The sequence below is a fragment of the Nerophis lumbriciformis genome, linkage group LG38 (assembly GCF_033978685.3).
Source record: "Nerophis lumbriciformis linkage group LG38, RoL_Nlum_v2.1, whole genome shotgun sequence".
In the NCBI taxonomy this organism is placed as follows: Eukaryota; Metazoa; Chordata; class Actinopteri; order Syngnathiformes; family Syngnathidae; genus Nerophis; species Nerophis lumbriciformis.
In genome coordinates, this window is record NC_084585.2 from 12610602 (window position 1) to 12754780 (window position 144179).

Sequence of the window (144179 nt, forward strand, 5' to 3'; positions counted from 1 at the left end):
AAAGTAGGCATGTTTGTGGAGTCGTACATATGTGTTGCGTTATACGTGCGTGTCTTCTGTGTTTCATATTCAGATATCTTTCTCCCCAAAGACTCATAATTGGCCATTAATATTTGGTACTCGAGTGCTTGTGAATCAGCGGAAACATGTGGCAATGTGTCATCACTGTTGTCCCTCTGTCCCTGTTGCATAGTTGTCAGTTGTAAGGGTGGTGGGTTAATGATAACACTTTCTGTTTGCTTAGCGTGACGGACTTCGGCGAAACGACTGGCTCTGATGTCATTAATCGTATCTCTTAGAGATAGCAAGCATGAAATACCTTGGTCTTCTGACTCTAGTAGTGTCCTACAATTTAAGTAAGTACATATATAGTCAAAACAACTCTCTTCATCACCCTTAATTACCCCAGAAGAATCAACATCTGATACCGGTGTGATGTCCTCAATAATTTCAAAAAGTTCTTGTGCTGTCAACTCGTGGAGTATTTTCTTTACCTCCCACGTCAGCTCTTTACGTACACGTTCTCCCATGTTGATTGTGTTACTCAACGACAGACTGTAGCTTTGTTGTCTCGGGCAAGCGGTGCTGCACTCCTCCAGCGAAGGTCCCTCTCACACGCGTTGGTCCTGTTGCTGCCTCAGTCGCACACTGCTTCAACTTGCTTCTGCCGTCACGTCTGCCTTGGATTCGTAGATTAGGAGATCAGCATCTTCTTTTGTCGGATGCCGATCCCAGCGGTGCCTCCAGAATTCTGTTACAGGCCTCGCACTGAGTAGCCTGGTCCCAGTGTTCGATGTGGTGTGTCCTGTTTTATAGGAATAAAAACGAGACACAAAGTGCTTGATTGCGTTGTCATCTCAGGGTGTGACCTGACTTTTTTTTATTAAACATTTCTTGACTTCTTTACTCTCATTTGCATTTCTATTGTGCTTTTAATCACTTTCAAATAGTTTCGATAATGTTATTTCAATTCCCCATTTTTCATTCACATTGTTAAACAATGACATCCTTACTTTTGAAATTATAAAACAAATCCACAAAACATGGAGGATTGATCGTTACATACCCCAACACTATATTTCTTGTGTAAAAACATCACGTAACGGTACTGTTACTTTAATGAACATCTTCATTTTACATGTTTGTACTGTATCCTGACATTGCTTCTTTTTAATATTGCTGCTTTCTTGAACGCTTTTTTGTCATTATAAATCAATTACAATTACACACATTGTTACCTGACTATACCTATAATACTTCTTAACAATCACAGTTTATCTTTAACAAGTCTCCACTGCCGCCGCCATTCCCGCCCAACCACGCGCTCGCACACAAAGGGAGACATCGCTTATTGAACATAACAAATTTCATCACAAATACACACTTTTAACAACATACTTCGATATTTCTATTTTCAGAAACGCTTATAATTGCTTGGAGACAAATGTGTTAATATTATCACACTTTACCGACCTGTTTTATAGGAATAAAAACGAGACACAAAGTGCTTGATTGCGTTGTCATCTCAGGGTGTGACCTGACTGAGACACGGAAGTACTAACAAGCACCTCCCATTTTCCTCCTTTCCTATAGGAGTGCTCCCTCTGCTGGCGTGGCGGAATAACATGTCTTGTGGCATTCAGCTTGGAAACATACACTTAAACTGTGACTTTAGATATGAAAATACCTCGAACTAAATTAGGATACTCTATTTACACATTCATTTTACAAAACAATTGTGACTACTAATTGTAAGTGTCACACTACCTTAGTAGAAGCATTCAATTCCCGCCTTAAAACTTACTCTAGCCATTAAATAGACTCCTTTTTAGACCAGTGTCTGCCACTTTTCTTCTCTATCCCCCCTCTCCTGGAAGGAGAGGATAGTAGGTGGTCAAGGTTAATTTCTGGAGAGGTACTTGTCTGGAGGATGTGTTAGCTGACCCAAATTAACCCCACTCAATAGACCACTCTTCCATCATAGACATCTCTGCATAACGGACTGGATGAGCCTGGAAGGAGATACAATCTTCATAACTGATTCCCCAATGACCTGAACTGCCACTTTATCCATTGATTTAAAATTATATAACATTAATAATTTAACAAATCGACAACTGTACCTACTTGACATCTATTGCAGTCGGTCACCTTGGAAGGGGGGTTTGTACATCTGTGATCCTTCCTTTTTTTACCCCCAACATCAGGGGATGTTGTTGTGAGTGTGTGAAGCCCTTTGAGACACTTTTGATTAAAGGCAATATAAATGCAATTTGATTGATTGATTGATAGATAAATAGCACCAAGTAACAATAAGATCTTTAGGTTTATGACTTCATCTTCAGAATTGGGTAAATGCCACTATACTAAAGAGCCATTTTGGGCACCTAATGATTCCATTGGATTACAATTCGATGATTACACGATAATGATGATCAAAATTATCGATGCATCTTTTATATTAGTTTTGAATTAGGTATATTTAAATAATAATAGATTAGATTTATATAACGCTTTTTTCTAGTGACTCAAAGCAGGTGACATTGAAAACCCATAATTCATTCACTCCACATTCACACATTGATGGTGGTAAGCTACATTTGTAGCAACAGCTGCCATGGGGTAGACTGACAGCAACGTGGCTGCTAATTTGGGCTCACGGACTCTCCAGCCAACACCAAACAATCATTCACAATCATACCAGGAGCCCCTTCAAGGGTAACTGCACTTTTATTTGGAATTTTGCCTATCATTCACAATCCTTATGTAAAACAAGAACACATATGTTTTCCTTTTTTATGCATTCTAAATACTAATTAAACTCGACCAAAAGTCCCCTTACAATGGAGCCTATTGGAGCCGCTCCATTCTGCTCATACGAGCCCTTAAAAAACTTCCAAACACCTCCATTAAGGTTTTATATACACGATGTAAGTATATATGTAAGGTAGTAACGGGCACATTCATAATAACATGTAATATTTACGTATTTTGATAATTTTAGGAATACGTGGCAAATGAATTAAAAAAATGCATCACAACGTTAGCTTTTTTTTTTCTTCATCACTGATTACTACTCACTGCAGACTTCATGAGAGCCAACAAACATAATAAAACATCACTTACTGTACAATATATGCTGTCATTAGGATGCCGACTCACAGAATCCTGTTATATTCCCGTGCAGATGAAGAATGACTCATAATCCTCGCAAAGAAAAGGGGGGTGGAACCGAGCGTCTTTTTTGTGTCGTTTTTGCCACATAAATTGGCTGTCAAAGTGTCGGATTACATTCTCACCCTTCGACTATCAAGGTGAGAGGCATAATTTATGATCTACTTCCCCTAGCAGGGATGCCAGAAAGCAGCTGACCATTCAATATTATTAATATAGGCACACAAGCTTGTGATCACAGCCCTGCTATAAATAGTTTGTGTGCCTTACTGCTTATAATAACAATATCACTAATACTTGGTTAATGTTCAAGTCGCAAAATGTAAAATTAGTTTTGTTGGCGATTTTTGAATGGTTATTTATTGGGTTTTATGGGCGGAACAGAGGACCTCCCATTGGCTCCATTGTAAGTGGACATTTATTTACGAGTTAGAATGCATGAAAAAAAAAACGTCCGTCATCATGTCTTTCATAATGATTGTGAACCATAGGCAACATTCCCAAAGAAGTGCAAATTCACTCTACCATCTGAGCCACGATGCCCTTAAATAAATGAATAAAGTAAACAAATATCAGCCAGATTGAGCTAACGCATTTCCCACAACACAAAGCTGATCTTGTTACTTAAAGTGTAATATACCAAAGTGCTTCCTGTGAAGTGTTGAACACAACTTCCTGGCAGACATTCAGCGGGAGTGTTGACCTTATCTTGAGTGACACACAACCTTATGTGCGCGAGATGTATATTCTGTTCTGTGTGTGCTGTCCGGTGGGTGCACGTACACACCCGCTTTTACCTACACTTCGGCAGATAAAGAAATGTGCGTACATCAACGTCACCTGGCAACCCGGAGGTATTCCGTTTGAAGCCTCGGGTCGTGTGTCTTACTGGGAACACAATTCCAAATCCCGACACACACTGTGGACTCGGTAAATGTTGTCACACAAAAGTGTCTGCCGGAGCAAAGGTTACACGACTACTCCATGTGGAGCCCAGCACTAAGAAGAAGTGGCTGCTCCTCACATGGAGCATCAATCTCAGTAAAACATTAGGAGCGACAAAACTCTTCTGTTCACTGCGTACAAGTTCACACGCCTCTAACATTTACTACTTTTGAATATTACAACACTGCAAATCCTTTAGGTAGTACTTTTCTAATTGCACAAAACATGAAATATTTAAAGGCCTACTGAAACCCACTACTACCGACCACGCAGTCTGATAGTTTATATATCAATGATGAAATCTTAACATTGCAACACATGCCAAAGAGCAATTTTAAATTTCGCGCAAAATATCCTGCTGAAAACGTCTCGGTATGATGACGTCAGCGCGTGACGTCACGGATTGTAGCGGGCATTTTGGGACAGCATGGTGGCCAGCTATTAAGTCGTCTGTTTTCATCACAAAATTCCACAGTATTCTGGACATCTGTGTTGGTGAATCTTTTGCAATTTGTTCAATGAACAATGGAGACAGCAAAGAAGAAAGCTGTAGGTGGGAAGCGGTGTATTGCGGCAGGTGTTGTGCCGGATAACGCACCCCCGCCGTTGAATGCACCCCCTGACTGTTTTGCCGGATAACACAGCCGGTGTTTCATTGTTTACATTCCCGAAAGATGACAGTCAAGCTTTACCATTGGCCTGTGGAGAACTGGGACAACAGAGACTCTTACCAGGAGGACTTTGAGTTGGATACGCAGACATGGTACCGTGAGTACGCATGCAGCTGCGGCTTCCAAACATTTGATCGCTTGCCCGTACGTGCGTGCCGCTATGTGCATGTCACGTACGTAACTTTGGGGACTTTGGGGAAATATATGTGCTGTATGAACTTTGGGGAGGTGAACGGTACTTTGGGCTGTGGGATTGAGTGTGTTGTGCAGGTGTTTGAGTTGTATTGGCGGGTTATATGGACGGGAGGGGGGAGGTGTTTGTTATGCGGGATTAATTTGTGGCATATTAAATATAAGCCTGGTTGTGTTGTGGCTAATAGAGTATATATATGTCTTGTGTTTATTTACTATTTTAGTCATTCCCAGCTGAATATCAGGTCCCACCCGCCTCTCACAGCATCTTCCCTATCTGAATCCTTCCCACTGCCCTCTAGTCCTTCACTCTCACTATCCTCATCCACGAATCTTTCATCCTCGCTCAAATTAATGGGGAAATCGTCGCTTTCTTGGTCCGAATCGCTCTCGCTGCTGGTGGCCATGATTGTAAACAATGCGCAGATGTGAGGAGCTCCACAACCTGTGACGTCACGCTACTCGTCTGCTACTTCCGGTACAGGCAAGGCTTTTTTATCAGCGACCAAAAGTTGTGAACTTTATCGTCGATGTTCTCTACTAAATCCTTTCAGCAAAAAAATGGCAAAATCTCAAAATGATCAAGTATGACACATAGAATGGACCTGCTATCCCCATCTAAATAAGAAAATCGCATTTCAGTAGGCCTTTAAATTGGGTAATCTTACAACGCTATAATGTGCTTCTCTTCCAGCCATATAATGAAAGTATAACACACTGCTGTATCATAACCATACATTTAATGAGAGGTCATTGAATGAAATGTGTGATGCAGTACAATCGTTTTGTAGGGTGCAGCCTGCTCCTTTCATTTGAAGCACACAATTAGTTTAATGCATCGATCTCATGACATCACAGCTTCTCACTACAAAGTTTGCAGTCCTTCAGAGCTTCGCCACACAAGATGTCGTTTGCGGTCCAGCAGTCTAAAGTGCGGCGGCTTCGTCAGCGTTGGTTGTGGCAACCGTTGCCGCCGGTGTCCTGTTCACTGGTGACTGAGGGGTGACTTTTGCCAAGCGGAGCTCCTTACCGTGGGCGCAGCTGCCAGTGCAGAGTTGGCAGGAGGTGCAGAATGTGTTGCAGCAGGGCAGAAAGCGTAAAATACTCATACGCCACAGAAACCACCCGGGGGACCAGCAGCACCAGCAGGACATGGCACACCCTGCCAACACACCCAGGATGATGAAGACAACCAACAAGGAAACAGACACGCCAGAGTCTGCAAAGAACACAGTGAAATTATGTCATTTTTACAGCAACCACAATTCACTTCAAATTCCAAAAATATGATTACTTGTAAACAACACTCCAAAAGAATCATACAAAAGGAAGTGAAAAAGCAGTAAATACATTTAACTCTTAAAACTCGGGTCGAGTATTCTACCAGTCGTATTATAAATAGCAGAGAAGTGAGTTACCACTCCTAAACAGTGGACATAACCCTATCCATTTAATGCAATTTGGTTTCCATAAATCAGGGCTACTCAACTGGCAGTGGAATGACACCATTCCGGCCCCCGAGTTCAGTTCAAAACTTGCAAGGCAAACATTTTTGCAGCAATTTGCTATAAACACAAAAGGGTTCCTGTTGTAGAGTGAAACTTGGACCGGTGTAAACACATTGAAATCTACAGTCATCCCTCGCCACGTTCTTTTTTTATTTTCAAAAAATATTTTTAATATTCAAACATTCACACACTAGCGCCGATGAGGTGGCGACTTGTCCAGGGTGTACCCCGCCTTCCGCCCGAAAGCAGCTGATATAGGCTCCAGCGCCCCCCGCCACCCCGTAAGGGACAAGCGGTAGAAAATGGCTTGATTTTCAATATTTTTTTAAAGCACATTCTACAGATGTTTGGTCCTACATAAAGCATTTTCAAGCATGAAAATGGTTCAACAAACTAAAAATATAAATACTGCAGTAGTGTTGGCCATAAGAGGGGACCAAACCAATCAGAGCGTGCTGTTCAGTATCGTGGCAAACAATATGCTCAGCCTCAGGCAGCATTACTATATTGAATTAAAAGAGTGTAAAAGTGAAAAAATAGTGTTATTTCATGTTTAGAAGACTCTAATAATGTTACAAAAATATTTAGAATATCATAAAACAGTTTTTAGACTTAGACTTCCTTTATTGTCTTTCAAATTTGAACTTTACAGTACAGATAAGAACAACATTTCGTTGCATTACCTTGTTGTAGTGCAGGATAAAAGAGTAATAAGGTGCAGATATAAATAAATAGATTACTGTACAGAAAAATATATTGCACTTTTGCATATGCATCCACATTTACAGATGTTATATTGTCTTTATAGTCCAGCGAGTTAATCCGTTTTTTGGGGAAATTGAGGGGATTATTTTGATGCGTTCAAGAGTCTTATGGCCTGAGGGAAGAAGCCGTTACAGAACCTGGAGGTTCTGCTACGGAGGCTGCGGAACCTCTTTCTAGAGTCCAGCAGCGAAAACAGTCCTTGGTGGGGGTGGGAGGAGTCTCTACAGATTTTCTGAGCCCTGGTCAGGCAGCGGCTTTTTATGCTCTAGCTATGAAAATATTTAATTCATATTTAATGATTCCGATTCGCGGTCATGTTTAGAACTGATTAACAGCTATAAACGGGGGACTATAAATAAGGCCAGCATCCACTACAACAGACACATGTAGTTTGCTTTAAATGGCTATTTTCCACAGAAATCTGTAACACCATAAAACAAATTGACCAAAAACAAATGTACACTGCAAATGACGCTGGTCTTAAGCTTTCTGGAAATGTGGCCCCTAAAACAATTTTGTTGAATAGTACTGCCATAAATACAGAGGCGGGTAGTAACACGTTACATTTACTTAAAGCTGGAGTATCTAAGTTATATTCTGTAACTAAAAAAAAAAAATCATATTAGCATCATACAATATATTATAACAGTAATCATTTCTGAAAAAAATCGGACGTCTGCGCGCTGTCTGTGACTTATAAAATAGGTATCTTAGTGAATAAAACCCCTGGGGACATAATCATAGTTAGTTTCCTTTAATGCCAAACAAACACATACCAATTGTTGGTTAGAAGGCGATCGCCGAATTCGTCCTCGCTTTCTCCCGTGTTGCTGGCTGTCGTGTCGTTTTCGTCGGTTTCGCTTGCATACGGTTCAAACCGATATGGCTCAATAGCTTCAGTTTCTTCTTCAATTTCGTTTTCGCTACCTGCCTCCACACTACAACCATCCGTTTCAATACATGCGTAATCTGTTGAATCGCTTAAGCCGCTGAAATCCGAGTCTGAATCCGAGCTAATGTCGCTATACCTTGCTGTTCTTTCCGCCATGTTTGTTTGTATTGGCCATGTTTGTTTGTATTGGCCTTCCCGGTAAGGTCTATTCAGGTGTACTGGAGAGGAGGCTACGCCGGATAGTCGAACCTCGGATTCAGGAGGAACAGTGTGGTTTTCGTCCTGGTCGTGGAACTGTGGACCAGCTCTATACTCTCGGCAGGGTCCTTGAGGGTGCATGGGAGTTTGCCCAACCAGTCTACATGTGCTTTGTGGACTTGGAGAAGGCATTCGACGGTGTACCCCGGGAAGTCCTGTGGGGAGTGCTCAGAGAGTATGGGGTAACGGACTGTCTTATTGTGGCAGTTCGCTCCCTGTATAATCAGTGTCAGAGCTTGGTCCGCATTGCCGGCAGTAAGTCGGACACGTTTCCAGTGAGGGTTGGACTCCGCCAAGGCTGCCCTTTGTCACCGATTCTGTTCATAACCTTTATGGACAGAATTTCTAGGCGCAGTCAGGGCGTTGAGGGGATCTGGTTTGGTGGCTGCAGGATTAGGTCTCTGCTATTTGCAGATGATGTGGTCCTGATGGCTTCCTCCGGCCAAGATCTTCAGCTCTCACTGGATCGGTTCGCAGCCGAGTGTGAAGCGACTGGGATGGGAATCAGCACCTCCAAGTCCGAGTCCATGGTTCTCTCCCGGAAAAGGGTGGAGTGCCACCTCCGGGTTGGGGAGGAGATCTTGCCCCAAGTGGAGGAGTTCAAGTACCTCGGAGTCTTGTTCACGAGTGGGGGAAGAGTGGATCGTGAGATCGACAGGCGGATCGGTGCGGCGTCTTCAGTAATGCGGACGCTGTATCGATCCGTTGTGGTGAAGAAGGAGCTGAGCCGGAAGGCAAAGCTCTTGATTTACCGGTCGATCTACGTTCCCATCCTCACCTATGGTCATGAGCTTTGGGTCATGACTGAAAGGACAAGATCACGGGTACAAGCGGCCGAAATGAGTTTCCTCCGCCGAGTGGCGGGGCTCTCCCTTAGAGATAGGGTGAGAAGCTCTGTCATTCGGGGGGAGCTCAAAGTAAAGCCGCCGCTCCTCCACATGGAGAGGAGCCAGATGAGGTGGTTCGGGCATCTGGTCAGGATGCCACCCGAACGCCTCCCTAGGAAGGTGTTTTGGGCACGTCCGACCGGTAGGAGGCCACGGGGAAGACCCAGGACACGCTGGGAAGACTATCTCTCCCGGCTGGCCTGGGAACGCCTCGGGATCCCCCGGGAGGAGCTGGACGAAGTGGCTGGGGAGAGGGAAGTCTGGGCTTCCCAGCTTAAGCTGCTGCCCCCGCGACCCGACCTCGGATAAGCGGAAGAAGATGGATGGATGGATGGATGGATGGATCACTGTGTGACGTTACAGGAAAATGGACGGGTGTATATAACGATGGTTAAAATCAGGCACTTTGAAGCTTTTTTTAGGGATATTGCGTGATGGGTAAAATTTTGAAAAAAACTTCGAAAAATAAAATAAGCCACTGGGAACTGATTTTTAATGGTTCTAACCCTTCTGAAATTGTGATAATGTTCCCCTTTAAGGATTGATATTCCTTCTTTTGCATTCTTTTCCTACCTCAGTTTTATTTCTTTACACTTTTTCCTTCATTTAGATTTGTAAGACTGAAAATATAAACATAAAATAAACATAACAAAAGTATAACGTCCATTGTGTATTTTACATAAAAAATGTCCATTGTGTGTTCTACATAAATAAAATAGAAGGTTTAGTGTTAATATATTCACACAATAATCTACAAATGTTTACACATATAGAAATTACACAACATTGCACACACCAAACATTGTACACACTGTATGTGATTTATCACAGTTAAACCTAAAGTATAATGTGTTCACCCTCTACTGGTCAAATTTAACGCTACATTTATTAAATGAGTTTGATCGGCAGAGTTACACTCAGACAAATACCAACTTGACCACAAATACAATTTAAATACAAAACGTACAAAATATCTTTATGCACAATATCGACTTACAAAGATTTGACCAAGTTACATGATGAAGTTTACGCGCTACCATTGCTGCTTGTCTGGATCAATGTGTCCGTCGCTTAAAAGGTCCGACAGGAAACAATGACTCGAGCACTTGCTTGGGGCAGAACATTCATACTTTGCTGTCGAGTCGTTGTTGAAAGTCTGATCTTTGCTATTTATTTTGATTTTTTTTCCGGGTTGAATGTGTAGTCTTCTTCTACTCACCCCACTGCTGCTTTATTATGACACATAAGCCTCGCTGTTGCCCCCAGCGGGATGGCGGGAGTACTGCCTTCCAATCACTACATTACTTATATCATCTAATCCAGTGTTTTTCAACCTTTTTTGAGCCAAGGCACATATTTTGCGTTGAAAAAATCCAGAGGCACACCACCAGCAGAAATCATTAAAAAACGAAACTCAGTTGACGGTAAAAAGTCGTTGTCGCAATTGTTGGATATGACTTTAAACAATACCGCCCGAAGGCAGCTGAGATAGGCTACAGCGACCCCCCGCGACCCCGAAAGGGACAAGCGGAAAAAAATGGAAGGATGGATGGATGGGCTTTAAACCATAACCAACCATGCATCACTATAGCTCTTGTCTCAAAGTAGGTGTACTGTCACGACCTGTCACATCACGCCGTGACTTATTTTAAGGTTTTTGCTGTTTTCCTGTTCTTGTCTTGCGCTCCTATTTTGGTGGCTTTTTCTCTTTTTTCTGGTATTTTCCTGTAGCAGTTTTATGTCTTCCTTTGAGCGATATTTCCCGCATCTACTTTGTTTAAGCAATCAACAATATGTCAGTTGTTTTTATCTTTCTTTGTGGGGACATTGTTGATTTTTATGTCACGTTCGGATGTACACTGTGGACGCCGTCTTTGCTCCACAGTAAGTCTTTGCTGTCGTCCAGTATTCTGTTTTTGTTTACTTTGTAGCCAGTTCAGTTTTAGTTTCGTTCTGCATAGCCTTCCTTAAGCTTCAATGCCTTTTCTTTGGGGCACTCACCTTTTTTAATTTTTGGTTTAAGCATTAGACACCTTTTTACCTGCACGCTGCCTCCCGCTGTTTCCGTCATCGACAAAGCAATTAGCTACCTGCTGCCACCTACTCATATGGAAGAGTATTACACGGTTACTCTGCCGAGCTCTAGACAGCACCGACACTCAACAACAACACACCATTTGCAGACTATAATTACTGGTTTGCAAAAAATATTTTTAACCCAAATAGGTGAAATTAGATAATCTCCCACGGCACACCAGACTGTATCTCACGGCACACTAGTGTGCCATGGCACAGTGGTTGAAAAACACTGATCTAATCTATCTATCATATCATATCAGACGTATTCATTTGGATCGTTACAGACTTCTAGTGACGTTTGACTCCATTTCACCAACATGCTACTGATTAGCATTATAATTTTTTCATTATCTGTGTTGGCCCTGCGATGAGGTGGCGACTTGTCCAGGGTGTACCCTGCCTTCCGCCCGAGTGCAGTTGGGATAGGCTAAGCCCTGCCCCCAACTCCTGCCGCAGCCCCAGCAGTAGAAAATGGATGCATAGATTTCAACACCTGAAAATGTATTTAAATTAAAATACAACTAAAATACCTACAACAAAGATGCACGTTACAATCAAACAGCCGGTGTGTAAAAAGTACAATACCTACAGTATAAACACTTTGTAGGGCTCAACAAAAAATAAGACCTTGACATTTAACTTAATGGCAAAGACTACTTCCTGACTATGGCAACACATTGTAGTCTATACACAACTGCCAGCAAATGTCTTGGAATTGCAACTGAAATATACGTGCAAAATGACACAGTTATGCACATGGCTGTAAGAAAGAAAGGGATTGCGTAGCAAAAAACAGCTAGCCAGAGAATCCTTTGTCCTACGTGTGTGTGTGTGTCAACATTTACGGACAGTCAGAAATGCAAAGTATTAAACATATCGTCTGTTTAGCACTATCATTTTGTGAATTTATAGCTGCTGGATGATTTAAAAGGGCTGATTAAAACAAATTTAATTGATAGATAGATAGATAGATAGATAGATAGATAGATAGATAGATAGATAGATAGATAGATACTTTTTTGGTTTTGTTGTCTGCTGACCTTTTTTTAAGGCCTTGTTTTTTTTCATTTAAATAATAATATATTATTATAATATTTCTCCTATATAAAAAAAAGTATTGCTATATGCATTTTCTTGCATTTGGCTCTTTCGAGATGCATGAATGCACTGCAGTGTTTTGACGGTCCACTGCCTCCCTGCAGAGCACACCGCCAGTGTGCTTAAAATAGTCGAGATTGCAAATCGAAATTATAAAAAAGGTGTTACAGATTATACATAGATTTGTGCTGCTTGTTCAACATTGCAAAACCCACAGGCTGGCAAAGTGCAGCAAATGAGTGTTTCCATGAGCACATAATGCCAGTAGTACACACAAAAAAACCTCATTTAAGTAGGGCGGTTTGCACCACTTTTGCACTTGCTATTAATTGTACACGCAGTCTTAGTAAATCACACAATACACTCCCACTAATAGTACACACAATTTTATAGTTTGTACATGCTTTTTAGCACTTGGTATTTGGATTTTAGTAGATCAGGTTCATAATGTTTAATGTAACTTCTTATCTCATCAAATAAACAATGTTCTGTACTTTAAACACTGAAATGCCTAAAGATTCAGGATTAAAGCACGAGAGTATAACAATAATTAACATATTAAACTTATACACATACAGCAGATAATTGTGACAGTGATTCATGCAAAAAGACATATACTCAACACACAAGTTATCTTTTTCTATACAACATAAAACATGGTGACAGGAAGTCTACAAAAAGTGATTAATGACTTTGGACTGACATCTTTTTTCTGGACTCAGTGCTTTGTCTTAAAACGAGAAACACACTCATCCTGGAAGATTACCAGTAGAACATGGTAAATATCTAATTTCGATTTTTGTCTGTATGCTGTTTTAGACCAGCTCAGCTTTGTAGTACTGGTGTTTGTGGTGATGTAGTAGTAGTCCAAACTATGTTTACTAGGATGAGCAAGTCAATAGAATTAAACAAGGTTTATTTTACTAACCACCACTAACGCTAAGCAGCCATAAATGAATGGTGTAAACACAAACACAACCAGCTCGACTCGAGCAAATAGGCAGTAAGAGTGTCTATAGACACAATTGTGCTGCATTGTGGTTGCAAAGAATGGAGGTGAGGGAATCACTGTGAGGTGTTCTTAAAGGCCGACTGAAACCCACTACTACCGACCACGCAGTCTGATAGTTTATATATCAATGATGAAATCTTAACATTGCAACACATGCCAATACGGCCGGGTTAGCTTACTAAAGTGCAATTTTAAATTTTGCGCAAAATATCCTGCTGAAAACGTCTCGGTATGATGACGTCAGCGCGTGACGTCACGGATTGTGGAGGACATTTTGGGACAGTATGGTGGCCAGCTATTAAGTCGTCTGTTTTCATCGCAAAATTCCACAGTATTCTGGACATCTGTGTTGGTGAATCTTTTGCAATTTGTTCAATGAACAATGGAGACAGCAAAGAAGAAAGCTGTAGGTGGGAAGCGGTGTATTGAGGCCGACTGCAGCAACACAAACACAGCCGGTGTTTCATTGTTTACATTCCCGGAAGATGACAGTCAAGCTTTACCATTGGCCTGTGGAGAACTGGGACAACAGAGACTCTTACCAGGAGGACTTTGAGTTGGATACGCAGACACGGTACCATGAGTATGCATGCAGCTGGGGCTTCCAAACATTTGATCGGGTCCCTGTACGTGCATGCCGCTATGTGCATGTCACGTACGTAACTTTGGGGACTTTGGGGAAATATATGTGCTGTATGAACTTTGGGGAGGTGAACGGTACTTTGGGGTGTGGGATTGAGTGTGTTGTGCAGGTGTTTGAGTTGTATTGGCCGGTTATATGGACGGAAGGGGGGAGGTGTTTGTTATGCGGGATTAATTTGTGGCAAATTAAATATAAGCCTGGTTGTGTTGTGGCTAAAAGAGTATATATATGTCTTGTGTTTATTTACTGTTTTAGGCATTCCCAGCTGAATATCAGGTCCCACCCGCCTCTCACAGCACCTTCCCTATCTGAATCGCTCCCAATGCCCTCTAGTCCTTCACTCTCACTTTCCTCATCCACGAATCTTTCATCCTCGCTCAAATTAATGGGGAAATCGTCGCTTTCTTGGTCCGAATCGCTCTCGCTTCTGGTGGCCATGATTATAAACAATGTGCAGATGTGAGGAGCTCCACAACCTGTGACGTCACGCTACTCGTCTGCTACTTCCGGTACAGGCAAGGCTTTTTTATCAGCGACCAAAAGTTGCGAACTTTATCGTCGATGTTCTCTACTAAATCCTTTCAGCAAAAATATGGCAATATCGCAAAATGATCAAGTATGACACATAGAATGGACCTGCTATCCCCGTTTAAATAAGAAAATTGCATTTCAGTAGGCCTTTAAGGAGTCATATAACATATTGTGACAAATATGTATGGATGTGTGGAATTTAAATAAATAATAACCAAAGCATAATTGTCCAGGACATATATATCCTTAAAAATGTTGAATTAACAAGCTCAAGATGACACATTTTTTTCCACCAAAAACTATAAGAACACCAAATGGGGCCCGAAGCAGAGTGAACACTCTTGTCTGTCGCAGCAAAATGATGAAATATAATATAATAATAGAATAGAAATAGGTGTATTCCAATAGACTGCAGGTCTCAGTGCAATTTAGAAGAAATCCCATTTATTGTTAAACGCGGAATTGCAGCGTAGTACTGTTTGAGTGTCTAATTGTCTCAACACACCATGCACACTAACACAATTGGAGCTCCATCCATCCATTTTCTACCGCTTGTCCCTTTTGGGCTGGCGGGGGGTGCTGGAGCCTATCTCAGCTGCATTCGGGCGTATGGCGGGACACGTCGCCACCTCATCGCAGGGCCAACACAGATAGACAGACAACATTCACACTCACATTCACACACGAGGGTCAATTTAGTGTTGCCAATCAACCTATCCCCAGGTGCATGTCTTTGGAGGTGGGAGGAAGCCGGAACACCCGGAGGGAACCCACGCAGTCACGGGGAGAACATGCAAACTCCACACAGACAGGGCCCGAGCCCAGGATCGAACCCAGTACTTTCGTATTGTGAGGCACATGCAGTAACCCCTTCCCTACCGTGCTGCCCAATTGGAGCTAACATGTTTTAAAAAGTAAGCAACTTTATTGGCATCAAGCATCGGTCGTGTTTCCTTCTTGCGCAGTAAGAAAGGTGTAGAAGTGGGGACGGCGTGGCGTAGTTGAGAGAGTGGCCGTGCCAGCCACCTGAGGGTTTCTGGTTCGATCCCCACCTTCTACCAACCTCGTCACATCCGTTGTGTTCTTGAGCAAGACACTTTACCCTTGCTCCTGATGGGTTGTGGTTAGGGCCTTGCATGGCAGCTCCCGCCATCCATGTATGAATGTGTGTGTGAATGAGTGAATGTGGAAATAGTGTCAAAGCGCTTTGAGTACCTTGAAGGTAGAAAAGTGCTATACAAGTATAACCCATTTACCATTTAAGTGTCTGCATTGAGAGGCAGAGATGCGAGCGCGGCTTTGCGGCTGAGAGGCGTCGGACTAGTGGAATATTGACATCCTATAAATATTTATCTTTACACTTGGCAAGAGTTTTAGTGCTCACCTTTAGATTTAAGATTTAGGTATTAGATTCAACATTTAGGTTTAGATTTAACATTTAGGTTTAGATTTAACATTTAGCACTCACATTTAGATTTAGATTTAACATTTTGCGCTCACATTTAGATTTAAGATTTTTATTTAACATTTATGTTACGGCGTGCGCATGCCGCCGTTCATTCCTCAGCATGCGCCGCTGAGCGCACCGCTGGGCACGCCCCTGCACGGCTGTGTGCAATCAGTGATCAACACACCTGCCTTTGATGAGACTCCACGCCATAATAGCCAGCGTGTCCTGAGATCCAGTGCTAGAACGTAGTTCTCTGTTTACAGTAAGCTATCACGTCTCTGGCTCCTCTCCTTGTGTACTCGCTCTCAGTGTCCTTTCGCCCTTGTGCTCGTTTGTCTCTTGTCGTCTTCCTTGTCCCTGGATTCGAGATGTGCGCCTCGCTTCCCTGGACTCCCCCCTGGATCTTGACTGCCTTCCAGGATCTCGACCCCTCGCTTGGACACGGACTCTGACGCCTCTCTCCTGCCCCCGGACCTTTCGCCTGTCTCACGGATTTCCCAACCAGCCTCGCCCTATTGGACTTCCTGATTCTGATCAACACGCACCTACAACACTTGCTGGTAACATTTCCTAGTAAAACGCTTCACATAGTCCTGCACCACACACATAATAGCATACACACTCCACCGCATCATCAAGGTTAGTAAATATGCCTTGTGCTATACCTACTTTCTGCCTCTGTGCCGTCTCCTTCCCCCGTCGAACGTAACGATTTAGGTTTAAATTTAACAATAAGGTTTAGATTTAAGCTTTAGGTTTAGGTTTAGATTTAACATTTAGGTTTAGATTTAACATTTAGCGTTCACATTTAGATTTACATTTAAGAGTTAGGTTTAGATTTAACATATAGCACTTACATTTAACATTTAGAGCTCACATTTGGATTTACATTTAACAATTAGGTTTAGATTTAACATATAGATTTATGTTTAAGATTTAGGTTTAGACTTAACATTTTGAATATAACATTTAGAGTCAACATTTAATTTGAAATTAAATGTGATGAAAATTATCTAAATCTGAGGAAAATTTGTTGAATCTGTAAAGTGAGTTAAATCAGAGAAAAAAAATTGTAATCTAAGAAAAGTGAGTTAAATCTGATAAATACATCTGCTAGAAAAGTGTGACTGAACTAAGCTGAATTGTATTTTGAACCCCCCCAACACTACAAAATATTTGATGCTTTTGTTTTAAATTGAACAAATTCATGAGTGTGGAGGGGGGCGTGGTCAGCGCGCCTCCTGGGGGAATGGAGTGTGTATGGCCCGGCTTCGAAGCCCAGCTGACAGGTGAGTAGATTGCCCAGCTGGGGCTAATTATCTTATCACCTGTCGCCTTTATCAGCAGGGGCCGCGGCCATGAGCGAGAAGGGCGGACGAGAGAAAGAACAACCGACCAGGAGCACACGAGACTGAAAAGTCCTGCACACGAATATATATGAAAAGACTTGTTCAAACCTGCTACCCGGGCTCGAGAAGATCTATTGGCCTCAGGAGATGCCTACCCGCATAGAGAGACTTTCACAATGAGATATACATTTTTCAATATTTTATTCTACTACAAAATAACGGTTTGAACATAATTTCAAAGATACATTTGCAAATCTTCCTGACACGTCTCCAACTAAGGAACACAGGGCGATTGCTTGCAAGACCAGCACTAATGCTGCGTGCCACGGGTGACAGAGAAAATTTCAAGGGTATTTTGCCATTATATTCTTATCAGTCACAGAAAAGGAAGGGGCTATTTGCGGTGATATTTCATATCAAGCACCATGTCATTCATTAAAAATAATTTTACATGTGCTTGTCTTTATAGTGAGCATTGTAACAATACTGCTGATATTTCCTCTCTTGGTTTAGTCGCCAGGCAGGAGGAATAGATTGTTTTCTCACTCGCAACCTGGCCGTGACTCTTCTAGTGGGCTGAAAGGACGACTCAGACTGTTTCTATTTGCTCTCTCATTTTGGAATACAGACAGAGCACTGAAAGGCTACTCTTTGTTGCTGGAAGCCTTTTTATTGCTTTACGAGTCTTTACAGATAAATTAACAGCTCAATGGCCACCTCCATTGCTTTTATGTCCCGTCATCAAACAACTTTTCAGCACAATGAGAACTTTTGTTCATTTGTCCACAAAGCCGACAGCTGCTAGGCAAACATGTAACCATTCACAGGTGCTCATTTGTTTTATTAAGAGGAAACAATAAGTCAAAAATACACAGTTGTACATGACCATACTGTTCTGTATCCCATCGTGCATTTTATGTACCGTATTTTTTGGACTATAAGTCGCAGTTTTTTTCATAGTTTGGCGGGGTGCGACTTATACTCAGGAGCGACTTATGTGTGAAATTATTAACACATTACCGTAAAATATCAAATAACATTATTTAGCTCATTCACGTAAGAGACTAGACGTATAAGATTTCATGGGATTTAGCGATTAAGAGTGACAGATTGTTTGGTAAAAGTATAGCATGTTCTATATGTTATAGTTATTTGAATGACTCTTACCATAATATGTTACATTAACATACCAGGCACGTTCTCAGTTGGTTATTTATGCGTCATATAACATACACTTATTCAGCCTGTTGTTCACTATTCTTTATTTATTTTAAATTGCCTTTCAAATGTCTATTCTTGCTGTCGGGTTTTATCAAATAAATTTCCCCCAAAAATGCGACTTATACTCCAGTGCGACTTATATATGTTTTTTCCTTTTTTATTATGCATTTTCGGTCGGCGCAACTTATACTCCGGAGCGACTTATAGTCCGACTATACTGTACACCGGGCATTAGTAATCTTTTTTTTAACTGATATTTAAGAATACCCCAAGTTAACAATACCCACAAATTTACTAGAGATTGGTAATGTTTTGGTACTGAATCAGCACTTTTGAAACATTACTTAATAAATAGAAAACATAATAATTTGTGTTAAAAACGAACCAATGCCCATTTATTTTTACAGAATTGTGTGACATTCAAGTTTAACAGACCAGTAATTTAAATAGTTATAAATACTGATATTAATAGTTGTAAAATATTATAAATCAAACAATAACAAAGTAATCAATTCAAAAATAAAAAATAAAATCCACAACTGATAGTCCTAATTATTGCAGTAAAACCAAAAACAATAGAAAACAATGTACAGTATAACTGCTGTAGTACTACTTGATGACAAAACTACTTGAACAATATTACCACTACTACAACTATTTGTTATGAGACGTTACTTGTACAATATCACTACTACCACTTAGAAGACTTGTACAATATAATTCACTACTACTACATTACTTACAACTAAGGTTGTACGGTATACCGGTATTAGTATAGTACCACGATACTAATGATTCATATTCGGTACTATACCGCCTCTGAAAAGTACCGGTCCGCCACTCCCCACTCCGTCGTCGTCACGTCGTGTCATTGCTGGTTTACGAGCAGACGAGCGTGTTCGGTAGTGCACAACCACGGAGTACTTACAAGCAGACACAGTGTATAGACAGAAAATGGAGAACGGACGCATTTTGGCTTAAAAATTAAAGATAAAGGTGAAGTTATAACACTGAAATGCCCTCAGGAAGAGGTGCTTTGAGACATGACTAGCTAGCTAGCGGCTAAAGTCCAGCCGCGGTCTGCAGTGTTTTAGCTACTTCAAAATCACTAATCCTCACCTCCATGGCAACAAATAATGACGTTTCTTACAAGTATCATCCCTGCAGGACCTGACATCCACTGTAATGATACCAAGTACAGTAGCGTATCTAGTCGATACTACTATGATTGCGTCTATTTTTTGGCATCACATCTTCTTTCGTTTTTTAAAATGTATATTATGTTTATAAACTCAGGAAATATGTCCCTGGACACATGAGCACTTTGAATATGACCAATGTATGATCCTGTAACGACTTGGTATCGGATTGATACCCAAATTTGTGGTATCATCCAAAACGAATGTAAAGTATCCAAACAACAGAAGAACAAGTGATTATTACATTTTAACAGAAGTGTGGATCGAACATGTTAAAAGAGAAAGTAAGCAGATATTAACAGTAAATGAACAAGTAGATTAATAATTAATTTTATACCGCTTGTCTTTAATAATTTTGACCAAATAATAGAATATAAAATGACACAATATGTTACTGCATATGTCAGCAGCTAAATTAGGAGCGTTTGTTTGCTTACGTACTAATAAAAGACAAGTTGTCTTGTATGTTCACTATTTTATTTAAGGATACACTTGCAATAAGAAACATGTTTAATGTACCGTAAGATTTTTTGTTAAAATAAAGCCAATAATGCAATTTTTCGTGGTCCCCTTTATTTAGAAAAGTACCGAAAAGTATTGAAATAATTTGGTACCAGTACCAAAATATTGGTATTGATACAACACTACTTACAACACTTTATAATATCGCTAACATTACTATTACTTGCAAGACCTGTACAATATCACCACTATATACTTCAAATACTGTACAATATCACTACTATTATCATTACTTACAATACAATACAAAATCTATACAACTATTACTTAGTAGACTTGCACAATATCACTACTACATACTGACAATACTGTACAATATGACTACTATTACATTACTTAAAATATATTGCCACTATTACTACTATTACTTACAATATATGTGAATATGATTGCATCACACAGAAGGATAAAATAAATGATGAAAAAAAAAAGACCTACCTGGCACTGACGCAGAACTCGGAGGGCTGTCTGCCATGCCACAGTTCAGCTGTGTGGGCGATGGCGCTGTGGGGGGATTTACCAAAGATGGCGGTGGGGTTGCTATTGGCGTTGCTGGCTCTGGAGGTAGAAGCTGACCTGCTGATGAAGGGCATATATTGTCAAGCACATAATCCGAAATGTTGTTCTTGCAGGATAAATAAGATAAAAAGGTGCCTCACTGACCTTTGCACCTTGTCGTCAGATTTTGTTCCAGATCACTTCCATCCCCGCAGTTGTCAATGTCCTTGTCGTCACACACCAGGCTCAGTGGAATGCACTTCCCATTCCTGCAAGTGAAGTACGGCTCACTGCTGCACAACGATTGGTTGAATCCTAAGCAGAAAGAGTGACGTCAAGGGTGATGTCTGAATCAAACGCAACAAACTTGAGCTTTTACTGGAGGTTACAGTGGACCCTGAGTTTACGAACCCCTCATTGAACGATTTACAAACCACAGACCTCCTATTCATCTCCAACATCATCAGCTCCACATTGTCATGTCTGTGATCATGTTATGTTTAGTTATGTTTTGCTTGGTTTTTGGACCCTTTTTAGTTCTTGTCTTCACTCCCTTGCTTTGTCACCATAGTAACCATTAGTTTCACCTGGTTCACATCCTCATGTCACGCACCTGTCTCACGTTTTCACATTTTGAGTCACGCACCTGTTTTCACTAATCATGTCACCAGTATTTAAGCTTGTTGTTGCCAGGCAGTCGGCCTGGTGACATTATCCTATCTTACCCCTGACATTCTGGATTTGCTCTGTGCTGACTTATTTCATGCTTGTATTCCATGCCATAGTCTTCATGCTTTTCACGTCACAGTAAGTGTAGTTTTTCTTGTCCATAGTTTCTGTCTAAGTGTTTTTTGTGTCTTAGCCAAAAAAAACGGTGCAACCTTATTTTTATGGTAAAATTCTGGCAACTGAGCTGCCAGTATTTTACCATAAAATCTATTAACTTTTTTACAGTGAGGACTAAATCTATCACACATATAAATGACTAAAATAAATAAATGATAAATGGGTTATACTTGTATAGCGCTTTTCTACCTTCAAGGTACTCAAAGCGCTTTGACAGTATTTCCACATTCACCCAAATGTAACTAAAACTATAATAGGTAGGTCTGTGGAACTTTGGGGATCACACGATTCGATTCACTTCGATTCTTGGGGGTAACGATTCGATTCAGAATCAATGCTCGATTCAAAACAATTCTCGATTCAAAATCAATATTGATTAATAACATTGGGTGTCAGTTCTAAGATTAACTACATTCCTCCATAAAAAAATATAGACAGCTGTGAAAAAATGCTGTATTAAATAAAATAAAACTGGTTTTGTTTAATAAAATTCTACCCTCACATTTAATAAAGTCAAATACAATCAAGGCAACAAGAGTATCACACACTTCTCTTTTCAATATGATTTGCCCGAGTGGCTAGACAGGATAGATAAAAAAATAATAATAATTAAAAAAAGTATATATACATACATACATATATATGTGTATATATGTGTGTGTATATGCAGTATATATATATATATATATATATATATATATATATATATATATATATATATATATATATATATATATATATATATATATATATATATATATATATAAATCAATAAAAAAAAATAAAAAAATTCAATTAGCAATTGTTGCAAATAATAATCGCAATTCATTCGAAAATCACTTTTTTTTTTGTTACGTCCCGTCCTAATTATTGTAACATAATATTTTTGGGTTTCCCCATTATGTATACATTTTGATTGTTTTCATTTGATTTGACCGATTGCTTTTCATCCAAAAGATTAAGACTAGAATCAAGAGGACTGTGAACAACAACACTGCTCTGAAGTGTCTTATATTAAGTGTGAGCAAATATGTAAGTGTGTGTGTGTGTGTGTGTGTGTGTGTGTGTGTGTGTGTGTGTGTGTGTGTGTGTGTGTGTGTGTGTGTGTGTGTGTGTGTGTGTTCACCAAGTCTGAAAGATGTGAAGTCTCCCACGAAGTCCACCCTAGGCTGTGTACCCCGGGTGACGAGCCGAAGGGTCAGGTAATTTCCTGTAGACAGCACTGGCCGAGGAGGGCTCTTTCCACAAAGAGGATGCCCGAGGGGAGGAGAAGTTCTGTCCAATCCATCATAAAACTGAACATATGACCCAGCGTGACAGGGGTCGTCCCCTGAGCTTTTTTCAGAGGTGGGTTCCAGTTTGGGGTTGAGGGAAGCAGATCCTCGTGGGGACTCTGGCAGCAGAGGGGCCGGGCTTAAAGGGGCCACTCGCAGCAAACTGTAGACAAGGAAGAAGCGAAAGTGGAACTGGACCTTGTCCTTTGGGGAGCTGGCCTGCATTGTGAGGTGGCAGTCGGTCCCCATGGTTACAAAGTAGTACTTTTTAGATTCCTGGTGAGAGTTGATGATCATGCCGTCACCCCGGATGGTCTGGCCACAGAAGTCCACCACGTTTACTGAAAAGACAAAAGAAAAGAAATGATATCCTTTCCGCCCAAATGCAGCTGAGGTAGGCTCCAGCATTCCCTGCGCGCCCAAAACGGACAAGCGGTAGAAAATGGATGGATGGAATTTATTATAATTGATAAATCGAAAAATATTGATCAGGAACATTACATCTGCTGTCTGAACACTTTCCAAACATACTGTGGTATTCAGTATTCCTTAACAAAACCCTAGGAGCTGCAGCATTTTCATTTTGTTTTAGGTGGCACACTTTGTGTAACTTAGACTATCTTTTCTTTGCTGTAGGTCTGCTTTCAAAATCAAAGTGTGTTGAGAGTGAGTGTGCAAAGAAAATATAAGAACAGATTATTCTTCAAATGAAGACACCTCCTCAGCTCAGAGCCAAAAGTGGATGGAGGAACGGTTGTAGTATGCAATACTCTGTTATTATCAGCAGGGTGGACCGTTTCTCTAAGACGGCTCATTTTGTCCCCTTTGCTAAGCTCTCATCTTCATTGGCGATTTCTGTACTTTTTTGCCTTATTCTTTATTTTGTGTATTGTTCTTAAAACATCCAGCTCTGTGCTGTTTAGCCATATCAATGAGCCAAGTCCCACTCTGAAGAGGCCCTCCTCAGAAGGTGGTTTGTGTGAGTGGGCAGGTGCTGATGATGTGGTTGGCGGTCTGCACTGTCAGTCAGACCCGACTTATTCCTGTAAGACCCGAAGCACCCAACCCCAGTGTGGAGGTGGTAAGGAGGGTCTATTGTTGTCGAGGTAGCTGTACGCTCTCAACATCCTGGATGTACTGATGTGATCGTATCCATCCTGCCGACTCCCACGCCCGCTTCAATGCTGCCACCAGCCATGCCTTCACTGATGGGTCCTTTGGAATGGAAATAAGCAGCTATTTGGCTGCCATCTTGAAAGAATGGCAGGACTTAAACCTGCTCGGGGGGAAGGAAGGGGTCTGTTGTCGTGGCATGCAGGATGTGCCAGTGATGTTGTTTGGCTTTCTTTGCCATGGTCAGAGTATCTGCCTTCTGCCGTAAACAATTCCTGCAAGAGTTGGTAGGTAGAACATGTGGGTTGCCCACAGACAGCCAGTCACAATCCTGTGGGCTTCTGCCCCTAACTGGGGCACAGTATTCAGCCACAAAAAGAACAAGGCCCTTCGTGGAGAAACTGAGTACATTGGTGGAGGCACCCCAGGTCATACCAGCGACACGGCACATGAGTGAGACCCTTGCAGTGGCTTTGATAGACAGTGTTCTGTCTAGCCCTATGTCAAGGTACTTGGGGGGGCCTGCTGTGACTCCAAGCGATTGTTTTCCACGTATATCTCCAGCTGTATTTTTTGGCAAGTTTCTTTGACTTCACATAATGCCCTAACCTCGATTCTGTGGTCTGTAAGGTCTTCTGCAAGGGCCTGTAATATTTTCTGCCTTTAACCTCCAGACAAATGGCCGGACAGGAAACTAATTAAAACCTGGAGAGGGCCATCCATAGTGACTATCCTGGTCGACACACCTGATACTGAGGTGGAAGCTGAAAGACACCCCAGTGTGTGACTGTGGTTTTCCGCAGCAGACTGTGCCGCATGCTGTGGAAAACTGCCCACTCAGATGCTGTCCACGTGGCCTCGAGGCAATCACTCACTACGTTTCCATGCACTAAATTAGTCTGATTTCTCAAATAGTTTTTTTTTTTTGTATTTTCATACCTACATGTGTAAGTTCAAGTGTCCATGCACTCGCTCTAATGCGACTATTGGTCATACGGCTTGTGCCTCCTGTACACTGGGGGGCGCTAGTTCCTTTTTATCGCGGTTAATAAATTCCTTCTACGATTGACAAATGATCTTGGATAGCGCTACGAACATGACGCTACTACCAAGAATGTATCGGGGCGATTGCAGGTCGGACGCAATGAAAGACCGGCAGAAGAGTTTTTCGAATGAATTTTTGGACAAAAATCATGGAAACAAAACTTTTGAATGTTTTAAAGTTCATCCAAAAGGCTCTGTGGATTGATGGGAGGAGTTTTACATTCGAATGAAAAGAACGTTCGTGCCCCGACTAATATCCAGAATAAGGTTGCTATTGTTCTGGACTAACTTGGCAGCTGTGTGGAAAGTGCATCATCACAAAAGATGATGCCTTAGCTTGGCTCAGCAGCCTGGACTTGCCTCTCTTACTGTGCATATGTTATACGTAAGAAGAATATAAAGGACCTACCCTTGGCCACAGGGGACAGGAATCTAATGTCCAGGTAAGGCTGCACATTCAAGATCAAACATCTCTTCAATACCAGAGGGGGTCCTGTTTATTATCGGCTCCATGTGGTACATCCAGTTTGCTCATATTTTCCCTCTTTTATTTCATTTGCTACTAATTTTCCTGGGTTGCCTCTGTCCAAGAATCACCCTTGCCAAGTTGCTTTTTGCGGTTTTTTTCCTATTTGCTACTTTTTCAGGTGTCCTTTTTGTTCCATTATCATCACAGTTTTCTGTTCTTTCATATTAATAATAGTATTTTTTTAAATTGTATAACATATCCTGCTTACTATATTAAAAGCCATTGAAATCTCTTCAAAGGCTCTTTTTTTCTGCTTTACTGTTTGACCAGCATGGATGTTGACAGACTCCCTTTACTGAGGCTATGTATACACTAAGCCGGATAACCCCTTAAACGGATAATTATTCAGCCTAAGCCCCGTTTCAGCCACACTAAACCATCGTTTGAGGAAACCCTCCTTGGATAATTTTTTACACGGGTAAGTGTGCCGTGTATTTCTTGAATCTCCGGCTCTTAGCTTTGTACGGACTCAATGATCGTTTACAAACTGAGTTCGGAGAGGAAGTGAAATCAGAAAGACCGTGCCCCACAGAGGAAGTGACGTCAGAAAGAACGCGCCACAGCCAGCTTCATAACAACCGGAGCTAACCAATGCCCGTGTTTCTCATTCTTCTACACGTACAGACGCTTGTGGAAATCACACATGAATACCTTAAGAGAAGAAAACACGCAATTGCAGCTATTTCGGATACAAGACTTCTCAGACGGCAAGAGAACTTTTGAATGTCCGGGTCAGCTGTGATTCTACTTACCGAAACACGTCGTCCATTTGTCGAAGGAGAGACAACGAAAATGTGGGCTCCCGTGGATGTGATAAAAAAGGTAGCATGTGCATTATATTACCTGGTCGTCGAGAGAAGACTACGGAAAACATCAAATGCATTTGGACTGGCAAAACAGACTGTATCAGTTATTGTCCGCCATGTATGTCACGGACTCAACGTCTAGGTCCAGAGTATATAAAGTCACCAAAAACGAATGGACAATGAAGGTGAAGGCAAAAGAGTGAGGAGTGTCCTGACCAGATATCTAGATCCCCAAATTGATTGATGTAAAATGTTCTTTATCACATTGTTTACGTGTCTAATAAAGATTTGATTAATTTATGATGGCTCAGGTGTGATTCAGTACAATAGGGCCCCACAGCACACTGGATTCCAGTTAATTGAAATACCACAACACTGGATATTGTTCAGATAGTTTAAATTTAATTTAAGAACTTGCACTCTAAGCAATACTGGAGGTGACCAAAACGTGCGCATTTTCCGCGCATGCGTACTAGGTCGCGTTGCGCCGGTAGACGGAAGGGGGGAGGGGGTCTTAAACGACCATTGTGTGTGTGTGGACAAGGATAAGGTTAGGTGGGACTTACCTTGGATAACCTTAGTTAGTTAGTTGGTGTAATTGGGGCCTGAGTATAAATGAGCTGTGCCCCAGTATTGAGACAAACTGGAAATCACAAATACTGGGAGTATTTATGACAGTTGTTAATGTGTTGCATCCGTCATAGTAATTTAACTACACACATGTAGCTTTCCCTTTCCCTTTCCCCAAATTATGTCCTGAAACATTATCGCGTGACTCGACCCCAAGAGGTACAAGCGACAGAAAAAGGATGAATGGATGCTGTAGCTGGATAACAGAAAATTGGTCGCTCAAAGCAGAGATAAAGAAGCAGTCAGAAGAGATGAGAAAATAGATAGTAGCAGTAGTAGTAGTTAATTTCAAACATGCTTAATGAGTTACATCAGAATACACACAGGGCCTGACCTACTAAAGGTTTACGTGTACTGCAAACTTGATAGCACATGCAATGCCCATCTACTGTAATGGGGTGCAGACCATTGTGTCTCTTAAGTGAGCAAAATAACAATCGCAATCTATTTTGCATGTCTGTCTTCATGAGTGTGCAGAATATATGCTGATCATCAGAACACACACTAATGGGAGGAGAAGATGCAAATATAATCTCTCAGCACACGCAGTGTGATTAATAAATGCTGAAACTGTTCTGCGGGCTCTATTTTGCATATGTATATTAGCATGTCTAAAATCTACATGCAAACTGACACACATACATACATACATAGCTGTAAAAAAGTAGGGGATCACATTGCAAAGACAGATGGACAGAAAATTGGTCCTATGTGTGTGTGTCAACATATTTGAACTGTCATTAAGAAAACCTATTAGAAATTTCATCAATTTAGCAATACTATTTTATAATTTCATAGCTGCTGGATGACTTAAGGGGTTAATAAGAACAAATTCAATTGATGTTCTTTTGGTGTCTGATGTTTTTTTTTATTCTTTTTTATGGTGTTTGTTTTTTAATTTAGGAAATATATTATTCTCCTGTATATATATCTCCTATATTAAAAAAAAAGTCTTGCAATATGCATTTTCTTGCGGTTGGATCATACCAAACGCATGAAGAGAGAACTTAAAATAGCTTCTGTTGTATAGATTGCGATTCAATATTGATTTTTTTTTATTGATTTTTTACAGATTATAGACGTGTTGTGTTTGTTTATTAACATTGCAAAACCCCAAACTTTGGAGCGAATCGTACCATAAGTGTGGAGGGAAATTAGTGTCTCCATGGTGATTTAAATATGGCATTCTGCAACACTTTTGCACTTGTTATCAATTGCACACACAGTCTTAGTAGCACCCACGCAACACACCCACTAGTAGCACACACACATTTTTACTTTGCACACGCTGTTTAGCACTTGGTATTATGATCTTATCAGGCCCTCAGCATCTTGCTCACAGTTTAACATGTTCGAAAGGAAGTATGAAAAAGAAAAGCTTATTAACTCCTACCCATTCTTCATCATTGGATCCTTGAATATCACAGCTTTTACTAGATTGGTTCACATCCTGTGCTCAAATGCACTACTCACAAAAAGGTTAGGTACATCAAGCCCTCGGCGAAAAACCAGATTGAAGCCAAAATTCACCATGACCTCTGCAGGCGAGCCCAACGTGGCGCCCCCGAACCTCTGGCACACACGCTTAGCTGTCCAATGCACCAGACAACCCCCCCCCCCACACACACACACACACACCGTAAAAGCTGGTAATAAATTAGACGGTTAAGCTAGCCAACTGAGCAAGCAACGTTATTAGCAAGTCTGTTTAACTTAATGGCTCTATAAATCCGTGTTTATGCGGTGCATTTTTCATCTTGCTGCTGCAGAGACTGAGGATCGAGTTGCTGGAGGACAGACTGAGGTCATACAGGTCATATCAACTTTTTCTGCTGTGTTTTCGTAATAAAGAAATATGTTTATACGCTAATACCTCAAGTTGTAGTTTTAGTAACAGCGTGTTTGTTTATGAGTGTCGGGTGAATTCAATTCAGGATAAGTTAGCAGTAAGTAAGAGTCTCAGCATTCTTATTCTGTATACCTTGTAAAAAACATATTTGCACTGTATTTAGTTAACTGGCTTATATTAGTACATTGTTTGACTTCTTTAATCGCTGCGTTCCATATTTTATTCCACATATTGATAGAATTCTTACGGCTTGTCACACCACGCCGTGCCATATTTTGAGTTTGTTAGCATTTTCCTGTGTTGGATTAGTTCCGGGCTAGCGCTCTTATTTTGGTTTCCTGTTTTAGTTTGTCCTTCTTGAAGTGACTTGACTCCTGCCTCAAAGCGCTGTTAGGGCCACCTGAGTTTAGTTAATAATCAGCAGCCTATTTAAGTCAGCGCTCGAGAATTGACTGCCGTGGCACGCTGTTCTTTCTTTTTACGCCTCACCGTGTTACGGCGCACGCGCAGTCTACTTCTCCCTCCTCTGCGGGAGCACTTGGAGGAGCCGTTGACAGCGCGTTCGGACACGCCCCTGCTCGCGTTGAGCGCAGCACGCCTACGCAGCACGCCCACGCAGCGACAAGCCTGCACACCTGCGACTGATGAGGGCGAGATCAATAAAGGACCAGTGGACCCAAGGATCGTCGCGGGAACTTAGTTTTCTCATGGTGTACCGTAAGGCTTATGATCTCTCTCTGCGTGTTTTCCCTCGTGTCTGACATCCTTGTTTGTTCTCCCGTGCCTCCGCAGTGTTTACCCTCCGTTTCCCTGGATTTTTGACTGCCTCCTTCGTTTCCTTGACTCCTCGCTTGCCCCTGGACTTTGACGCCTCTCTCTCGCCCCGGATCACCTGCCTGCCCCATGGACTACCTCGTTTGCTCTCTTCAACACTTGGTAACACACTTCAGCTAACTACACACATAATCTTACACCACACACTCTTGTATTCTAGTTCACACTTCATTTCCTTAGTTCAGTAGTATTGTTTATTATTATTTATATGTATATATATATATATATATATATATATATATATATGTCTTAATAAGGTTATCCAAAAAAATAGTGCTCGATACCGTAGTAGAGCGCAATATATGTATGTGTGGGAAAAAATCTCCTGACGATTGAGGGTACCCCCCCTCATGAAACAGGCCTGTAGAGATGAAATAGTCTTGTGATTTTTTTTCCCACACATACATATATATATATATATATATATTGACTATATATATAATAAATAATTGTATATACTGCCCCCTGGTGTCTGAGCCGTCACCTCCCCTTTAGTCTAAACACAACAGTAAGTTCCCGCCAAAATTATTAAGGACCTGACGGCACAGTTCCTTAGCCCCGCCCCTAGTGACTTTCGTTCCGCCCCCTGTGACAATTTTTTTTTTTTTTTTCTCTGCCTCTTGCCCCATTCACCATGTCTTTTTCTTTTTTTCGCTCCACACCGGAGGAGTTGTCTTGTCCTGCCAAACTGTCGTGGAAAGGCAGTGATGTGAGCAAGGAGGAATTTACCCGTCGCCTGGATACCCTCCTCCCACCCATAGTGACTGTTCCTCAGCCAGAAAGAAGCGTCTGGCATCCGCTTTCGGAGAGGGGGGGTAGTACTGGTGGCTGTGCTGATGGGGTGGCGCAGCTGCACCAAGACAGGCTACCCTCTGCCAGACTAATTCCACCGGTCTTCCGCTTTTCCCAGCCGCAACCACCTGTCCCCTGGCTAGCGTCTGAGCTAGCACCTGTCCCCGAGCTAGCGTCTGAGCTAGCACTTGTCCCCGAGCTAGCATCCGAGCTAGCACTTGTCCCCGAGCTAGCGTCCGAGCTAGCACTTGTCCCCGAGCTAGCGTCCGAGCTAGCACTTGTCCCCGAGCTAGCGTCCGAGCTAGCACCTGTCCCTCGGCTAGCGTCCGAGCTAGCACCTGTCCCTCGGCTAGCGTCCGAGCTAGCACCTGTCCCTCGGCTAGCGTCCGAGCTAGCACCTGTCCCTCGGCTAGCGTCCGAGCTAGCACCTGTCCCTCGGCTAGCGTCCGAGCTAGCACCTGTCCCTCGGCTAGCGTCCGAGCTAGCACCTGTCCCTCGGCTAGCGTCCGAGCTAGCACCTGTCCCTCGGCTAGCGTCCGAGCTAGCACCAGTCCCTCGGCTAGCGTCAGAGCTAGCACCAGTCCCTCGGCTAGCGCCCGAGCTAGCACCAGTCCCTCGGCTAGCGCCCGAGCTAGCACCAGTCCCTCGGCTAGCACCTCAACAAACCTTACGGTATTCATATGGTTAAATTCACACACATAGTTTCTCATGCAAACACATAGTAGCATACACACCCCACCCACTCATCAAGCACACAATAAACCTGTTGAGCTTGATATTCTGTTGTCGTACCGTCTCCTTCCCCAGATCGACATAACAGTACGTTCCGACCACAATGGAACCAGACGGCACTCCTAAGTCTTCGCCCGGACCTCTGGATAGGACCTTCCCCAGTACAGACTTGCCCACACTCCAGTCTGTCATCCAACAACACCAGGTCCGTTTTTCCACCCTGGAGGACAAATTGGATGTTTCTTTCGCCAGCCTGTTGTCCAGGATCGACAATCTCAGAACTGGTCAGGTGACACCACCCACACTTGTCATTAGCCCAACCAATACACTCGCCACTGGGGGAGCTACGCCCCTCCGGGAACCTAAGATAGCAAGTCCTAAGAATTTTGAGGGAAATTTTGAAGACTGTCGTGGCTTCTTGATTCAATGTGAGTTCATTTTTTTACACCAACCTTCACGTTATGCTAATGACGGTGCTAAGATCGCCTTTATATTTTCCCTACTCTCAGGACCTGCGCTGAAGTGGGCCACATCTACACTCAGTAAGGAGTCAGGGCTTAACACCAATTATGTTGCTTTCCACAAGGAGTTTTTGGCGGTATTTGACCATCTTGCTGATGGCGGAGACGCCGCTTCCAGACTCCATTCCATTCGACAGGGCCCCCGATCGGTGGCCACTTATACTTTGGAGTTTCGAACCCTGGCTGCAGAGAGTGGATGGGACGACAAGGCACTTCAGAGCGCTTATCGAAAAGGACTTAACGAGACAATTAAGGACGGTTTGTTGCGGGACAGACCTTCAAACTGTCAAGACCTCATTGAGTTAGCCCTATTATTTGACCAAAGACTTATGGAACGTGAGGCGGAGAGGGAGAGCAACTATGGTAGCACCGCATCAGCAAGAATCCCTTACTATCCCGATCGCTCCCTCACCAGAAGGTCTGACACCGTAAGACCGTTTCCTACCACATCTCAAGAACCCATGCAAATTGGCAGGTCCCAACTAACCTTCGAGGAACGTGAACGGAGGTTTCAACATCGTCTCTGTCTATACTGTGGCCAGGCGGATCATCAGATACGTGACTGCACTATTCGGTCAAAAGGATCGGGCTCATCAGTCAAGGGGATCCTGGTGAGTCATACTACTGTCCCCACAACTCCCTCTAGGAGGAACCCTAGTATTTTGTTCCCTGCAAGCTTGACTTGGAATGCTAGGACAGTATTCATGGACGCCTACCTGGACTCCGGAGCCGACGAAAGCTTCATTGACTTGAGGTACGCCCAAGAGAAGGGTATTCCATTAATACCTTTAAAAAAATTTGTCGCCGCCCAGGCCCTAGATGGCCACCCTTTGGGCCCCATCAAGTACCGCACTCAACCACTGTCTCTTACCCTTTCTGGCAACTACACAGAGAGCATCAGCTTCTGGGTTTTGGACGCTCCAGTAGCCCCCCTCGTCCTAGGCCGATCTTGGCTCATTCAACATGACCCCCACATATCTTGGGCAACTGGTAAGATACTGGCTTGGAGTAACCACTGCCATGCTCATTGCCTCAAGTCAGCAGCAGTCCATTCCAAAAATCCGAGGCCAGCGTCATCCCCGGCGGATCTTTCCCGAGTCCCCAGAGTTTACCACGATCTGGCCGCCGTGTTCAGTAAGGAACAAGCCTTGTCTCTTCCACCTCACAGACCTTACGACTGTTCGAGCGACCTCATCCCTAATGCAGTTCTCCCTTGCAGTCGATTGTATAACTTGTCTCTCCCTGAAAAACAAGCTATGAAGGATTACATCTCCGAGTCCCTTGCCTCTGGTATCATCAGACCATCCAAGTCACCTGTAGCCGCAGGTTTTTTCTTTGTTAGCAAGAAGGATGGGTCTCTTCGTCCCTGCATCGACTACCGCCAACTGAACTGTATAACAATTAAGAATAAATACCCTCTACCTCTGCTTAATTCATCCTTTGAACCTCTCACCCCCGCCACCATCTTCTCTAAGTTAGATCTTCGTAATGCTTATCATCTGGTCCGCATCCGGGAGGGAGACGAGTGGAAGACAGCATTCAACACTCACCTTGGTCATTTTGAGTATAAAGTTATGCCTTTTGGACTGACTAATGCTCCCGCTGTTTTCCAAGCCCTGGTTAATAACATTCTTAGAGATATGATTGATCGATTTGTAGTAGTTTACCTGGATGATAGACTCATTTTTTCCAAGAATCCTCAGGAACACCAGCAACACGTCCGTCTCGTCCTACAACGACTACTGGAGAACCGCCTATTCGTCAAAGCAGAAATGTGTGAGTTTCATTCTTCTTCTGTAGAGTTTCTCGGTTTTGTCATTGAAGAGGGACATATCAAGGCTGACCCCAAGAAGGTGAAGGCGGTGGTGGAATGGCCTCAACCCTCTACCCGTACCGAACTACGACGTTTTCTGGGATTCGCGGGATTCTACAGACGCTTTATAAAGGACTTCAGTAAGTTGGCCGCACCCCTTCATGCACTCACATCTACCAGCATACCTTTTCAGTGGAACCAGGAAGCAGGTATGGAATTTTGGTGCTTGAAGAGGAGCTTCGTCTCAGCACCCATCCTGGTGTACCCGGATCAAGACTGCCCCTTCATTGTGGAGGTAGACGCATCTGATTCTGGAGTTGGGGCAGTTCTCTCTCAACGCTCCAAGCAGGACAGCAAGATCCACCCTTGTGCATTTTTTTCAAGACGTTTATCCCCTGCGGAGCGTAATTATGATGCTGGAAATTGGGAGTTACTTGCCGTCTACGAGGCATTAAGGGAGTGGAGACATTGGTTGGACATTGGTTGGAGGGTGCAAGACATCAGTTCCAGGTCCTCACGGATCACCGTAATCTTCTACATGTCCGATCTGCCAAAAGGCTCAATGATCGACAGGCCCGATGGTCCCAGTTTTTTGGTCGCTTCAATTATATTCTCTCTTTTAGACCAGGATCCTGTAACACCAAAGCTGATGCACTCTCTCACCAGTTCTCAGAAGAAACCACCGATAGTACTCCAGAAGAAACCATTCTTCCTCCCTCCAGAATTATCGGCATGGTCACTTGGAAAGTGGAGGGTCTTGTCCAAGACTCATTGAGAGAGAGACCGGGACCAGGAGGTGGACCTCCCAACAGACTATTCGTCCATCGTGAACTACGTCCTCATGTTTTGGAGTGGGGGCATTCCAGTGTCTTCTCCTGTCATCCGGGATTCCAACGCACTCTTTCCTTCATCCGCCGGCGGTTCTGGTGGCCATCCATGGCTAAGGATACCCGTGAGTTTATCGCCGCATGCAGTACTTGTGCTAGAAATAAACCCTCCCACAGACCGCCGGCAGGACTGCTGTGTCCTCTCCCCGTCCCCAGTCGCCCATGGTCTCACATATCTATGGATTTCATCACTGGTTTTCCGCCGTCCCAAGGTAATACCGCCGTACTCACCTTTATTGACCGATTTTCCAAAGCTGCACATTTTGTTCCCCTTCCCAAACTTCCATCTTCATCTGAAACTGCTGACCTTCTTACCACCCACATTGTTAAACAACATGGCATCCCGGTGGACATTGTCTCGGACCGTGGCCCCCAGTTCACATCCAGGGTGTGGCAGGCCTTCTGCAAGGGAATTGGGGCCACGGTCAGCCTCACTTCTGGTTATCATCCGCAGAGTAATGGTCAGGCAGAGAGGGCTAACCACAGTGTGGAGACCATGTTGCGCTGCATTTCCGCTCGCCAACCATCCTCATGGAGCAAGTTTCTGCCATGGGTCGAATTTGCCTATAACTCCATGAAGAGTTCAGCTACTGGGTTATCACCATTTGAGTGTTCTCTTGGTTACCAGCCCCCTATGTTTCCCCAACAGGAGATTGAAGCGTCTGTGTCTTCCTCACGCAAACATATCAGGAAGTGCCACCAGGTCTGGAAAGCAGCCCGTGCTTCTCTGCTTAGATCTTCCGAAAGAATGTGCAACAGTGCCAACCGGCAGCTCCCGTTTACTCCCCAGGCCAACAAGTACTACTACGTACCAAGGACCTTCATCTACAGGTACCATCCCGTAAACTCGCACCCCGCTTTGTAGGACCCTTCACTATTGAGGCTATCATTAACCCTGTTGCAGTCAGATTATCTTTGCCATCTTCAGTTAAACGTCACCGAGTAGTCCATGTTTCCCAGATAAAGCCTGTTTCTAGTTCTCCACTCCCCCGACCCCATCCCTCCCCCTCCTAGAATTTTGGACAATGGTGATCCTGTTTGGACAGTTAAGGAAATCCTTGGGGTCCGTAGGCAGGGGAGGGGGTTAGTTTATTTGGTAGATTGGGAGGGTTATGGACCTGAGGATAGGTCTTGGGTCCCTGCTTCCTACCTTGCTGACCCCGGACTTCTGAAGGAATTCTATCAGGCCAACCCGGGAGCCCTTCGGCGCTCGTCGGGGGCCTCGCATAAGGGGGGAGGTACTGTTACGGCACAAGCACGCTCCTTGCTTCCCTCTTCTGCTGGAGCGCTCAGAGGCTCCCCTGTGAGCACCAGACACGCCCCTGCGCTCGTCACGCAGACCGCGCCCACACTCCGCCGCAGCTGGAGACAATCTACTAACAACGCACATGGCTTTGATGAGGGACAACAGTATAAAGAGCCCCGACGCTGATTCCTCGTCGTCGGAACGTCGCTCTGCTCGCAGTAAGCTTCACGTATCTGACTTCCCTCCAGCTCTCGCTTGTTTTTGCCTATTTCCTTGTGCCTCTTTTTCTGATCCCAGTGTTGTCTTTCGTTTCCCCACAGTGCTCGTGTATCAGCCTTGTTGTATCCACCGCTGCCATATTTCCCTCCTGGACTCTGCTTGCCTCCCCGATCCTTGACCCAGTTTTGGACTTACGGATTTCGCCCCAACCCCCCCCCCCCCCCCCCCACAACCCCGAAACTTTTGAGTTTCATTTGCAAGTATTAAGTGCCACGTGCTTGAGACGAAAACCGGACGTGACCAATATAATTATTTAATATTTGTTTGTATTCACAAATGTCATGTTTTAAACCGCAATATTGTTCAATTAAGGAAACTCAAGCTATTGCGTGCTTTGCTATTGATAGCAGCTCAGTGACGTGCGGTGAGGTTCATGGCTGATGAGGCACTGACTTCATCACAGTCAGATTTACAAACATATGAACCCTAAAGAGTATCTTATTCACCATTTGATTGGCAGCAGTTAACGGGTTATGTTTAAAAGCTCATACCAGCATTCTTCCCTGCTTGGCACTCAGCATCAAGGGTTGAAATTGGGGGTTAAATCACCAAAAAATATTCCCGGGCGCGGCACCGCTGCTGCCCACTGCTCCCCTCACCTCCCAGGGGGTGATCAAGGGGATGGGTCAAATGCAGAGGACAAATTTCACCACACTTAGTGTGTGTGACAATCATTGGTACTTTAACTTAACTTTAACTTTACACATACAAACTGTAGCACACAAAAAAGCACATTTAATAAAAAAACGCTATTATGGTCTTACCTTTACTTATAAATGAAGTCCATGTGCCGCTCCTTTTGAACAAAAGCATCGATAACTTGTTTATAGAAGTCTTCCTTATCTTTCTTCAGTTTTAAAAGTCTCTCTGTCTCGATGGAGATCTTCCTTTAAGTATTACCTCCTGCTTCGATTGAAAGTCCAGTTTAGAAAACTGTTTTATTTTAGATATGTAATCCTCCATGTTTAAAGTTCAGGCGAAAGGAAAAAATAAAGGATCGCTAACTGTTGTTGCTTGTTGTCACTTATTCTGCAGCCGAGTAGTTGCAAAAATGATCTCTGGGATCACTAGCACCCTCTACCACCAGGAGGCGGGATTACTGCGAGCCTCACACAGTGCGTCTTTGCAGCAGTTTTATGATTGCTCAGCACAAGAAATACGTTACACACATACAGTTGTTGACAAAATACACTGTACACTATATACCTCAGCTAACTAAACTATGGAAATGTATAATATAATTCATATAGCAATACGGTCTCACTGCACAGCAGGCCAGGCCAGCAGTTAGCCGAGTCATTGCGCAATCCATGGTGAGGCTCAACTCAGTGACGTGCCTCAACTGGCTGCTGACTCACCGCAAGTCTCTTCTCAGTATTTGAACGGCAACTGTGAAAATTCAGCGATTTTGAATAAAAATAATCTAAAACTGGTGAAGTTAAATGGAAAATAACTTTATAGTATAATTACTGGATACATATAACAATTTAATTTTTTTTTTTTCTTTTTACATTTTTTTTCTTTCCATGATGGTACCTGCCTCCCCTGACTGCACGTCACTGTAGCAGCTAGTAGCCTGCAGCCTATCATGGTTACGTTTTGCAAGTGACTTAACTAAAATACAAGGAAAGACCAACTTTTTGTGCTGATTGGAGGATATGTAGATGTTAATTGGCTGTCCAGCAAAAGTAAACACACTGCAGGACTGCTTATATATGGAGATTGTAGATGCAAGCCGATAACATCCGATACGTTTTTGATTGCTATCGGACCATTATCAGAAATAAATTGCTCAAAAAGGTTCATTATATCTTCTTATTCATATACTCTTCCAAATTGTCTTGTAATCAGACAAAATTACGGTATATTTAGATGGAATCTTTACCTGACATGTTTCGACTGCCATCTGCAGTCTTATTCAGAAGGGTCACCTGACTACTGTGAGGTCAGGTAAAAATTCCATCTAAATATACCGAAAACATTGTCTGATTACAAGACAATTTGAAAGAGTATCAGAAATAAATATCAGCTCGGTACACCCCCAGTAAAGACACTAGTGAAATGTATAACACATTGTTGGTCTAATGCAGGAGTGTCAAACATACGGCCCGCGGGCGAAAAGGTTTTATCCAGCCCGCGGGATGAGTTTGCTAAGTATAAAAATTTGCCGAAATTTTGGAATGAAAGAAAATCCTGTTCTAAATGTGTCCACTAGATGTCCCAATAGCAATTCTTTGTATCTTTGTAGATGATGCTACATATGTAAAAAAAAAAAATAAACCACATGTGCACCAGTCGAGGAAAATGAGCAAACAACATAAATAACATCCTGTAATTAGATTTTGATATAATTTTTTTATCTTAATTGATTGAAAATTAACACCAATGAGTTGACTGATTAACATGATCACATATTTATTCAGAAAGTATAAATAACGACAAATAAAGATAGAATACTATTAACCACAACATGTAAGTGTAAAGATAACCCAACAACATTATGATTTGTAAATTTTCAGAATGTGCTTGTTCTATTTTTAAACAAAGAAAACAATCTGAAGTTGTCTTTATTTTACCAGTCCGGCCCACTTGGGAGCAGATTTTTCTCCATGTGGCCCCCAATCTAAAATAAGTTTGACACCCCCGCTCTCAAAATTATACCAAATTTTTATAAAGAGCAAAAACATGACTTCTTTTGTGAATTGGACTTCATCTGGTTAAAGCCCAGGTGTAAATCTGTACAATCAATAACACATAAAAAATGTACCATGTTCTACTTTCGTCCATTAAGAACTCAAAACTAAGCTGTAATCTTTGAATAAAGACTGGTAACGTGAAGTTTTGCTGCTATTCAATGTTTGCACTAGTTTCCAAACATCAGATGGAAGTCCCTCAAGCGTGTAAATCAGCAGTGTTGTTATTCAGGGCAGCTTATTGCTCATCCGCAAGCAGAGCAGGATGGATGACGGCAAGATCTCAGTCGCCGTCACCCCCTGCCTCTGGGCTGCAGGCCAAATAATGAGGAGATTTACAATCACCATGGAGTTTATTAGCTGTGTTTCCAAGGGAGACAAGTAGCTCATCCTGCTCTGACCTCCAGGAATGTCCCAAAGTGTTGGTGGGAAACATGTTCGCCTCAGAAAACTAACCTCTGTGCTAACAACATGACCTGAAAATTAATCACTTTCTACAACATTATTGTTATGAACGTTAAAGTTAAAGGTACTTTTCGATACTTTTTTATAAATAAAGGGGACCACAAAAAAATTGCACTGTTGGCTTTATTTTAACAAAAAATCTTACGGTAAAGCATATGTTTCTTATTGCAAATTTGTTCTTAAATAAAATAGTGAACATACAAGACAACGTGTCTTTTATTAGTAAATAAACAAATAAAGGCTCCTAATTTGGGCTTTGTACCGAGGATGTCGTTGTGGCTTGTGCAGCCCTTTGAGACACTTGTGATTTAGGGCTATATAAATAAACATTGATTGATTGATTGATAATTTAGCTGCTGACATATGCAGTAACATATTGTGTAATTTTCCTTTCTATTATTTTGTCAAAATTATAAAGGACAAGTGGTAGAAAATGAATTAGTGTAGTGAATGAATTAGTGTAGTGTGCATATGTATGTATATATTTATGATTTATGTTTATACAAGTTCATTAAGTTTGTACATAGAGTGAACAGGTAGTTCTAGCTCAGAGTAATTTATGATTTAGAGAAAAGGGGTGGGATTAAATAAGTGTAAACTTCTTCTCACTCCTTTTCAAATATGAAAAAAATAAATAATAAAAAGTCCATTGCTCATTTTGTTTATTTTGTTTGTTTTTATTCTCCATTGTTTTCATTTTGTTTAAATGGCTGTTAAGGCTATAGCACTGTATTGAATCAGGCTTGCTCTTGTTTTTTTTGCATATTTGAAATAAAAAATATATCAAATCAAATCAAATACAATTATTAATCTACTTGTTCATTTACTGTTAAAATCTGCTTACTTTCACTTTTAACATGTTCTATCCACACTTCTGTTAAAATGTAATAATCACTTATTCTTCTGTTGTTTGGATACTTTACATTAGTTTTGGATGATACCACACATTTGGGTATCAATTTAATACCAAGTAGTTACAGGATCATACATTGGTCATATTCAAAGCCCTCATGTGTCCAGGGACATATTTCCTGAGTTTATAAACATAATATGAATTTTTTTTAAACGAAAGAAGATTTTGTGATGCTAAAAAATATCAATGTAATCATAGTAGTATCGACTAGATACGCTCCTGTACTTGGTATCATTACAATGGATGTCAGGTGTAGATCCACCAATGGCGTGAAACATGTTTAGCTATTCCTCGTCCTGCAGGGATGATACTTGTAAGAAACATACTTTATTTGTCGCCATGGAGGCGAGAATTAGTGATTTAGAAGTAGCTAAAACACTGCAGACTGGGGATGGACTTTAGCCGCTAGCTAGTTAGCTATGTCTTAAAGCACCTCTTCCGGTGGGCGTTTCAGTGTTATAACTTCACCTTTATCTTTATTTTTTAAGCCAAAATGCGTCCGTTCTCCCTTTTCTGTCTACACACTGTGTCTGCTTGTAAGTACTCCGTGATTGTGTGCCTAGGGTGACCAGGTGTCCGGATTTAGGCCGGACAGTCCGGATTTTTAATGCCATGTCCGGCGTCCGGCGCAGCTTCAAGCCGGACACGTATTTGTCCTCCTTTTTGAGGCACTAGGCTTGAAGAGCGGAGTTTTTTCATCTTTGCTGGGCTGCAGCGCAATAGCCAATCAAAGACCGTAAAAAATGCCCCCAACGCAGTAACGTATCAAATGATTGGCTAAGAGCGGTGTCGGATACAAATCTGCTTATCATTGGTTAAAAAAGTAAACAAGGGTCCATGTGCTGTTGCGGCATAACATTGACAGAAAGTTAGCATCATGCCAAAACGCAAGACCTCGTTTAATTCTGAATGGATAAAAGAGAACGAATTTATAACGAAAAGCAGTCGAGACTCATTCCATGGCTTCTACACAGTTTGTCGATGTGATGTCGACGTAAGTAGTCAGGGGAATGCTGCAATTGAACGGCATGCGGGTACGGATAAACATAAAAGTAATAAACGTGCGGCAGGTACCTCTTCAATGAGGACATTTTTTCGTGAAGTTTCGTCGCCCCTGGATGACAAGATAACCGCTGCGGAGCTGTGCAAGGTGTACCATGCTGTAAAGCAGTGGTTCTCAAATGGGGGTACGCGTACCCCTGGGGGTATGTAATGTAATGTAAGTTCATAAACTGAACATCAAATCAAGTAGGCTATTCCATTCATTACCATAAACCCAGAGTTTCCCCCCATGCCATGATGGTTTGACCCTCACTAAAATGTCTGTCAAAAAGAACTGTGAAAAGAAATGCAACAATGCAATATTCAGTCTTGACAGCTAGATTTTTTGTAGACATGTTCCATAAATATTGATGTTAAAGATTTCTTTTTTTGTGAAGAAATGTTTAGAATTAAGTTCCTGAATCCAGGTGGATCTCTATTACAATCCCCAAAGAGGGCACTTTAAGTTGATGATTACTTCTATGTGTAGAAATCTTTATTTATAATTGAATCACTTGTTTATTTTTCAACAAGTTTTTAGTTATTTTATATATATTTTTCCAAATAGTTCAAGAAAGACCACTACAAATGAGCAATATTTTGCACTGTTATACAATTTAATAAATCAGAAACTGATGACATAGTGCTGTATTTTACTTCTTTATCTCTTTTTTTCAACCAAAAATGCTTTGCTCTGATTAGGGGGTACTTAAATTAATAAAATTTTCACAGGGGGTACATCACTGAAAAAAGGGTTGAGAACCACTGCTGTAAAGCATCACCAGTCCTACAGAAGTTTAGACTGCGGCATGAAAGTGGACCGGGAGATTTTCAGTGACTAGCCCACAGCTAAAGGGATGGCCTGTGGCCGAACAAAAGCCAAGGCATTGTGCGAGAACGTCATCGTTCATTATTCAGTACAGGAACATACCGACTACATAAAAGAAAACAACCTACCCTTTTCCGTGGCAACCGACGCCTCAAATAAAGGAACAAGCAAGTGTTTTCCCATTGTGGTAAGGTATTTTCACTTTGATGAAGGCATCCAACATGTCCTGTTGGATTTTTATAGTGACAGCAACGAAACGTCAGAAGCCATAACAAACCAGCTGCTGGCAAAACTTGAGATGTCTGGCTTAGAGGTGAAAAACATGTCTGCATATGCAGCAGACAATGCCAGTGTCAATTGTGGCAAACATAACAGTGTGTATCAGAAGCTGAAACTGAGCCAAAAAGATGTGCTCCCTGCAAACTGTTTGGCCCATATTCTGCATAACGCAACCAGATATGCAGCAAGCAGCCTTGATGTTGATGTGGAAAATTTTTTGTGGCATTTTTCTTTTTATTATATATGTTAACTACATTTAAGTCCACACATGTTATGCTTTGTGGCACTCTGCACTTGAAAAGATTCATCTCAGTGGTCACTTTTTGAACACCACAAAGTATTGAATAAATACAAATACTGTTAACAAACACTTGACTTTAATATTTTTTCCTATTCAGCCACACAAACATCATCTTTAAACCACTCAAAATTGTACTATAAATAAGGTATACCAGAGTCCTATGTACACCATAGTAATTTATTGATATGCCGCATAATGTCCTCCTTTTTGGTGTCATGGAAATGGTCACCCTATGTGTGCCGCCGAACATACTCGTCTGTTCGTAAACCAGCAATGACGCAACGTGGGGTGGGGGACCGGTACTTTTTAAAGGCGGTATAGTACCGAATATGATTCATTAGTATCGCGGTACTATACTAATACCTATATGCCGTACAATCCTAAATGGATGTGAATTAAAGTCATCTTTCTTTCATCTTACTTTCTTTTAAATAAGTCTTCTTGGCGAACCGAGACGCATCAATCAGACGTGCTGCGAGGGGCAGGAAGATGGAAAAGAAACATAGCAAAAAGCGCATATTGGCATGCGCTGGATCCTAACTTCTGACTAAATGATGACTTCACACTCACTATGATCATGATCATGTCCAAAGCACAATCATGAAGTAACAGCACAATGAAATGATGAAAGACACACAGGGCAAATAGAAATATGTGTATTCATGCACACTGCATATCTCGGTGTAAGAAGCAATTCCATCCATTGTCAAACGCGGAAGTGCAGCATCAGGTGTTTGACTGTCTAATTGTTTTAACTCATCATGCAAACTCACACATTTGAAGCTAACACTTTTAAATATATGTAACTTTATTGGCATTATTTCTGTCATGTTTCCTTCTTCCGCAGTCATGCAGATGTAGGAGTGCCATGCACTTAGAGGCCTCGGATTGGTGTTATATTGACATTCTATAAACATTCATCTTTACACTTGGCGAGAGATTTAGCGGTCACATTAAGATTTAAATTTAAGCTTTTGATTTAGATTTAGATTTAGATTTAACATTGAGGTTTGGATCTTACATTTAGTGCTCACATTTAGGTTTAAGAACTACATTTAGATTTAACATTTAGGTTTAGATGTAACATTTAGATTAAGGCTTTAAATTTAACATTTAGGTTTAGATTTAGCATTTCTCGCTCACCGTTAGATTTAAGATTTGAGATGTACAGTATATTTTGAGTTAAGATTTAGATTTACATTTAACATTTAGGTTTAGATTTAAAATATAGTGCTCACATTTAGGTTCAGATTTAAAAATGCAGATTTAGATTCAACATTTAGGTTTAGATTCAACATTTAGATTTAGATTTAATATTTAGATTTACATTTAAGATTTAGACTCAACATTTAGGTTTAGATTTAACATTTAGGTTTAGATTTAACATTCAGTTTTGAAATCAACATTTAGATTTAGATTTAACATTTACATTTAGACCTAAGCTCTAGATTTAGATTTAATATTTAGATTAAACATTTAGATTTAGGTTTAACATATACATTTATGTTTAAGATTTAGATTTATCATTTAGATGTAGATTTACATTTAGATATGATATTTAGTATCAACTTTTAATTTAACCTCTAATGTGATGAACATTAGCTACATTTGGGAAAAGTTTAGATTTACAATTTAGATTTAGATTTAACACTTAGATTTACATTTAAGATTTAGATTCAACATTTAGGTTTAGAGTTAACATTTAGGTTTAGATGTAACATTCAGATTTGAAATTAACATTTAGATTTAGATGTAACATTTACATTTAGACCTAAGATTGAGATTTAGATTTATTATTTAGATTTAGATTTAATATTCAGGTTTAGATTTAACATTTACATTTAGATTTAACATAGATTTATGTTTAAGATTTAGATTTAAATATAACATTTACATTTAAGATTTACATTTATCATTTAGATTTACATTTAGATATGATATTTAGAGTCACTGTTTAATTTAAACTTAAATGTGATGAAAATAAGCAAAATTTGGGAAAAGTAAGTTAAATCTCAGAAAACTGAGTTAAATCTGATAAATATCTGCTAGAAAAGTGTGACTGAACTTTTACATTCGGCACCCTATAGTGAACCATATCACAGTGTATCAAGCTAACGGAGTTTATGTGTGGTGTTGGAGTTGTCCGACTGCTTTTGTGGTCATGAACGCATCACTGACCGAGCCGAGTGTGTGCGTCTTCTAGCAAAAATGAAAGTGAGAGTTTGCTGTAAATGCGACATACAGTTTGTTTGTTTCGGTGTGATTAGAACAGAAAGAGACCATTTTTGTTAGATAGTAGTTTTGTGCTGACGCTTTGGAGTGGTTATAGCCGACATGAATGCTCGATAGAATTGTTGTTGATGCAGCCCACCTCCTTATCCTCCTTAAAACGTCTCATTGTTTCACCTGTTGTGACCACTTGTTGAAAATGCCATCCATCCATTTTCTACCGCTTAATCCCTTCGGGGTCGCGGGGGCGCTGGAGCCTATCTCAGCTACAATCGGGCGGAAGGCGGGGTACACCCTGGACAAGTCGCCACCTCATCACAGGGCCAACACAGATAGACAGACAACATTCACACTCACATTCACACACTAAGGCCAATTTAGTGTTGCCAATCAACCTATCCCCAGGTGCATGTCTTTGGAGGTGGGAGGAAGCCGGAGTACCCGGAGGGAACCCACGCAGTCACGGGGAGAACATGCAAACTCCACACAGAAAGATCCAGAGCCCGGGATTGAACCCAGGACTGCTCAGGACCTTCGTATTGTGAGGCAGATGCACTAACCCCTCTGTTGAAAATGGTACAGAATAAATAGTTATGTCTTTATTTTGCGCACCTTAGTGGTTTAGTGGACATTGGTGTGGACCTAACCATTTTTTCAGAAGGGGCCAAGGGGGTTACTGAAACTATTGTATTTAGAATATTGTATGACTTGTGGCTCTGCTTTAATTTGTATGAATATAGGGATAAGCGGTAGAAAATGGATGGATATATTAGTTCATATAATTTTGTCATAGGGGCTTGTGGGGGCTGTGTGGGCCCTAGTCAGTGTTTTTCAACCTTTTCTGAGCCGAGGCACATTTCTTTCATTGAAAAAATCCCGAGGCACACCACTAACAGAAAACATTAAAAAATTTAACTCAGCAGCCGATATTGACAGTAAAAAGTTGTTTTCGCAATTGTTGGATATGAATTAAAACCATAACCATCCATGCATCAATACAGCTCTTGTCTCAAAGTAGGTGTACTGTCACGACCTGTCACATCACGCCGTGACTTATTTGGAGTTTTTTGGTGTTTTCCTGTGTGTAGTGTTTTACTTCTTGTCTTGCGCTCCTATTTTGTTGTTGATTGTCATGTCATGTACGGATGTACTTTGTGGACGCCGTCTGCTTGACACACTGTAAGTCTTTGCTGTCGTCCAGCATTCTGTTTTTGTTTACTTTGCAGCCAGATCAGTTTTAGTTTCGTTTTGCATAGCCATCCCTGAGCTTCAATGCCTTTTGTTTATTTTTGGTTTAAGCATTAGAAACCTTTTTACCTGCATGCTGCCTCCCGCTGTTGTCTGCATATTGTGATCACGACAAATCATGTTCCTGACGTCTACAATGGAATTAGCTACCTGCTGCCACCTACTGATATGGAAGAGTATTACACGGTTACTTTGCCGAGCTCTTGACAGCACAGACAATAATTAATAAAAATATTTTCAACCCAATCAGGTGAAATTACATAATCTCCCACGGCACACCAGACAATATCTCACGGTACACTAGTGTGCCGCGGCACAGTGGTTGAAAAACACTGCCCTAGCGGCTTGTATATTCAAACACAGAGTTACTGTTCAAACTGTGTGTAATGTTACAGTGGCGAAAAATATTAAACATACTCGTTAAATAAAACCTCTGCCTTGTTTTTAATGAATATGTGGGCCTATTACGCTACTGTATTTTATTGTTGGTCATTATGGTGGTACTTGGTGAGCCAAATGTTTTCTGAGGTGGTTCTTGGTGGGAAAAAGTTTGAGAACAACTGCACTGGACAATACAGTAATTGGATACTCAATTAATTTAAAACATTATAATACAGATTAGAATAATATTATGATAAAAATATTGTAATCGATGAGATTTATATAGTGCCTTTCTCAGAGACCAAAGTGCTTCACGGTGTGAACTAATTATTCATTCAGTCCACATTCACATATTGATGTGTATAGCCACAGCTGCCCTAGGGTAGACAAATGGAAACGTGGCTGCCAATTTGCGCCTAAATAACCTCTCAAACATTAATTCACATTTTAAACATTTATGAATTTTTTACACCATAGGATTTTCAACCACACAGAAAATCTTTTCACCAAACATTAATTTCATTTAAAAAAACAATTTTTTTTTTTTTAATTTTACACCTAACTTTTATTTTTTACATCAACATTCTTTTCCTTTTACACATTACACGAGTGCTGCAATGGAGGCCATGCAGGATGACTAAAGTATTTTTGCCCAAAGCAATCATAATATACACTTATTTCCACCATTATTATGAGCAAGGCCATCAAAAAAAAAAGAAAATTGTTTTTGCAAGACAAACAACTGTCTGGTCTTACCTGTGTCGATAGCTGAGCTGCGGAGAATGAAGAAGCAGAGAGGAAGTAACAGTTTGAGCACGCCAAGCTTTATCATCCTGGATGGATGCGCGAAAGAAGACAAAGTCAGAGAAGAAAGAGAAAACATGTCCGCCACATTCTTCTCCATTCAACTCAATTCTTCTGCAGGATAAATGTATCCAATATGTTGGGGACGGAGCTTCTCCTTCTACATCCTCAAAACTTCAAGCCTTTTAACAAACACACACGCACAGACACCCGCCCGCTCACACACACACACACACACACACACACACACACACACACACACACACACACACACACACACACACACACACATGCATTCTTGTATTTGTTAGCTTCTTGAGACCTGAGAAAAATGCCTACCTCTTTAGGACCTCCATTTCTAGATATATAAAGATTTGTATTTACAACATTAATAATAAATACATACTATGCAAATATAAAAAAGCTTATTGAAAAAAACGAGTTAGAATTTCACAAGAAAAAGGTCACAATTTCACAAGAAAAACGTAAAATTTTGGCAGTATTATAAAAAAAGTCGTAATTTTACTCAACCCAAGTCAAAATTTGACAAGAAAAACTGAAAATTTGTGCGATACTATGATAAAAGTTGGAATTTTACTCAATAACAGTCGCATTTTTACAAGAAAAGCTTAACATTTTGGCAATTTTATGAATAGTCGTAATTTTACTCGACAAAAGTCACAATTTTATAAGAAAACTTTAAAATGTTTGCAATATCATAATAAAAATCAGAATTTTGCTTGGCAAAATTATGACCAAAGTCATAGTTTTATTAGTTTTACTATTTTACAAGAACAACACAAAACTTGGCAATATTGTGATAAAAGTCAGAATTTTATCTGACAAATGTCACCATTTTGCATTAAAAAGTAAGAATTTTGCATAAAAAAGTAATAATTTTACGAGAAAATATTGCAATATTACAGAAACAGAAAGAATATGAGAAATTGTTCCCAATATTATAAGAAAAAAGTCGACACATTGTGAGAAAAAGGCTGCTTTTAGTACATTTTTGTCACACCGCGGTGAGGGATGTCTTGTCTTGGTTTTTTCTGTCTTGTGATGTGCAGAGGTGGGTAGAGTAGCCAGAAATTGTACTCAAGTAAGAGTACTGAGATTTATTACTCAAGTAAAAGTAAGGAGTAGTCACCCAAATATTTACTTGAGTAAAAGTAAAAAGTATGTTGTGAAAAAACTACTCAAGTACTGAGTAACTGATGAGTAACATACACACTCATATATATATATATATATATATATATATATATATATATATATATATATATATATATATATATATATATATATATATATATATATACATACATACATACATATACATTGATATATACAGTATATAATTTATATGTATTTATTTAGCTGTTTTTGTTTACATGTTAAAGGGGTTTTAATGAATATACATGCATGTTTAACATGTAGCTTCCTTTCTTTCATGAAGACAAGAATATAAGTTGGTGTATTACCTGATTCTGATGACTTGCGTTGATTGTAATCAGACAGTTGTGATGATAACGTCCACGTTTTCAAATGGAGGAGAAGAAAAGTTCCTCCTTTCTGTCTAATACCACATGAAAGTGGTGGGTTTTTGGCATCTTGTTTGTCCAGCTTCCATATTCGTTTTTATACACTTTACAAGAAATATATTGGCGTCAAACTCCGTAGCTTGCTAGCTTGTTTGCGCTGGCTTTCGGAGACTCTTGTTTTGAAAGCGCAGGCGCGATGGAGCGGCACTTTTATTGTGAAGACAGGAACGTCCTCATGTGCGGTCAGTCTTTAGGCTTTTGACGGGATGTACGGTTAAAATAAAAAAGTATCTTTTTTCCTTCACACTTTTGATTGATTGATTGGAACTTTTATTATTACATTGCACAGTATAGTACACATTCCGTACAATTGACCACTAAATGGTAACACCCCAATAAGTTTTTCAACTTGTTTAAGTCAGGTCATGTGACCACCTGGCTCTGTTTGATTGGTCCAACGTCACCAGTGACTGCATCTGATTGGTGGAACGAAGTGAAACGTCACCAGTAAGGCAGGCACTTTGAAGGTCTGTCTGACAGACCAAAACAAACAAAGCGTGCATTAACAGATCGATAAAAATTAGTAGCGAGTAGCGAGCTGAATGTAGGATAAAAGTAGCTGAGTAAAAGTAGCGTTCCTTCTCTATAAATATACTTAAGTAAAAGTAAAAGTATGTTACATTAAAACTACTCTTAGAAGTACAATTTATCCCAAAAGTTACTCAAGTAGATGTAACGGAGTAAATGTAGCGCGTTACTACCCACCTCTGGTGATGTGCATGTTTTAGTTTGAAAAGTAACTCTCCTCTCGTTTCAGGTCACTTGCCCTTCCTTTTGTGTCATCAGTCTGACGTCATCCCGATTCCCTAATTGTTTCCACCTGTTCCCTATTACCCTCATGTGTCTTATAAGCCCTTCTCCTTCCTTTGTTCTGTGCCAGATTGTTTCGTTTGTTCGTACTCTCTAGCGTCCATGCTCATGTCCATGCCTTGTCTTGCCTTGCCTCGTCTTGTGCTTCTGTTCTTTGATTCTGAATCCCTTCGTTGCTATTTTGAGTTTTCCTTTCTTCCTCCTCAGCAGAGTGATTTTTTGTTATTTAGTTTATTCAGCCGAAGTGGTAAGTTTCAGTTATTTTTCATTCTTTCCTCACATTTTTGAGTGACAATTTTTGTTAATACTTTATTAGATTAGATAGTATAGAATTTTTCATAGTTGTTGTTTCTTCCTCCTGTTGGAGCGTTTTTTGTTTATACATTTTATAGCATATATTAATTATAGTTCGTTTTTGCTTTTGTGTTTTCCTCCGTTCGGAGTGAATTTTGGTTGTTCCTATTTTTTGGAACCTTTTTTGCCGGTTAGTTTTTTTTGGATAAATAGATATTGTAATCCTTGACTTTGGAGGTGAAAAGGAAGCTGTCAAAATAAAAGCCTGTCAAAGTTCCCTACTCTGCATCTGAGTCCTATCCTTTTACCAAGCCCTGACAATTTTTGTTGTTGTTGAATTGTTGTTGTTGTAATTGGTTTTTAATCTTCATTATTTACTTCAGGTTATTACAGTATGTCTCTATATACATATTTATTTATTTTTTTAAATTAATTTTGGCCAAAGGGGGCGCATTTCAATTTCTTACACACACTTGTTATTACATATGCTGGGCAGAAGGGGAGCACTTCAAATTTTTACACACACGTGTTATTTTTTATGTTGACCAGAGGGGGAGCACTTTTAAAAGTGACACACAGCCAATTTGAAAAATTCCTCCTTTTTGGGACCACCCTAATTTTGATAGATTTCACCACCAGGGGTGCAAATGAGACATTCTCTATTAGATGCAATGGTTTTCCGTATTGGGACCATGATTTATGTCCTAACTTGTTCACCGGTCCTCATATGGAAGGTACTTTTGCTTGTTGATGTCTCAAGAAGGGTAGAAATACAAGAACATACACACACACACACACAGACACACGCGAACGCCCGCTCGTAATTTTACTTAACGCAAGTCAAACTTTTACAAGAAAAACTGAACATTTGTGCAATATTATGATAAAAGTTGGAATTTTACTCAACAGTCACAACTTTACAAGAAAAGCTTAACATTTTGGCAATTTTATGAAAAGAGTCGTAATTTTACTCGACAAAAGTCACAATTTTGTAAGAAAACTTTAACATTTTTGCAATATTATAATAATAATCGCAATTTTACTTGGCAAAATTATGACAAAAGTCAGTTTTACTCAACAAATGTCACTATTTTACAAGAACAACACAAAACCTGGCAATATTGTGATAAAAGTGGTAATTTTATCTGACAAATGTCACCATTTTGCTTTAAAAAGTAATAATTTTACATAAAAAAGTAAGGATTTTACAAGAAAATATAGCAATATTACAGAAACAGAAAGAATATGAGAAATTGTTCCCAATTTTATAAGAAAAAAGTTGACACATTGTGAGAAAAAGACTGCTTTTAGTAAAAAAATGTTGTTGTTGAATTTTTGGTTTGTAATTGGTTTTTAATCTTCATTATTTACTGCAAGTTATTACAATAACTCTCTATATATATTCATCCATTAATTTTCTACCGCTTGTCCCTTTCGAGGTCGCGGGGGGTGCTGAAGCCTATCTCAGCTGCATTCGGGCGGAAGGTGGTGTACACCCTGGAGAAGTCGCCACCTCATCACAGGGCCAACATTATTTAATTTGTTTTATTAATTTTGGCCAAAGGGGGCGCATTTCAATTTCTTACACACACTTGTTATTACATATGTTGGCCATAGGGGGAACACTTCAAATTTGTACACACACATGGTATTTCGTATGTTGACCAGAGGGGGAGCACTTTTAAAACTGACACACAGTCAATTTGAAAAATCCCTCTTTTTTGGGACCACCCTAATTTTGATCAATTTCACCACCATATATATATATATATATATATATATATATATATATATATATATATATCTCCATCCATCCATCCATCCAAACCAAAAAGCTGTAAAAACTATAATGCTGTGCTCCAAATTTGGATTATTTACGGAACTTGTGTGAGCCTATGGCTTTACATTCTGTTACATATATATATTTTGCATTCTATTTTAGTTACTTTATTGAGTTCACAACCCACTGGCGCTGTTTTGTACTGTTTTTGTACTGTTTCCGTACTTGTTTTGTTTATTTCTTGATTGTATGTAAATGTTCATATTATAAATAAAGGTTTATAAAATAAATTTAAAAAAAACCTAGAGTATTCTTGCAAAAAACAAATACAAACTAAAAAATCTAACTATGCAATGGAATAGATCCTTATACTTTGTCAAAAAATATTTGTCGAGTGATATTAAGGATTATACGTCGGTCGCGTTCCCAGACATATCGAACTATTGTGCTCCAGGCCATTCTACTCAACGAAACAGATGAAAACTTGGAAAAGCATGGAGGTCTACAACTTGCTGGCCTGGGAACGCCTCGGGATCCCCCGGGAGGAGCTGAACGAAGTGGCTGGGGAGAGGGAAGTCTGGGCTTCCCTGCTTAGGCTGCTGCCCCCGCGACCCGACCTCGGATAAGCGGAAGAAGATGGATGGATGGATGGATGGATGGATGGATGGATGGACGCCCCCGGATAATCATGCATCGTTTTTGCTCTGGTAAAGTTTCATTTCATGATTTAACTTTGCATCTAAATACGCCATGGTTGTTGCTGTGGTTGTACCCGCCGTGTACAGCACATATTTTTCCACGTCTTTATCAAAATATAAATGTAAACATTGTGTATGTACTGTGATTGTTGCCTTTGGTAAAAGCTTACCTCTTTCTTTTATTTAGACTCGCTAAATTGGTGCTTTTCAAAACGTGTTTATACAAATAATATCAAGAAAATACATAAATGGGAAATAATATCCGTTATGGATGGATGGATGGATATGTATATACCGGTGTATATATATATATATCCATTTTATATATATATATATATATATATATATATATATATATATATATATATATATATATATATATATATATATCCATTTCCTACCGCTTGCCCTTATATATATATATATATATATATATATATATATATATATACATATATACATATATATATATATATATATATATATATATATATATATGCTCCTCAGGGGATTTTATTAAAAGCATTTAATAGAATCCCCTGAAGAGCAGAGAAACCTGCGAAACAGGCTTGTAGGGATGAAATAGCCTCTGTGTTTTTTCCTGACCTAACGTATATTCCGCTCTAACCTTATTGAGCACTGTATAACGGATAAACCACAGTAACCTCAACTATATATATATATCCATCCATCCATCCATTTTCTATCACTTGCCCTTATATATATATACATATATATATATATATATATATATATATATATATATTTATATATATATATACAGCCCTGCCCCCGGCCAGATTTTTTTTTAACCCAATGCGGCCCCCGAGTCAAAAAGTTTGGGGACCCCTGGTCTAAACCATCACCTGAAACCCGGAAGTGTTTCGAGGTCACGTGATTGAAACCCAGCTCTGTTCTCAATGGGTACTTGGCGCCATTTAGCATTTCTTGAAGAAAAAATGCTGTATGCTTGTGTTGTTTTCGGCTGTATAAATCGTTCAAATTGCGGAAAGGATAAACGTTTCTTTTGAGTTTCTCAAGAGGCAATCAAAAAGGGCGGAACAGTGCAAGATTTTATGAAACAACAACAAGAAAAGCATGCAGCTCACACTCCGGTCCAAGGGAGCAAAGTCGAAGAATGCAAGAGTTTGCAGTGATCACTTTGTTAAAGGTTTGTTTGATATCCTTTTAACGAATATTATTTCCCATTTATGTATTTTGTTGATATTATTTGTATTTCTTAAACACGTTTTGAAAAGCACCAATTTAGCGAGTCTAAATAAAAGAAAGAGGTAAGCTTTTACCAAAGGCAACAATCACAGCACATACACAATGTTTACATTTATATTTTGATAAAGACGTGGAAAAATATGTGCTGTACACGGCGGGTACAACCACAGCAACAACCATGGCGTATTTAGATGCAAAGTTAAATCATGAAATGAAACTTTACCAGAGCAAAAACGATGCATGATTATCTGGGGGCGTCCATCCATCCATCCATCTTTTTCCGCTTATCCGAGGTCGGGTCGCGGGGGCAGCAGCCTAAGCAGGGAAGCCCAGACTTCCCTCTCCCCAGCCACTTCGTCCAGCTCCTCCCGGGGGATCCCGAGGCGTTCCCAGGCCAGCCGGGAGAGATAGTCTTCCCAGCGTGACCTGGGTCTTCCCCGTGGCCTTCTACCAGTTGGACGTGCTCTAAACACCTCCCTAGGGAGGCGTTCGGGTGGCATCCTGACCAGATGCCCGAACCACCTCATCTGGCTCCTCTCGATGTGGAGGAGCTGCGTCTTTACTTTGAGCTCCTCCCGGATGACAGAGCTTCTCACCCTATCTCTAAGGGAGAGCCCCGCCACACAGCAGAGGAAACTAATTTCGGCAGCTTGTACCCGTGATCTTGTCCTTTCGGTCATAACCCAAAGCTCATGACCATAGGTGAGGATGGGAACGTAGATCGAACGGTAAATTGAGAGCTTTGCCTTCCGGCTCAGCTCCTTCTTCACCACAACCGGGGGCGTCTTGATACCAATTTCCTTGACCCAGCCACACACAAATAAGTTGTAGATCTCCATGCTTTTCCAAGTTTTCATCTGTTTCGTTGAGTAGAATGGTCTGGAGCACAATAGTTCGATATGTCTGGGAACGCGACCGACATATAATCCTTAATATCACTCGACAAATATTTTTTGACAAAGTATAGGGATCTATCCCATTGCATAGTTAGATTTTTTAGTTTGTATTTGTTTTTTGCAAGAATACTCTAGGTTTTTTTTTAAATTTATTTTATAAACCTTTATTTATAATATGAACATTTACATACAATCAAGAAATAATAAACAAAACAAGTACGGAAACAGTACAAAACAGCGGCAGTGGGTTGTGAACTCAATAAAGTAACTAAAATAGAATGCAATATATATATATGTAACAAAATGTAAAGCCATAGGCTCACACAAATTCTGTAAATAATCCAAATTTGGAGCACAGCATTATAGTTTTTACAGCTTTTTGGTTTTTAGAGGTGGAGAGCGTTTTAAAGTAGAGTTCTAATTATTTTTTAAAGGCACAAAAAGCAGGTCGGGTATTGAGAAACTTACATTTATGAATATAAATCTTAGCCAATAGTATAATGAGGTTGCAAAGGTAAAATTCCTTTTTGGTCCTCTTCTAGGTTTGTTTACCTGCGAATCCAAATTCCACGTCAATCTACTTCCGGTTTGTATTTTTTTCAACATTTGATTTAATTAATATTTGTAAAATAAGAACAACTAAAAAATATAAATTTTCTTGTTTTCCTTTAAAAAAACTAATAAGAAAAAAAACTGTTTTTAGTAGGGCATATCTACATTTTTAAAGAAAGCAGTACTGCATGAACACCACTAGAGGGTAGAAGCAACTTAAACATTATGTTTAAAAAAACACTTTTTTAAATTAAATACATTTTTGAACAAACAACAATTAAAATATAGACAAAATTCGGCACTTTCAATGCAAATAAACAATTCACATCAGGCTGAACAACTCACTTTAATACAAAACAAAACAACCCGAACACAATCCACATATCAACAAAAACTGTTGAAGAAAATCAAAGTAAAAACAAGAGAGACAGCATAACACATTGGGATTATATAAAATAAATTAAAATTATCCAATAAAGACAATAACTTGAAGGATTTCCGACCATTTGTAATTTTCAAAGTTTTACCAAACATATTCCATCCATCCATTTTCTATCGCTTATCCCTTTCAGGGTCGCAGGGGGTGCTGGAGCCTATCTCAGCTACAATCAGGCGGGTACACCCTGGACAAGTCGCCACCTCATCACAGGGCCAACACAGATAGACAGACAACAGTCACACTCACATTCACACACTAGGGCCAATTTAGTGTTGCCAATCAGCCTATCCCCTATTAAAATAATGAATTTGATAAGAAAATGTGGGTTTTACTTTTTTAACAAGTCTATTATTGTGTATGAACATATTTTCTAGCCACCGAATATTATTAATAACCATTTCTAGGTTGCTATCTACTATATATATGCCAAATATAAAATCTACAACAATAAATGGGGACATCTCTATTATACCTTTGGCTAAATAAAAACTGATTTCCAAAGACCGGAAGTGTAGGAACGTACAAGGTAAATGCAGTGTATTTATCTGAGATTATTACTGATACATACAATGGTTACATTAACAAGCATTGCTTAGCAACTAAAAATAATGTATTTATATTTCATATCACCTTTAAACACAGTCATCTTACTACACAATACTCTTGTTACATGTTTTGCTGTGCTAATATTAATATGTTTATTTAACTTCAATGTATGCAATGTTTATTCTGTCTTTACCAGCGTTAGTAAACTACTTTTTTCTTTATTTGAAATTACAATGCTTGACTATATAAACATTTAGCAGCACACTAATGTCATCAATTCCTAGTTTACATGTATTTATATAAGCTTTGATTATCCAGGGTAAGACAATTAAGGACACATTTTCATTTGCAATGCTGACTTAGTAAAGAAACAGCATTTACATGCCAGAGATGTTGACGTCTGATGATAATCTCATAATTTCTCATTTACCTACAAAAATGGTAGAGTTTCTTGCTGTAATTATAATCGGTTATTGTTATTGTTGTTAGTCGTAATGATTTAAAACAGTTCAGTCATTTGACAATGCGCTCTAAGTACCGTATTTTTCGGAGTATAAGTCGCACCGGAGTATAATTCGCACCTGCCGAAAATGCACAATAAAGAAGAAAAAAAACATATATTAGTCGCACTGGAGTATAAGTCGCATTTTTGGGGGAAATTTATTTGATAAAACCCAACACCAAGAATAGACATGTGAAAGGCAATTTAAAATAAATAAAGAATAGTGAACAACAGGCTGAATAAGTGTACGTTATATGAGGCATAAATAACCAACTGAGAACGTGCCTGGTATGTTAACGTAACATATTATGGTAAGAGTCATTCAAATAACTATAACATATAGAACATGCTATACGTTTACCAAACAATCTGTCACTCCTAATCGCTAAACCCCATGAAATCTTATATGTCTAGTCTCTTACGTGAATGAGCTTGATAATATTATTTGATATTTTACGGTAATGTGTTAATAATTTCATACATAAGTCGCTCCTGAGCATAAGTCGCACCCCCGGCCTAACTATGAAAAAAACTGCGACTTATAGTCCAAAAGATACGGTATGTGCTTTTACTGCCATCTAGTTTGTACTTTTAAGTCTTGGTTGTAAAAAACTAATAAAACATCAACATAGTTCTTGTTTTCAGATTGTGCTTATTTAGGTTTAAGTTTACAAGGAACATTTAAAACATAAAACAAAAATTGCAAATCAAAACAACAACAACAAATTCTAAAACATCGCAACGTTTGCCGCACCTTTCCCAAAAAGCTGCTACAAATTCAGGCATTTTACACAAAATGCCCGCAAAATCCTGGATGGACTGATTGAAGGGCTTAAAATGGTAAACTATTGTAACCGAGGTTCTGGTAAGATGTGCTGTATAGTGCAATTTTGGCAGGCAGGAACTTGAGAGGTACTTTTGTTTAAGTCAACTTCAAACACGGCCACCAAGCTCTCTTTTTCCCACCAGTCACACCCTTTTGGCCTTTACATTAATAGCACTATGCTTCACATCCTGTCCAGCAAATAATGAGATTTGAAAAATGGCTTAAATTTGAGTAAATGTTCATTATGTTCTTAACTTCCTATCCATTACAGAGGATCTGGGATGCTCATTGCATGGCTTGCCAGCTGTATCGTGCTAGGTTCTAACAACATGCTAAATGACCATGTTGTTTTTGTCATGTGACGGGCCCCTATGATTAGGTTCGCTTTGGGCCCCCAAATGACTACAGTGCATTTGGAAAGTATTCACAGCGCTTCACTTTTTCCACATTTTGTCATGTTATAGCCTTTTTCTTAAATGGGATAAATACATTTTTGTCCTCAGAAATTTACACGCTATACCCTATAATGACAATGATTTTTAGGAACATTTTTGTAAATGTATTAAAAATAAAATACTAAGAAATCACATGTAGATACTGCAGGTATTCAAAGCCTTTGCCATGAAGCTCAAAAGTAAACTCAGGGGAATCCTGTCTCAGGATTGACTATCCTTGAGATGTTCCTACAACTTTATAGGAGTCCACCTGTGGTAAATTCAGTTGGTTAGAAATGATTTGGAAAGGCGCACACCTGTCTATATACAGTATAAGGTCAGACACTTGACAGTGAGTGGCAGAGCACAAACCAAGAATGAAGTCAAAGGAATTGTCTGTCAGCCTCCGAAACAGGATTGTCTCGAAGCACAAATCTGGGTAAGTGTACAGAAAAATATCTGCTGCCTTGTAGGTCAATGAGCACAGTGGCCTCCATCATCCGTAAATGGAAGAAGTTTGGAACCACCAGGAGTCTTCCTAGCTGGCCGTCTAAACTGAGCGATCGGGGGAGAGGGGCTCTAGTCAGGGAGGTGACCAAGAACCCCTTGGTCACTCTGTCAGAGCTAGCATTCCTCTGTGGAGAGAGGAAAACCTTCCAGAAGGTCAACCATCTCTGCAGTGATCCGATAATCAGGCCTATATGGTAGAGTGGCTAGTAGACAAAAGCCATTCCTTCATAAATGTTTGCCAACATGCACCTGAAAGACTCTTAAACCATGAGAAACAACATTCTCTGGTCTGATGAGACAAAGATTGAACTCTTTGGTGTGAATGCCAGGCGTTATGTTTGGAAGAAACCAGGCACCACTCATCACCAGTGAAGCATGGTGGTGGCAGCATTATGCTGTGGGGATGTTTTTCAGCGGCAAAAACTGGGAGACCAGAACTTGCGAACTTGAGAACTTGCTCCAGAGCCCTGGACTTTCACCCTAAGCACAAAACCAAGATGTCAAAGGAATGGCTCCAGGACAACTCTGTAAATGTCCTTGAGTGGCCCAGCCAGAGCCTAGACTTGAATCCCGTTGAACATCTCTGCAGAGATCTGAAAGTGGCTGAGCACCGACGCTTCCCATCCAACCTGATGGAGCTTGAGAGGTGCTGCAAAAAGGAATGGGCGAAACTGCCCAAAGCGTATTCAAAAAGACTTGAGGCTGTAATTGCTGCCAAAGGTGCATAAACCAGTGATTCTCAAACTTTTTTTTTTATACCAAGTACCACCATAATGACCAACATTAGAATACAGTAGCGTAGCAGGCCTAAATATTCATTATAAACAAGGCAGAAGTTTTATACAATTTAATATTTTTGGCCACTGTAACATTATACAGAGTTTAAACCAGGGGTGTCAAACGTACGGTCCGAGGGCCGGATCAGGTTTTACCCGGCCCGCGGGATGAGTTTGCGAAGCATAAAAATGAACCTGAAATTTTTGAATGAAAGAAACAACTGTTCTAAATGTGTCCACTGGATGTCCCAATATCAATTCTTTGTATCTTTGTAGATGATGCTACTACGAACATCAGTCGAGGAAAATGATCAAACTACATAAATAACATACTGTAATTTGATTTTGATATTAGTTTTTTATCTTGATAGATTGAAAATGAACACCAATGAGTTGACCGATGAACATTATCACATAATTTATTCAGAAAATATAAAAATGGTTACTAATATTGATACTTTTGTTGATGATATTCATTTTTGTTTCACTACTTTTGGATTGTTCCGTGTCATGTTTGTGTGTCCTCAAGTGCTCTCACTTGCTCTGTTTATTGCTATTCTGAATGTTGCTGGGTCGGGTTTGGTTTTGGATATGGATTGTATTGTTATGGTATTGTTGTGTATTGTTTTGTTGGATTGATTAATAAATTCATTAAAAAAACAAATACAAAAAACTAAGAAAAATAAATAAATACAATTAAAAAAAAAAAAAATAATATATATATATATATATATATATGTATGTATATATATAAATATATATATATATATATAAAAACTACAAATACCTACTACAAGCACCGACTCAGTGGCCTAGTTGTTAGAGTGTCCGCCCCGAGATCGGTAGGTTGTGAGTTCAAACCAAGTCACACCAAAGACTATAAAAATGGGACCCATTGCATCCCTGCTTGGCACTCAGCATCAAGGGTTGGAATTGGGGGCTAAATCACCAAAAATGATTTCTGGGCGCGGCCACCGCTGCTGCTCACTGCTACCCTCATCTCTCAGGGGGTGAACAATGGAGATGGGTCAAAAGCAGAGGACAAATTTCACCACACCTAGTGTGTGTGCGACAATCATTGGTACTTTAACTTTAACTAAATATAAAATACTATTAACCGCAACATGTAAGTGTAAAAAAAAAAAAACAACGTTATGATTTGTACAATTTTAGAATGTGCTTGTTCTATTTATAAACAAAGAAAACAATCTGAAGTTGTCTTTATTTTTAAGTTATCGTGCCGTGAAGTTACCAGTCCGGCCCACTTGGGAGTAGATTTTTCTCCATGTGGGCCCCGATCTAAAATGAGTTTGACGCCCCTGGTTTAAACAGTAACACTGTATTTGAATATTTAATTAAGTGATTCTTTGCCGTGTCACTAGATGGAGCCACAGGGCCACAGTTTGAGAATCCCCGGTCTAAACTTTAGCCTCTAAAGACTAGTCTTCTTCAGAAGGGACACACATGTTCCTCAGATTGGCTCTGACCAGGAGACAGGAGGCGTTTTAAGTGACCAATCAGAAAGGAGGGGAGTTGCTGCAGTTCTATTCAATGCCCGCTCCTTAGTGCCAAAAGTGTGGAACGTTTTGCACGTGTTACAGGCCTCGCACTGAGTAGCCTGGTCCCAGTGTTCGATGTGGTGTGTCCTGTTTTATAGGAATAAAAAGGACACACAAAGTGCTTGAATGCGTTGTCATCGCAGGGTGTGACCTGACTTTTTTATTAAACATTTCTTGACTTCTTTACTCTCATTTGCATTTCTATTGTGCTTTTAATCACTTCCAAATAGTTTCGATAATGTAATTTCAATTCCCCATTTGTTCATTCACCGTGTTAAACAATTACATCTATACTTTTGAAATGATAAAACATATCAACAAAAACATGGAGGATTGATCGTTACATACCCAAACACTATATTTATTGTGTAAAAGCATCACGTAGCGGTACTGTTACTTTAATAAACCTCTTCATTTTACATGTTTGTACTTTATCCTGACATTGCTTCTTTTTAATATTGCTGCTTAATTGAACTCTTTTTTCTATATTGTCACTGTCATTATAAATCAATTACAATTAAAGCTGCAAGCAGCGTTGGACGGGCCCGCGTATTTGGCAGGTGCTAGTCCTAAGTGTCCCAATACTTTTGTCTACTTTTATTCTGAAGTGTCCCAAGACTTTTGTCTAGTGTACCTACCTTGTCTGCATAGTGTGGGCACGTTGGTGCTTCCTGCTTTTAAGCAGCCATCTTAAAAAAACAGCAGTGCAGCAGCATCAGCGCAGCGGGTCTTTGAAGGGTCATAAAATCAAAACCGGAGCAGTTATAAAAAAAGCGCTTCTGTTGTTGTAATCACAAGGGTTCAAACTCTCTCCTGTGTTAGTTTGAAGGCGAAACGACAAACGCGCTCAGAGGAGTGCGTTTTTGAAGGAAGGTGACCGGTTTTTACAAAAATGTTGTTTTGAAGGGGGAATAGCAAACTTCCTGTTGATTTTTGCTGGGGGTTGTCAATTTATGAAATGTAGGTCTAAGTGAGACCTACATAGAGGTTTTTGTTTCATCTCTCTCCGACCTTCCCAGTGGGAGTTTCAGGCATTTTGTCAGATTTTTCATCCGAGGAGCAGTTTTTTGTGCGTTTTATTAAAAAATTGCTGTAGAGCACAATTTTTAGATTTGGGGTTAGGTTTTTTCATTAGATCACAGTTTTAGCCAGTCCTGATGTGTGTGTTCAGTTCGGTGAGTTTTGAAGCATGTTAAGGGGGTCAAATTACAGCTGAAAGAGGCAAAAGTGACTGTTTTTAGTACTTTTTTGTCTTGAAGGGGGAATTGCCAACTTCCTGTTGATTTTAGCCCGAGGATGTACAATTATGAAAACTAGGTCTAAGTCAAACCTACATACAGGTTTTTGTTTCATGTCTCTCCGATCTTCCTAGTGGGAGATATAGGCAGTCTAGTTTTTTTTTTTCCTAGGGGGCGCTAGAGCGCAATTTTGAGTTTTGGGGTTCGGTTTTTGTAAAAAAAAGGTAATTTTCGCAGGTCCTGATGTGTGGGTCAAATATGGTGAGTTTTGAAGCATGTTAAGTGGGTCAAATTACAGTTTGTTGTGGCGGCGGAAGAATAAAGAATAATAATAATTAAAGCTGCAAGCAGCGTTGTTCGGGCCCGCGTATTTGGCAGGTGCTAGTCCTAAGTGTCCCAATACTTTTGTCTACTTTTATTCTGAAGTGTCCCAAGACTTTTGTCTAGTGTACCTACCTTGTCTGCATTGTGTGGGCACGTTGGTGCTTCCTGCTTTAGAGCAGCCATCTTAAAAAAACAGCAGTGCAGCAGCATCAGCGAAGCGTGTCTTTGAAGGCTCATAAAATCAAAACCGGAGCAGTTATAAAAAAACTGTTCTGTTAATTTATGCACAAGGGTTTAATCTCTCTCCTGTGTTAGTTTGAAGCCGAAACGACAAACGCGCTCAGAGGAGATAGTTTTTGAAGGAAGGTGACCGGTTTTTACAAAAAAATAGTTTTGAAGGGGGAATAGCAAACTTCCTGTTCATTTTTGCTGGGGGTAGTCAATATATGAAATGTAGGTCTAAGTGAGACCTACGGAGAGGTTTTTGTTTCATGTCTCTCCGACCTTCCCAATGGGAGTTACAGGCAGTTTTGTAGTTTTTTTCTTCCGAGGAGCAGTTTTTTATCAGTTTTATAAAAAAATTGCTGTAGAGCACAATTTTTAGATTTGGGGTTAGGTTTTTTCATTAGATCACAGTTTTAGCCAGTCCTGATGTGTGTGTTCAGTTTGGTGAGTTTTGAAGCATGTTAAGAGGGTCAAATTACAGCTGAAAGAGGCAAAAGTGACTGTTTTTAGTACTTTTTTGTATTGAAGGGGGAATAGGCAACTTCCTGTTGATTTTAGCCCGAAGACATACAATTATGAGAACTAGGTCTAAGTCAGACCTACATGGAGGTTTTTGTTTCATGTCTCTCCGACCTTCCTAGTGGGAGTTACAGGCAGTCTGTTTTTTTTTTTTCCTAGGGGGCGCTAGAGCGCAATTTTGATTTTTGGGGTTCGGTTTTTTTATCAAAAGACAATTTTCGCAGGTCCTGATGAGTGTGTCAAATTTGGTGAGTTTTGAAGCATGTTAAGTGGGTCAAATTAGTGCTCGAAGAGGCGGCGGAATAATAATAATAATTAAAGCTGCAAGCAGCGTTGTTCGGGCCCGCGTCTTTGGCAGGTGCTAGTCCTAAGTGTCCCAATACTTTTGTCTACTTGTAGTCTGAAGTGTCCCAAGACTTTTGTCTAGTGTACCTACCTTGTCTGCATTGTGTGGGCACGTTGGTGCTTCCTGCTTTTAAGCAGCCATGTAGAAAAAACAGCATTGCAGCAGCATCAGCGCAGCGGGTCTTTGAAGGGTCATAAAATCAAAACCGGAGCACTTAATTAAAAAGCGCTTCTGTTGTTGTATTCACAAGGGTTCAATGTCTCTCCTGTGTTACTTTGAAGGCGAAACGACAAACGCGCTCAGAGGAGTACGATTTTGAAGGAAGGTGACCGGTTTTGACCAAAAAATTGTTTTGAAGGGGGAATAGCAAACTTCCTGTTGATATTTGCTGGGGGTTGTCAATTTATGGAATGTAGGTCTAAGTGAGACCCACATAGAAGTTTTTGTTTCATGTCTCTCCGACCTTCCCAGTGGGAGTTACAGGCAGTTTTGTAATTTTTTCCTTCCCAGGAGCAGTTTTTTATCAGTTTTATTCAAAAATTGCTGTAGAGCGCAATTTTTGAATTTGGGGTTAGGTTTTTTCATTAGATCACATTTTTTGCCAGTCCTGATGTGTGTGTTCAGTTTGGTGAGTTTTGAAGCATGTTAAGGGGGTCAAATTACAGCTCAAAGCGGCAAAAGTGACTGTTTTTAGTACTTTTTTGTCTTGAAGGGGGAATTGCCAACTTCCTGTTGATTTTAGCCCGAAGACATACAATTATGAGAACTAGGTCTAAGTCAGACCTACATAGAGGATTTTGTTTCATATTTTTCCGACCTTCCTAGTGGGAGTTACAGGCAGTCTAGTTTTTTTTTTTCCTAGGGGGCGCTAGAGCGCAATTTTGATTTTTGCAGTTTGTTTTTTTTATTAAAAGACAATTTTCGCAGGTCCTGATGTGTGGGTCAAATTTGGTGAGTTTTGAAGCATGTTAAGTGGGTCAAATTAGTGTTCGAAGAGGCGGCGGAATAATAATAATAATAATAAAACCTTAGAATAACAATAGGTCCTTATGTCCCATTGCATAAGGACTCCCTGTGGGAGTCCTTTTGCAATGGGCCACTGCGGGCCCTAATTAAAGCTGCAAGCAGCGTTGTTCGGGCCCGCGGATTTGGCAGGTGCTAGTCCTAAGTGTCCCAATACTTTTGTCTACTTGTAGTCTGAAGTGTCCCAATACTTTTGTCTACTTGTAGTCTGAAGTGTCCCAAGACTTTTGTCTAGTGTACCTACCTTGTCTGCATTGTGTGGGCACGTTGGTGCTTCCTGCTTTTGAGCAGCCATCTTAGAAAAACAGCACCGCAGGAGCATCAGTGCAGCGGGTCTTTGAAGGGTCATAAAATCAAAACCGGAGCAGGTATCACAAAACGCTTCTGTTAATCTATGCACAAGGGTTTAATCTCTCTCCTGTGTTAGTTTGAAGCCGAAAGGACAAACGCGCTCAGAGGAGATAGTTTTTGAAGGAAGGTGACCGGTTTTGACCAAAAAATTGTTTTGAAGGGGGAATAGCAAACATCCTGTAGATTTTTGCTGGGGGTTGTCAATTTATGAAATGTAGGTCTAAGTGAGACCTACGGAGAGGTTTTTGTTTCATGTCTGTCGGACCTTCCCAGTGGGAGTTACAGGTAGTTTTGTCTTTTTTTTCTTGCGAGGAGCAGTTTTTTGTCCGTTTTATAAAAAAATTGCTGTAGAGCACAATTTTTAGATTTGGGGTTAGGTTTTTTCATTAGATCACAGTTTTAGCCAGTCCTGATGTGTGTGTTCAGTTCGGTGAGTTTTGAAGCATGTTAAGGGGGTCAAATAACAGCTCAAAGATGCAAAAGTGACTGTTTTTAGTACTTTTTTGTCTTGAAGGGGGAATTGCCAACTTCCTGTTGATTTTCGCCCGAGAATGTACCATTATGAAAGTTAGGTCTGAGTCAGACCTACATAGAGGTTTTTGTTTCATATTTTTCCGACCTTCCTAGTGGGAGTTACAGGCAGTCTGTTTTTTTTTTTTCCTAGGGGGCGCTAGAGCGCAATTTTGATTTTTGCGGTTAGTTTTTTTTATTAAAAGACAATTTTCGCAGGTCCTGATGAGTGGGTCAAATATGGTGAGTTTTGAAGCATGTTAAGTGGGTCAAATTAGTGTTCGAAGAGGCGGCGGAAGAATAATAAAGAATAATAAAGAATTAAAGCTGCAAGCAGCGTTGGACGGGCCCGCGTATTTGGCAGGTGCTAGTCCTAAGTGTCCCAATACTTTTGGCTACTTGTAGTCTGAAGTGTCCCAAGACTTTTGTCTAGTGTACCTACCTTGTCTGCATTGTGTGGGCACGTTGGTGCTTCCTGCTTTTAAGCAGCCATCTTTAAAAAAACAGCATTGCAGCAGCATCAGCGCAGCGGGTCTTTGAAGGGTCATAAAATCAAAACCGGAGCAGTTAATTAAAAAGCGCTTCTGTTGTTGTAATCACAAGGGTTCAATGTCTCTCCTGTGTTATTTTGAAGGCGAAACGACAAACGCGCTCAGAGGAGTTCGTTTTTGAAGGAAGGTGACTGGTTTTTACAAAAAAGTTATTTTGAAGGCGGAATAGCAAACTTCCTGTTGATTTTTGCTGGGGGTTGTCAATTTATGAAATGTAGGTCTAAGTGAGACCTACGGAGAGGTTTTTGTTTCATGTCTCTCCGACCTTCCCAGTGGGAGTTACAGGCAGTTTAGTCTATTTTTTCTTCCGAGGAGCAGTTTTTTGTCCGTTTTATAAAAAAATTGCTGTAGAGCACAATTTTTAGATTTGGGGTTAGGTTTTTTTATTACAGCACAGTTTTTGCTAGTCCTGATGTGTGTGTTCAGTTCGGTGAGTTTTGAAGCATGTTAAGGGGGTCAAATTACAGCGCAAAGAGGCAAAAGTGACTGTTTTTAGTAGTTTTTTGTCTTGAAGGGGGAATTGCCAACTTCCTGGTGATTTTAGCCCGAAGACATACAATTATGAGAACTAGGTCTAAGTCAGACCTACATAGAGGTTTTTGTTTCATGTCTCTCCGACCTTCCTAGTGGGAGTTACAGGCAGTCTGTTTTTATTTTTTCCTAGGGGGCGCTAGAGCGCAATTTTGAGTTTTGGGGTTCGGTTTTTTTATTAAAAGACAATTTTCGCAGGTCTTGATGTGTGGGTCAAATATGGTGAGTTTTGAAGCATGTTACGTGGGTCAAATTAGTGTTCGAAGAGGCGGCGGAAGAATAATAATAATAAAGAATAATAATAATAAAACGGACGAAAAACAATAGGTCCTTATGTCCCATTGCATAAGGACTCCCTGTGGGAGTCCTTTTGCAATGGGCCGTGCGGGCCCTAATAAAACGAACGAATAACAATAGGTCCTTATGTCCCATTGCATAAGGACTCCCTGTGGGAGTCCTTTTGCAATGGGCCACTGCGGGCCCTAATAAAACCTTAGAAAAACAATAGGTCCTTATGTCCCATTGCATAAGGACTCCCTGTGGGAGTCCTTTTGCAATGGGCCGTGCGGGCCCTAATTAAAGCTGCAAGCAGCGTTGTTCGGGCCCGCGTATTTGGCAGGTGCTAGTCCTAAGTGTCCCAAGAGTTTTGTCAAGTTGAAGTCCCAAGTGTCCCAATATTGTGGCCAGTGTAGGTGTCCCAATACTTTTGTCCAGTGTTAGTAATAAGTTAGCCAATACTGTTGTCTACTTGTAGTCGTAAGTGTCCCAATACTTTTGTGAAGTTGTAGTCCCAAGTGTCCCAATACTTTAGTCCATTTTTCGGCTGAAGTGTCCCAAGACTTTTGTGTACTTGTAGTCTGAAGTGTCCCAAGACTTTAGTCTAGTGTACCTACCTTGTCTGCATTGTGTGGGCACGTTGGTGCTTCCTGCTTTTAAGCAGCCATCTTAAAAAAACAGCACCGCAGCAGCATGAGTGCAGCGGGTCTTTGAAGGGTCATAAAATCAAAACCGGAGCACTTAATTAAAAAAGGCTTCTGTTGTTGTATTCACAAGGGTTCAATGTCTCTCCTGTGTTATTTTGAAGGCGAAACGACAAACGCGCTCAGAGGAGTACGATTTTGAAGGAAGGTGACCGGTTTTTCCAAAAAAATTGTTTTGAAGGGGGAATAGCAAACATCCTGTTGATTTTTGCTGGGGGTTGTCAATTTATGAAATGTAGGTCTAAGAGAGACCTACATAGAGGTTTTTGTTTCATGTCTCTCCGACCTTCCCAGTGGGAGTTACAGGCAGTTTTATAATTGTTTTCTTCCGAGGAGCAGTTTTTTGTCCGTTTTATTCAAAAATTGCTGTGGAGCGCAATTTTTGAATTTGGGGTTAGGTTTTTTTATTAGATCATAGTTTTTGCCAGTCCTGATGTGTGTGTTCAGTTTGGTGAGTTTTGAAGCATGTTAAGGGGGTCAAATTACAGCTCAAAGAGGCAAAAGTGACTGTTTTTAGTACTTTTTTGTCTTGAAGGGGGAATTGCCAACTTCCTGTTGATTTTAGCCCGAGAATGTACCATTATGAAAGTTAGGTCTGAGTCAGACCTACATAGAGGATTTTGTTTCATGTTTGTCCGACCTTCCTAGTGGGAGTTACAGCCAGTCTAGTTTTTTTTTTTCCTAGGGGGCGCTAGAGCGCAATTTTGATTTTTGCAGTTTGGTTTTTTTATTAAAAGACAATTTTCGCAGGTCCTGATGCGTGGGTCAAATATGGTGAGTTTTGAAGCATGTTAAGTGGGTCAAATTAGTGTTCGAAGAGGCGGCGGAAGAAAAATAAAGAATAATAATAAAACGGACGAATAACAATAGGTCCTTATGTCCCATTGCATAAGGACTCCCTGTGGGAGTCCTTTTGCAATGGGCCATGGCGGGCCCTAATAATAAAGAATAATAAAACGTTACAAATTCAATAGGTCCTTATGTCCCATTGCATAAGGACTCCCTGTGGGAGTCCTTTTGCAATGGGCCGTGCGGGCCCTAATGAAACCTTAGAATAACAATAGGTCCTTATGTCCCATTGCATAAGGACTCCCTTCGGGATTCCTTTTGCAATGGGCCATTGCGGGCTCTAATTACACACATTGTTACCTGACTATACCTATAATACTTCTTAACAATCACAGTTTATCTTCAACAATTCTCCACTGCCGCCACCATTCCCGCCCAACCACGCGTTCGCACACAAAGGGAGACATCGCTTATTGAACGTTACAAATTTCATCACAAATACACACTTTTAAACAACATTCTTCGATATTTCTATATTCAGAAACGCTTATAATTGCTTGGAGACAAATGTGTTAATATTATCACACTTTACCGACCTGTTTTATAGGAATAAAAAGGACACACAAAGTGCTTGATTGCGTTGTCATCGCAGGGTGTGACCTGACTGAGACACGGAAGCACTAACAAGCACCTCCCATTTTCCTCCTTTCCTATACGAGTGCTCCCTCTGTTGGCGTGGCGGAATAACATGTCTTGTGGCATTCAGCTTGGAAACATACACTTAAACTGTGACTTTAGATATGAAATGTACACATTAATTTTACAAAACAATTGTGACTACTAATTGTAAGTGTCACACAGGCAGAAAAACACACAATGACCACCGACGATCTGCGCGTAAGCAAAAAAACAGCCATGCGCGCAAAATGTGTCCATGCGCAAAGTGTGAATTTTGCCACTGTTCTGAGGCTTTAAAAACAAAGGGGCAGTCTTTTATTGCCATCGACATTGTAATGTAAACAAATATGACTCGTGTATTTCTAAGTGCGAGTTGGGCGTTGAAGAAGATGGCTCTGACACCGTGCATGTGGTGTGCATGCGCTTGCGCCGGGTCAGTGACGGAGGTGAGATGAGAGGAACATCCTGCCAATTTGTCAGCAGATGCGGAAAACATGCTAAGTGTTTCTTTACTGCCAGACTGGATTATTAAGCCCACGTTGTACACCACCAGTGTGCCCCCTTCGCTAGCTTTACCCGCTAATTGGCGCTGATCAGGCCTGTGACGGGCTGACGCGGAGTGGCGGCTTGACAAACGCAATCATCCGGACAGGCCGTGTTGAAGTGGCTGGTGCTTTGGCAGCTCCTCGGCTCCTCAGCTGGGGCCTCCGCGCTGCAGGCCCCTGGGGGTCACGAGTGACTGGACCAGTCTGGACTGATAGCCCAGCAGGCACAAGACATTGATACAACGTTGATTTGTCCTTTATAACTGACATGCAAATAAGGTTGCAAAATAGTTGTGTTTGTAAATTGAGACAATGTTGATGTTTAACGTTGAATCCATGTTGTTGGTTGAGAAATGAGCAGATTTCAAAGGTCAAATCAAGGTCACAACCTGACATTGAATAAACGTCGTCAAAAAGCATGTTGTCTCAACATTTAGTTTGAGTTGCTCAACGTCAGGACTAGGGTTGTATGGTATACCGGTATTAGTATAGTACCGCGATACTAATTAATCATTTTCGGTACGATACCGTCTCTGAAACGTACCGGTCCCGCACCCCCCCACACGTCGTGACATTGCTGGTTTACGAGCAGACGAGCATGTTCGGCGGCACACAATCACGGAGTACATACAAGCAGACACAGTGTGAAAACAGAAAAGGGAGAACGGACACATTTTGGTCTAAAAACTGAAACTGAAACGCCCTCAGAAAGAGGTTAAGACATGGCTAGCTAGCTAGCGGCTAACGTCCAGCCACCGTCGGCAGTGTTTTAGCTACTTCTAAATCACTAATTCTCGCCTCCATGGCGACAAATAAAGTACGTTTCTTACAAGTATCATCCCTGCAGGACGAGGAATAGCTAAACATGCTTCACTACACACCGTAGCTCACCGGCGTCAAAATGTAATCAAACGCCATTGGTGGATCTACACCTAACATCCACTGTAATGATACCAAGTACAGGCACGTATCTCGTCGATACTACTATGATTACGTCGATATTTTGTGGCATCACAACATCTTTTTTCTGGTTTTTTTTTATTTATATGATGTTTATAAACTCAGGAATTATGTCCCTGGACACATGAGGACTTTGAATATGACCAATGTATGATCCTGTAAAGACTTGGTATTGGATTGATACCCAAATTTGTGGTATCATCCAAACCTAATGTAAAGTATCAAACAACAGAAGAATAAGTGATTATTACATTTTAACAGAAGTGTACACAGAACATGTTAAAAGAGAAAGTAAGCAGATATTAACAGTAAATGAACGAGTAGATTAATAATTCATTTTCTACCACTTGTCCTTAATAATGTTAACAAAATAATAGAATGATAAATGACACAATAAGTTATGTCAAGAGACTAATTAGAAGCCTTTGTTTGTTTCCTTAATACTAAAAAACAGGTTGTGTAGTATGTTCACTATTTTATTTAAGGACTTAACTGCAATAAGAAACATATGTTTAATGTACCCTAAGATTTTTTTGTTAAAATAAAGCCAATAATACAATTTTTTTGTGGTACCCTTTATTTAGAAAAGTACCGGAATAATTTTTGTACCGGTACCAAAATATTGGTATCGTTACAACACTAGTCAGGACCTAATTCAACAAGTTCTCAACGTTGTTTCAATGTTTTGTGCGTGCCGGGAGGGGCTGGTGGTGGGCGCCACTCGGGCGAAGGGAGCACGTTAAGTTAAGTCGTGAGGTCACGGCAGGATATGAGGAAACGGTGACAGGGTGAGTTGGAAAGGGAGGAAGACGCAATGTAGCAAATGATCCAAAAAAAACGTTTTGAAGCGCACTTCCAAACGATGAGCTCATTGTTGGGGCCTGGGGGTGGCAGAGACCCCGCCTCAGAGACCCCACACAGCCCCTCGACTGTCCTCCAGCCCTCCTCCACGGCTCAAGTCCCGAACACGACACAAAGCGCTTTGTGTGGCGTCCACTGAGACGCAGACAGATAATTGGCTGAGCACAAGCTTGTAAATGCTTAAGTGTGGCTTGGAGTTGATTGGATAATGGCTAATTGCACGCTGCATTTCATTCAGTGATACGCTGCTGGGTAGCGGGGGCAAGTGGAAGAATGGCAGAGGGAAAATATTTTGGCACATAGCATTTTTGCCGCCTGTTTTTTTTTTTTTTTTGGAGTGTGCGGCATTTTGGCTGTCAGATGTATTTCAATTGCAAATGACATTGTTCTTTATTTCTGCTTGTCTTTCTCAGTTCAAGCGTTTGGAAAGTTCGCAGGTCAGTGCGGCAGCTGAACGTCATGCCTGGTGGCGTAGTTTGGGGCTTCTTGCGTTGCATGGAAGTCCAGTGTGTGATCATGTCAACTCTACTTAGGAGCCTCGCTAACAGCCTCGTCTTCCCTGCGCAGACCTCCTCTGCTGCTTCACATGAAATAAAGCTTCATGTCGCACTAAGAGGAAGCAACACTGGCCTTAAGGTACACACTCTCAAGTGGGACACTTGTTCTTGGCTGGTGCTGCTGTAATTACACACCTCCCCGCATGCTCTTGTGCACTACTTCTTATTATTCAATAACACTTATCATTCAATAATACTTATTATTAAAAAAAATAATACATGTTATTATTCAATAATACTTTCTATTATTTAATAACAAGTATTATTATTCAATAATACTTATCATTCATTATTCAATAATACTTATCATTCAACAAACAATACGTGGTATTATTCATAAATAATTCAATAATCCTCATAATTAAACATACAATACTTTCTATTATTCAGTAATAGTAAGAATACTCGGTTGAATATAATTATTCAATATATACTATTCAATAATACTTGTTATTATTCCACATTACTTGTCATTCTACAAACAATATGTATTATTTTTTAATAATACTTGTTAATATTTAACAATACATGTTCTGATTCAATATTACTTACTATTATTCAACAATACTCATTTTTAATCATCAATACTTGTCATTCAAGTAACAATACTCATTTTACTTCAACAAACAATATTTGTTCTTATTCAATAAACAATACTTGCTCTTAATCAAGTTATTTTCATGTATATCCTCATGTAAATCATTGTGTATATCATTGCGTACATCATTCTTATTATTCAATAATACTTATTATTCAACAAACGATACTTGTTATTATTCAATAATAATGTATATTATTTAATAACAATTATTATTATTCAATAATGCATATTATTCAACTAACAATACTTGCTATTATTCATAAATAATTCAATAATACTTATTATTCAACAAACAATACTTGGTATTATTCATAAATAATTCAATAATATTTATTATTAAACAAACAATACTTTCTATTATTCAGTTATGCTTATATTCAACCAAGAATACTCGGTTGAATATAATTATTCAATATATACTATTCAATAATACTTGTTATTATTCCATATTACGTGTTATTCTACAAACAAAATGTATTATTAGTTAATAATACTTGTTAATATTCAACAGTACATGTTCTTATTCAATAATACTTACTATTATTCAACAATACTCATTATTAATCAACAATACTCATTATTAATAAAGAATACTTGTCATTCAAGTAACAATACTCATTATACTTCAACAAACAATATTTGTTCTTATTCAATAAACACTACTTGCTCTTATTCAAGTCATTTTCATGTATATCCTCATGTAAATCATCATTCATATCATCACGTACATCATCTTGTACATTATCCTCATGTATATCCTCATGTACAATATGTATTTCCTCGGGTGCATCCTTGTGTATGACATCATGTACATCCTCATGTACCGTATCTTGTACATTTTCATGCATATCTTTTTGTACATCATCATGTACATCCTCATTTACATCATCATGTAGAATCCTCATGTACATCATCATGTACATCCTCATTTACATCATCATGTAGACTTATCATGTACATCATCATGTACAGGGACAATGTGGCTCGGGTGGTAGAGCGGCCGTGCCAGCAACTTGAGGCTTCCAGGTTCAACCCAGCTTCCGCCATCCTCGTCAGGTCCGTTGTGTCCTTGGGCAAGACACTTCACCCTTGTCAGCTCCCGCCATCAGTGTGTGAATGTGTGTGTGAATGGGTGAATGTGGAAATAGTGTCAAAGCGCTTTGAGTACCTTGACGGGAGAAAAGCGCTATACAAGTATAAATCGCCATTAATCCATGTACATCATCTTGAACAGCTTAATGTACATCACATCTTCATGTACACCATCATGTACGCCATTGTGTTCATCCTCATGTACATCATCATGAACATCATAAAGTAAATATTTATTCACGTCATCATATACATCCTCATGTAAATCATCATGTAAATCCTCATTTATGTCATCATGTACATCCTCATGTACGTCATGTAAATCCTCATCTACATCATCATGCACATCCTCATGTACATCCTACAATTCATCCCATGTACATTTATTAATGAGCATCTTAATGTACATAATCATGAACAGCTTAATGCACATCATCATGAACAGCTTAATGTACATCCTCATATGCATCATCTTGCTCATCATCTTGAACACCTGAATGTACATAATCACGTACATCCTCATGTATATCATCACGTACATCATCCTGAACAGCCTAATGTAGATCATCATGTAAATCCTCATTTGCGTCGTCATATACATCATCATGTTAATCCCCATTTACGCTATCATGTACATCCTCATGTGCATCCTACAGTTCATCTCATGTGCATCTATTAATGAGCATTTCAATGTACATCATCATGCACATTCTAATGTACATCATCATGAACAGCTCAATGTACGTCCTCATATGCATCATCTTGTACTTCATCTTGCACACCTAATACACATCATCACGTACATCTTCATGTATATCATCATGTACATCATCATGAACAGCTTAATGTACATCATCATGTACATCCTCATGTTTATCATCTTGCACAGCTTAATGTGCATCATCATGTGCATCCTCATGTTTATCATCTTGCACAGCTTAATGTGCATCATCATGTGCATCCTCATATGTATCATCTTGCACAGCTTAATGTGCATCATCATGTGCATCCTCATATGTATCATCTTGCACAGCTTAATGTGCATCATCATGTGCATCCTCACATGTATCATCTTGCACAGCTTAATGTGCATCATCATGTGCATCCTCGTTATTATCATCTTGCACAGCTTAATGTGCATCATCATGTGCATCCTCGTTATTATCATCTTGCACAGCTTAATGTGCATCATCATGTGCATCCTCATGTTTATCATCTTGCACAGCTTAATGTACACCCTCATGCACATCCTCATGTTTATCGTCTTGCACAGCTTAATGTGTATCATCATGTGCATCCTCGTGTTTATCATCTTGCACAGCTTAATGTACATCATCATGTACATCCTCATGTTTATCGTCTTGCACAGCTTATTGTACATCATCATGTGCCTCCTCGTGTACATCATCATTTACATCAGCTTGTACAGCCTCAAGTACATGATCATGAACACTTTCATGCACACGGTGATGTACATCATCATGTGCATGTACATTTACATGATCAAGTAGCTTGGTGCGTATAAAGTGTGTGGTCTGTACTGAGAGACAGATGAAGGTGGAACAAAATGTGATTGTTAATTTGTTTGTTTCTTAAGTCGGTTCTTAGCAAAAAGTACTTTGTCCACTTGTTCAGTTGTCCATGGGTCGATCTTGACCAGAAAGTGCTTTTATTGTGATGCCATGACAAAGAGTCATGGTTCATGATCCACTGGACGTCCATTGCACCGGTCGCCCATGGGAGGGGGGGGGTCCCGGGTCCCCACATCTGTGGTCCCCTTCAAGGTTTGGAGGGGCTTGTGCAGCCCTTTGAGACACTTGTGATTAAGGGCCATATAAATACACTTTGATTGATTGACTTTGATGGTTGACTTAGTAACAGTGACAAATGACTGCGCTGCTTTCGATACCGTCGATCATAATATTTTATTAGAGCGTATCAAAACACGTATTGGTATGTCAGACTTAGCTTTGTCGTGGTTTAACTCTTATCTTACTGACAGGATGCAATGCGTCTCCCATAATAATGTGACCTCGGATTATGTTAAGGTAACGTGCGGAGTTCCTCAGGGTTCGGTTCTTGGCCCTGCACTCTTTAGTATTTACATGCTGCCGCTAGGCGACATCATACGCAAATACGGTGTTAGCTTTCATTGTTATGCTGATGACACCCAACTCTACATGCCCCTAAAGCTGACCAACACGCCGGATTGTAGTCAGCTGGAGGTGTGTCTTAATGAAATTAAACAATGGATGTCCGCTAACTTCTTGCAACTCAACGCCAAGAAAACGGAAATGCTGATTATCGGTCCTGCTAAACACCGACATTTATTTAATAATACCACCTTAACATTTGACAACCAAACAATTACAAAAGGCGAATCAGTAAAGAATCTGGGTATTATCTTCGACCCAACTCTCTCCTTTGAATCACACATTAAGAGTGTTACTAAAACGGCCTTCTTTCATCTCCGTAATATCGCTAAAATTCGTTCTATTTTATCCACTAGCGACGCTGAGATCATTATTCATGCGTTCGTTACGTCTCGTCTCGACTACTGTAACGTATTATTTTCGGGTCTCCCTATGTCTAGCATTAAAAAATTACAGTTGGTACAAAATGTGGCTGCTAGACTTTTGACAAGAACAAGAAAGTTTGATCATATTACGCCTATACTGGCTCACCTGCACTGGCTTCCTGTGCACTTAAGATGTGACTTTAAGGTTTTACTACTTACGTATAAAATACTACACGGTCTTGTCGATTGCATTGTACCATATGTCCCGGCAAGAAATCTGCGTTCAAAGAACTCCGGCTTATTAGTGATTCCCAGAGCCCAAAAAAAGTCTGCGGGCTATAGAGCGTTTTCTATTCGGGCTCCAGTACTATGGAATGCCCTCCCGGTAACAGTTAGAGATGCTACCTCAGTAGAAGCATTTAAGTCCCATCTTAAAACTCATTTGTATACTCTAGCCTTTAAATAGCCCCCCTGTTAGACCAGTTGATCTGCCGTTTCTTTTCTTTTCTCCTCTGCTCCCCTTTTCCTTGAGGGGGGGGGGGGCACAGGTCCGGTGGCCATGGATGAAGTGCTGGCTGTCCAGAGTCGGGACCCGGGGTGGACCGCTCGCCTGTGCATCGGCTGGGAACATCTCTGCGCTGCTGACCCGTCTCCGCTCGGGATGGTGTCCTGCTGGCCCCACTATGGACTGGACTCTTACTATTATGTTGGATCCACTATGGACTGGACTCTCACAATATTATGTCAGACCCACTCGACATCCATTGCTTTCGGTCTCCCCTAGAGGGGGGGGGGTTAGTCATTCACATCGACGTCCCACTGGGGTGAGTTTTTCCTTGCCCGTATGTGGGCTTTGTACCGAGGATGTCGTTGTGGCTTGTGCAGCCCTTTGAGACACTTGTGATTTAGGGCTATATAAATAAAGATTGATTGATTGATTGATTGAATGAATGAATGAATGAATGAATGAATGAATGGTTCATTTTGGACATGTAAGGAATTTGCTTCCAGTTATTATTAGTTATTGTCATTTCCTTTACACCAGCAGAAAGAAAAGTTTTCGATCTTCAAACGTAATTTATTTAAATGTTGCACCTTGACTTCTTTCATTTGCTCATCACCAAAAGCAGGACTAGAGTTTAGGAGTGAAGAGTTTTCTCGTTAATAAAACCTCCAATTAATAAAACCTCCAAAGAGTACTGCAGGCTCTTTGTCCTGAAGAACATGAAGAAGACGCTTGGGACAGAGCAAAAGACCATTGTTTTACATTTCAGTGTTATCTTTGATAATGTGCTTCTCAATCAGTCATGTTATCAGAATGAAACAAATGATGTACTATTTCAATCAATCAATAGTACACAATGAGTTAATCAAACACAAGAAGTCATTTAAAATTATTGAATAAAGGACGGATTTATTTCATGATCCCAGAAGAGTTTGAGGTAACACTTTAGTATGGGGAACATATTCTAAGTAACAAAGACTTAATTTAGAGTTATTTGGACACAAGGGGAACATAAAGGGGTTAGGGTTAGGGTTGGGGTTACTAATAAGCAATAATTCTGAGGTAATTTAGGGAAGACTCTTAGTTAATGGCTTACTGGTTGTATAATAAGACCATCCAGAACAAAGCATTAATAAGTACTTAATAATGACTAATTAATTAATTAATTGCATGTCAATAAGCAACTAATTAATGGTGAATATGTTTCCCATACTAAAGTGTTACCGAGTTTAAAAATGTCAAACTAAATTCACTTGATTTAAAAGTCTCTATAACGAACATTAAGATATAAATAAATAAATGATATGTTTAAATGGCACATGTTGTGTGTGTTCCTGTAGTAATGTGTAGTGACACAAGTGTCCCCCCCCCCCCCCCCCACACACACACACATCCACGAGCACGTACGCAGGCGCACACGCACGCACGCACGCGCACGCGCACGCGCGCACACTGAACAAAGCGGTCTTTAGAAGGCTTGAATTGGAATTTGATGTGTGCTAAAGTGAAAGTGATGTCAGTTAACATTTAATTGCTGCTTTTCTCAGCTGCAGCTAATCTCTCGTTTACAATCAATTCAATCTCTTTCTCCTCCTCTCAAAGCAAACCTTTGTGCTCCTTCAATGGCATCAATCCCTGGAGATCCCGGAGATCCTCACAAAGATGTCCTCATCTTGTTGACAGCTGATTAACGCGCGCGCGCTCCCCCGCCAGTGCGTGCGCGCGCACTCATTAAAGTGCCGGTCGGTCAGTGACGTGTTTGTGTTGGTGATGATGATGATGATGATGATGATGAAGATGACGATGATGATGTTGGAAGTGAAAAGAACAACCTGCAACCTTCATCTTGTTTACTGCAAGCCTTTCTTCTGCACACACAGCCTGCGGCCTTCAACACACGCACACACACGCACACACACACGCACACACACACGCACACACACACCCTGCTTCGTGTGCGATTGAGCATGCGTTTTTAATAAAAGTGCAAGACATTATATTATTATTATTTTTAATAATACAAATTTTAACCTAATCTCAAAACTGATCGCCTGAGAAAAAAAAAACAGAATCATTTTATTATAATAAATATAAGTACTTTAAAAGGTATAGCAATACTAATATTATGATAATTACTTATTGTTCATGTTTAATCATGTCTTTATCGAGTCTTTAATTAATATTTTCTTAAAACATAATAATGATGGTGTTATAATAATTGTCATTACTGTAAGAAAAAATGACGTGTAAATATTTATAATATATTTTAGTAATAGTGTAATATGTTAGTGTCAGTATATATTTTTTTTACTAATAGTATAATATTAGTGTAATAGTGTAATATCCATAGTATTAGCATAATATTATAGTATTGGTGTTATATTAATGAGGATAGTTTGATGTTTAATATTTTAGAATGAGTGTCATATGGTAGTGTAATGTTTATATTATTTGTATAAGTATTAGTGTAAGAGTTTCATATGTATAGTATTTGTGTAATATTTTGGTATCAGTGTAATGTTATAGTATTAGTGTAATATTTATGGTATTAGTGTGTAATAGTTATAGTATTAGTGTGATATACTGTGCGGTATAGTATAGTTAGTGTAATATGTATAGTATTAGTGCAACATTTTGTACTATATGTAATAGTATAGTATTAGTGTGATATTGATAGTATTAGTGCAATATATGTAAAACTATAGTATCAGTGTGATATTGTGTACTGTAGTAGTTGTGTAATATTTATAGTATGAGTGCAATATGTTGAACCATAATAGTATAGTAATAGTGTAATATTTATAAAGTGTAATATTTTGTACTATTTGTAATAGTATAGTATTAGTGTAAAATGTATACCATTAATGTAATATTTTGTACTACATGCAATAGTATATAATTACTGTTATATTTATAGTATTAGTGTAATATTTTGTACAATTTAGTATTCAGTAGTATTAGTGTTATATCTATCGTACGAGTGTGATTTTTTGTACTTTAGTATTAGCGTCATATTTATAGTATTAGTGGGATATTTTGTGCTATAGTGTAATATATATAGTTTTAGTGTGATATTTTGTACTTTTTCGTAAAAGTAGTTTAGTAACATTTATAGTATCAGTGTGATATTGTGTACTATAGTGGTAGAGTAATATTTATAGTATTAGTGCAATATGTTGAACCATAATTAATAGTATAGTAATAGTGTGATATTTATAAAGTGTAATATGTTGTACTATATGTAGTAGTATAGTATTAGTGTAAAATGTATACCATTAATGTAATATTTTGTACTACATGCAATAGTATAGAATTACTGTTATATTTATAGTATTAGTGTAATATTTTGTACAATTTAGTATTCAGTATTAGTATTATATCTATCGTACGAGTGTGATATTTTGTACTTTGGTATTAGCGTAATATTTATAGTATAAGTGGGATATTTTGTGCTATAGTGTAATATATATAGTTTTAGTGTGATATTTTGTACTTTTTCGTAAAAGTAGTTTAGTAACATTTATAGTATCAGTGTGATATTGTGTACTATAGTGGTAGAGTAATATTTATAGTATTAGTGCAATATGTTGAACCATAATTAATAGTATAGTAATAGTGTGATATTTATAAAGTGTAATATTTTGTACTATATGTAGTAGTATAGTATTAGTGTAAAATGTATACCATTAATGTAATATTTTGTACTACATGCAATAGTATAGAATTACTGTTATATTTATAGTATTAGTGTAATATTTTGTACAATTTAGTATTCAGTATTAGTATTATATCTATCGTACGAGTGTGATATTTTGTACTTTGGTAATAGCGTAATATTTATAGAATAAGTGGGATATTTTGTGCTATAGTGTAATATATATAGTTTTAGTGTGATATTTTGTACTTTTTCGTACAAGCAGTTAAGTAACATTTATAGTATTAGAGTGATATGTTGTATTATTTACTATAGTGGTAGAGTAATATTCACACGAGTTGTGTAATATCTTGTACTTTATTTAATAGTATAATATTAGTGTAATATTTTGTATTAGTGTGATATTTTGTACTTTAGTATTAGTGTGATGTTTATAGTATTAGTGTGATATTTATAGTATTACTGTGATATTTTTTACTTTAGTATTAGTGTAATATTTATAGTACTATAGTGGGATATTCTGTAGTATATGTAACATTTCTTTTCGGTGCGGATGTAATTTAGGTTTATCATGTTTGAGGTTTGAAGTATTTAACTTGGAAGGTTGTGTAAGATGTAAGTGCTGAGATATGATTATTAATAATCATGTTAATGCAAGCATCTCCATTGAGGAGCACGCATGAAGTGTTGGGCAGAATGAGTGCAGAAATAATATTGTAATATTGTTCCTGCAGGCGTGCACAGAATAACTCAGCTTCATTTAACTTGAGTACACATGAGGATCTGCTGCCTTAGTGCTCATTAGCCAAGCAGCAGAAGGACGATTATGATGAAGAGGATGATGATGATGATGAAGATGAAGTGGATAAAGATGTTGATGAAGGTAATGATGAAGATGAGATTCGCCTTCTCCAGAGATCGTTTATCTGATTTTAATAAAAAATGTATTTTTGGGGTCATTTTTCTTTACAGGGCTCTGATTGTTATTAATCGTCATTTGCAACAATATTAACATCTTCTCTTTCAAATACTTGATGCATCTACAGAAGTAATACACTGTAATACTTCACACAGTACAAGTACTACACTGTAATACTTCACTTCTACATAAGTACTACAATGTTACACAGCAAAGGTACTACACTATAATACTTCATATAGTACATGTACTGCAGGGTAATACTTCACACAACTACAAGTACTGCACTGTAATACTTCACACATCTACAGAAGTACTACACTGTACTAAACGCTACAAGTACCACCGTGTAATATTTCACACAGTACTTCACAGAGTAAAGTAATACAGTGTAATACTTCACACTGTGCAAGTGTGACAGTGTAATACTTCACACAGTAAAGGTACTACAGTGTAATACTTCACACAGTTAAAGTACTACAGTATAATACTTCACACAGTAAAAGTACTAGTAAGTAGTAATTCATACGGTGCAAGCGCTGCAGTGTGATACTTTGCACAGTAAAAGTACTACAGTGTAATATTTCACACTGTACAAGTACTACAATGTAAGTCTTCATACAGTAAAAGTACTATAGTGTGGTACTTCACACAGTACAATTACTACACTTTGGTACTTCATCCAGAACATGTACTACAGTGTAATACTTCACACAGTTAAAGTACTACAGTGTAATACTTCACACAGTAAAAGTACTAGTAAGTAGTACTTCATACAGTGCAAGTGCTACAGTGTGGTACTTTGCACAGTAAAAGTACTACAGTGTAATACTTCACACTGTACAAGTACTACAGTGTAAGTCTTCATACAGTAAAAGTACTACAGGGTGGTACTTCACACAGTACAATTACTACACTGTAATACTTCACACATCTACAGACGTACTACACTGTACTAAACACTACAAGTACTACCGTGTAATATTTCACACAGTACTTCACAGAGTAAAGTAATGCAGTGTAATACTTCATACAGTAAAAGTACTCGTAAGTAGTACTATGTACAGTGCAAGCACTACAGTGTGATACTTCGCACAGTAAAGGTACTACAGTGTAATACTTCACACTGTACAAGTACTACAGTCTAAGTCTTCACACAATACAAGTACTACAGTGTGGTACTTCATACAGTACATTTACTACACTGTAGTACTTCATCCGGAACAAGTACTACAGTTTAATACTTCACACAGTTAAAGTACTACAGTGTAATACTTCACGCAGTAAAAGTACTATAAACTAGTACTTCATACAGTGCAAGCGCTACAGTGTGATACTTCACACAGTAAAAGTACTACAGTGTAATATTTCACCCTGTACAAGTACTACAGTGTAAGTCTTAATAAAGTAAAAGTACTACAGCGTGGTACTTCACACAGTACAATTACTACACTGTAATTCTTCACACATCTACAGACGTACTTCACTGTACTAAACACTACAAGTACTAACGTGTAATATTTCACACAGTACTTCACAGAGTAAAGTAATACAGTGTAATACTTCATACAGTAAAAGTACTCATAAGTAGTACTATATACAGTGCAACCGCTACAGTGTGATACTTCGCACAGTAAAAGTACTACAGTGTAATACTTCACACTGTACAAGTACTACAGTGTAAGTCTTCACACAGTTAAAGAACTACAGTGTGGTACTTCACACAGTACAATTACTACACTGTAGTACTTCATCCAGAACAGGTACTACAGTTAATACTTCACGCAGTAAAAGTACTCGTAAGTACTACTATATACAGTGCAAGCGCTACAGTGTGATACTTCGCACAGTAAATGTACTACAGTGTAATACTTCACCCTGTACAAGTACTACAGTGTGAGTCTTCATAGAGTAAAAGTACTACAGTGTGGTACTTCACACAGTACAATTACTACACTGTAGTACTTCATCCAGAACAAGTACTACAGTCTAATACATCACACAGTTAAAGTACTACAGTGTAATACTTCACGCAGTAAAAGTACTAGTAAGTAGTACTTCATACAGTGCAAGCGCTACGGTGTGATACTTTGCACAGTAAAAGTACTACAGTGTAATACTTCACGCAGTAAAAGTACTAGTAAGTAGTACTTCATACAGTGCAACCGCTACAGTGTGATACTTTGCACAGTAAAAGCACTACAGTGAAAGTCTTCATACAGTAAAAGTACTACAGTGTAAGTCTTCATACAGTAAAAGTACTACAATGTGGTACTTCACACTGTACAATTACTACACTGCAGTACTTCATCCAGAACAAGTACTACAGTGTTATATTTCACACAGTTAAAGTACTACAGAGTAATACTTCACGCAGTAAAAGTACTAGTAAGTAGTACTTCATACAGTGCAAGCGCTACGGTGTGATACTTTGCACAGTAAAAGTACTACAGTGTAATACTTCACGCAGTAAAAGTACTAGTAAGTAGTACTTCATACAGTGCAACCGCTACAGTGTGATACTTTGCACAGTAAAAGCACTACAGTGAAAGTCTTCATACAGTAAAAGTACTACAGTGTAAGTCTTCATACAGTAAAACTACTACAGTGTAAGTCTTCATACAGTAAAAATACTACAATGTGGTACTCCACACAGTACAATTACTACACTGTAGTACTTCATCCAGAACAAGTACTACAGTGTTATACTTCACACAGTTAAAGTACTACAGTGTAATACTTCACACAGTAAAAGTACTAGTAAGTAGTACTGCATACAGTGCAAGCGCTACAGTGTGATACTTTGCACAGTAAAAGTACTACAGTGTAGTACTTCACGCAGTAAAAGTACTAGTAAGTAGTACTTCATACAGTGCAACCGCTACAGTGCGATACTTCGCACAGTAAAAGTACTACAGTGAAAGTCTTCATACAGTAAAAGTACTACAGTGTAAGTCTTCATACAGTAAAAGTACTACAATGTGGTACTTCACACAGTACAATTACTACACTGTAGTACTTCATCCAGAACAAGTACTACAGTGTTATACTTCACACAGTTAAAGTACTACAGTGTAATACTTCACGCAGTACAAGTACTAGTAAGTAGTACTGCATACAGTGCAAGCGCTACAGTGTGATACTTTGCACAGTAAAAGTACTACAGTGTAATACTTCACGCAGTAAAAGTACTAGTAAGTAGTACTTCATACAGTGCAACCGCTACAGTGCGATACTTCGCACAGTAAAAGTACTACAGTGTAAGTCTTCATACAGTAAAAGTACTACAGTGTGGTACTTCACACAGTACAATTACTACACCATAGTACTTCATCCAGAACAAGTACTACAGTGTAATACTTCACACAGTAAAAGTACTACACTGTAATATTGTGTACAACACTTTACTTTTTCACGATGACAAAAAAGATATATACAAATACGACTTCCTATAATATGCAGTATTTGTATAAATGTAATGAGCTATATAGTATAAAAGAGTACTGATATTATATTGCATTGATTTGTCATTTGAAGATAGTTTGCGAGTAAAAAAAAAAAAAGCAGAAACATTTGTTGTAATAAACAAGTTTTATTTTGGAATCAACCAACATTCATAGTTATGGTGATAAGTTATGAAGACGTTATTGACATCTTAAATATTTGACGTACACGAATAGCAGGCAGCAAAGGGTGAGTGTGAGATACTGTACTAATAATAATAATAATAATAATAATGTTTTTATAATGTTTCTTGTCTGCTGGAAGAAGACAAGATGTTGTCATGGAGTTTACGGACGTGCTTCTTTAGGTCGAAGTTGCGACAGAAGCCTTTTCCACAGGTGAGACAGGTGAAGGGCTTCTTGTCGTTGTGCGTGTGCATGTGGAACGTCAGGTTGTAGATCTGGTGGAACGCTTTGTTGCAGATGGAACATTTGTACTGCTTCTCTCCGCTGTGCGTCAACTTGTGGTTCTTGTAGTTACCTAGCAACCACACACGTCATCTTTACTGTACAATACGTCATCACAAAGTGGTCGACATGTTGTAGTCCCTTGATGTCATCACCAAGGTATTCATCATCAAGTCATCATGTTTCACTTTTTACTGTACTTCTCTGACGTCATCAGCATCACCTTACTTTACCATCATATGCATCATAGTACTCCATTCTGACTGTAACATCGTAACTTACTATAGTATTCATTATATTTGACTAATTACTTTACTTCTTACTTTGAAATTAGTCATAGAAAACTTTTTTTCATAACTAATTTAATGTATTCATAAATGTGAAATCATTATTAATTATTTTAAAGATGATAATATATATATATATATATATATATTATATATATATATATATATATATATATATTATATATATATATATATATATTATATATATATATATATATATTATATATATATATATATATATATATATATATATATATATATATATATATATATATATATATATATATATATATATATAATTCATGTTTATCACAGTTGTATTTTTTAGTATATATGTATAAGCTATTTATCATAGTCATATGCATTACATGTTTGTTTTATATTATATTGACATCTATTATGTGTGTATTTTTAGTTGTATAGTGATATATATATATATATATATATATATATATATATATATATATATATATATATATATATATATATATATATATATATATATATATATATATATATATATCCATCCATCCATCCATTTCTACCGCTTGTCCCATTTGGGGTGCTGGAGCATATATATATATATATATATATATATATATATATATATATATATATATATATATATATATATATATATATATATATATATATGTGTGTGTGCGTGTGAGTGTGTGTGTGTGTGTGTGTGTGTGTGTGTGTGTGTGTGTGTGTGTGTGTGTGTCTGGTCAACTTTAAACTCAATTTAAAGTAAGTGTGTTTACATACATGATAATAACACAGTGGAATAATTTGAAATGAAAACTAATATTAATAGGAAATGTCATTATCGGCCACTCAATATGTAACTATATTTTATTACACAATTCTGATTTAAAAAATGGCATCAAAAACAATGCATTAATAGAAACATATTTATGTTAATAAGCAAAGCTTCTAAGTCAGAAAAACACATTTGAAAGTGAAGATTAGTGTACTATTTTTAGTATTAGTGTTATATTTATAGGATTAGTGTAGTATTTTTGATGGTATTAGTGTAATATTTATAGGATTTGTGTAATATTTTTTTAGTACTAATGTAATAACTATAGTGGTATTAGTGTAATATTTTTAATATTAGTGTAATATTTAAAGTATTATTGGTGTCATAATTTTAATATTAGTGTAATGTATATAGATATATATTTGTAATATTTATAGTATTATTAGTGCACTATTTTTAGTATTAATGTATTATTCATAGTGTCAATGTAATAAAAAAAATTGTAGGCATTGAAATGACTAGTTAAATTTTTTTACTAGAGTGTAATATTTATAGTTGTATTGGTGTAATATTTATAGTGGTATTAGTGTAATATTTTTAATATTAATGTAATATTTATAGTAGTATTAGTGTAATATTTTTAATATTAGTGTAATATTTAAACAGTGTCAGTATAAAATCTATAGTATTATTAGTGTAATATTCATAGTAGTATTAGTGTTAATAGTGTAATATGACAAAGCGAAAGTAAAAGTGAGTTGTGTTGATTGAAGTGTTAGTTTTGTGTTGCAGTCAAGAAGTTGTCAAACTTTGTCAAAATCAAACTTTGTTGGTCTCACTGCTGACCCACAACATTGTGTTGAGGGAAATGGACCGTTTTAATGTGCCATGTTATAATATTTATACTTCCTCTCAGCATATGCAGCACATTAATAACGCCACTGATCATACTTTACTGTCGTCATATTTATATTTCAGTTATATTTCAATGTTGTCATATTCATAATTTAAAGTCATATTCATATTTAATGTACGTAAGCACACGTTGGAAGCAGAACATATGCTTTAAACTTTAAATATGAATTTTTTCCCCCGCTTTTTTAAAGTTATAAACTTTGAAGAAGAGAAAATACAAAAAACATCGAAAACAAACCAATACTGTGTTATTTAATTTTTCGTATTATATCAGATCATTCTCCAACATGTTATTTTATTTGTATATTACTTCAGATAATCTTTTAACAAGGATCATTTTAAATCAATTTTCAACAAGTTATTTCACTTTGAGATTTTTAAATCATTTAAATCATATTTTAGATCGTATTTTCAACATTTGATTTGATTTTAATATTATTTTGGATAATTTTACAACATGTTATTTCATTTTTATATTATTTTGGATCATCTTTTTCAACAGTTGATTTAACTTTTTGATTTGTTTGGATCATTTTTTCAACAGGTGAGGCTATTTGTATATTATTTTAGATTATTTTCTAACATGTTATTTTTATTCTCATAACATTTTACATTATTTTTCCAGCATGTTATTTCATTCTTATATCATTATATATCATTTTCCAACATAATATTTAATTCCTATAGTATAATTTTTTCAGACATGTTATTTTATTTTTACAGTATTTATTTTGCTTTTCCAACATGTTAATAATTCATTCCTGTATAATATTTTTCCAACATCTTATTTCGTTGTTATATTATTATTATTTATTAATTCCTATGTTTTCCAACATGTTATTGTCATTCTTATATCATTTTCCAGCATGCTATTTCGTTGTTATATTATTTTACATACTTTTTTCAACATGTAATTTTCATTCTTATATCCTTATGTCATTATGTCGTTTAAATTATTATTTCTTGTCATTGATATCATTATTTTTGGAGGCCAGATTTCACAAAAAGCGACAAAAGTATATGGGGGGGAAAAAATCATATTCACCTTTCTGATGAAATCCTTTTCCACAGAACTCGCAGACGAAAGGTTTGTATCCTGCGTGGATTCGCACGTGCGTGTTGAGAGTCGAACTTCTGTTGAAAGCTTTCCCACACTGGTTGCATTTATGAGGTTTCTCCTTCAACGCAGAATAATACATCGACTGTGAATATGTGCACATGATAAATACACAATGGTCAGGTGGAGAAAAGAGTGTGTGTCACCTGTGTGTGGATGATTTTGTGTCTACACAAAGTGCTGGCCTGTCGGAATCCTTTCCCGCACACTTTACACACGAACGGCCGCGCTCCGGTGTGTACCGGCATGTGTCTGGTCAGATTGTAGTGAGCGTTAAAAACCTGAACAATTACACACAATCACACACAACTTTTACTTACATTTCATCACACTTCATTAGCACATGTTTTCTGCACATTTATAATCATTTCCATATGTTATTTATTATATTATACGCAGCAAATGTTCGTTGTATTTTAAATTATATATATATATATATATATATATATATATATATATATATAATTCATGTTCATCACAGTTGTATTTTTTAGTATATATGTATAAGCTATTTATCATAGTCATATGCATTACATGTTTGTTTTATATTATATTGACATCTATTATGTGTGTATTTTTAATTGTATAGTGTTGTGTATTGTGTGTGTGTATATATATATATATATACATTGTGTATGCATATTGTGTGTATATATATATATGTTTCAATCCATGTGTATCACATGTTCGTTTAATATCATATTGTATGTGCATTTGTGAAATTGTGCATGTTATATATGTGCTTTTATAATATTCACGTTTGTTTAATAGCCACGTCTAAAGTGTGTTCTGATGACAGTCATGTCTGTGTTTTAATAATATACATTTTATATTATAAACATGTGTACCACATGTGTTTTTAATATATTTGCGTGTATTACATGTATGTTTTGATTCATTTCCATGTGTATGAATATTTGTTTTTATTATGTATGTTATGTTTGTTGCACGACATGTTTTTTTAATTAATATACACGTGTATTATATGTGTTTTTAATGATATAGGAATGTATATTGTATTATATATCTATGTAATGCATTTTTTTAAATTATATACACGTTGCAATTTTGATAATATTTATGTTTATAGATTTTTTTTTTTACATGCATGCATTTGTGTTTTTAATAAATGTTCATGCTGTTTATTATATGTGTGTTGTTATAATATTCATGTATATATTTTATATAACATGCATGTTTTTAATTGGGTGTATAGATGTAATGATGAATATGTGTTTTAAATGAATGTGTATTTTTTTAAGTAATATTCATGTGTATTGCATGTGTGTTTTATATGGTGGTGTGCATGAAGGTGTTTTAATAGTATGACATATTTAATGCATCTATTACCAAAAAGTGCATCATCTTGTGTGTTTCTGTAATATGTTCAAATCATGAATTACCTTTCCGCAGACTTCGCAAGTGAAGTTTTTGGGTTTTGCGTCTCCGGCACCGCCGTTGCTGCAAACTTTGTTGGGGTTCTTGAAACAGTTCTTGTCGGCCTGGTTCTCCTTGACGATGTGGTCCAGTTTCCCGGGGAGATGCTCCTTGTGGGGGTACTGGGCTGTGGGCGCCTTGTCCGCCCCGTGCAGGCCGCCCGCGGGCACCTTGGTCCCGTCCAGGACTAAAAGTCTGTGCTGGGCCGAGATGGAGGCCTGGGCGTGCGGGCTGGACAACCAGTGTCCCCCCAGCAGGTCCGACTGGGCGTAGGCCGGGTCCAGGTAGTTGAGATAGTAGAAAGAGCCGCTCGGTACCGCCAGGCTCTGATGGATGACCTGCGGTTTGACCAGCCGGCTTCCAGGCGCCAAAAGCGGCTGCTTGGCTCCGGAGTCGTGCGCTTTTGCGCACACGCAGCAGCTGCTCTTGCACGCCGCGCCGCCCCTGAAACTGGACCGCCACAGTTCCGAATAGTTCATCAGGGCCTTGGCCTGGAAGTCGTAGCCGAAAGGCTGCAGCGGGATCATGCAGGGAATCGGAGAGCAGAACCCGAGCAGTTTCTTCTCCTCCGCGCCTTCCGAGCCCTTGGACATGATCCGGTCTATGGAGAAGGCGAGGGTCTTGGGGGCCGCGGAGGGGCCGCTGCGAGCGCAGGACATGACCGCGTCCACGGGTCCGGAACGGGACATTTCGCAGCCCAAAGATGTCAGACTCGCTCCTTCCAACTTCTTTCAGAGTCTCCAAGTCCCCGCAGGACAGACGGGAGGACACATCAGTTTAATAGGAACCCCTCGCAGGCGTTTGCATTGAAAAAGACAACAATGGCATCCACGGGGGAGGATTAATGCTTCATTAATGGCTACTGAGCAGGACCAGGACTAGGACTAAGTTGGACCGGGACCTGCAGAAGACTAAACGCTGCAAAGGTCTGGTGGAGAAAACGCTTTAAGTTGAAGGACTTTAATGCTTCATGGGTGTGACACACACACACACACACACAAAAAAAAAAAAAAAAAAAAAAAAAAAAAAAAAAAAAAAGCTCCGCGTGTCATCTTGACGTTAGCACCGCCCCTGCTCACACTGGAGCACATCAACCTGCTCCGAACCAACATAATGATGCATATGATGTATTAGTATAACCATGTGACGTCATTCCGCACTTTTATAAACATTCCAGAAAGTCCACCTGCTCCTCCCCCCCCCTCTTCTCTTCCCCCCACCTTCTTTCACTTTGGTTCACTGAAGCGCTGCTTGAAGCTGCTCTCCCCGCACACATGGAGGAAGCATTGAAGCAAAGAAAAAAGGAGCAGAAGGAACATGAAAAGAATTCTGCGACAATCAGGAGCGCCTTTCACTCTTTGAAGGCCATTTGAGAACTTGAAGTTGAGCAGACAAATTGTACTGCGAGTCCACCTCACATCATAGGCGCTGATCTACATTTCTGCCAGTGGGTGCTCGGTGTGTGTTGTCCCGGTACCAATATTTTGGTACTTTTCGGTACTTTTCTAAATAACGGGGACCACAAAAAATGTCATTATTAGCTGCTTTAAATGAACAAAAAAAAAATTAGGGTACATTAAACATATGTTTCTTATTGCAATGTTGCCCTTGAATACACTGTAAAAAAAACCATATCCTATTTTTATGGTTAATTTACTCTAAATTTCTACTGTAATTGTTCTATTTTTTTTAAATACTTTATAAAACTGTAGAATTGAAGACATTATCTGCAAATAAACAACCCGCCTGTTATTTTAAGTAATATGCCAGTAATGACAAACTATGTATATTTCTATTTTTTTTACTTTATATTTTGGAGCGGCATAGCTCAGTTTGTAGAGTGGCCGTGCCAGCAACTTGAGGATACCAGGTTCGATTCCCGCTTCCGCCATCCTAGTCACTGCCGTTGTGTCCTTGGGCAAGACACTTTACCCACCTGCTCCCAGTGACACCCACACTGGTTTAAATGTAACTTAAATATTGGGTTTCACTATGTAAAGCGCTTTGAGTCACTAGAGAAAAGCGCTATATAAATATAATTCACTTCACTTACCGAAAAAGACCAAATTAATTATACATAGCATTTTCTGTTTTCTTAAATTACACTGTAAAAACTGTTGCCTAGATCTAACTCAATAAAAATAAGGCAACATTTTCCAAGCAATTTTTGTTAGTTTAGTCAACTAATTGGTATTTTGAGTAAGTAGAACTTAATAATCGATTGTAGCTGAGATAGGCTCCAGCGCCCCCCGCGACCCCAAAGGGAATAAGCGGTAGAAAATGGATGGATGGATAGAACTTAATAATATGCATTTCAATTTATGCAAAAAGATTAAGTTGCGTTTACAGAAAAAGCCAAGAAATTGAGTAAAATCAATGTAAAAAAACATCAGCATATTAAACACACAAGACTTAATTAAAATAAGTAACATTTAAATGAAAAAATAATTTTTGTACTCAATTTTATTAATTTTGACCAACTTACCCTTTCTTTGTTTTGAAAATGGAAACTGCTTAAAATAATTACTTATAATAATAATAAAAAAATCAAGACATATCAAATTCCAACCTTTATTAAATCATTACCATATAAAAACAGTGGCAATGAGCTGGACAGTATGAACAGTCAACATCCATATTATACAAGAATGCATGACCTCAACTTTTTAAAGTGCTGTATAGAACACCTTCACAGTAGTTTTCTTTTTTTAACCGTATGCATATTAAAACATTTTCACAAGCCATATCCAAACCTGTCAATAAGCTGGACAGTATTAACAGTCAAGAACATCAGTATTTAGTGCATAAAAGAATGCATGACCTCAGCATCTCAAGTTTTACTTAGAACATTCACAGTATAGTTTCTTGCTAAAACAATTTAATATTAAGATTATCTGTACTTCTGTAACAATTCACAAGCAGAACACCTTCACTGTAGTGTCTTTCAGTGTGTATATTTTGAAACATTTGAACTTAAAAAACTCACAGATCCCTCCTTCTGACCAGCTGGAGCTTCACAGTGGGGCAATTTAGTGTGTATAAAACATAAAAAAAACTTAATTTACACACCAGAAACGATGACCTGGAGCTTTGTATAAAACCTGAACAGGACAAACCCTTACAACATTCTGAAGAATTCCACTCAATGAACAATGTATAATGATTTTGAACAGACACAAGAAAATGGCTGTTCAAAAGTGCAAGCTGACAGTCATGGCTCACTGCCTAAGCTAGAAGCTTATTTTTGAGAGTCATGAATTTGGGGGTTGGTTTTGGGCGCAGTGTGTCAAGTCCCACAAAAAGTCTTTGAAACACCTCAAATGTTTTGGTAAGTTTGGATGGATACTCAAGATTAAGTGCATACGTCAACCCCAGAAGTAGGCAGCATGCTTTGGCCAGGTTTCCAAGATGAGTAAGGACTGGTACTCCCTCAATGATGATTCCTACTGCATTTGGCTCACGACAGATGTAGATGCTCATATTCTTCATTTCCAGGTCCTCATGAACAGTGGTCTCTGCAGTTCCCTTTGAGATACAAACACAGTCATTAAAAAAACAAACATCTAATTTCATATTTACAGTAATATAAGTTGTGTGATTTAATTCAGATGATTACTTTTGTGAAGACCATTTTGAAAACTTTTGAATTCTAATTTGAGATCTTGTACAGTAAACTTGGTACAATAGATGCATTTCCAGCCACATGTTTTTTATTGGCATTTCTAATTTGCATATAAAAAACCTGAATAGAACCACCAGAAATTAAAACAAACAGTAATATGTTTTTATATATATGAGTAAATGTTTTAATGCTTGTTTAAGGGGAGTATTTTTTGTTTGCATTGTTTTTTTAGGGCAAACAGAAACACAAGACAGAAAGGCATCACTCTGTGGTGCTATGCTAATTGGCTATCCTGGGGCTCTTGCCAACTAGCTGCATGCTGGACCTCCACCTGACAACTGCTGGTTCAGTCAGTTCACATAAAAGTAAACCCAATTTAAGCTTGTACATCAGACTGATCCAAACCTGCTTTTAAACAATACTTACAGTAGTCAGAGATTAGCTCCTGTCCACTCTCTCCCATGTACTCTATGAGGCATCTCACAGTCACATCTCTCTTCTTCACTGCAGAGGCACTTGGGTCCTAGAGTTAAGAGAAGAATAATTAATAAATTAATTTTGTTGGCAATTTTACTCCAAATCTGTGATACCGTTATTAGAGCATGATTACAGATTCAGTTTAAACTTTTAAACCACTTTTAACCCACCTGTGTCAGTTCCATCAACAAGTTCTTGATGCGCTGCAGTCACTCCTTCTTTTGCACTGAAGAGCTCCAGGAGTTTTGGAGTGTACCTGTCCAGTTGGGACATAAATGTTGATTCCAGTGGAACAGCAGTGCACCTTCGGAACGCTTCATTAATCTGTAAGACAGCAAATGTTGACCATTACTGATATTAAGGGTATTAGTATACATTTTCAGGCAAAAAGTGAGTCTAGTATGTCATGTCCAAGTCACAATGGAAACTTGGTCAGGAAAAATAGAATGATAATAGAATAGAATAGAATAGAATAGAAGATGTTCTACGAGTCAGTGGTGGCAGGCGCCTTCTTGTACACCATGGCCTGCTGGGGCAGCGGGCTGAGCGCGAGGGACGCAAACAGACTGGACAAGTTGGTAGAGAAGGCCAGTAACGTGGTGGGAGTGGAGCTAGACTCTCTGGCGGTGGTGTCAGAGAGGAGAAGTCTAGCATCTTGACAGATGAGAGCAAAGGGATGTATAAGAGCATGGGCAACCTACATGAATGCAAGGCAAGGAATGGCTGTGTCCAAAGGTCCCATGGTGCAGTCTGTAATGCTTTAAAATGTCATTCTTGGTTGGTACAACAGTGCTGCACAACTTACAGGGCCATCCCATCTGTCATTGGAGAGAGAGAACAAAAAAGACAAGTTATGGTTCATGTCTAACCTCTTGGATATATAAGCCTGATGAGAGCCCTTTTATATCTGTTTTTTTTACACCCTAATATACTCATTTGCAGTATTTCCTCTAGATTTTTTTGTAGCCCTGGTGGTCTAAGTTGGTAACCTAGCAACAGTAGGGGGTCCGAGGGCATGCCCCCACGGAAGAAAAATTTGAAAATTTACCCTTTAAATGGTGACTACTGGTGAGATTTTTTTGGGGGGTGGGGGGGGGGGGGGGATGTTGAGATTGAGACTTACACAATTCTTACAAGAGTAGCGTTTTGCCTAGGAGTGTGCATGGACAGCAGGTCTGAGGGGGCTTCAGATAGCTCTGTCAAGTGTACCTAGTAGAGATGCGCGGATAGGCAATTTATTTCATCCGCAACCGCGGCAGAAAGTCGTCAACCATCCGCCATCCACCCGATGTAACGTTTGATCAGAACTGCATCCGCCCGCCATCCGCCCGTTGTTATATATCTAATATTAATTAAAAAAAAAAAAAAAGGGTGAAAACTACGCGAATTGCACCTTGTGCAGACAAGATTTTTCGATCGGACACGGAGGAATTAGTGATGTAAAAGACCACGTTGGGACAAAAAAACACAAGTCTAATGCCGTTGCTAGCGATACAAGTGGAAAACTTTCAACGTTTTTCGTCGCCCAAACAGATTCTTTGGATGTGATAAATGCCGAAGTTTTATTTACGGAGGCAATAATTGAGCATGGACTTCCAATCGCACTGGCTGATCACATGGGACAGTTAATAATGTAATGCAACCTTTAAAAATCATTACGCGGTGATCGCGATCCCAAAAATAAACTTTTCTTGCATGATAATGTCCAGAAAAATTCGCTTTATATTACTATAGAGTCCTTTTAACGAATGAGTTTGATGGTTTATCACAAACCTTAAATGAAAGAAGTCCTTTGTTCTCCTGCAGCATGGCCTTGCTTTGTGTTTGGTGCGCCATCCTGTCGGCTGTATTTCACAGCACGACATACTGTTAAAAGTGTTTATACTATTTATACTTTCAATTAACAAATTGAAGTCTTGTGAAAGGTTGACAGGATAACTGGCATTAACTGTCAAAATAATTTCAAACTATTGAAGTTAGCTTACAGAATAAACATGTCAATCAACCCATATGATTTTTGCTGTAATATTTTTGTTTTGAAAAGTCACTGTGACTGATAGAAAAGTGATGGTTTTAGCAACATTTTAACCTGTCTGAATGCTAATAATCATTTTGCGAGCAAGCAGGTAAGCTGCGCGGGCGGAGCGCGCGGAGTGACCCATGTTACGAGCCCCCGGCCACGGGGGTGGCGGGCAGGTAAGCTGCTTACCTGCTGCGCGTGACGCCGGCCGCGGCGAAAGCGGACGAGGCGGGGTGTCGGTGCGGTGGGCGCGGTAGTGACCCTGGACGTGCGTCGGGCCCTTCTCGCGGATCGCCTCAGCTACGGCTCCCGGTGGGGCCCTCTCGGGGGAAGGAGCCTCGGTCCCGGACCCCGGCGAGGCGTCCCTCCGCTCCGTAAAAGTGTCCATCTCTCTCGTTGTGGCATATGCTGCAGGTGCCTGCTCGTTTTTCGTATGTGGGTAACAACATTTAACTATGTATATATATTTCCCAATTGGTTTAACTGCCACCCGCAAAAAAAAAAAAAAAAAAAAAAAAAAAAAAAAAAATCTAATTAATCCGCCCGACCCGACCCGCGAGCGGATAAAATCTTATTTTTTTAAATTTCATCCGCCCGATCCGCGGATAATCCGCGGACTCCGCGGTTGTGTCCGCAAACCGCGCATCTCTAGTACCTAGCTAGCTGCTAGCAACTTTGAATGCAAGCTAGTTAAGCAGCTTTAATGTGGCTGCTTATAAACTGAAGAATAAAATATTAAACTACCACGCAAAGAAAACGCTAATTATAAACTTCACAGCTATAAACAATGTTTGGTTGAAGTTAATGAGCTGTTGGAGGTAAGAGCACATTCGAAATGGCGGTCGGCGGGAAAAGTAGTAAACTAAATATAACATTGAACCATGCTTTTGAAAATGTATACATTTAAATCCTGGCAAATACTGACTTTTAACAATATAAATTGTTACTTACATGAGTTCGGTAAAGTGTTTTCCTTTGGCTCCGTGAAGAAACGCGTCTGGGCTTGTTCTTCCACAGCCGCATGCAGGTGGGCGGGTCCTGACGTTTTAGGTCTGATATAAACCTTTGAACTGAGTTTTGCTAAATCAATTTATGTTGGAAGTCCAATAAAATTAATTTTATCACATAAAAAATTAAGTTACGAAAATATTCACACTTTTTACTTAGAGATAACTCAAAAACTCTAAAAATAAAAATACATTGATTTATTGGAATAAATATACTTTTAAAAATAAAGTATGATGGACAATACCACTGAAAGAGTTTTTACAGTGTACTTTCGAATTCATGTAATATTACGATATTTTTCCGTAAAACGTTTCATGAACATTTCTGTAATTATAATGTTTTTGATCATTATTTGGTTTACAATGTTTTACTTTAATTTTATGGTTTTCGTTTGGCAACCGTAGCTGCTGCCAGTAGATGACCGTTTTTTTTACAGATTTTTTTTTTACAGTGTAAAATAGTGAACAAACAAGACAACTTGTCTTCTACGTTTGTACAAGTAAGTAAGCAAACAAAGGCTCCTAGTTTAGTCTGCTGACGTATGAAGTAACATATTGTGTCATTAATCATTCTATTATTTTGTCAACATTGTTAAGGACAAGTGGTAGGAAATGAATTATTAATCGACTTGTTCATTTACTGTTAATATCTGCTTACTTTCTCTTTTATCTACACTTCTGTTAAAATGTAATAATCACTTATTCTTCTGTTGTTTGATACTTTACATTAGTTTTGGATGATACCACAAATTTGGGTATCAATCTGATACCAAGTTGTTACAGGATCATACATTGGTCATATTCAAAGTCCTCATGTGTCCAGGGACATATTTCCTGAGTTTATAAACATGATATAAATGTTTTAAAAACGAAAGAAGATGTGTGAATGTGAGTGTGAATGTTGTCTGTCTATCTGTGTTGGCCCTGCGATGAGGTGGCGACTTGTCCAGGGTGTACCCCGCCTTCCGCCCGAATGCAGCTGAGATAGGCTCCAGCACCCCCCGCGACCCCAAAAGGGACAAGCGGTAGAACATGGATGGATGGATGTTGTGACGCCAAAAAATATTGACGTAATCATAGTAGTATCGACTATATACGTGCCTGTACTTGATATAATTACAGTGGATGTCAGGTATAGGTCCACCCATGGCGTTTGTTTACATTTTGACGCCGGTGAGCTACGGTGTGTAGTGAAGCATGTTTAGCTATTCCTAGTCCTGCAGGGATGATACTTGTAAGAAACTTACTTTATATGTCGTAATTATAGTATCGACTAGATACGCTATTGTACGTGGTATCATTACAGTGGATGTTAGGTGTAGATCCACCAATGGCGTTTGTGTATATTGTAGCGTCCCGGAAGAGTTGGTGCTGCAGGGAATTCTGGGAATTTGTTCTGTAGTGTTAATGTTGTGTTGCGGTACAAATATTCTTCCAAAATCGGTTTGTCGTTGTTTAGTGTGGTTTCACTATATGGCACATGTTTATGACAGTGTTGGCATTGTTCATACTGCCACCCCTAGTGTGACATGTATGGCTGTTGAGTGTGCAGCGCCTTCAAGGTCAAGATAATTATGTCATTAGTTCATATCGGGGCACAATGAAATTTTGTTAGGCTTTGTTAATTATAGACTATATGATTTGTGACTGTGTTATTATGTAGAACGGGTCCAACTCGCCACAAAATGAACAACAACAGGACTGATTCTTCAAAAATTATTCTAAAAATTTAAAGTTGCTATCAAACCCACGTGGGTGCTTGCCCTTGAAGCACCCATGGGATCGGCGCCTATGCCTCACATATTACAGTCGTTTTAGGGTAAAATAAGTGTCAAATACTGTTATAAAATAAGTATACCCTTTATTTAAATGATATTACACTTACCGGTATGTAAAAAAATCAAAAGTCTGCTCACGGTAAAAAATTTTTTTTAATAAAGTGTTACTGTTTTTCCATTTACTGTAACAACAACTGATGATGTTAAGGTAAAAAAACAAAACTGCCAGCTGAGTCTTCTGAATGTTGCCTTTAAAATAACCTTTTTACCATTTGCAGTCGTACTAATTATATTCAAACACAATCCTGCTGTATAAAGGGTGTGTAATGTTACATTGGCCAAAAATATAAAATCTACTTGTTAAATAAAACCTCTGCCTTGTTTTTGATGAATACTTAGGCCTACTACGCTACTGCATTTTATTTTTGCCCTAGATTTTACAGTCAAAACAATCTATCAGCGGTATCAGCAACAACAAAAAAATGCACCGTAAAAATAACAATGATACAGCTTTTCCATTTACAGTAATGCACTGTAAAAACAACTACTGTAGATTTAATTGTCAAATTAGATGAAAAGTGGTGCCGTTTTTTATTTTACAGTCACGCACTGTGAAAACAAAGACTGTACATTTTTCAGGAAAACAAAATGCCAGCTCAGTTGACAAAATTTTATGGTGATAATAAAAGTGGTACCATATTTACATTCTCTGTAATAAAAGCAACAAAAGTGAAAAAAATAAACTTTTGAAATGTTTTTTATTTTAAATAGTTCCGTCTGTAGAATTTTACAGTAAAAATAACGACTGTAACGTTTTTCCATTGACAATATTAAACTGTAAAAACACCATACATTTTATAGTACAATTCTGGCAACTGAGTTGCCTTTCTTTTTTTTTTTTTACTGTAAATCCACCATTTTTTTTTTTTAAGTGAGTAATTTTCACACTATATATCAATTGAAAATAACTGTTTTACATTATTTATTTAATGTAAAGTATATATTATATATTTAAATAGTACTTTTGTCAGCTATATGTGCTTGATAAGTTAAAAAAAATCACTAAGTCAAGACAAAAAATCCCTATCATTCATGTGCACAATTTAACAATATTTAACATTTGGTTAGTATTTGACAAGGAATTTAAACAGTTTGCTCATCCATCCATCCATCTTCTTCCGCTTATCCGAGGTCGGGTCGCGGGGGCAGCAGCCTAAGCAGGGAAACCCAGACTTCCCTCTCCCCAGCCACTTCCTCCAGCTCCTCCCGGGGGATCCCGAGGCGTTCCCAGGCCAGCCGGGAGACATAGTCTTCCCAATGTGTCCTGGGTCTTCCCCGTGGCCTCCTACCGGTTGGTAGGAGTTTAATTTAAACAGTTTGCTCATGTTCTAAATAATCCTACATCCTGTATACATCACGTGAAGATGTTTTGTTTTTTTGTCAGAGGTGACATAAAAAATGTGACATACATGAAATATGTGATATTCATGTTAAATGTATTCTTTATACATGTTTTAATGTACACTGAATTGAAGAGAAAAGAACAAACATGTACAGTCAATAAATTTGAATATTTTTGAAAGGTTGATTTGTTTTGGTAATTCAGTTTAAAAAGTCAAATCCCGTGAAATATTTAAAAAAAATTACTTATTTATTTCTTAATTATTTGGATGAATCAAGCTTTCTGCTCATGACAACCTGAGTAAAATATATCAGTGGTGCCCAAAGTGGGGCCTGTGGGCCACATCTGGCACACTGAGTAGTTTTGTTTGGCCTGCCAAAGGGTGAGAACTTTCTTATTTACATTTAGGTTATTTGTGTTTTATATTTAAAATCAAAAGTGTCCCGATCCTATGTTGATATGGGATATCTGTGTGACATCAGCAGAAAAAACAAGTATCGGACCGGTACTAGTCCCCAGACCGGTGGTTGTGGACCACTAATTTAGGAGATCCTCTGGTCATACTCTCTCTGATTAGTCAAAAGCCCCTCACGTAACTGCAGGGAACCATGTTTGCTACCAACTTTGAAACAGAGTTGGCCATACTCTCTTTATGCACAGCTCTGTACGCGACTAGGAGCTAGCAGCTACACAACAGCTAAGCACACAATTGCACACAAGCCAGACATACATAAAAGAGTATTTCAGTGAACAATACTGCAGTCTAAACCAGCACATTTGTCATATAAACACGTTTCAAATATTTATAGTTGCATATTCAAACGTGTCCAGATCATTCAACTTCAACCAGGTTGATAATAAATACAGAAGGTTATAGTTTTTCACACATTCCATTGTTCTCTGTTTGATCAATTTCACTTAAAGGGGAACATTATCACCAGACCTATGTAAGCGTCAATATATACCTTGATGTTGCAAAAAAATACCATATATTTTTTTAACCGATTTCCGAACTCTAAATGGGTGAATTTTGGCGAATTAAACGCCCTTCTATTATTCGCTCTCGGAGCGATTGTGACGTCACATCGGGAAGCAATCCGCCATTTTCTCACTTTCGTCGGTGTGTTGTCGGAGGGTGTAACAACATAAACAGGGACGGATTCAAGTTGCACCAGTGGCCCAAAGATGCGAAAGTGGCAAGAAATTGGACGACATTTCTTCAAAATACGAGGGTGTGGGGAAAGCCGACGAAATGGTCAGTCGTTTGTTCCGCACACTTTACCGACGAAAGCTATGCTACGACAGAGATGGCAAGAATGTGTGGATATCCTGCGACACTCAAAACAGATGCATTTCCAACGAGAAAGTCAAAGAAATCTGCCGCCAGACCCCCATTGAATCTGCCGGAGTGTGTGAGCCATTCAGGGACAAAGGACCTCGGTAGCACGGCAAGCAATGGCGACAGTTTGTTCCCGCAGACGAGCGAGCTAAACCCCCAGGATGTCTTGGCTCACACCGTCCCTTATGCCACAGAAGATGATCAAGAGAAGAATATGGACCCTAGCTTCCCTGGCCTGCTGACATAAACTCCAAAACTGGACAAATCAGCTTTCAAGAAAAGAGAGCGGATGAGGGTATGTCTACAGAATATATTAATTGATGAAAACTTTATTCATTACTCGCGGTTTTACGTAAATTATTATACACAAACTGTGTTTACCAATAATTTAGCTTAAAAACTTTTTTTTTTTTCAATCATTCGAGTACATTCGGGTAGTCTTGTGAAATGCAGTATTTTGTGTCTATTTAGGTATAGTTAACCTGAGTGCTGAAATCGTGGAAAAATATATGTTCTTAGCTTGCCTGAAATGGGCTGTCTGCACTCTCAAAGTGCATGTTGTTGCCAAATGTATTTCATATGCTGTAAACCTAGTTCATAGTTGTTAGTAATTATCTTATCAGACAGTGTTAAGCCACTGAAATCCGAGTCTGAATCCGAGCTAATGTCGCTATACCTTGCTGTTTGTTTGTATTGGCATCACTGTGTGACGTCACAGGAAAATGGACGGGTGTATATAACGATGGTTAAAATCAGGCACTTTGAAGCTTTTTTTAGGGATATTGCGTGATAGGTAAAATTTTGAAAAAAACTTCGAAAAATAAAAGAAGCCACTGGGAACTGATTTTTAATGGTTTTAACCCTTCTGAAATTGTGATAATGTTCCCCTTTAATAAGACACATTTTGTAAAAGTACACACAACAAAATAATACAAGGTTCCAATTTTGATAATCTAGTTGGAAGTGAAAAGGTGTATCAAAACCCGCTTACTTAAAATATTTTTCTTTCGCCCCCAGCTCATTGGCACATTTTTACTTTGGCCCTTGGGGACAAAAAGTTTGGGCACCGTTATTGTAGAATATAATTGAAAAATAAACTGTAAAAACTCAATTGGTCTTAAATGAAAATATGTAAACCATTATGTCAGTACAATATCTGAATATTTGACATGTACTGTATATTCACATAAAATCCTTGACATGTATTTAGTATAATGTTAGCGTATTGGCAACTGTCAAATATGGTCAGACTTTTCTGGCAATTTTAAGACTAAACTTTGCAATATTTTCTAGCCTTCTGGGTAACGAAGTATATAAGCATGTACTACCTAGTTTACATGTATGTGTTTATTTGTTTAAACTTTATTTATCCAAGGTAAGACAATTAAGAACATATTTTCATTTGCAATGCTGACCTTGCAAAGAGGCAGCATTTACACGTGAGAGATGTTAAAGTCTCTCAGGCAATGTTGATGACAGCTACACAATGTTTATGTTTATGAAATATTTTTGTCATATTTATCTGCAAACATCATGAGATGATTGCAGTATGAATAAATACATCAAATATATCAGATATTGTCATTTCTTCCAAACTGTGTTTCAGCTTCATTTACTGTCAAAATTGCACTCACGTTCTGAGAAACACTTCATGTATTTTGTGTGCCAGTGAGCAAAGTGCTGAGTGGCGGTGAAGATTTAGTTGGGACGTATGGACTTAATGGCAACACAGCATGAACACTGTTTTTTCTCCTAATAACCTTCAAATACGTCCTGACTGTGGTCTGTTTAAGCTGAGCTCAGCATGAAGAATGAAGGCCTGTTGTCTCTGGGCTGCTCTTATGGAAATTAGGGAAAATACTCAAATGTAGGTTTATTCAGGCACAACTGGCAGCTCATCCACACAATAAACATTGATCCTCTTGCTTAACCCAAACCCTCTATTCAGCTCCAACAGCAATTAGCTCTGCATTGATTGGAGGGGAGCCCCAATTCTTGCCTGCAGGCATGCAAGAATCATGTATTGTCTTATTAAACACACATTACATGCATATATATGTTCAAATGTTTAATAAGTTTAGTGTTTTTAAACACACTCTTACCTTAGTTAAAACTAATTTTTACTCCAATCTCATCCGCCTCAATAAAAACGATCCTAAATATATGTTTAATAAAGTAGCAGCACTAACCCAACAAGAGACTTCTCCAAGGAGCTCCACCCACTCGGCTGATGACTTTATGAAATTCTTTCCTAGGAAAATTTAACTCATTAGAAAGGAGAGTAAAATAGTGCGTCCCAGCTCCAACTGGGTTCTACTAACGCAGATACGAATGTATGTATGACAAATAATGCTCTCCAAAATAATCTCTCTCTTTTTGAAAAAATAACATTAGAGGAACTCCTGCAACTCATAAATGAGACAAAACAAACCTTTTGTTTACTTGCCCCCCGCAATACTGGATACATGTATTCGTAAACTAAAGAACCTACCGGTAACAGTTAGAGATGCTACCTCAGTAGAAGCATATAAGTCCCATCTTAATACTCATTTATACACCCTGGCCTTTAAATAGACCCATTTGTTCTTTGTTTTTTTTCCTTGTTTTTTGTTTTTTGTTATTTTAGGTTTTTTTTGTCCTGTCCAGCTACTCAGCTAATCATATTGTTGATGTAGATGCCCATATTTGTTTTACAAATACATGTTTACAATATTAGATTTACTTTACAAAAGAGAAGTATAGGATACTTCTCTTGTTGCCTTATTTGAATTTGACTTTATATAAATGGATTTATATTATTATTTGGTGCAGCCAGACCGGAGCAGGAGTATCTGTAAACTTAATAATGTAAACATGTATTTGTAAAACAAATACTGGAAACATGTATTTATAAACCAAATAAGTTAAACATGTATTTGTTAACCAAATAATGTAAACATGTATTTGTATACCAACTATTATAAACATGTATTTGTAAACAAAATTATGAAAACATGTATTTGTAAAACAAGTAAGCTAAACATGCATTTGAAAACCAAATAATGCAAATATGTATTTGTAAACCAAACATTGTAAACATGTATTTCTAAACCAAAAAATAAAAACATGTATTTGTTAACCAAATAAGTTAAACATAAATTTGTAAACCAAACACTGTAAACTTGTATTTATAAACTAAATAATTTAAACATGTATTTGTAAATCAAATATTGTAAATGTGCATTAGTAAACTAAATAATGTAAACACCTGTTTGTAAAACAAATACTGTAAGCCTGTATTTGATAACCAAATAATGTACACATGTATTTGTAAACCAAATATTAGAAACATGTATTTGTAAACCAAATAATGTAAACATGTATTTATAAACCAAGAAAGCTATACATGCATTTGTAAACCAAATAACGTAAACATGTATTTGTAAACCAAATATTGTAAACATGTATTTGTAAACCAAATATTGTAAACATGTATTTGTAAACCAAGAAAGTTAAACATGCATTTGTAAACCAGATATTGGAAACATGTATTTGTAAACCAAATATTGTAAACATGTATTTGTAAACCAAGAAAGTTAAACTTATATTTGTAAACCAAACATTGTAAACATGTATTTCTAAACCAAAAAAATACAAACATATATTTGTAAATCAAATACTGTAAACTCGTATTTATAAACTAAATAATTTAAACATGTGTTTGTAAATCAAATATTGTAAATGTGCATTTGTAAACTAAATAATGTAAACACCTGTTTGTAAAACAAATACCGTAAGCCTGTATTTGATAACCAAATAATGTAAACATGTACTTGTAAACCAAATATTATAAACATGTATTTGTAAACCAAATAATGTAAACATGTATTTATAAACCAAGTAAGCTATACATGCATTTGTAAACCAAATAACGTAAACATGTATTTGTAAACCAAATAACGTAAACATGTATTTGTAAACCAAATATTGTAAACATCAATCAATCAATCAATGTTTATTTATATAGCCCTAAATCACAAGTGTCTCAAAGGGCTGCACAAGCCACAACGACATCCTCGGTACAGAGCCCACATAAGGGCAAGGAAAAACTCACCCCAGTGGGACGTCGATGTGAATGACTATGAGAAACCTTGGAGAGGACAGCATATGTAAACCAAGGAAGTTAAACATGTATTTGTAAACTAAATATTATAAACATGTGTTTGTAAACCAAGGAAGTTAAACTAGTCTTTGCAAAGCAAATAATGTAAACACGTGTTTGTAAAACAAATACTGGAATATGTATTTGTAAACCAAAGAACTTAAACATGTATTTGTTAACCAAACACATTAAACATGTATTTGTAAACCAAAAAAGTTCAACATGTATTTGTAAACCAGGGAAGTTAAACATGTATTTGTAAACCAAAGAAGTTAAACATTTATTTGTAAACCAAATAATGTAAACATGTATTTGTATGCTAAAAAGTGTTCCACTTGTCGAGACTGGGATTGCTGCATATCACAGTGTGTTTTGTGAAGTCACTAGCAAAGAGTAAGTGGACTTTGTGTAGCTGTGGATAAATAGTTTACTCACCTTGTTACTTTATACATGCTAATTGTAAATAATGCAAATAATTCAATGTGATTATCTTGTGTGATGACTGTATTATGATGATAGTATATATGATAGTATATATCTGTATCATGAATCAATGGACCCCGACTTAAACAAGTTGAAAAACTTATTCGGGTGTTACCATTTAGTGGTCAATTGTACGGAATATGTACTTCACTGTGCAACCTACTAATAAAAGTCTCAATCAATCAATCAATCAATCAAAAAAATTAATTAATAACATGTTATGAAATATAACTTACTTCTATATGGGATGTCCACTAAATGTCTAAGCATGATGATTAGATATCAAGGTGCGAAGGAATTTCGTCACAGGAATTGACAGACAGCTGTGCTCACACTTTGGAGCCTTGGTGACAACTTTCACTCACGATAAACCGAGGAAAAAGGAAAACAGAGGAAATGAGAAAGTGCTAGTGAGAAGAAAATGTTCTCGCAATGAGTGTTCATTTCCTCTAACATTTGATTTTGCTCAAATTGTAAAGCAGATATGAAGGAACATGCAGATAGAATATGACAGAAGACGAACATATTTATTTGAACATCCAACCATTTGACAATGATTGGATATTCATGAATAATATTGTCTTTTAATCTCAACTATTCTGTCGACTGGACCATGCCCATTTTTATTGCTGTTTCAAATGTTATTCAGCATTGAAACAGTAGGAGGTCAGTCGCCAGAATTATATTGTTTTTCCATTTATAGTAATGCACTGTGATAATGACCATAGATTTTATGGTAAAAAAACAAAACAAAAACTACCTGGCAGCTCAATCGCCAGAATTTTACCGCAAATATAACAGTGGTACCGTTGTTTTCCATTTACATTGTTGTAATGTAAAATAAAAAAAACTGTAGACTTTACGGGAACAAACTGGCAGTTCAGTCGCCAGTACTTTATTGTGAAACTTAATCTAGTACCAGTTTTCCATTTACAGTAATTCACTGTAAAAAAAGAAGAAATTATGCAAAATCTGTAGATTTTCCATTAAAAAAGGTGGCAGCTCTGTTGCCAAAAATTTACGGTAAAAATAAAAATGGTAGCAATTTTGAATTTTCAGTAATTTGGCAAAAAAAACACCATCAATTTTACAGTAAATGTCTTACCGTAAAAAGATCTACCCTAAATATACTCTTTTTTTTTTTGTACAGTGCAAGTTGGAGTTGCATCATCCCAAATTAGTTTGATTAGAAGTTGGGATGCCACGATTCGATTAATAAACGATTATCGAGATGATCAATGCATCTTTTTTTCCTAGACGTGATTTTTATGAACAAGGTATATTTGCCATAATCCATTAACAAAGTAAATATCAGACAGAACGATCCAAAGCATTTCCTACTTTATCGAAATATGTTGCCAAATATGACATTACTGATATGCTGCTGATATGAACGTTTCATTGAATGAAAGTTGTGTGAAAGAATGTGACACATGTAAAAAAAAAATAGGTGCAAAAAAATACTGCTCCTGCTACACATTGTTTTTGTACATCACTCACTTACAGTGAGTGATGTACTCAGTGACTGCTTCCTTGCAGTCAAGGAAGCAGGGCGAAACTTTCTCACGGCGTGCAGCAACAGAGCGACCAGAGCGGCGTGTGCTGTGCCACTCGGGCGGGCATTAGCCCTTGAGTGCCCGATAAAATAGTAAATTCCGGCGTCCCTAAGTGTCTACGTTGGTGTGGCTCGTTTCTAGCCTAGATCCAAGTTGCACTGCAGCCGGGCTCGGCTCACCTTCAGCCGTGGCCCAGGTTAGCATGGGTCCGAAGCCAAGGAGAGTGGTTAGCCCCCCTGAGGACGACATGGAAGTAATTAAGAAATCTCTTGAGTTCTTGTCGGCTGAGATCGCAACAATTGCTGACCAGCAAAAGAAAATTGTGGATCTGATGGGTGACATTCAGTCACTCAAAAGACTGAACACGGAGAAAGACAAAGCTATAAAAGTTTTGGAATGTCGCGTGGCCGACTTGGAGCAGTACTCCCGCATGAACAACGTGATCGTCAGCGGACTTAAGACCAAGCATTGGTCATACGCCAGTGTGGCAGCCCGGGAGAACGGTCCCGTAGGGCGGGAGGGAGTTCAATCGGAGTCAGAGGTGGAATCACTGGAGCAGCAGGTGGTCAGCTTTTTGGGGAGCAGGAGGATCTCCGTGGACAGGAGCGACATTGAAGCCTGTCACACCCTGCCTACGAGAACCAAAGGAGCATCACCATCAATCAATCAATCAATGTTTATTTATATAGCCCTAAATCACAAGTGTCTCAAAGGGCTGCACAAGCCACAACGACATCCTCGGTATAGCCCACATAAGGGCAAGGAAAAACTCACCCCAGTGGGACGTCGATGTGAATGACTATGAGAAACCTTGGAGAGGACCGCATATGTGGGTAACCCCCCCCCTTCTAGGGAGACCGAATGCAATGGATGTCGAGTGGGTCTAACATAATATTGTGAGAGTCCAGTCCATAGTGGATCCAGCATAACAGTAAGAGTCCAGTCCACAGTGGGGTCAGCAGGAAACCATCCCGAGCGGAGACGGGTCAGCAGCGCAGAGATGTTCCCAACCAATATACAGGCGAGCGGTCCACCCCGGGTCCCGACCCCGGACAGCCAGCACCCCATCCATGGCCACCGGATCTGTGTGTCTTCCCCTCCACAAGGGATAGGGGGGAGCAGAGGAGAAAAGAAAAGAAACGGCAGATCAACTGGTCTAAAAAAAAGGGGGGCTATTCAAAGGCTAGAGTATACAAATGAGTTTTGAGATGGGACTTAAATGTAACACCAGCGATCATCATTCGCTTCACCAACAGAAAGAACAAGATCGCGATCCTAAAACAGGGTCGGAGGTGTACATTAACGAACACCTCACCAAAAGGAATGGTGAGATCGCCAGGCGCGCACGAATCCTGAGGAAGCAAAGCAAAATTCAGTCTACATGGACTGCTAGCTGTAAAGTGTTTATCAAGCTGAATGGTACCACCAGTGCCGGCCCAAGCCTCCATGGGGCCCTAAGCAAAATTTGATTTTGGGGCCCTCTATTTCTGCCAATAATATATAAATAATACATAAACTCATTGCGGCTCTGGCAGTGTTGTTTACATTATCCTATTGTCAGCCTGGCATGTCTTTACAAATGACATGTCATTTATAAAGATATGGGGGTGGCCCAGTTAAGAACATAAATAATACCAATGAATGAACGAATGATGTCCAGAGTGCCACATATGGTTCCTAATCTTAAAATGTAGAAAACATTCAGCTACAAGAGTGGCCTGGGGTTGAACAGTCCAAGTGATAAAGCTTTGTATTTACAGTAAAAGTGTCATCTTGTCTCATCAGTCTTGTACATATTAGTCTTTAATTACTAGTTTATATTTTTAGTTAATTGTTCATATTTAATGTTTACTTTGTACAAAGAGAGCGCAGTCTACTGAAGTTAAATTCCATGTGTGTTAAACATAACTGGACAATAAAGCTGATTCTGATTCACTTTATTATTTTTGGTAACAAAAACCTGAAACAGCAATGTGCAAAAATGTTGACCTAAAATTGTGTTTTTGTACAATAATATATCTTTGATCATTTAGAAATCATCAGTCAGACTCGGACATGCAAAAAATAAAAAATAATAATTTTTTGTTAATTGCTTTTGGGGGCCCCCTGGTGGCCGCGGGGCCCTAAGCAAGCGCTTAGTACGCTTATGCCTTGGGCCGGCTCTGGGTACCACCCCAGAAGAGGAGAAAGTCATGGTCATCAACGACATCAGTGATTTGGACAAATTCGATATCTGAGGAACTATCTGCAGCGAGGTAGGACCCCTGTGTCTACTCATGGGCACTTTTCACACACACATCATGACTGTCACTCATTGTTTCCCTTTTTTATTCTTTAGTTTTTTTAATTCTTTAGTTGTTTGCTGCAGTTGCAGATGTCATGCCTATGTACTAGTTGGGCGTTGTTATATATGTCTACCTGTACGGCTTTTTATGCCTCAAAGCAGGCCTACACTACTGTGTTTCAGGGTCAATTGTAAAAAGCAATATAAGTCATCAATCGCTCTCTCTCTTCATCATGGTTTCATATAACCTTAAACTACCCGGCAAAGGCCTACTGATAGCTCACTTGAATATCTGTAGCTTAAGAAATAAAATCCCTGATTTATGTATGATAATGAAGTCTAATGATATACACATTATGGCAATATCTGAAACCCATCTTGACTCCTCTTTTGAGGATGATGAATTAGCTGTAGATGGATACACAATTTTTAGGAAGGATAGAACAAGATATGGTGGAGGTGTAGCTGTGTATGTGCAGAGTCACATTCCTGTGAAAGTAAGACATGATTTAATGTTGGCTGATATTGAGGCCCTGTGGATCCAGGTTCACCTGCCACAGACCAAACCCATACTGGTTGGGTGCTGCTATAGACCACCTAGTGCCGATATAAAATACCTGGATTTAATATGCAAGATGTTGGATGAATCTAGTGATGAAAACAGAGAGATATATTTTACTGGGGACACAAACATTGATTGGTCTGCTATGTGCCTGCTGAAAAAGAAACTTATTGCTGTAACTAATGCCTGTAACCTCACACAGACTATTACACTACCAACCAGATCAACTATAAATAGAAATGGGGTAAAGTCATCCAAATGCATTGACCACCTATTCACTAATGTTCCTGATAAATGCACTAAAACAGTATCAATAGCTCTTGGCTTTACGGATCACAACTTAATTGCAATAAGGAGGAAGACCAAGCTCTCCAAAGCTCCTAGTGTGACTATACATAAAAGATCTTTTAAATATTTTAATGAAGTAAAATTTATAGATGATGTGAAACATGTTAACTGGGAAATTGTGTGTCTTGAGGAGGATCCCGAAGCTGCTTTGAGCACATTCATGAAGTTGTTTTTGCAGATTGTAGATAAGCATGCTCCTGTCAGGAAAACAACTGTCAAGGCAAATGGCGCCCCTTGGTTAGGGAATGAGCTCAAAGCACTTATGAAGCAACGTAACCAGGCTAAAAAGTTGGCAGACTCTTCTGGTCTACTTTCTGATGCGATGATCTATCGTAAATTAAGAAATCGTGTAACTAAAATAAATAGAAGTAATAAAAAGGTATATTATCAGACAAAGATCTATGACTTTAGACATGATGGAAAACAATTGTGGAAAATTTTAAATCAAATAATGGGAAGATCAGCATCATGTAAAACAAATTGGTATATAGAAGTTGATGGAGCTTACCTGACTAAGCCAATGGAAATTGCCACATATTTTAATAATTACTTCACAAACAAGGTGGAAAATCTGAGAGTGAATATGACGCCTTCTGATGGCTCCTCCTCATGCACATTAATTGAAAATCATATAATGAAGGGTAAAAACTGCAGGTTCGATTTTGTACCAGTTAGTAGTTCTGATATTGAGAAATTGTTGTTATCACTGCCATCTGATAAACCTGCTGGGACGGACATGCTAGATGGCAAATTGTTAAGAATTGCGGCATGCCATGTATCAACTCCGATTTGTCATATATTTAATAAATCATTAAGATATGGAGTCTTTCCTGGGGTTTGGAAGGAGGCTAAGGTCATCCCTCTACCCAAGGACAAAAATAAAGATTTTACTGGTAAAAACAGTAGACCAATAAGCATACTTCCTGTTCTTAGTAAATTGATGGAAAAAGTTGTTTTCAAACAAATTCAAGATTACTTTACCTACAACAAACTGATGTCGGGTTCCCAGCATGCTTATAGGCAAGGTCACTCAACATCTACTGCTCTAGCTCAGCTGACTGATGACTGGCTGTCACAAATGGATGTCAAGAAGATGGTTGGTACTGTCCTGATTGACTTTAGTGCGGCATTCGATGTCATAGATCACAACATAATGATCTCCAAACTGAGAAAATATGGTTTTAATAGTATGTCACTTTCTTGGATGTTGAGCTATCTATCAGCAAGATCACAGAGAGTGTGTTTTAATGGTAGCCTATCTGAACGCAAGTACAATTACTGCGGCGTGCCTCAAGGAAGCTGCTTAGGTCCTTTACTTTTTATTATTTTTTACTAATGATCTTCCCTGTGTTACAACAAACACCAATATGGTTATGTATGCAGATGACACAACTCTATACAGTACTGCCTCTACCTTAAATGACCTAGAAAACAACTTAAATCAGGACCTGGAGGGAGTGTCCCGCTGGGTAAATGATAGTAAACTTGTTGTGAATATTGACAAAACAAAAAGCATTCTTTTTGGATCCAGGCATATGCTTGTTGATGACCCACAGCTTCATATTTTAATGTCAGACATACGTATTGAGCAGGTCAAAAAAGCAAAATTGCTTGGTGTGCTATTAGACAGTCAACTGTCATGGTCCGATCATATTAATGGTATTTCAATGAGAATGGGAAGAGGTTTAGCCATGGTCAGGAAGTGCTCCACCTTCTTGACATCCTCAACAATGGCTCAAGTCATACAGTCCTTGGTTTTCTGTCATCTTCATTACTGTCCTATAATATGGTCCGCTACGACTAAGTCTGACCTGAACAAACTGCAACTTGTTCAGAACAGAGCGGCTAGACTGGTACTTAAATGTTCTTTGCACACTAATATTGCATTTATGCATTCCCGCCTGTCCTGGTTGTCTGTTGAACAAAAGATGCATTGTAGTCTCATTATGTTCTTTAGAACTATCATTTTAGATCAATCACCAGATTACTTTTACAAACAGTTTTTAAAATCAACTAACACACATATTCATGACACTAGGAATGCCAGCAATGGCTATTTGGCACTTCCTGCTCCCAGGACCAGTCTCCTCAAACATACAGTCATGTATAGATGTACATCATTTTGGAATGGGTTGCCATCTCACATTAATCTCTCACAAAGTAAATTGTCATTCAAGACAGCTTTGAAGATACACCTATTGCAGCTGCCCACATGACGAGAATTTTTAATACTGGTTTTAACTAGCTTTTTATCTTATGTTGTATTTTTCCATTGTATAATGTCTGTTATTGCATGTATTCTTTGCATTTTTCATTTTGTATGCTCCTATATGGACCCCAGGAAGACTAGCAGTCGCCTTGGCGTCAGCTAATGGGGATCCATTCAATAAACAATAAACAGGTGACACCAATGTGAGATGTTTGTTTTTGTGTTTATTTGGAACATGCATGCATACAACATGAAACATCACAATTTCCAGTTTCTCTATTCAACATGTTCAAAAAGGAGTAGGAAGAAGCAGAGCTTATTTAATCCTACCCCTTTTCCTTTACATAGCAGTTGCTAAAACTTTTCTTCACTTCCTGTTCTCAATTTATTCACAATATACTCCATAAGTAATAATAAAGATAAATAAATAAATAATGATTAGTGAAGTAAGTTATATTTCATATGGTGAGATAAATAAGATTATCTAGAAAATGAATGGATGGATGAAATAAATTCAGAATGTTTATTATTGTTCTTCTTCTTTGTACTTTGTAAACACATTAAGTTTGAAGTGGATCATATTAGTACATTGTTTGATTTCTTTGCTTAATCCATTCCATAATTTAATTCCACATACTGATATACTGAAGGTCTTAAGTGTTGTACGTGCGTACAAATGTTTTAAATTATGTGGAGATGTGTTATTGATGAGGCAGGTGTAAAAGAAAAAGTGCAGCAAAAAGTAATTCTGCCAAAAGTTGGCCAACTTGACTACAAGATTAGCTGCCGTGTTGTTAGCATTGTTCACCTTTAACCTTAAAGCGGAATTTCCGCTTAGTGAATATCTTTATTGATGGCCACAACATAATGATTGAACAAAAGACAAAACACTTTCCTTATTTCTGGCTGACTGTAGGTCAGTGAAGGTGACATGAGCCCTGACTCTGTGTGTGTGTGCATGGGTGCGTGTGTGTGTGCGTGTGTGCGCGTGTGTGTACGTGTGTGTGCGTGTGTGTGCGTGTGTGTGCCTGAGTGTGTGTGTGTGTGTGTGTGTGTGTGTGTGTGGGTTCTTGTATATATACTCGTCTTGAGACATCGACAAGGAAAAGTGCCTTCCATATGAGGAGCGGTGAACAAGTTAGGACATAAATCATGGTCCCAATACGGAAAACCATTGCATCTAATAGAGTGTTTCATTTGCACATCTGGTGGTGAAATTTATCAAAATTAGAGTGGTCCCAAAAAGGAGGGATTTTTCAAATTGACTATGTGTGTCGCTTTTAAAAGTGGTCAACATATGAAATAACAAGTGTGTGTAAAAATTTGAAGTTCTCCGCCTCTGGACAACATATGTAATAACAAGTGTGTGTAAGAAATTGAAATGCGCCCCCTTTGGCCAAAATAAAAATTAAAAAAAATAAACATCTATATAGAGACATACTGTAATAACTTTAAGTAAATAATGAAGATTAAAAAACAATTACAAACAAAAAATAAAACAAATAAAACAAATGAACTAAAAGCAGTGTTTTTCTCACAATGTGTTGACTTTTTTCTTGTAAAATTGGGAACAATTTCTCATATTCTTTCTGTTTCGGTAATATTGAAATATTTTCTCGAAAATGTTTAACTTTTTTATGTAAAATTATTACTTTTTAATGCAAAATGTTGAAATCCGTCAAATAAAAAAATCTGACTTTTATCACAATATTGACAATTTTTTTGTTGTTCTTGTAAAATACTGAAATTTTTTTGTGTAAAATTATGACTTTTGTCATAAATTTGCCAAGTAAAATTTAGATTATTATAATATTGCCAAAATTTCAAAGTTTTCTTATAAAATGGTGACTTTTGTCGAGTTAAATTATGACTCTTTTCACAAAATTGCCCAAATTTTAAGCTTTTCTTGTAAAATTAAGACTGTTTTTGAGTAAAATTCCAACTTTTATCATAATATCGCACTAATGTTCAGTTTTTCTTGTAAAATGTTGTCCTGTGTTGAGTAAAATTACAACTTTTTTGTTTGTTTGTTTTTCTTGTGAAATTCCAACTTATTTTTCACAACAAGCTTTCTTATATTTGCATAGTATGTATATATTACTAATGTTGTAAATACAAATCTTTATATATCGAGAAAGGGTGGTCCTAAAAAGGTAGGTATTATTCGGAGGTCTCAAGAAGGTAACAAATACAAGAATGTGTGTGCGCGTGTGTGTGTGTATTTTTTGATTGATTGAAGTTTATTGACATCTTAAATAATTGAATCCACGTAATGCTTTAAAAAGACAAATGGATGGCACAAAAAGCCAAAAGGTTGGTAATAAAATTTAAAAATAGCGTCTGACTTTAAGTGACTTCTTCTGGAGGGCTACAATACATGATATTATTTTAATTAGTTTTCAAGTAAAACCCGTACTTTCAAGATTTGGCGGCAATGAAAATGTGGCCGTGTGCCACTTTCAGTTAAATTAAGAGGAAACCCTTGTTCTGCAATAATGAATGTGTCAAATGTAGTTGGGAAACATATTTCCATCTGATTAAAACTGTTAAAATTGTTAACTGTTAACTGTTAAAATTCAAATATTATTTCTAGTAGGATTTTAACGACCTGTACATATAAAAAGTGTTTGGCTAAAATTGTTGGCCTAGCAATGTAGTTTGAAGTTCTTTAGTTTTCCATCAGATATCGACTCTTGAATACTCCGACAATACAGATTTTGAAGATAAAACCTATGTTCCAGACTCAAGAGGCAGTTCTTCAGATGCAAGTGTTTGCAGCAGTGATATAAGAGTCATACCATGCCTCTCCCAAAATATTTTAAAGGACACCATCAAATCATTTGGGATAGTCAAAACACAGAGAGAAATCACCAATTCAAGGAAACCTGGAAGTTTCAGTTCATCATTAGCAAGCAGTGGTCATAGTTCTTTGGAGACAGCTTGCAGCGCTGATTCTTCAGAGAACACTTCACAAAATATAAGTTCCATAAAAGTTGCACCTTTACCCAAAATGTCATGATGTGGATTTTTACGCAGCTTACTGCGAGGATTGTTTTACCGGTATGCAAACGGACTTGACCGGACAAGGCTTGCAGGTAAAAACATGATTTATTCTTGACTATAAACTACAAAAGGGGTACAAACAAAAGGCGCACAAGGCGAAGGCACAACTAAGCGCATGAAACAAAAACCAACATATAGGCAGAACTATGGACATGAAACAAAAACTTACTTGGCAAGGCATAGAACGAGCAGTATGAACAAAGTATGAAACAAGTCAGAAAAGAGCATGATACAGAATACCTACATGAGCAGAGCAAGAAATGAACATCAATGTCGCCAGGCCGACTAACTGGCAACCAAAGGCTTAAATAGTCTCTTTGATTAAAACAGGTGTGTGTGTGTCAAAATGAGTCAGGTGAAATCAATGAGTCGTCATGGTGACAAAACAAACAAGGAAGTGCAAACAGGAACTAAAAGAGTCCAAAAACCAACAGAACATAACCAAACAAAACATGATCTAGACCACAGATCATGACACAAAACAGACAATGGTAAATTATTACAATTCTGTAGTGACTGAAAGAGTTAAGTGTTAAGTGTGATATGAAGTGTAGTCTTTTTACAAAGCGCAATATGTTAAATGTTTACTTTTACAGTTTTCTAATTCTTCCTTTCACATTCACAGATGGACACAGCGCTGGAAGTGGGTATGTCTCAAGCTTCGTCAACGTGCTCCACTCCAAAGCGAGGTAAATAAATAATCCACACTATTAACTAGAATATTATATTACCTTTTGCACCTTTTCACTGTGTTATAGTCATTACATATTTTGTCTCCTTTATGACAGCTGCAAAGGTGAAGAAGTGGAAGAAGTTGAATGACACGTTGCATTTTATAACTGGCAACAAAGTACCAGGTAAAAAAGATTGTGAAGCCTGCTTCCAGAAAGAACTAGTAGCTCTACAGGACAGAGATTGGGTTGCCATCAAGTACTACGTCCATAACAGAATCATATCAAAAAAAGGAAAGATGTTGAAATAAAACAAATAAAACATTTGTTTTTCTACATCTTCTGTGGCAGTTTGAGTATGTTACCAGCAATTAAAAAAGCAAGATAAGCAAGCGTTTCGTATTTATTCCAGATTATTGTTAGCGACAAAATCCACAAAACCAATACAGTTACACCTAATCGACAATTACATTTTTACCCATGTTTCTTTTAAACTCGTCTTGGTTTTAGATTACAGTAGCATGGGATTGGGATTTTTTTTTTAACGACAACACATGAACTAAACCAACTCAGGTGGTTTTGTTAAATCGCTGTGATGTCATGAGCCTCATATGTCACATAAACCTGAAATGTTGTAACACTATGTGACGTCATGGACATCATATAAAGTTAAAGTTAAAGTTAAGTTAAAGTACCACTGATAGTCACACACACACTAGGTGTGGTGAAATTACTCTCTGCATTTGACCCATCCCCCTGTTCCACCCGCTGGGAGGTGAGGGGAGCAGTGAGCAGCAGCGCTGGCCGCGCTCGGGAATCTTTTTTTGGTGATTTAACTCCCAATTCCAACCCTTGATGCTGAGTGCCAAGCAGGGAGTTAATGGGTCCCATTTTTATAGTCTTTGGTATGACTCGACCGGGGCTTGAACTCACAACCTACCGATCTCAGGGCGGACACTCTAACCACTAGGCCACTAAGTAGGTCATATAACCCTGAAATGTTAAACACTGTGATGCCATAGACCCTAATATGTCACATGAACCCAAAATCTTTAACACTCTGACTTATCACCTTCACAAAGAAAACCCCAACAAGAGAGACACAGAATTATCCCCAAATATTTTCGTGAAAATGGACCAAAGTTAGGTTTTTCATGAATGTTTGTAACCACTAAACGTCGTAAAATGAGCAGCAGCTGTCAAGAAAATGCTAGCCTGGCAGGAAATAAATACAAATTCTCAATGTTTGCTTCTTTGTGGCCGTTTGGAATATGGCTGCCAAGAGCTATTTTGTGTAATGTTTATGGATATGACACACTTTTTATTCATGCATCACATGACAGAAACAACTCATATTTGTCAGTTGCAATGGTAATCAACTACGTGTGTGTGTGTGTGTGTGTGTGTGTGTGTGTGTGTGTGTGTGTGTGTGTTCTTGTATTCCTACCCTTCTTGAGACATCAACAAGGAAAAGTACCTTCCATTTGAGGACCGGTGAACATGTTAGGACATAAATCATGGTCCCAATACAGAAAACCATTGCATCTAATAGAGAACCAAATACTAGAGTCCGTGAACATTGCTCCAAAGTCAGGGTTTTTTGTTCATTTAATGTGCATACAAAAGTAAACATCGACAGGTGCAAAGTCAGCAATATATGAAAAAACAAGACGGCAGGTAAAGAAGGACTTCCCTATTCATCCCTGAAAAAAACCCGCCAGGTGAACAGCTGATTTTACGACTTTTAGTGCTGACGTAAAACAACCCGCGTCCCATATGTGACCATAGGATGGACAAATACACTACGGTACTAAGACTATAGTGGCCATTAATAATTAGCTTCTACAGCTGAGTTGCCCAAAGTGCGGCACAGGGGCCATCTGTGGTCCGTGACTCGTTTGTCATCGGCCTTAAGCACATTACAAAAAACAAAAAAATACAGATCTCATTTGTGGGGAAATCTATCAAAATTAGGGTGGTGCCAAAAAGGAGGGATTTTTAAAATTGACTGTGGCGGTTTTAAAAGTGCTCCCTCTCGGTCAACATATGAAATAACAAGTGCGTGTAAAAATGTGAAGTGCTCCCCATCTTGCTAACATATGTAATATCAAGAGTTTGTAGGAAAATTAAGTTGTGCCCCCTTTGGCCAAAATTAATTTAAAAAAATAAATAAATATGTATAGAGAGACATACTGTAATAACTTGAAGTAAATAATGAAGATTAAAAAACAATTACAAACAAAAAATAAAATAAATAAAATAAATAAATAAATATGTACATAGAGACATACTGTAATAACTTCAAGTAAATAATGAAGATTAAAAACCAATTACAAACAAAAAATAAAAAAATAAATAAAAGCTTGCCTTTTTATATTTGCATAGTATGTATATATTATTAATGTTGTAAATACAAATCCTTATATATCTAGAAAGGGTGGTCTTAAAGAGGTAGGCATTTTTCAGAGGTCTCAAGAAGGTAACAAATACACGAATGTGTGTGTGTGTGTGCGCGCGCGCGTGTGTGTGTGTGTGCGTGCGTGTGTGTGTGTGTGTGTGTGTGTGTGTGTGTGTGTGTGTGTGTGTGTGTGTGTGTGTGTGTGTGTGAGTGTGTGTGAGTCAGGTAGACAAGAGGCTTTGAGCAGTATTTGGGGGCAGAGAAGCCATATGGAGCCTGGAGGGCAGCACGGTGGGGAAAGGGTTAGCGCTCGTGACGGTGGTACTGGGTTTGCATGTTCTCCCCGTGACTGCGTGGGTTCCCTCCGGGTACTCCGGCTTCCTCCCACCTCCAAAAACATGCACCTGAGGATAGGTTGATTGGCAACACTAAATTGGCCCTAGTGTGTGAATGATGTTGCAAAAGAGCCCCACCCCCACTTCTTCTTCTCCTCCTCCTCATTCTTTTTCTTCCTCCTCTCCTTCTTCTTCTCCTTTTTTATTTCTCGCCCTCTTTCTTCTTCTCCTGTCTGCTTCTTCTTCTTTCTCCTTCATCTTCTTTCTCCTCGTCTTGTTCTCCTTACTTTTTTCTTATTTCTCTTTTTCTTGTCCTTCTCTTCTTCCTCTCTCAGACATGTTTTCAGTATAGTGTAAAAGTATAAATATATTTATTATTATTGAGATACATTATTAAATATTACACTATAATTTGCGGTGTCAGCTAAAAGTCAAAGCTAAGATGTTTTGCTCAGAAAGTTGAGCATTTATTGACTTACATTGGGTTGCTTTTTTTAGTAATAGTAATTGTTAGAATAAAAAGTAGTACTGATTTAGTAAATGAGTGTATTTCAAACAATTTTATATTTTAGAGTCTTTAATACACAAAGTGTATAAAAGTTTCCACGTGTTAGTTGGCATGTAAAGTTAAAAGTTAAAGTCCCAAAGATAGTCACACACACACTAGGTGTGGTGAAATTACCCTCTGCATTTGACCCATCCCCTTGTTCCACCCCCTGGGAGGTGACGGGAACAGTGAGCAGCAGCGGTGGCCGCGCTCAGGAATCATTTTTGGTAGGGATGTCCGATAATGGCTTTTTGCCGATATCTGATATTCCGATATTGTCCAACTCTTTAATTACCGATACCGATATCAACCGATATATGCAGTCGTGGAATTAACACATTATTATGCCTAATTTGGACAACCAGGTATGGTGAAGATACGGTACTTTTAATAAAATTAATAAAATAAAATAAGATAAATAAATTAAAAACATTTTCTTGAATAAAAAAAGAAAGTAAAACAATATAAAAACAGTTACATAGAAACTAGTAATTAATGAAAATGAGTCAAATTAACTGTTAAAGGTTAGTACTAATAGTGGACCAGCAACACGCACAATCATGTGTGCTTACGGACTGTATCCCTTGCAGACTGTATTGATATATATTGATATATAATGTAGGAACCAGAATATTAATAACAGAAAGAAACAACCCTTTTGTGTGAATGAGTGTGAATGAGTGTAAATGGGGGAGGTAGGTTTTTTGGGTTGGTGCACTAATTGTAAGTGTTTTTTATGTTGATTTAATAAAAAAACAAAACAAAAAAAAACTATACCGATAATAAAAAAACCCGATACCGATCATTTCCGATATTACATTTTAACGCATATATCGGCAGGCCGATATTATCGGACATCCCTAATTTTTGGTGATTTAACTCCCAATTCCAACCCTTGATGCTGAGTGCCAAGCAGGGAGGCAACGGGTCCCATTGTTAAAGTCTTTGGTTTGAACTCACGACCCTCCAGTCTCAGGGCGGACACTCTAACCACAAGGCCACTGAGCAGGTTATAAAAAAAAAGGTAGGACCAAAAGTTTTTAAAATGTTATTATATTTGTTTTCGAGAACACTTTTCATCATCTTTGACTGAGACAATATATGTGTTCCTATAAAAACGTGAAAGAAATAAAAGCAGGTGCGGCAGCAGGTGAAGGGGATTAACCTTTGACCTCCATTATTAACAAAGTATGATCATATGGCTTTTACTGTAAAGGACCTCTAAACAGCGCTGGAATATTGGAACTGTAAGCTGCGCTTGTCATGAGAAAACATCTGAATTTAATCAGCGGGCTTGTTGTCGGCGCTCATAAAAAGGTTTTGCTGCAACTTAAGAGGCTTTGGCTTCATTTCAGGGCCTGACATCTACCTGTCCTCCAACGCCCTCGCCAATTTTCACACTTCTGCGTTCCAAAAGAAATGAAAAATATGAAGACTAGAACGAAAGACCAAGACCAATTTATTTGGCGCTGGGATTCTGTGCACATTCCATTTGTGTTGTCATGACGCTTCTCATCTGCAAGGAGATGGAGTCAATTTGTGCTAACGGCTTGTTTGCACATTGAAGTGAAATATTAGCGTTAGACCATGAGGCTGTCTGGCTTTGGTCAGTTGGAGATCCTTTTATTTTCATAAAGTTATCATTTCTCATTCCCCCGCATGATTGGACATTCAAGAGGAAAGCAGCTCAGCCCGCGCTGGAATAAATCTGTGAGCCCATTAATCCTCCCGGGTGTCGTCGCTCGCACACAATTGCCCAATCATGTCTGGATATGCACGGATATTAAAGCAATTGTATTCTGACTCGTGCTCGCTGCTGATCCCACGGGAACGTTTGTGAGACGCTCGCGCTTCGTAATCCTCAAAGTATATTGAAAATGAAAAGGATCACTTCCTGTCTTTTTTCTACTTCACACACGAGTGGTAGCGTGCTTTATTTTCCAGGAAAACAAACATATTTACTGTATTTGGACTTTACAAAGAGAAGACGTTATGCATAATAAAAATACATAATAAGATAAATGATAAATAAATGATAACTGTCACATGATAAATGAAGAATATACATGATAATACTATTTTAAACAATAATATACAGTATATAATACAAAATAAAAAAACAAAAAAAATCATATAATAAAACTGTGATAAAATAAATACAAATAATAAGTAATAGTAATAATAAATACAATTAATACAATTTTAATATAAATAGAATACAAATAAAACAATGAAAAATAAATAAATAATAATGTTATTAAGTAAAATTAACAATATTAATCCATCCATCCATTTTTCTACCGCTTGTCCCTCTCGGGGGTGCTGGAGCCTATCCCAGCTGCATTCGGGCGGAAGGCGGGGTGCACCCTGGACAAGTCACTCCCTCATCGCAGGGCCAACACAGATAGACAGACAACATTCACACACTAATAATAATAATAGTAATAATTAGGGATGTCCGATAATGGCTTTTTGCCGATATCCGATATTCCGATATTGACCAAACCCTTAATTACCGATACCGATATCAACCGATACCAATACATACAGTCATGGAATTAACACATTTATTATGCCTAATTTGGACAACCAGGTATGGTGAAGATAAGGTCCTTTTTAAAAAATAAAATAAGATAAATAAATTTAAAAAATTTTCTTGTATAAAAAAGAAAGTAAAACAATATAAAAACAGTTCCATAGAAACTAGTAATTAATGAAAATGAGTAAAATTAACTGTTAAAGGTTAGTACTATTAGTGGACCAGCAGCACGCACAATCATGTGTGCTTACGGACTGTATCCCTTGCAGACTGTATTGATATATATTGATATATAATGTAGGAACCAGAATATTAATAACAGAAAGAAACAACCCTTTTGTGTGAATGATTGTGAATGGGGGAGGGAGGTTTTTGGGTTGGTGCACTAATTGTAAGTGTATCTTGTGTTTTTTATGTTGATTTAATAAAAAATAAAATAAAATAACCCGATACCGATAATAAAAAAAACAATACCGATAATTTCCGATATTACATTCTAAAGCATTTATCGGCTGATAATATCGGACATCTGTAGTAATAATAATATTTAATGCAATTTTATAAACAATATAAAAAAAATCATTAATAAAAAGAAAAAATATATGATACAAGAAAAAATGACTTCACATGATAAATAAAAATAATACATTATAATAAATCAAAACTAATGACCTTTATAAAAATGGGACCCATTACCTCCCTGCTTGGCACTCAGCATCAAGGGTTGGAATTGGGGGTTAAATCACCAAAAATGATTCCCGGGCACGGCCACCGCTGCTGCCCACTGCTCCCCTCACCTCCCAGGGGGTGATCAAGGGTGATGGGTCAAATGCAGAGAATAATTTCGCCACACCTAGTGTGTGTGTGACTATCATTGGTACTTTAACTTTGACTTTTTTATGGAGAATCAAATACAAAATGATAATAAACTAATAGCTGTCACATGATAAATATTTGTTTAGAAATGTCTCCTCGATGCTGTGCCGACGAGGACATAAATGAGTCTTTTTAAAGTACATTCACATTTATTGTAATTATTTATACAACATTTCTTATTTCTCTCATCTATTGAAGAAATAGGACACTCCCCCAACCCCAATCAGGAGTAAAATCATAAAAAAAAAAAAAAAAAAAAAAAAAATCCTTTCTTCTTTTAATTTGGGACTATGTTATAAGTAATCCCCCTTACTCTGCTTTCAGCCTCCATCTTGAGCCTTGATTTGATTTTGCTTATTGTTGATTTGATCTCCTTCTGGACGGTAATATCAACTCTCAAGACGACGGATGCTTTAATCCGCATTAATCTCTGAATTTTCTTAAGAAAATGCTGCTCATGGGCCGTGGACGGGGCCAAGGGTGGCGGATTAACAAAAATGTATTTGTTGCACACAACTTCCCCCGGTGTCCCCGTTCCTGTTGGCAGATCGTAGGGCCCCGGGTCCATCCGTTTTGGTAAATAAGTACATGTAAATGAATACTAATTCATGAATGACAGGGCGCTTCAAATTACATTTTACCGCAAACATAATCCTAGTCCTTTCCTGCTTGATCAATGATTATTTAGTGGCAAATTTCCCTGGAAATTGTCACTGTCTCTTGTAGCCCAAAGTGTTACTGTGGTTTATAAGGCTGTCGTTACGATATGTTGGATCAGGCCATTTGAATTTAGTTTTTGGGTGTTTTTTTCTGCAGTTTTGGTTCACTTCCTTTTTTGAGCTCTTATTTTGCTGCCATTTCCTGTTCTGTTTGTGTTTTTCCTTCACACTGCTGCTTTTGTGTTTTTCACCTGCTGCTAATTATCACCAGGGCACTATTTAAGCCAGTTTCTTTGTTGGTGTGGGATGATTGTGTTTGGAGTCACCAGCACGGTTCGTGGACAATTCAATCATGCTTTACTACTTTTGTTTGTTATTAGTTCTCTGTCAGTTACTTCTTTCATGCACAGCGCCGCTGTGTTTTCTGTGCATTCACCCCGCTGCACTCCAGTTTGTATTTTGGACTTTTGTACAATAAATAATCGTTTACCTGCACACTGCCCGTGCTGCTTTTTGAGGTCACCACCCTAGCTACAAAGAGCAGACCTAGCAGTCATACTGCAGTAAAATGTGTTATTTTGTACTCAAAAATAAATTATTGAACAATGTATTTTACATGAATTCTTTTTAGTACAAAACATGCATCAAATTCAATTTAAGTTTGATTTTTTTTTTTTAAGTATAAAAGTATAAAAATAGCTTCAAATAAACGTCTGCTTAGTACCTCAGTAGGGGTGTGATTCTTGATTCTGATTCTTGAAGTAATGATTTGATTAAGAATCAATTCTTAATCAAAAGCTGCTGATGTATGACATATATCTAAGCTTATAAAATATAGATTTTTAAAAATGACAATTTAGGCATATAAGGATGTACCGTATTTTCCAGACCATAGGGCGCACCGGATTATAAGGCGCACTGCCGATGAATGGTCTATTTTTTTTCATCTTTTTTCATATATTAGGCGCACCAGATTATAGGGCGCATTAAAGGAGTCATATTATTTATTTATTTTTCTAAATGGAAAACACTTCCTTGTGGTCTACATAACATGTAATGGTGGTTCTTTGGTCAAAATGTTGCAGAGATTATGTTTTACAGATCATCGTCTTCTCCCCGTCATCTTTGTTGTAGCGGTGTAGCGTGCAAGGGCGGGAGTGGAAGAAGTGTCAAAAGATGGAGCTAACTGTTTTAAAGACATTCAGACTTTACTTAAATCAATAACGAAGCAGTATCTTCTCATCCGGAAACAACCACACCGGAAATGTGTCCCGTGAAAAACTGTCCGACCGGAACTCTAATAACTAAAGTTTCTTGGGTGAATAATATAAACTCACTACACCGGTATGTTTTAGCACTTTCATGGAGAGTTTACTGATATAAGTAAGAACTTTACGCTACTCTATATTAGAAATGGCAACAGCGCAGGATGAACAAGAAGATAGAGAAAAAGAACAAGCTTATCGACTTCGTTGTCGTCACGGACTACAAAGGCGGACGTGCGCAAATTTTCAGGTCTTATGCAGATCCCAAATACAGATCAGCAGGTCCCAGAAGGTAAGAAAAGTTGCTTTTGCATAATATTGCGAAACAAAACGCCAGATAATATGTCTTACATTATACACACACCATAATAATACTTGTATGTTTAATGCCCCAACAATCCACCAAGCGGTGCGGCTTCATAGCTTACCAAAGTCGTACAAAAAAATGTTGATAGATTTTTGAGCGCCGCGTGTAATTTTCTATATTTTCAATGGAACATTTAAAATGTTGGTGTTTTTTACTTGAGACCCATCATAGTGCAGTCTACACGTGTCTCTTATGTTTGACTGCCATCTACTGGTCACACTTATCATTACACCATGTACCAAATAAAATAGCTTTGAGGTGGGTAAACTCAACCAAACGTATTCCTTACATTAGGCGCTCCAGGTCAAGTCAAGTTTTGAGAAGAAAAAAAAAGATTTTAAGTGTGCCTTATAGTCCGGAAAATACTGTAACTGTCATCAACTTTACATGTTTCAAGTCACAAAACAAAAGCAACACTGAGGCAAGAAATTCCTTCCATGTTTGCAATTCACATTTATTAAAATGCTTTTTGTGCCAGAAGGAGTCAGAAGAAGGATGAGCGTCACTTAACGCAGCAAGAACATTTGGAAAGTGAACACCGAGAACATGCAGCACTTTCACAGGAAAGAAACACTTAGGCAAAAACAGTACACGTTTCCTCACTATCCTTTAGAAAAACTAACATTCAGTCATTCCCTGCTGCATGAAGGAATGTTACAAATAAATGCACAACATTTGAGCATAAAAAAAAAAAGTGGTTTAAAACTAAAAATATGAACAAAATGTTAATATAAAAGCAAATATTAGCAAAAACTACATTAGGAAGTAACGTAACTACTATCTGGTGAACAAGTGATGATTGGTACATGCTCGTACACGATAAAAAAAAAGTCTGGAGATTTTACGGTAAAAAAAACCCCAGCAAATCAGTCGCCAGAATTTTTTTTGTAATAATAAAAGTGGTACAGTTTTTCTCCATTTACAGTATTGCACTGTAAAACAAACAAAAAAAAGGCCGTCAATTTTACATTAAAAAAAAAGGAAGCTCAGTCGTCTGGATTTTACCGTAAAAATAGCAGTGGTACCGTTTCACAATTTTCAGTAATTTGGTGTAAAAACCACCATGAATTTTACGATAAAAATGGAAGCTCGGTCATCAGACATTTACCGTAAAAATAATAGTGGTACCATTTTACAATTTTCAGTAATTTGGTGTAAAAACCACCATAAATTTTATGATAAAAAAATGGAAGCACAGTCGCCAGATATTTACCGTAAAAGTAACAGTGGAACTGCTTCACAATTTACAGAAATTTGGTGTAAAACCACCCGAAATGTTATAACATTTTGTTGACTGAGCTGTCATTTTTTTTAAACTGTAAAATCTACAGATTTTTCTTTTTACTCTGTACTTTACTATACTTTGACATTTGTATTGTATTGTAAAAATGTTATACATTCGTACACTTTTTCCTTTAATGACTTGAATGCTTGTGTCATTCAAACAAGCCTTTGAGAATTTGAATATGTAAAAACTGAATATTTCCCTCATCCAAACAACATGCATATGCCAGAAGGTGTTGATGTGAATTCAATTCATAAGGTAATATCAATGTATTGAAACCATTTCCTTGTTCGACATTGGAACATTCATTTCTCTGATGTGTTCAACTTTTTTTTTTTAATGAACATCATCACTTTTGCATGCGGTCACCTTTATGGTTTATCATAATAAATATAGTTTAGAGGCGCTGTGTTGAGTCGGTCTTAATTAGCAGACGAGGCCAAAAGTTTGGACTTCTCCTTATTCAATGTGTTTTCTTTACTTTTATGACTATTTACATTGTAAATTGTGACGATCATGATGTGTCCATTCATCAAAACTATGAATGGACACATGCAGAGTTATGTACTTAACAAAAAAAGGTGAAATAACCGAAAACACGTTTTCTATTCTAGTTTCTTCAAAATAGCCACCCTTTGCTCTGATTACTGCTTTGTACACTCTTGGCATTCTCTCGATGAGCTTCAAGCACACCTGTGAAGTGAAAACCATTTCGGGTGACTACCTCTTGAAGCTCATCGAGAGAATCCCAAGAGTGTGCTGCCCACTCCCTTACCCTCCCTGCTCTACTGGTGTTCTTTTTCCGCAAATAATTATTTGACATTTTTCTTACTTTTCTTTTTGCAATATTGACCTTTTTCCTCCATCAACTGTGTGTAGTATAGAATAAGGGAATTATTAATATTACCCTGTTTTATAAAGGATTTAATTTTTTTTTTTTTAAACTCATTTGGTAACACTTTAGTATGGGGAACACATATTCACCATTAATTAGTTGCTTATTAACATGCAAATTAGTAACATATTGGCTCTTAATTAGTCATTATTAAGTACTTAATTATTCTGCATGGTCTTATTATAACCCTAACCCTCTAACCCAGTGGTTCTTAACCTTGTTGGAGGTACCGAACTCCACCAGTTTCATATGCGCATTCACCGAACCCTTCTTTAGTGAAAAATAAAATGTTTTTTTTTTTTTCAAATTCAAGACAAAGTTATGTTTTTGGTAACACTTTAGTATAGGGAACATATTCTAAGTAACAAAGACTTAATTTCAGAGTTTTTTGGACTCTAGGAGAACATATTCTAAGTAACAACGACTTAATTTAGAGTTATTTGGTTAGGGTTAGGGTTAGGGTTAGTGGGTTAGGGCCAGGGTTAGAGGGTTAGGGTTATAATAAGGCCATGCCGAATAAGGCATTAATAAGTACTTAATAATGACTAGTTAAGAGCCAATATGTTACTAATTTGCATGTTAATAAGCAACTAATTAATGGTGAATATGTTCCCCATACTAAAGTGTTACCATGTTTTTTTACTGGTGCACAAAATGAACCGTGCATGAACATCAACTTGTTCAAAGAACAAAAGCAACACAGTGCATAAACTCACAACAAATTATACACCTGCAAATCAGTGTGACTTCTGCTGTTGTCGTATCCGTAATACGCCGATAGGGAGAAGTTTTTATTTACACGAGGAGTCGGGTGTGTTTTGACCTCTGCCGAACTCCTGAGGCCGACTCGCCGAACCCCTGAGGCCGACTCACCGAACCCCTAGGGTTCGATCGAACCCAGGTTAAGAACCACTGCTCTAACCCTAACCCTAATCCTAACCCTCCAACCCTAACCCTCTAGTCCTAACCCTCCAACCCTAACCCTCTAACCCTAACCCTGATCCTAACCCTCTAGTCCTAACCCTCCAACCCTAACCGTTTAACCCTAACCTTAACCCTAACCAAATAACTCTAAATTAAGTCTTTGTTACTTAGAATATGTTCCCAATACTAAAGTGTTACCAAACATTTGATTTGCATAACATGTTTCCAGTGTTGTCATAACCATAATCAACCAACTCAACACAAAATGATTTAATGACGGTGACGTTTCAAGTCAAAAGTATCGGTATTCGCCCTGTATTTACTCTGTATTGGATTGATACCTAAAAATCGGTCATCCCTACTGGAACGCGAACGCTCCTTGCCAACTGTCCACTTTCGCGATTGTGTTGAAAAAAGTGGCGCAACAAAAACAGACAAAGTGACTTGGAATAATGAGTGCATTTTGGAGAATTGTACAAGCGAGGGCACAAGCAAACGGGCAGATCAAGCACAAACGCTGTGTGAGGGCAGAGCAGCGCAGGGAGGAGGAATCGAGCCGCGGTGCAGCGCGGTACGAATGGCTGTGAAAGAGTGACAGTGTCAGCAGTTACAAACATGGCAGCTTACAAGCTCATTAGCAACAACAACACCAACGAACGTGAGCCATCTCGTCTGGTCTGGGAGGACAACTTTAGGTGGTTTCAAAATGATGAGGACCCCTAACAGCAAAAACAAAAACAAAACATGGAGGCGATGCTCACTCCTTCAGTAAACACAACATGCATTAGCTGCTCAGTCCGTACCGTCTGAGCTCCTGAAACGTCAAACATATTGCATGAGAACATTTGGAAGTTGAAATACACAGAAAAAAACATCTTCTTCTCAGTTGTTCTTAAACTTCGACTTTTCTCATGTTAAAGTCGTCCGCACTTTTAACCACGATTCTTATTAGGAGTGTCCCTATTCTGATACAATACCAATATTGGAGCCTTTAGTAATGGCCAATACCGGTATTGATCCGCTACAATATCAGCGCAAATCATACATACTTGTATTGTTTTGTAGTGTGGAAGGTTAGAAAAGGTTTGATTAAATGAAATTAGTCAAACAGAGAACAATGGTAGGTAAGAAAAACACTAACCTATCTATTATTAACCATCTGGAATGAACTTATGCTGTATTTAGCGACACCTAGTGGCCACAATTAAGTGAAACTCAAACCGCAGTAAGTTGAATTATGCAAACACGTTTGTTACTGGATACTTTCTAATTTGCTTCTGCCTTGGAGACTTTGTATGTGTAGCTAATATGCAATGATATTTGATACGTGTTTGTATTGACAAATGTGCTCTTTTAGCCTGCAATATTGTTCAACAAAGGATACATTATTCACGTCTGGCTTGTGTGCTCTTGTATGCTTGGCTGTTGTGTAGCTGCAAGCTCCGAGTAGCCTCTAACCTACCATGTTTACCTTTTGTAAATGACTTGACTAAAATAGAAGAAAAGACCAACCTTGTGTGCTTATTGGAGGACGTTTAGATGTTAACTGTCTGTCCAGCTCTGCACAAGTAAACACGCTGAGGGACTGCTTGTATCGGACATGATATCACACATTGTACATGCAAGTCCATTTACTTCCATATTAGTTTTTTTGCTGATATCGAATCCACCATACTAACCCCACTAATTCTTACGACTATGAAGATTTCTGATATTCTGCTTATTCGGAGTGCTCTAAAACACAAAATACATTCCCTTAGTGTTCATTGTGACATAAACATGAACATCTTACAAGGACAGAAAAGAAAAATATTTTTCAGGCAGTGATATCGCTGAACTGCTTTGACATTCTCGATTCAGTTATCGGTGCCTTCTTCGTCGCTGTCTTTCATGGAAATGCCTTGCATCCCTCCCTCTCTCACAGAGGCAGTGGCTTCTTCCAAGGTTAGACGATTTCTGACGGTTTCATACATCTTACTGTTTAACGTGGAGTCCAGGACCCCTTGAAGGCGGAAGTCACGGTACTTTTTCTAGAGATCAAAACAAAGGTATCGGAAATAGTGTCAGAGCACAGACCTCTACATGCAAATAGTATAGACATAATACTGCATGTGTGTTTCTACAAACCCTGTTTCCATATGAGTTGGGAAATTGTGTTAGATGTAAATATAAAAGGAATACAATGATTTGCAAATCATTTTCAACCCATATTCAATTGAATGCACTACAAAGACAAGATATTTGATGTTCAAACTCATAAACTTTATTTATTTTTTGCAAATAATAATGAACTTAGAATTTCATGGCTGCAACACGTGCCAAAGTAGTTGGGAAAGGGCAAGTTCACCACTGTGTTACATGGCCTTTCCTTTTAACAACACTCAGTAAACGTTTGGGAACTGAGGAGACACATTTTTTAAGCTTCTCAGGTGGAATTCTTTCCCATTCTTGCTTGATGTACAGCTTAAGTTGTTCAACAGTCCGGGGGTCTCCGGTGTGGTATTTTAGGTTTCATAATGCGCCACACATTTTCAATGGGAGACAGGTCTGGACTACAGGCAGGCCAGTCGAGTACCCGCATTCTTTTACTATGAAGCCACGTTGATGTAACACGTGGCTTGGCATTGTCTTGCTGAAATAAGCAGGGGCGTCCATGGTAACGTTGCTTGGATGGCAACATATGTTGCTCCAAAACCTGTATGTACCTTTCAGCATTAATGGCGCCTTCACAGATGTATAAGTTACCCATGTCTTGGGCACTAATACACCCCATACCATCACAGATGCTGGCTTTTCAACTTTGCGCCTATAACAATCCGGATGGTTCTTTTCCTCTTTGGTCCGGAGGACACGACGTCCACAGTTTCCAAAAACAATTTGAAATATGGACTCGTCAGACCACAGAACACTTTTCCACTTTGTATCAGTCCATCTTAGATGAGCTCAGGCCCAGGGAAGCCAACTGCGTTTCTGGGTGTTGTTGATAAACGGTTTTCGCCTGGCATAGGAGAGTTTTAACTTGCACTTACAGATGTAGCGACCAGCTGTAGTTACTAACAGTGGGTTTCTGAAGTGTTCCTGAGCCCATGTGGTGATATCCTTTACACACTGATGTCGCTTGTTGATGCAGTACAGCCTGAGGGATCGAAGGTCACGGGCTTAGCTGCTTACGTGCAGTGATTTCTCCAGATTCTCTGAACCCTTTGATGATATTACGGACCGTAGATGGTGAAATCCCTAAATTCCTTGCAATAGCTGGTTGAGAAAGTTTTTTCTTAAACTGTTCAACAATTTGCTCACGCATTTGTTGACAAAATGGTGACCCTCGCCCCATCCTTGTTTGTGAATGACTGAGCATTTCATGGAATCTACTTTAATACCCAATCATGGCACCCACCTGTTCCCAATTTGCCTGTTCACCTGTGGGATGTTCCAAATAAGTGTTTGATGAGCATTCCTCAACTTTATCAGTATTTATTGCCACCTTTCCCAACTTCCTTGTCACGTGTTGCTGGCATCAAATTCTAAAGTTAATGATTATTTGCAAAAAAAAAAGTTAATCAGTTTGAACATCAAATATGTTGTCTTTGTAGCATATTCAACTGAATATGGGTTGAAAATGATTTGCAAATCATTGTATTCCATTTATGTTTACATCTAACACAATTTCCCAACTCATATGGAAACGGGGTTTGTATGTTCTGTACACACACTTAGAGGAATGTTTTATAATCAAATGTGCATGATAGGAATGAAAATTTGCACAAAAACTTGGTCGTTGAACTGACATCACACGGGACTCCAGCGTACAGTATTTCAGATTTCATCTCCATGAGCATCCGGATGGATTAACTCGACCCTTCTAATTGTAAGTAAGACTAAGGCCTTGTTTACACTGCAGGTCAATTCCGATTTTTATTGCCCATATGCGACCTGTATCAGATTTTTTCATGTCAGTGTGAACAGTGCAACTTTGAATTGTTCATATCCGACCAAGCATTCTTTCGTATGTGTAAATAAATTGGATATATATGCAACGCGTCATAAATGTGAACGCTCCCGCGCTCAGGTCGCATTCATCCGACCAGAACGTCATCAAAAAGCATTAAGCGTCATAATTATTGGCCAAAATAGACCGCTACAAAATAAATAGTTGACAACGGAGCAGAAAAGAGGTGAAAATAACATGTTTTAGGAACTCACGTGAAAGTTCCACCACTCTTGTCTCCGACCGCCCGCCCACAAACACACTCTTCAAGCAGACATCGAATAAAATTATCCCGTAAAACTGCCAGAGCCAAAATATTTGTCCTCTTCCTTCAACATCTTCTATGCGCAATAATTTGGTTCAGAAAATATTGACTGTGATTCCACAAAATCCTTGAAATTACCACAAATACGCCAGTACTGAGACCGACTAGAGTAGAAGTCATTTTTACTTCTGTAAAAACTGCATCGCGTGTGACAACATGACGTCATGTCGGCAAGCGGGTCAGATTGCATTCACATTAGAAATCACAGTTTTTTGGGGTAATGTGAACGGCCACTAAAATCATCGGCTCTGACAAAAAAGTTTGAATTGGACATCTGACCCTTCAGTGTGAACGCTGTCTAAATCTTTTTATGCGTAAGATCATTTATTGAGCAGGTGTTTTTTCACATCACTCTTGGCCAGATGACAGCGTCTACAGCCAAAGCAAAAGTAAGCCTACGTCTGACTTATGAACAAAAACGCTGGAGAAAGGGAATAGTATGAACTGCTGTTGGAAGAAATTGACAATCAAGTCTTTATTGCCCCAAACGTAGTCCTTTAATAGCTTAAATACACAGTTATACACATTTGTTGTTGTTTTTTATACTTTTACTGTGCAGAGGTGGGCTTATTGATACATTTTTATTAGAGATGTCCGATAATATCGGCCTGTCAATATTATCGGCCGATAAATGCTTTAAGAATGTAATATCGGAAATTATCGGTATCGTTTTTTTTATTATCGGTATCGGGTTTATATAATTTAGTTTTAGTTTTAGTTTTTTTAATTAAATCAACATAAAAAACACAAGATACACTTACACCAACCCAAAAACCTCCCTCACTCATTCACACAAAAGGGTTGTTTCTTTCTGTTATTAATATTCTGGTTCCTACATTATATATCAATATATATCAATACAGTCTGCAAGGGATACAGTCCGTAAGCACACATGATTGTGCGTGCTGCTGGTACACTAATAGTACTAACCTTTAACAGTTAATTTGACTCATTATCATTGTTTACTAGTTTCTATGTAACTGTTTTTATATTGTTTTACTTTCTTTTTTATTCAAGAAAATGTTTTTAATTTATTTATCTTATTTTATTTTTATTAATTTTTTTAAAAAGGACCTTATCTTCACCATACCTGGTTGTCCAAATTAGGCATACTAATGTGTTAATTCCACGACCGTATATATTGGTATCGGTTGATATCGGTATCGGTAATTAAGGGTTTGGTCAATATCGGAATATCGGATATCGGCAAAAAGCCATTATCGGACATCCCTAATTTTTATGACAGTTAGGGATGTTAAAATAAACATTTCAAGCCTCTTTGGTCTATGTCGAGTAGGGGTGCTCAAAAAAATGTATTCACTTCCAAATTTCAACTTTTGTTTAATCCGACCACAAACCGATTGCTAATTTTCGAAAATAAATAGAAAAAAAATGTTGGGTTTACAATTTTTTTTTTTTTTTTTTGCTTTTTTTTTTTTTTAAACTATTATTGATATTTTTAAAATTATTAAAACTTTTGACCTTATTAATTTTTGGATTTCCTTTATTTAGTATTGTATTTGATATGTAAATAACATTTTTTTTTTAATGATTACGCCAACATTCGTAAGTTGTAAGCAAGCAGTCAAGAGGAGCTTTTGTAAACTGAACCCTTTTTTGAAAATACGTCATTACAATTCAAATACCAAATAATATATTACAAGACAAGTTGAATCGAGAATCCATTCTGAATTGAATCGTCACCCCAAAAATCGGAATCGAATTGAATCGTGAGGTGCCCAAAGATTTCTACCTCTAATGTCGAGTATCGTCCCAGTGTGTTTTTCATATTAGGTTGTGCAGTCGTCCCTCTCCAAATCGTCTTCACTCCATCGCAGAAAAAAACAAGGATATCACACAAACATCCGATATTAATATCGGATCGGGCCACCGCAACCATTGGAATTGAACAGAATAGTCTTTATTGTCATTGATCAGCCAGTGAACGACAAAATTATGATGAATACTCTCTCCCCAGTGCAGATAAGATTCAGAATAATATTCATATTTTTTTTAAATCATTTGGAAAGGTGCTGAGTAAGTAAGTAAGTGTGTGTTGAAAATCCTTTAAAAAAAACCATTAATTTCAATGGGGTAAGAAAAATGATGAATAGATCAGAATAGTGGTGAAGAATATTTTATGTTTAGTATTTGACATGTGCTGTTAGTTTTTTTGGTTTTTTTTGCCAATTACACCGGCATAGACCTCAAGAGTCATATTCATACTCAAGAGACACAATAACTTGTTACTTGACACATGCTAACAGTTAGGATGTGTCAAGTGCCAAGTAATATGACTCTGAGGCGTAAAGTTAGCTAAAAGGTTAGAGTAACATTTTTTTTTTTTGCAAATAATCATTAACTTAGAATTTAATGGCAACAGCACATTGCAAAAAAGTTGGCACAGGCACATTTTTACCACTGTGTTACATGGCCTTTCCTTTTAACAACACTCAGTAAACGTTTGGGAACTGAGGAGACACATTTGTGAAGCTTTTCAGGTGGAATTCTTTACCATCCTTGCTTGATGTACAGCTTAAGTTGTTCAACAGTCCGGGGTCTCCATTGATGTATTTTACGCTTCATAATGCGCCACACATTTTCAATGGGAGACGGGTCTGGACTACAGGCAGGCCAGTCTAGTACCCGCACTCTTTTACTATGAAGCCACGCTGTTGTAACATGTGGCTTGGCATTGTCTTGCTGTGTTGCTCCAAAACCTGTATGTATCTTTCAGCATTAATGGTGCCTTCACAGATTTGTAAGTTACCCATGCCTTGGGCACTAAGGCACCCCCATACCCTAACAGATGCTGGCTTTTGAACTTTGCGCCTCGAACAATCCGCATGGTTCTTTTCCTCTCTGTTCCAGAGGACACAACGTCCACAGTTTCCAAAAACAATTTGAAATGTGGACTCGTCAGACCACGGAACACTTTTCCACTTTGCATCAGTCCATCTTAGCAATCCGCCATGAGCTTGGGCCCAGCAAAGCCGGTGGCGTTTCTGGGTGTTGTTGATAAATGGCTTTCGCTTTGCGTAGTAGAGTTTTAACTTGCACTTACAGATGTAGCGACGAACTGTAGTTACTGACAGTGGTTTTCTGAAGTGTTCCTGAGCCCATGTGGTGATATCCTTTACACACTGATGACAGTTTTTGATGCAGTACCGCCTGAGGGATCCAAGGTCACGGGCATTCAATGTTACGTGTAGTGATTTGTCCAGATTCTCTGAACCTTTTGATGATATTATGGACCGTAGATGGTGAAATCCCTAAATGCCTTTCAACAGCTCGTTGAGAAATGTTGTTCTTAAACTGTTCGACAATTTGCTTAGTCATTTGTTCACAAAGTGGTGACCCTCGCCCCATCCTTGTTTGTGAATGACTAAGCATTTCATGGTAGCTGCTTTTATACCCAACCATGGCACCCACCTGTTCCCAATTAGCCTGTTCACCTGTGACATTTTCCAAATACGTGTTTGATGAGCATTCCTCAACTTTCTCAGTCTTTTTTGCCACTTGTGCCAGCTTTTTTTAAACATTTTGCATGCATCAAATTCCAAATGAGCTAATACTTGCAAAAAATAACAACGTTTTCCAGTTAGAACGTTAAATATCTTGTCTTTGCAGTCTATTCAATTGAATATAGGTTGAAAATGATTTGCATATCATTGTATTCTGTTTTTATTTACCATTTACACAACGTGCCAACTTCACTGGTTTTGGGATTTGTAGAATAAATCAGTTCAAGCTAACTGATGCTGCAGAAAGTATTTTGCTTAATTTTGTGTTTATGCATGTTGCATCATACGATGTTTGTTCCGCGACACTCCACCGCCGACTTGCTGGGCTTTTGAGTCCACCGGCTTCGTAGTGTATTATCCTCCTTCTTTGAGAAAGAGGGAGACTCTTTGGCGGCTGACAGGGTGACACATTTAAGACCCACAGTGTCGGTCATGGTCTTTGAGTTCTGCGGATACGCCAATATTTCCTAGCGTGTGGATTCTTGAAAATGTTGAAGCTCAATATCTCTGAAATAAACGTTTTGACGCTAGCAAAGATAAAGCTTTGAGCTGGTGGAATGGGCCCCTCATTAGATGACATTTTCGTTCACACGCCGGCTTCATTACTAAAACAGTGTTGAGGTCTTCCAGCTCACCGTCAATATATTTGCACAAACACATGGTACACACTTAGCAGCCATCATTTTGTAAGCTTAACATGTTATCAGTGTGGGAAAATCACACTCTAATTCTCATCCTGGTGAGAGAGAAAAAAAATCCCATTTCCTACACTTTATAGTACAGCATGTAGCAAGTCAATGAGGAAAAGCATATTCATAAGAGACTAAACGTGAAGAAAATAGTGAAATAGTCACCTTGACAACTCTGATGAGAATCTTCAACTGGTAGACGTGCAGCTGCAGGTCCATGCGGTCGGTGAGCCACGTGCCCAGAAGGTTCATGGTGCTGGTGTACCATTGCTGAAACAACACCAAGATGCACTTAGCATTTATACTGATGACATTAGCACTGGGTCGCATCTAAATATGTCAAAATATATTTGAAAAGATTGATATAAATACGATTTATTGTAGATCTATCCGCTGTGATTCAGTTTATAAAGGGACAATCTTATATGTTGCACACAGCGAAATATTTCAAGAATGTATTTCTCGATTTGATAATCATTTGAAAGACTTTGCTTACACTCTTGGAGTCAACATGTGCATAGTCATGTACGTAGTGTCATGTACCGGCCGAGTCATACCAAAGACTATAAAAATGGGAGCCATTACCTCCCTGCTTGGCACTCAGCATCAAGGGTTGGAATTGGGGGTTAAATCACCAAAAATGATTCCTGGGCGTGGCCACCGCTGCTGTTCACTGCTCCCCTCACCTCCCAGGGGGTGATCAAGTGTGATGGGTCAAATGCAGAGAATAATTTCGCCACACCAAGTGTGTGTGTGACTATCATTGGTACTTAAACTTTTAACTTTAATGTACATAGTGTATATAACCCCCCCATTTTTGGTATATATTGTTTTTCAAATCACCTGACATATATACTGTGTATATGAACATAATTTATACATTTTTAAACGTAATTTGTTACATACATGTTACAGGTTATTTATCTTTTATTATTGAATGTATCAAATGTGATGAATATTTAATGGACCACTATGGAAACACGCCTTTTGGCTTTTTGTGCCATCCATTTGCCTTTTTAAAGCATTACATGGATTCATTTTCTTAAGATGTCAATAAACTTCTCAATCAATCAATTACAACTAAAAAAAACCTGCACATCCAAGTTTTTGCAGACTTTTTTTTGAAAAAATGCCTGAATTTGTGGCATTTTTTTTCTGAAAGTTGCAATGCTTTAAAGCTTATTTTTTTCAATAACATTGAATGAAATTGTGATTTGATGAATTTGTTATTAATGTTTTAAGTGTTCCTTGTCACCTTAACATTGAAAAGCACAGGATTACAAGATAAATTGTAAAATGAATACTGTATTGATGTTTTACTTGTTTTATACCGCACAGACTTAAAAGTAGACACATGATGGCAGTAAAAGCACACACTGTACTCAGACCTCTTTGTAAATTACTGTTCTGTTGTAATTCATTACACTGTAACTAATAATAATAACATCCATCCATCCATTTTCTACCGCTTGTCCCAATCGGGGTCGCGGGGATGCTGGAGCCTATCTGAGCTGCATTCGGGCGGTAGGCGGGGTACACCCTGGACAAGTCGCCACCTCATCACAGGGCCAACACAGACAGACAGACAGAATTAATCATAATTACAGAAAGAAACACCACCAAATACTTCTTTAGTGTCGGCTGTCTACTTTGTCGTCCATAAATTGCAGAAATTCTCTCTGTATGTTTTACATTTGAAAAGTGTTTGTCCGTCTTAAACATTCATTTATTTTTAAACACATTTACCCCCGCACGTTAATACCATTTGTGAACTGCTGAGTGTGACCTATCATTTGTTGGCAAATGAGAGATTATCATCACACCTCAATTTCTCTAACATGTTTTAATGCAGTCACTTTGGTATGTCAGCATTGTAAATGAAATTCTGTTCTTAATTGTCTTACGCTGGATAAATAAAGGTTCAATAAATAAATAAATACATACAAACTAGGAAGTAAATGTTTATATACTACATTACCCAGAAGGCTTAGAACTGTAGACAGGAACAATAAGTAGGTCTGAGCAGTGTAGGAGGACAGCAATTCTACCGTTTTTAAAAAAAGACTTGATATAGTGTTACATGTAGTTCCAAAACAAACATGTTTTGATCAGACAGTTGACGTGTGCGCTTGAGCGCTGCTCAGAAAACAGATTTGATCGGTGAAAACATTGGAACTGGAGAAAGTGTGTGGACGTGCATAATTCGGGGATTGGTCAAATGTGTGTGAATAGGCGCAATCACAACATCGGTAGGGACTGTAAAGTCCACCAATTCAGCATCTGGTAAAATGTTTGCAATTGTCCAGAAGTTGAATATTGTAAACTACTGATCCAATTAAGACAATGACCTGTAAATTTAATTGGTTTATTAGTTGTAACTGAACTCCTGAAATCTATTGAGTTTTTTGTTTTTTTTTACTATTTTCTCAATTACTGACCCAGCAGGCACGAGACATTTAAAAACAACATTGAGAACTTGTTTAATTACGTCCTGACGTCACATGGACAAAGATATGACCTTCTGGAGGAAGGTTCTGTGGTCAGATGAAACAAAAATTTAGCTGTTTGGCCCCAATACCCAGCAATATGTTTGGAGGAGAAAAGTTAATCCCAGGAACATCATACCTACCGTCAAGCATGGTGGTGGTAGTATTATGCTCTGGGCCTGTTTTGCTGCCAATGGAACTGGTGCTTTACAGAGAGTAAATAGGACAATGAAAAAGGAGGATTACCTCCAAATTCTTCAGGACAACCTGAAATCATCAGCCCGGCGGTTGGGTCTTGGGCGCAGTTGGGTGCAATGACCCCAAACACACGTCAAAAGTGGTAAAGGAATGGCTAAATCATGCTAGAATTAAGGTTTTAGAATGGCCTTGCCAACATCCTGACTTAAACCCCATTGAGAACATGTGGACAATGCTGAAGAAACAAGTCCATGTCAGAAAACCAACACATTTAGCTGAACTGCACCAATTTTGTCAAGAGGAGTGGTCAAAAATTCAACCAGAAGCTTGCCAGAAGCTTATGGATGGCTACCAAAAGTGCCTTATTGCAGTGAAACTTGCCAAGGGACATGTAACCAAATATTAACATTGCTGTATGTATACTTTTGACCCAGCAGATTTGGTCACATTTTCAGTAGACCCATAATAAATTCATAAAAGAACCAAACTTCATGAATGTTTTTTTGTGACAAACAAATATGTGCTCCAATCACTCTATCAGAATAAAACAAGACATTATGTTCTTTACAAGTGTATGTAAACTTTTGACCACAACTCTATAATCAACGTTGTATCAAAATGTCTTGTGCCTGCTGGGGACATGCACCTGTATGTATGTACACCGTATATTGATGTGAACTATGTCTATATTCTGTGTATTGATGTATTATGTATTGGGTCCCAAGAAAAAAGTTGGGTGTTGTTGAAGTGCATTAGAACAACCTTGTGGGAAAAGAATAATTAGTTTGTCAGGTCCTTCTGGCTTCCCCCAATCATCATCACAGCTTTGTGTTGGGCTGCACGTTTATTTTGAGCAGCTTGCCCCACAAACATTATCTAGGAGGCTGCACATGTTCCTCACTGGAACTAATTGACGGATAATGACGAGCGCAGGCTGATCCTAATGGAAGCCGACTGACGTTCAACAGTCAGGGTTACGGAATGAAAGAAGCTGGTTGAGTCTGGAGATGACTTTGAAGAATTCGGGGTGGGAAAAAGGGGGCACATGCCAAGAGGTAGTTACTAAGAAAGAGCAGCTATCAGCGAGGTGGCGTGGCTCAAATAAATAACAAACTCATCGCTCGACTGCAGCTGATCATTCTGCCTGCGGTGTCTGAACGGTCTGCAAAAAGCCAGATGAATTTTAATGTTGGCTGCTATGAAGATGAGTAAGTCATTAGTGGAGGCACACGCTCAGATGTTCTTCTTTTACGTAATCCATCCATCCATTTCCTACCGCTTGTCCCGTTCGGGGTCACGGAGGGGTGCTGGAGAAGGGTGATGAATCATCCACATGGATCCATGCTGGTAAATGTCTCATAGTTCGTAAAATTGGACTTAATTATATCATGTAAAACAGCTATGTGATGTAAAACTACCACAAAATGTATTTTAGTTTAAACAATTTTACTTTATTCATGTCTTATGTATAACTGCTGGTAAATGTCTTATCGTTTGGGATTTTAAACTTATTTATATCATATGTAAAACAGCTGTTTAATGTAGTTTGTAAAAATGTAGTTATTTATCTATACATCCATCCATCCATCCATCTTCTTCCGCTTATCCGAGGTCGGGTTGCGGGGGCAGCAGCTTAAGCAGAGAAGCCCAGACTTCCCTCTCCCCAGCCACTTTGTCCAGCTCCTTCTGGGGGATCCCGAGGCGTTCCCAGGGCAGCCGGGAGACATAGTCTTCCCAGCGTGTCCTGGGTCTTCCCCGTGGCCTCCTACCGGTCGGACGTGCCCGAAACACCTTCCTAGGGAGGCGTTCGGGTGGCATCCTGACCAGATGCCCGAACCACCTCATCTGGCTCCTCTCGATGTGGAGGAGCAGCGGCTTTACTTTGAGCTCCCCCCGAATGACAGAGCTTCTCACCCTATCTCTAAGGGAGAGCCCCGCCACTCGGCGGAGGAAACTCATTTCGGCCGCTTGTACCCATGATCTTGTCCTTTCGGTCATGACCCAACGCTCATGACCATAGGTGAGGATGGGAACGTAGATCGACCGGTAAATCGAGAGCTTTGCCTTCCGGCTCAGCTCCTTCTTCACCACAACGGATCGATACAGCGTCCGCATTACTGAAGACGCCGCACCGATCCGCCTGTCGATCTCACGATCCACTCTTCCCCCACTCGTGAACAAGACTCCGAGGTACTTGAACTCCTCCACTTGGGGCAAGATCTCCTCCCCAACCCGGAGATGGCACTCCACCCTTTTCCGGGAGAGAACCATGGGCTCGAACTTGGAGGTGCTGATTCCCATCCCAGTCGCTTCACACTCGGCTGCGAACCGATCCAGTGAGAGCTGAAGATCTTGGCCGGAGGAAGCCATCAGGACCACATCATCTGCAAATAGCAGAGACCTAATCCTGCAGCCACCAAACCAGATCCCTCAACGCCTTGACTGCGCCTAGAAATTCTGTCCATAAAGGTTATGAACAGAATCGGTGACAAAGGGCAGCCTTGGCGGAGTCCAACCCTCACTGGAAACGTGTCCGACTTACTGCCGGCAATGCGGACCAAGCTCTGACACTGATTATACAGGGAGCGAACTGCCACAATAAGACAGTCCGTTACCCCATACTCTCTGAGCACTCCCCACAGGACTTCCCGGGGTACACGGTCGAATGCCTTCTCCAAGTCCACAAAGCACATGTAGACTGGTTGGGCAAACTCCCATGCACCCTCAAGGACCCTGCCGAGAGTATAGAGCTGGTCCACAGTTCCACGACCAGGACGAAAACCACACTGTTCCTCCTGAATCCAAGGTTCGACTATCCGGCGTAGCCTCCTCTCCAGTACACCTGAATAGACCTTACCGGGAAGGCTGAGGAGTGTGATCCCACGATAGTTGGAACACACCCTCCGGTTCCCCTTCTTAAAGAGAGGAACCACCACCCCAGTCTGCCAATCCAGAGGTACCGCCCCCGATGTCCACGCGATGTTGCAGAGTCATTATTATAAGCCCAACTCCTGAAAAACAACCCCATACCATAATTTCACCAAATTTCACACTCGGCACAATGCAGTCCGAATTGTACTGTTGTCCTGGCAACCTCCAAACCCAGACTCGTCCATCAGATTGCCAGATGGAAAAGTGTGATTCATCACTCCAGAGAAGGCGTCTCCACTGCTCTAGAGTCCAGTGGTGACGTGCTTTACACCACTGCATCCCACGCTTTGCATTGGACTTGGTGATGGATGGCTTAGATGCAGCTGCTCGGCCAAGGAAACCCATTCCATGAAGCTCTCTGCGTACGGTACGTGGGCTAAGTGGAAGGTCACATGAAGTTTGGAGCTCTGTAGCAACTGACTGTGCAAAAAGTTGGCGACGTCTTTGCACTATGCGCTTCAGCATCCGCTGACCCCTCTCTGTCAGTTTACGTGGCCTACCACTTCATGGCTGAGTTGCTGTTGTTCCCAAACTCTTCCATTTTCTTATAATAAAGCCGACAATTGACTTTGGAATATTGAGGAGCGAGTAAATTTCACGACTGGATTTGTTGCACAGGTGGCATCCTATGACAGTTCCATGCTGGAAATCACTGAGCTCCATGTCTAAGTTCTTGATTTTACACACCTGGGACCGGGCCAAGTGATTAGGAGACCTGATTCTGATCATTTGGATGAGTGGCCCATTACTTTTGGCAAAATAGTTTATGTAAAACAGCTGTTAAATGTAGTATGCAATATTTGAGTTATTTATCTCATATACATAACTACTATTACTATTGTCTTGAAGTTTGTAAACTGCTAAATGTCTCATTGTTCCTGTAATTGAAATGATTTATATCATATGTAAAATAGGTGTTAAAGGTCGTTTGTAAAATTGTAGTTATCTTTCTTGGAGTAAAACTGCTGTTAAATGTCTTGTAGTTGGTAAAAATGTACTTCATTTATGTCATAAATACACACTAACTTATCTTGGATGTATAACCGCTGTTAAATGTCTTATATTTGATCAAATTGAACCTTATTATCTTGTACTAGTGTGTGAATGGGGCAGCACGGTGATACAGGGGTTAGTGCCTCATAATAAGAATGTCCTGGGTTCGATCCCCAGGCTCGGGGTCTTTCTGTGTGGAGTTTGCATGTTCTCCCCGTGACTGCGTGGGTTCCCTCCGGGTACTCCGGCTTCCTCCCACCTACAAAGACATGCACCTGGGGGTAGGTTGATTGGCAACACTAAATTGGTCCTAGTGTGTGAATGTGAGTGTGGATGTTGTCTGTCTATCTGTCTTGGCCCTGTGATGAAGTGGCGACTTGTCCAGCGTGTATCCCGCCTTCCGCCAGAGTGCAGCTGGGATAGGCTCCAGCACCCCCTGCGACAATTGGTAAAAAAAATGGATGGTAGTACAAATGCTGATAAATATCTTCTAATTTGTACAATTTTACTTTATATACAGTACAGGCCAAAAGTTTGGACACACCTACTCATTCTAA

At 38.8% G+C, this 144179-nt stretch overlaps 3 protein-coding genes and 2 long non-coding RNA genes across 13 annotated transcripts in view; 1 reads left to right on the top strand and 4 right to left on the bottom strand.

The window, feature by feature from the left end:
• Nucleotides 1-5725: 5725 nt before the first annotated feature.
• Nucleotides 5726-78110, bottom strand: ldlrad2 (low density lipoprotein receptor class A domain containing 2). Of its 6 annotated transcripts, none has more exons than XM_061932651.1 (6): nt 78040-78110; nt 47225-47301; nt 22867-23355; nt 21060-21209; nt 20835-20975; nt 5726-6201 (listed from the first exon to the last, which is right to left on the bottom strand). In XM_061932651.1, the coding sequence occupies exons 2-6, from the start codon at nt 47298-47300 to the stop codon at nt 5909-5911; spliced, it is 1149 nt and encodes a 382-aa protein (XP_061788635.1). In that variant the 5' UTR covers nt 47301; nt 78040-78110; the 3' UTR covers nt 5726-5908. The 6 variants fall into 6 exon arrangements, with proteins under 6 accessions (XP_061788635.1, XP_061788634.1, XP_061788636.1 ...); XM_061932650.1 differs by lacking the exon at nt 78040-78110 and adding an exon at nt 68712-68782; XM_061932652.1 differs by lacking the exon at nt 78040-78110 and adding an exon at nt 49582-49644.
• Nucleotides 78111-84608: 6498 nt separating this feature from the next.
• On the bottom strand, nt 84609-90407 carry fezf2 (FEZ family zinc finger 2). Its single transcript, XM_061932455.1, has 4 exons — nt 89403-90407; nt 88146-88280; nt 87928-88060; nt 84609-84990 (listed from the first exon to the last, which is right to left on the bottom strand). The coding sequence occupies exons 1-4, from the start codon at nt 90123-90125 to the stop codon at nt 84749-84751; spliced, it is 1233 nt and encodes a 410-aa protein (XP_061788439.1). The 5' UTR covers nt 90126-90407; the 3' UTR covers nt 84609-84748.
• Nucleotides 90408-91993: 1586 nt separating this feature from the next.
• Nucleotides 91994-94431, bottom strand: LOC133578355 (uncharacterized). Of its 2 annotated transcripts, XR_009811846.1 has the most exons (4): nt 94237-94431; nt 93706-93859; nt 93485-93581; nt 91994-92961 (listed from the first exon to the last, which is right to left on the bottom strand). It is a non-coding gene; the product is annotated as an uncharacterized lncRNA (long non-coding RNA). The 2 variants fall into 2 exon arrangements; XR_009811845.2 differs by lacking the exon at nt 94237-94431 and having other exon boundaries at nt 93706-93996.
• Nucleotides 94432-116067: 21636 nt separating this feature from the next.
• On the top strand, nt 116068-116694 carry LOC133578169 (uncharacterized). Its single transcript, XR_009811821.1, has 3 exons — nt 116068-116218; nt 116353-116416; nt 116516-116694. It is a non-coding gene; the product is annotated as an uncharacterized lncRNA (long non-coding RNA).
• A 10511-nt stretch (nt 116695-127205) lies between these two features.
• LOC133578319 (calcium-dependent secretion activator 1) overlaps nt 127206-144179 on the bottom strand; it is a 291918-nt gene continuing 274944 nt past the window's right edge. For all 3 annotated transcript variants that reach the window (XM_061932657.1, XM_061932658.1, XM_061932659.1), the window contains 2 exons: nt 137180-137284; nt 127206-130518 (listed from right to left, as the gene is read on the bottom strand). In XM_061932657.1, coding sequence (XP_061788641.1) covers nt 130345-130518; nt 137180-137284 — 279 coding nt within the window. In that variant the 3' untranslated portion in view covers nt 127206-130344. The remainder of the gene's footprint in view (nt 130519-137179; nt 137285-144179) is intronic.

Coding starts and splice junctions, on each gene's coding strand:
- fezf2 (XM_061932455.1), bottom strand. CDS start 90,125: ATGTCCCGTTCCGGACCCGTGGACGCGGTCATGTCCTGCGCTCGCAGC. Junction 88,281..89,402: donor CTTGCGAAGTCTGCGGAAAG/GTAATTCATGAT, acceptor GTAATTGTTCAG/GTTTTTAACGCTCACTACAA. Junction 88,061..88,145: donor ACAAAATCATCCACACACAG/GTGACACACACT, acceptor TCTGCGTTGAAG/GAGAAACCTCATAAATGCAA.
- ldlrad2 (XM_061932648.1), bottom strand. CDS start 47,372: ATGGAGAAGAATGTGGCGGACATGTTTTCTCTTTCTTCTCTGACTTTG. Junction 23,356..47,224: donor CAGCTCAGCTATCGACACAG/GTAAGACCAGAC, acceptor TTGTCTTTTCAG/TAAACGTGGTGGACTTCTGT. Junction 6,202..20,834: donor GAGTTCTGCGTCAGTGCCAG/GTAGGTCTTTTT, acceptor TGTTCTTTGCAG/ACTCTGGCGTGTCTGTTTCC.